The 144,179-nt window shown below is 34.1% G+C and overlaps 1 pseudogene; it reads left to right on the top strand.

Annotated features, from left to right (window-relative positions):
• The first annotated feature begins 46,764 nt into the window (after positions 1–46,764).
• On the top strand, positions 46,765–99,408 carry LOC100449936 (ETS-related transcription factor Elf-2-like; annotated as a pseudogene).
• The last annotated feature ends 44,771 nt before the right edge of the window (positions 99,409–144,179 follow it).

Below are 144,179 nucleotides of genomic sequence, written 5' to 3'. Positions count from 1 at the left end.
ACTCTCCTGGGGCACCGTTTCCTAAGGCCGTCGGAAAAGCACAGTATTCGGGTGGGAGTGGCCCGATTTTCCAGGTGCCGTCTGTCACCCCTGGAAAGGGAACTCCCTGACCCCTTGCGCTTCCCGAGTGAGGCAATGCCTCGCCCCTGCTTCGGCTGGCGCACGGTGCACTCACCCACTGACCTGCGCCCACTGTCTGGCACTCCCTAGTGAGATGAACACGGTACCTCAGATGGAAATGCAGAAATCACCCATCTTCTGCATCGCTCACGCTCGAGCTGTAGACGGGAGCTGTTCCTATTCGGCCATCTTGGCTCCTCCCCCTAGATATTTATTTTCAGTTGTTTTCTGCAGTTTCCAAATTTTGTATTACAAAAATCTGTTCTTTACATAATCAGAAAATGTTTTAAGTAAAATATAGGTGGAAAATGGCCTTTGGAACATAATGGAAGTTCTATTTATCTTTGAGATTTTTTTCCTGTGATATTATGTATTTATTTTAAAACAATATAAAAGAATTTATCTATTTCTTCTAGGTTTTCAAATTTGTTGGCATATAGTTCATACATTTAAAAAATAATTCTTTAAGGCCGGGCGCGGTGGCTCATGCCTGTAATCCCAACACTTTGGGAGGCTGAGGTGGGTGGTTCATCTGAGGTCAGGAGTTTGAGACCAGCCTGGCCAATATGGAGAAACCTTGTCTCTACTAAAAATACAAAAAAAAAAAACAACAACAAAACTAGCCAGGTGTGGTGGCAGGAGCCTGTAATCCCAGCTACTCAGGAGGCTGAGGCAGGAGAATTGCTTAAACCCGAGAGGCAGCGGTTGCAGTGAGCTGATATCGCACCATTGCATTCCAGCCTGGGCAACAAGAGTGAAACTCTGCCTCTCAAATAATAATAATAATAATGGTAATTCTTTAAAAAATAAAAAAGCAATGTAGAGAAGTAAGGTAAATCTACAGTTTATAGGATATACAAAGAAATCCTCCTATAAATACTATTGATCAGACTTTTATTGAAGTTTTATTGTCACGATGGACAACTTGAAAAGTGTGAAGATGATAGATCAAAAGTTAGGGGAATACACTCTCTGTGAAGATTTTATAGTTTCCAGTTTGATATTATGGAATACTTTAAATATTGTCTTAAATGGATTGTCACAGTCAGCTACTTTATTATAGCCATGTGGTTGCACTGATGCCATTTTACAGACAAAGAGATAGCAGGTTGGACTCTGTGCTAAGAACATATAGCAAGTGAGTGGCTGATTCATTTCCACACATTTTACGAAAATTTACTTATTCTTATATAATTTTAACTTTCATTTGCCTTTAGATAAAATGGAAATATGTTTACAGTTACATCTAATATCAAAGGGGAGCTATAGATTGCATGATTTCTGTACCATTTAGTTGCCTGTTAAGTCTCTAGTGAAATCTAGGTTACTTATGAAATTCCCGTAAACAGTGGCTCCCATCCCCACCTGGCTTTGGCAACCTGGTAGTTACATAAGGTAGGGCAGGGTGTGAAACCAGCTGTTTTGCTGCTGCTGTCAGGAGAGGTTTACCTAATTTGGAGAAGTATCACTTGAAGTGGTGATCTTAGTGGCAAGCAAACGGGAGGGCTACTGACCCTGCCAGCTAGGGTTGTTCTGTTGGCTCGAATAATAGACCAAAGGACTAGCTGAGGAATTTAAGAGGCAGTTCTAGGAGTGAGATAGGTGTAGAGAAATTGATAAGCCATGTCCATATCCTGGGTTGACCAGAAACTGTGCATATGCACAGAAGAGACTAGAGCAGATGCAAGCAACCCACTTATTTTGGGTCAACAGATGCTGTGTGTACAAAGGTGTGATGGAGCTCTTTGAGAAACAAAAGCTCATGGAAAATTGAAAATGACCTATAAATATTTTCTCCAAATTATTTAGAGTGAAATATTTTCATGATGTGTATGGCTATTCAAATATTGGGTTGAGAATATTTTGCCTCCCCAACAGGTTACATGTGGAATGATTGGCTATGAAACAGCCAGTCCTTACTAAGAAGTTACCTGTTTTTCCTTGACTTGAAATAAAAGTGATACGTGTGGCTAATTAATTATATATAACAAAAATGTGTTCATTATATATTAAAATAAGTGTAATCCATACAAAAACATTAGTTTCATTCACTTATTTAGCTTTAACTTTTTATGTTACATTTTAAATATTTATGGAAGAATGACATTATCCTTGGTAGACAGTCCAAAAACTGCTGCTCACAATGTCTTCATTAACTCTGACAAGAGAGGAAATGCCTATTGTAAATAGTTGTACCATTCAGTCATCACTGTTTTGAGTATCTATTTTAAAGTCATCTCTGATTCAAACTGAGGCTACAGATCACTGGCTTTAAAGAACAAATGGGACTGGAAGAACCCAGCAAGCGCCAAGAATCAGTAGTAGAGAAAGCAGCCAATTACCCCACTGGTTAGATCATAAGCAACTTGAAAATGAAAATAATGTATTTTTGACTTTTACATTTGTGCTATTTTTCTAGTGCCCAGGAGAGTGCCTTCCCAATAATTCAGAATTAAAATATAATTAGTGTAGTAGGAGCTATTCTATGTATGAGTAACAAAAATAGCTATAAAGAAAAGGGAAATAGGCAAATAAGTCATCAAATCTGATAACAACATAGAATTAGAAATGATACCTATATACATATGAAAATGGATAAATTATGGAAAAAAATCGTATTCCACTTCTGAACATTTGTTTCATTCAGTTTTGTCCTTGATATATATCTGTACTTGACATTCATCTGTTTTTTCCACTGAAAGTTTTTTCTCTTTTGCTCTTCCTGCACAATTTTTAACCTACCTTTTAAGATTCAGCTCAATAAAAAAATGCAAAATTGATAATAAAACTGACTAAAGTAAAAAAATGAACTTTTTACTATAGCATTGTAGTTCAAATAAAATTTGTTTTTTGACATAAAACCGTGTATGAAAAGAAATCCAATATTAAAAAATAAAAACAATGGGTTAAAAACACCAGTATTAGAACATTTATAAAGTTAATAGTTTAAAATTTTGAAGAACCATCCTCAGTGAGTAAATACATATGTAAATAATTTTTGATTTCTACAAAGATGAGAAAGTGAGTTGCTATATGTTATCATTTAAAATCCCTTGTAGAAAAAGAATGGTAGAATAAGAACAATAAACTTAAACTGAAATTCAAAATCAGAATTAATGATAATCAGGGTCAAAAGTTTACAAAACTTTTGCAATAACTCATCTTGCATTGACATTTAGTATTTATTATTTCCTCACTTTTATACATTTTTTTCAAAGCACAATGAAGGCAACACAGTCTAACTTTAGGAAAACTGTCAATCTTATGAAATGATTACTTCAAAAAGATTCAAATGTTGCTGAGATCTAAATGCAGAAATTTTACCCCCTCATTATGTCTATTTGCATATGTAGGATAGGTGGATTTAAACAAATATCATGTGGTTATTCAATTTTCATTTCTGTTATGTAAATATTTTACCGGGATTTTATTTAATAAGCTCTATTATTTTTGTATTTCAATATGAAATTACCATGATAGCATATTTAAAGTGATAAAATAGAAAAATAAAATACAACAGAAATGTAGTAGACAGTGAAAAATACTGTGACAAATAACTAAATGCTTTTTCCATAAACATACATTGCATAAGAGGAAAAATGACATATATTTTTCTTAATCTGGGTCAAATCATAGACTGCTACCATCAGCATATCACTTCCAATATTTGTCTGAATCGTCACCATGATTTCTCAGTTAACTGTATGTGAATGTATGCCCTCCTGTGGCACACAGTTGAGGAACACTAGATGAATATTAACTATGATGTTTAAAAAGTTGTAAGAGCAGAAGCAAGGTTTGTCAGTTTGTCAGCATACTAGTATAACAACCTTTCCTTCATCAAGACGGATCAAATAATGAAATTTAGCAAGAACAGCTGTACAGATCCCCAAACTGTCAACCATTTGTGCTGTGAGCTAATGAAAAAACATGTATGCTGATCTTGATATGCTTGGAAGAAGAAATGCCAAAAAAACACTGTTGCAATTACTCTCCTGTTAATGACAAACCAATCATTGGTTTATAGATAACAAAATGTAGGCCGGAAAACTACGGTAATTAGAGGAATGTACTGGGGAAGGATTTAAGACTATACTTTGGATATAAATGTGTATTTTTAACTAAAAAGTTATGTTTATTGATAGGACAAGTGTAAAAAATATTTGAAGAGATTTATAAGCACTTTAAACTTCAACTAACATTATTGCTGTAACGCTTTGTCAGGTAGATTTTATCAAATGAAATATGTAGACACTAGTCTTTAATTATGAGTCAAAAGCATTTCACCACATAGCAGAATATGTCAAAAGGCATTATGTTACTCTGTCAGGGAAGCCTCAACAGTCATATATTGCACATATATAATACAAACAGTAACCATAATCTCAATTTGTCACTAAATTTCCACAATATTTCTCCCATATTACAGTGAAATAGGATCATGTCTTCTATGGAATCTACTTTGTATTACTATACTTTAAGTCTACCATAATTTGTATTATGGCACTAAACATTGAAAATCAAAATGTAGCTTTTGTGCAATTATTATCAACAATCTTACTTTACAATGAACTTTTTGACATAGGATTTAATTATCTATGAGTGCAGTGTTGTTATAACAATGCCTGTTAAAAAAAGGTTCTATGTAAAACTTTAAATTTTTTTTTTCTTTTCAGACCCCATTAATTGTTTTTACTGTATTTATGAAGAGCTTTCATGGTCTAAGTGATTTTGACTCTTCTAATAAATCACCATACTTCTTAAAGATTGCAGTCCCTAATTCTTCTCCCACATTGGTTTTGTTGATCCTCATGGACATCACCTCTGTTAGGTTCTATCCCCTGTTTTCTCTCGTTGGTTTACTTCCCTATTTTCAAAAGTGTATTTTAAAATAATTTCCTAATAGGGGTTATATAGGTAATAACATTTTTCAATCCCAGAAACTTTATTTCACCATCACACTTGAATGATAATTTACCTCAGAATTCTAAGGTTAAAATAATTTTATTTTTTAAATTTAAGTGTTATTCAGAGAACCCTCTCCATGTAAATACATGTTTCATCTAGATGTGATTAATTTTCTCATATTTTCTATTTAAAATTTTGTTTAACTCCATTTTCTTTATTCTCTTTTTTTCAGTAGATCTTCTGTCTTTTAAATTTTCTTTCATAGTATATGTGCTTTTTGTGAATTCTGTGATAATTTAAAAAATTTTATATTTTAGACATTTATTTTTTGAACTTAAGCAACAATTAGTAATACTCAAATGTATTTTGTTCTATTTCTAGTTTATTACTATAGAATTCTGGCTTTTTATGGTTGCAATATCTTCTTTAAAATGCCAGATTAAAAAAAATAAAAAATAAAATAAAATGCCAAATAAATTTATTTTAAATTTCACTCTGTTGCCAAAGTATCTCTTTCCTTGATGTCAAGCTTTCTTATCTTTTACTATATATACACATAATATATATAGTAAATATATATGAGATACATATATATATATATATATATATATTTTTTTTTTTTTTAAACAGAGTTTCGCTCTTATTGCCCAGACTGGAGTGCAATGGAGTGATCTCAGTTAATTGCAACCTCCGCCTCCCGGATTCAAGCCATTCTCCTGCCTCAGCCTCCTGAGTAGTTGGGATCACAGGCATGGACCACCACAACTGGCTAATTTTGTATTTGTAGTAGGGATGGGGTGTCTCTATGTTAGTCAGACTGGTCTCGAGCTCCCAACCTCAGGTGATCCGCACACCTTGGCCTCCCAAAGTGATGGGGTTACAGGTGTGAGCCACTGCACCCCGCTATTTTTTACTATATTTTTTATCTTTTATGCTGTAGATTTTCTCAAATATATAATGATTATTTTTATATAAATATAATGAGGTAATAAACAGTTTGTAGTTCTATGTATGTGTGGGAAAGGTTGAACAAAGTACTTGTCTTCTTTATAAGCTGCTGAAGGAATCAACTTTTATACTGTGAGATTTGCGGATGTTCATATACACGTTTATTTCCCCTATACCATTAATGTTATTATTTTTAGTCAGGCTTCACAGAGCAAGACATTCAAATTATTTTGATGGTAATCCTCAAACATTGAGTCTAAAACAAGGGTCAATGCACTATGGCTGACAGGCCAAATCTGGCCAGCCAAACACCTGTTTTTGTTTATAATTGCTTTCACACTGCCATGACAGTGTTGGGTACTTGTGACACAGGACTATATGGCCCACGAAACCTAAAATGTTTACTATCTTGACTTTTATTTCTGTCAATCCCTGTCCTAAGAATAAAAATGTCCCAGTGCTATGCTTTCTGTGCTTAGTATATAAAGGATAAATGTAATGTGAAACATTATTTCACTGATTAGAGACTGAGCTAGCCCTGTTTTTAATTGACAGATAAAATTGTATATGTTTATTGTGTACCACATGATGTTTTTAAATATCTGTACATTGTGGAATGGTTAAATCAAGTTAATTAACATATGTATTAACTCACAGATTTTTGTGGTGAGAACACTTACAATCCATTCTCTTAGCATTTTTCAAGAATACACATATTGTTATTAATATAGTAATTATGTTGTTAAGTAGATCTGTTAAAGTTATTCCTTCTGTCTAACTGAAGTTTTGTAACTTTTGACCAACATCTTCTCAATCCTGTCCCCCACCACTGACTCTGCCCCTGAGGTCCCCATTTTACTCTGTTTCAGTTCAGTATTTTTAGATTTCACATATATGTGAGATCATGCGAAGTAAGGTAAGTGAAGTTAGTTGTGAGATTAACTTACTTCACTTAGCATAATTCTCTTAAGGTTCATCCATGTTGTCAAAAATAGCAATGTCCTAGTTTTTCTAAGGCTGGGTACTATATACACAAAATAATTATTTATCCACTCATCTGTTGTTGAACACTTAGATTGTTTCTATATACTGGTTATTGTGACTAATGACACATTTCTTCCCTTTTCTTGATAGATATCGTACTTTTCCAGTCAAGTAGATCTATAGTTTTTTCCTGTAAAATCTAGGCTTCCTTTATTCTGTCCTTCCTTCTCTGTCCCCTCAGCTCAAACTGGCAGTGTCTCTGCTGACATATTCCCATCTCTATTTCTAGATTTTATTGAGATGATTGATTTAGTTCATGAGTCACACCTATGACTACTTTATCAATTTTTTTCAATGATACTCTTAGTATTCTCTTCAGAGAAATGAGAAAATATTATGAAAATGAGAAATGTATTTGGATAGGATGAGAATTTTTAATATCTGCAAGTTCTGTTTTTTCCTTTGCTCAGTAATTTCTTCTTCAATTCATCCCTCTCTTTTCTTGCATTTTCTTATAAGCTGTCAGGAACTAAGTCACTCCTTCAACACTTTACTTAGAAACATCCTCAGCTAAATATATACCTTCATTGCTTGCAAGTTCTACCTTCCATGAAATCATAGAATACAAACACAATTTATCTAAGTTACTTGTCACTTGATAATAAGTATCACCTTCCTTCAAGTTTCTGATAACATATTCTTTATTTCCATCTCACATTTTGCAGTGGCCCTTAACATCCACAGATGTTAAATAGAATCAGATATTCTGTTCCTATATTCTGTAAGCAGATGGAAGCCTTTTCTTTCCAGCTTTCCTCTTTACTTTCTGAGCCTCACCAGAATTACCCCTAACATTTGTTTTTCTAGGATGTACCTCAAAACTCTTCCAGTTTCTGCCCATTGGCCAGTCCCAAAGCTGCTTCCACATTTTCAGACATTTGTTATAGCAGCACCCCACTTCTACCAAAATCTTAGTCAGCTCAAGCTATCAAAACAAAATACACTAGAGTGGGTAGCTTAAACAACAGAAATTTCTTTCTCACAGTTCTGAAGGATGGGACATCCAAGATCAAGTCCAAGATCAAAAGTTTTGGTTGGTCTGTAATGAATAATTAATTAACCACACCTAATTATTATATTTCAAAACTATGGCTACAAATATTTTTCTATTTTAATGCTTGGTATCATTGTGCATCCAGTTACCCAAGACAGAAAAACTGAGTCATTGTTGAATTCTCTCTCTTCTTCTACCCTTACATGGGCAATAAACCAAGTGGTATTTATTGTTGTCACATACTCTTTTTCATCCATACTGATAGTACTGAATTTTTGAAATAACATCTGACTTCGTTTCTCTTCTTTTGCTCCTGGTACCATCAATGACTATCATGTCAGCCACCTAGTTAAAAATACTTTAGTGACTTCCATTACATAACAGTATAAAATTCAAAGATCAAAATTATTTAAATGACAAATGTGGCTTTTAGAATAACAAATATAATTCATACCAACTTTCAGCTTTATTTCTCTTTTCCTTTTTAAATATTTGTGCTTACAAATAGTATGACTCTATGCATTCTTATATGCATTTTTCTTTTTCTATAATTTCATTTACTCAAAAATTTTATAAATTCATATTGTTTTCTATGTCTTTTTGTGTGTGTGTATATGAAGCTTTCATTAAGCATTTTCTTTCATAATCTACTTTTGCTTTAGGCCCAGTCAGTTATGTATGTTCAAATGTACTTTTGTTTTTCCATTAGGATCAGTTTAGTCTTAAAAACTGCACTTGAATTGTTCATTACTATACTAAAACTGAATGCTGCTATTCATTTAAATACTAAAACAATTAAATAACTTTATGTCATACTTATATGTCAAGTTAAAAATAGTTATGTTCAGATACTGCTGTTGGTATTAAAAGTAACATAGAAATTATATTTTCTCTAAGAGTATAAAATATTCAATAATTTATCTTATATATTATTATATTTTTATTTTTTTAAATTTTATGGGTACATAGTAGGTGTATATATTTATGGAGTATATGGGATATTTTGATAAGGGCATTACAATGCATAAATAATCACGTCAGGATAAGTGGGATATTCATCACCTCAAGCATTTATCATTTCTTTATGTTACAAACATTCTGATCATCCTATATTAGTTATTTATAAATGTACAATAAATCATTTTTGACTGAAGTTGCCCTGTTGTGCTATCAAACACTAGATCTCAAACTATTTACTGAAGTGATGTCCTACCGTAACTTTAAAAGACTATATTTAAGAAATATTTTTGAGTTTGTGACATAAACAGAATTTATAGGGTAAGTTTCTTAAAATGAAGTATTTTTAGGCAGTAACTTAATTGCAAATAGGTTTTCAAATAGTACAACTCTTATTTACATCTTTCGTGATTCATGTTATCATGAAATAAAAAACTATTCAATTATTTTGTTGAAAGCAAAAGAAATTTCTCTCAAATAACCCAAGATGTTGATGATTGTAACAAATATAAATTTGTTTTGGTCATCTACCATATGCTGGGAACTTAGTGAATTACCAGTGATACCAAGGTTAATAATATATGTTGGCTAGAATCAAGTGAACAGACATATATAAGAAATAATCTGGCATCGGAGATCCTATGAAGGTGGCAAAACATATAAAATAAACAAAATAAGACCGTATGTAAAGCCGCCGTCCCCTGCAGTAACCTGTAGAGGTGACTGAGGGATTTGTACATAATGTTGCAGATGAGTCGATGATCAAATAAAGCAGCAGTCCCCAACCTTTTTGGCACCAGAGACTGGTTTCATGGAAGACAATTTTTACATGGATGGGGTTGGGGTCAGGGGAGAAAGTTTCATCTCAGGCATTAGATAGATTCTAATAAGGAGCACACATGATCCCTCCCTCACATGTGCAGTTCACAATAGGGTTCATGCTCCTATGAGAATCTAATGCCTGATGATCTGACAGTAGATAGAGCTCAGGTGGTAATGCTTACTCACCCATTGCTCACTTCCTGCTGTGCAGCCTGGTTCCTAACAAGCCATGGACCAGTACTGGCTCCCAGCTGGGGTTGTGGGCGGGTGGTGTGGACCCCCGATATAAAGTAAAGATTAAAGTTCTTTAAGTAGAAACACACACACACACACCACCACCATCACTACCATCACCATACTTAAATAAGACTTCTACTTTTGTCTGGGACAAAATAGATGATAATGGACTAATCCTCTTCCTGAAACAATTATAAATAAATAGAATATTAACACTGCTGAAATAACTTTGAAAGGCATTAACAGAGCACTAATTTAGGCAGGAGTTGAGGGATTACATTACTTAAGAAAAGAGAAACATAAAAGAAGGCCACACTCATTTTGGATTTTTTTTGCTTAGAACAATTTTTTACAGTTCCAAGTTTACTGAAAAAGAGCTCAGGAATTAGAAGGCAATATTTTTGGACTGAGGAGGCTGAGATCAGAGCTTGAGCTGAAAAGCGGTAGGATCTCAGAAAATTGTGCTACAAGATCTTCAAAATATACCCCTATTTTTTTTTTTTTTTTTTTTTTTTGGCTGATTCATAAACTGCCCATGCAGAGGGGAGATCCTTAAAAGCATAGCAGAAAATAGTAGCTGAGAGGCTAAATACTGTATGATGTGGTTAGGTTTTGTGTACAGATCCAAATCTCACCTTGAATTGTAATCCGAGTTTTTAGGGAGACACCTGGTGGGACGTGATTGGATTATGGGGACGGTTTCACCCATGCTGTTCTTGTGACAGTGAGTGAATTCTCAGGAGTTCTGACGGTTTTATAAGCATCTGGCATTTCCTCTGCTTGCGCTCACACTCTCTCCAGCCGCCTTGTGAAGAAAGTGCCTGCTTCCCCAAAAGCCATGATTGTAAATTTCCTGAGGCCTTACCAGCCGTGTGGAACTGTGAGTCAATTAAACTTCCTTTGTTTATAAATTACCCAGTCTTGGGTAATATCTTTATAGCAGTGTGAGAATGGACTAATACACCATATTTGTAAAAAACAAAAAAGAATTGAAAGTTAGATTTTTAAATTTTGTAAGAATTCCTGAACATGCCAGAGAATTGTCTAAAAGAAGCCCTACCAAATCTTAAATATAAAAATATAATATCAGAGACAAAATTATAATTCTGTTAATGTGTACAGAAAACATTATATTTAATATGGGATCCAGATAACTCTTCGTGTATGAAATGAAGTCAGGTAGAATTTCCAAAGGAAGAATGCCTTAGACATCAAGAGTTCTCGGGTCAGTACAATCTTCCTGCTTGGGGGTTGTAACAAAATTGGCCTCAGAGAGCATATACATTCTCAGCGAAGGAAACGTTAATGGAGAAAATATAAAGAGGTGGACCAACACAAAGAATGAGAAATGTTTGAGGTGTGAATATCCCAATTACTCTGATTTGATAATTACAATTATATGCTTTTATCAAATATCACAAGTACCCTATAAATATGTACAGCTGTTATGTATCCATAAAAAGTAAATATAAAAAAACATGAAAAGAGAAGTGGAGATTTGTTTATACGAGAAAGAGTATTCCAACAGTACTAAAGGGCACAAAGATCTTATGGTGAAAAAGATAAGTACAGCAGTCCCCCTTCATTCACTTTCCACAGTTTCAATTACCTGCAGTCAACTGATCTTAAAATATTAAGTGAAAAATTCCAAACATTGCCTGCTGCTGACAGCCGACCACAGACATTATCATTGTTCAATGATCCAAGATCAACCAAAGCAGATGTGTCTCCTTCTGACGTATCATCAGAAGGTCGGTAGCAGCCTAACATTATGTCACAATATCTATGCCATTCACCTCACCTTATCTTATCACATAGACATTTAATCATCTCTCATTATCACAGAAAGAAGGATGAGTACAGTCCAATAAGATGTTTTGAGAGAGAGTGACCCCATTAACATAAATTTTATTACAGTATATTGTCATAATTATTCCATTTTATTATAATTGTTGTGGTTAATCTCTTACTGTGCCTAATATATAAACTTTATCACAGGTATATGTATATAAGAAAAAACATAGTGTATATAGGCTTTGGTACTATCTGTAGTTTCAGGCATCCACTGGGGGTCTTGGAGCATAGTCTAACACCTAAGTGGGAAACTACTGCATGATAATTAGGGCAAAGGAGATAGTTTTGCCATAGATGACTGCGTTTTGGGTAGAGAAAAAAGGCACAAATGAAATGAATTGTCATTTTGTCCATTCTTGCTTTGTGTAAAAATGTCTGAAGACTGCCAAGGAGTTCCAGGGCCAGGTTTCCACAGTTTTTAATTATATAGAGGCTTCTATCAAGTATTTGCTTCCTGTTTTCTTCTGATATTTTCTATCACATATGGAATGTTATATCAGAAAAACAGCTCCAAATGACTATAGACTTTCTTTTCTTGCAAATTAGATTGTGCATATATTATTTTTCTTCGTAATTTGATTCAGTTTTGACTCCAATGACATTGCTTGTTTTATTTTGGATGTCATATAGCCCCAAATCATTCAAATAAATATGTATATCTGGACTGTTAGAAAACAAATGATTGGCATGAGCCATCAATGTTCATTAAGTTGAAGCTTTGGCATGCCTTATATTAGAAAAAGCCAAATTTAATAAATGTCATGTAGCCTGCCAGATGTTCCAATGTAAGATATGATAAATTCTTGCTGGAATAATGTTTTATGAGCAAGTCCAGTTTTATTCAATTAAGTAGTCTTCATATGTTCTTAATATCAATTTATGACAATGACAAATTGATAATTTTCAAACTATAATTTTCTTCTTCTATATTTGAATTTCACCTTCAATTAGTCAAAGGCAATTTTAGTATTAAAATGAAGGTTTAATCTAATCAAATTAAGAAATATAGCAGTTTTCCCTTATTCAAGGTCGAATGTTCTAAGGATTCAGTTACCCATAAGTGTAGTAAAGTGAGATATTTTGAGAGAGGAAAAGAGAGAAAAAGAGATCACACTTACATAACCTCGATTACAGTATATAGTTATAATTGTTCTATTTTATTATTAGTTATTGTTATTAATCTCTAACTGTGCCTAATTTGTAAATTAAACTTTATCATAGATATTGTGAAAGAAAAGTAAATCTTGGGGCCCCCAAATCACTAAGCTAAAGGGAAAAATCAAGCTGGGAACCCCTCAGGGCAAACCTGCCTCCCATTCTATTCAGTCACCCCTCTGCTCACTGAGATAAATTCATGTCTGATTGCCTCCTTTGGAGAGGCTAATCAGAAACTCAAAGAAATGCAACCATTTGTCTCTTTTCTACCTATGACCTGGAAGCCCCCTCCCTGCTTCCAGTTGTCCTGCCTTCTGGACTGAGCCAATGTTCATCTTACATATGTTGATTGATGTCTCATGTCACCCTAAAATATATAAAACCAAACCATGTTCTGACCACCTTGGGCACATGTCATCAGGGCCTTGTGGGGCTGTGTCGTGGGTGCATGTCCTCAACTTTGGCAAAATAAACTTTCTAAATTAACTGAGACCTGTCCCAGATATTTGGGATTCACAGTATGTACGTACAGGAACAAAGTATTATAGAGTTTGGTAAGGTTTGAGGTTTCAGGCACCTACTGGGGATCTAGGTATGTCTCACCATGGATAAGAAGGGACTATTGTAACTTCTTTACTATTAGTTTTTTCAGGAAATTATTCTGAAATATGGAAACACTTTTATTTTCTCCCTCTACTTATATTGTGAAAGGAAAGTAAGTCTCAGCACCCCAAAATCACTAAAGCAAAGGGAGAAGTCAAGCTGGGAACTGTGTCAGACAAACCTGCCCTTCATTTTATTTCTAACTAAAATAGATACAAAGATAAAAAAGCTACATATCTACCTCACAATTTGTCCAGAAGGAAATTCCTTGTTAGCCTCAAACTTCTTACCCGAAAACAGTTCTCTTGAATTTTACCCTGGCAATGCAAAATGATAGCTTCTTTTCAGAGATCCCAGACAAAGGAGAGACAGAACTCAGGGTCATCCCTCTGCTCACCTGAGACAAATGCATATCTGATTGCTTCCTCTGCGCCTATTGTTTACATAAAATTGCAGATTCACTATGCCAGACTAAGACAATAGTGACTATTCCTCTATTTCCCTCTCACATGTAAATTGTGTACTCAGTGAAAGTCTAAGCAGAAACTCAAAAGAATGCAACCCTTTGTCTTTTATCTACACATGATCTTGAATGCCCTCAACCCCAGCTTCAAGTTGTCCTGCCTTTGGGACCAAACCAATGTACGTCTCACACATACTGATTCTCATGTCTCACTAAAATGTATAAAACCAAGCAGTGCCCCGACCACTTTGGACACATGTCATTATGACCTCCTGAGGCTATGTCACAAGTGTGTCCTTAACCTTGGCAAAATAAACTTTCTAAATTGATTTAGACCTGTCTCCAATCCTTTTGATTCCCAATATTGTTATCTCTTATAGTCCTTGTGCATAGGCACGCAATGTATAATGATCAAATCAGGGCAACTGGGGTATTCAACATCTCAAGCATTTATCATTTCTTTGTGTTAGGAACATTCTTCCTCCACTCATTTAATTATTTTTAAAACATACAATAAACTATTGTAAACTGTAGTCACTCTATTGTGCTACCAAATACTAGATCTTATTATTATTTTTCGTATCCATTAACCATCCCCACTTTACCCTTCCCTCCTCAATGCTATTCTCAACCTCTGGTAACCATAATTCTATTTCCTGAGTTAGTTCAATTTTTTTAACTCCCACATATCACTAAGAAAATGTCATATTTGTCTTTCTTTCCCTGCCTTATTTCACTTAGCATAAGGTCTTCCAATTCCATCCATGTTGCTGCAAATGACAATATTCGGTTTTCATGGCTTAATAATATTCCATTGTGTATCCATACCACATTTTCTTTATCCATTAGTTTGTTTATGGACAATTAAGTTGATTCCATATCTTTGCTATAGTAAATAGTGCTGCAACATATATGGGTGTGCAGACATCTCTTCAGTATACTGATTTCCTTTCTTTTGGATAGATACGCAACAATGGGATTGCCAGATCATATGGTAGTCCTATTTTTAGTTTTCTGAGGAACCTCCATATTGTTCTTCATAGTAGCTGTGTCAATTTTTATTCTCATCAACACTGAACAAGTGTTCCCCTTTCTCCACACCCTCACCAGCATTCATTATTGCCTGCCTTTTTAAGAAAAGACATTTTAACTGGGGTGAGATAATGTTTCATTGTAGTTTTGATTTGCATTTTTCTGATGATTAGTGATGTTTGTTATTTTTTCATATATCTGTTAGGCATTTGTATGTCCTCTTTTTGAGAAGTGTGTTTTGCACATTTTTAAATCAAAATTTTTTCCTACTGAGTTGTTCGAGCACTTTATATATTCTCATTATTAATTCGTTTCAGATGGATTGTTTGCAAATATTTTTCCCAATATGAGGGTTGTCTTTCACTTTGTTGTTTACTTTGCTGTTCAGAAGCTTTTAAGTTTGATATGGTTTGGTTATTCTATTTTTACTTCATTTGCCTGTGCTTTTGCTTTTGTAGTCTTACTCAAGAAATCTCTGCCAAAACCAATGTCCTAGAGTGTTTTCTCAAAGTTTTCTTCTGTTTTATAGTTTCAGATCTTTGTAAGTATTTTATTCATTTTGGTTTGATTTTTGTATGTGGTGAGAAATAGGAGTCTAGTTTTATTCTTCTGCATGTAGATATTCAGTTTTCCCAGCACCATTTATGGAAGACTGTTCTTTCCCCAATGTAGCATTTTGGCATTTTTGTCTTTTGGCATTTTTGTCAAAAATGAGTTTACTGTAAATGTGTGGATTTATTTATGGGTCCTCTATTCTGTTTCATTGGTTTATGTGTCTGTTTTTATGTCATTGCTATCGTGAAGAGTGCGGCAATGAACATACATGTGCATGTGTCTTTATGATAGAATGATTTCTATTACTTTGGGTATATAGCCAGTAATGGGATTGCTGGGTCAAATGGCAGTTCTGATTTTAGCTCTTAGAGAAATTGTCACACTACTTTCCACAATGGTTGAACTAATTTACACTCCCACCAACAGTGTATAAGCATTCCCTTTTCCCCACAACCTTGCCAGCATCTATTATTTTGACTTTTTCATAGTAGCCATTCTGACTAGTGTGAATGGTATCTCATTGTGGTTTTTATTTGTATTTCTCTAGTAATCAGAGAATGTATTAGTCTATTATCATGTGGCTAATAAAGACATACCTGAGACTGGATAACTTATAAAGAAACAGAAGTTTAAAAAACTCACAGTTCCACGTAACTGGGGAGGCCTCACAATCCTGGTGGAAGGCAAAGGAGGAGTAAAGGCACATCTTACATGGTAGCAGGCAGGAGAGCGTGTGCAGGGGAAATGCCCTTTTTAAAACTAGAAGATCTCATGAGATTTATTCACTATCATGAGAATGGCATGTGAAAAACCTACCCCCATGATTCAATTACCTCCCACTGGGTCCCTCCCACATGTGGGAATTATGGGAGCTAAAATTCAAGATGAGATTTGGGTAGAGACACAGCCAAACCATATCCATCAGTGATATTGAGCTTTTATTCATATGCTGCTGGCCCCATGTATGTTTTCTTTTGAAAAGGGTTCATGTGCTTTGACCATTTTTGAGTGGGGTTGTTTGGGGGGTTTTTTGAAAAATTTTTATGTTCCTTATAGATGCCTCATATAGTTTAAATATTAGACTTTTATCAGATGCATAGCTTGAAAATATTTTTTCCCATTCTGTAGGTTGTCTTTTTCACTCTGTTTCTAGCTTCTTTTGCTGTGCAGAAGCTCTTTAGTTTAAGTAAATCCCATTTGTCAATTTTTGTGTTGTTGTTGCAAGTGCTTTTGTGATCTTCATTATGAAATCTTTGCCAGGGCATATGTCTAAAATGGTATTTTCTAGGTTTTCTTTAAGAATTTTTATGGTATTAGGGTTTATCTTTAAGCTCTTAATCTATCTTAAGTTGATTTTTGTACATGGTGAAAGGTAGGGTACCCTGTTTTAGTCATCTACAGATGTTTATCCGCTGCTTTTTTTTGTTGATATTGTCAAAGATCAGATGGCTGTAAGCATGTGGCTTTATTTCTGGGCCTTCTATTCAGTTTTCTTGGTCTATGTGTCTGTTTTGGTCACTGTGTTACTTGTCTCTTCATCTATTTAGGTTTTGGATATCTTCATGGTTCAATCTTGGTGCATTGTTTTTATCTAGAAATCCATCAATTCCTCTAGGATTTCTAATTTATTGGCATGCAGTTGCTCATAATAGTCTCTAATAATCTTTTGAATGTCTGTAATGTTTGTTGCAATGTTTTATTTTTCATCTCAGATTTCATTTATTTGTATCTCTCTTTTTTTTTCTTAGTCTGGCTAGGTTTATCATTTTTGCTTATCTTTTAAAAGAACAACTTTTCCTGTTCTGGATCTTTGGTACTTTTTTGGTCTCAATTGCATTTATTTCTGCTTGCATTTTTATTCTTTTTTTGTACTTATTTTGGATCTGGTTTTGTCTGGCTTCTCTAGTTTTGTAAGATGCATCATTAGGATTTCATTTGAAGTTTTTCTGATATTTTGATATAGGCATTTATCAATATAAATTTCCCTCTTTGTGCTACTTTCGCTCTATCTCATAGGTTATACTATGTTGTGTTTTCATTTTCATTTGTTTCAAGAAAATTTTTAAATTGCCTATTAATTTCTTCATTGCCATATGGTCATTCAGAATTATATTGTTTAATTTCCATGGGTTTGTATACTTTCCAACATTCTTGCTATTAATTTTTAGTTTTAATACTGTGGTCAGAACAAATGCTTCATAAAATTTTTTTTTCTTTTAAAATTTTTGAGACTTGTTTCATGGTCTAACATATGGCCTATCTTTGAGAGTGTTCCGTGTTCTGAAGAGAAGACTGTGTATTCTGCAGCTGTTGGATAAAATGTTCTGTAAATGTCTACTAGGTCCATTTGCTCTATAGGACAGGTTAAATTAGAAGTTTCTTAGTTGATTTTCTGTCTAAATGGTATGTCCAATGCTGAAAGTAGGGTGTTGAAGTGTCGGGTGAATATATATTTAAAATTATTATATTTTCTTGCTGGATTTATCTCTATCATGATATAATGGGAATTTTGTACCTTTCTAAAATTTTTTCTTGAAATATATTTTATCAGATATAAATATAGCTAGTCCTGCTCTTTTTGGGTTTCCACTTTCATAGAATACCTATTTCTGTTCCTTTCAGTCTGTGTGTGTCTTTATAGGTGAAGTGTGTTTCTGGTGTTGAATTGTTTCTTGTATTGTATTTTTTCTTTTTTTAAAATTTTTCTTTAAGTTATGGGATACATGTGCTGAATGTGCAGGTTTGTTACATGGGTATACATGTGCCATGGTGGTTTGTTGGGCCTATAATTTAGTTTATTTATATTCAGTGTTAATATTGATAGGTATGAACTTACTACTACCATTATGTAATTTGTCTTCTGACTATTTCTCTCTTCCTTCCTTTCTTACTGTTTTCTTTCGTGTAAATGATTTTTCTTTTGCAATATGTTTTAATTTCTTGCTTTTAGTTTTCTCTGCATCTGTTACCAGTTACTATTTTGCAGTTCCAAAGGCTTGCAAATAACATCTTATAACCAATTATTTTTAACTGATGACAGCTTAATTCTGATTAAAAACAAATGATAATAAAAGCAAACAAACAAGGAGAAAATTTAAAAACTCTACACTTTGATGAAGTAAAGGGCTTTGACAAAATTCAACAGCCCTTCATGCTAAAAACTCTCAATAAACTAGGTATTGATGGGACATATCTCAAAATAATAAGAGCTATTTATGATAAACCCACAGCCAATATCATAATGAATGGGCAAAAACCAGAAGCATTCCCTTTGAAAACTGGCAGAAGACAGGGATGCCCTCTCTCACCACTCCTACTCAACATAGTGTTGGAAATTCTGACCAGGGCAATCAGGCGGAAGAAAGAAATAAAGGGTATTCAATTAGGAAAAGAGGAAGCCAAAGTGTCCCTGTTTGCAGATGATATGATTGTATATTTAGAAAACCCCATCATCTCAGCCCACAGTCTCCTTAAGCTGATAAGCAACTTCAGCAAAGTCTCAGGATACAAGATAAATATGCAAAAATCACAAACATTCCTGTACACCAATAACAGACAGAGAGCCAAATTATGAGTGAACTCTCATTCACAATTGCTTCAAAGAGAATAAAATACCTAGGAATCCAACTTACAAGGGAAGTGAAGGACCTCTTCAAGGAGAACTACAAACCACTGCTCAATGAAATAAAAGAGGACACAAACAAATGGAAGAACCTGCCATGCTTATGGATAGGAAGAATCAATATTGTGAAAATGGCCATACTGCCCAAGGTGATTTATAGATTCAATGCCATCCCCATCAAGTTACCAATGACTTTCTTCACAGAATTGGAAAGAACTACTTTAAAGTTCATATGGAACCAAAAAAGAGCCCAGGTTGACAAGACAATCCTAAGCCAAAAGAACAAAGCTGCAGGCATTATGCTACCTGACTTCAATCTATACTACAAGGCTACAGTAATCAAAACAGCATGGTACTGGTACCAAAACAGAGATATAGACCAATGGAACAGAATAGAGCCCTCAGAAATAATACCACACATCTACAACCATCTGATCTTTGACAAACCTGACAAAAACAAGAAATGGGGAAAGGATTCCCTATTTAATAAATGGTGCTGGGAAAACTGGCTAGCCATATGTAGAAAGCTGAAACTCGATCCCTTCCTTACAGCTGGTACAAAAATTAATTCAAGATGGATTGAAGACTAAAATGTTAGACCTAAAACCAAAAAACCACAGAAGAAAATCTAGGCAATACCATTTAGGACATAGGCATGGGCAAAGACTTCATGGTTAAAACACCAAAAGCAATGGCAACAAAAGTAATATAGACAAATGGGATCTAATTAAACTAAAGAGCTTCTGCACAGCAAAACAAACAAACAAACAAATAAAACAAAACAAAACAAAAAAACTACCATCAGAGTGAATAGGCAACCTACAGAATGGGAGAAAATTTTTACAATCTATCCATCTGACAAAGGGCTAATATCCAGAATCTACAAATAACTTAAACAAATTTACAAGAAAAAAAAATCATACAATTCCATCAAAAAGTAGGCAAAGGATATGAACAGTTACTTCTCAAAAGAAGATATTTATGCAGCCAACAGACACATGAAAAAATGCTTATCATCACTGGCCATCAGAGAAATGCAAATCAACACCACAATGAGATACCATCTCATACTAGTTAGAATGGCGATCATTAAAAAGTCAGGAAACAGGTGCTGGAGAGGAACACTTTTATACTGTTGGTGGGACTGTAATCTAGTTCAACCATCGTGGAAGACAGTGTGGTAATTCCTCAAGGATCTAGAACGAGAAATACCATTTGACCCAGCCATCTCTTTACTGGTTATATACCCAAAGGATTATAAATCATGCTGCTATAAAGACACATGCACACATATGTTTACTGAGGCACTATTCACAATAACAAAGACTTGGAACCAACCCAAATGTCCATCAATGATAGAATGTATTAAGAAAATGTGGCACATATACACCATGGAATACTATGCAGCTATAAAAAAGGATGAGTTCATGTCCTTTGTACGGACATGGATGAAGCTGAAAACCATCATTCTGAGCAAACTATCACAAGGACAGAAAACCAAACACTGCATGTTCTCACTCATAAGTGGGAATTGAACAATGAGAACACTTGGACACAGGGTGGGGAACATCACACACTGGGGCCTGTTGTGGGGTAGGGGGAGCGGGGAGGGATAGCATTAGGAGAAATACCTAATGTAAATGACGAGTTAATGGGTGCAGCACACCAACAAGGCACGTGTATACATATGTAACAAATCTGCACATTGTGCACATGTACCCTAGAACTTAAAGTGTAATAAAAAAAAATAAAAACTCTACACTTTAACTTCAATCCTCTAATTTTCTACTTTCTGTTGTCTTTATTCAGATCTTTTTATAATATCTCTTAAAAATTGTTGTAGTTACTGTTTTTGATAGGTTTGTCTTTCTTTCTTATACTAAAGATATGAGTGGTTTACAGATTGCAATTACAGTGTCACACTATTCTGTGTTGAGAACGGGCCCCCAGATCTGGCCATAAACTGGCCCCAAAACTGGCCATAAACATAATCTCTGCAGCACTGTGACATGTTCATGATGGCCATGATGCCCACGCTGAAGGTTGTGGGTTTACCGGAATGAGGCCAAGGAATACCTGGCCCACCCAGGGCAGAAAATCACTTAAAGGTTCCTCAACCATAAACCATAGCATGAGTGATCTGTGCCTTAAGGACATGTTCCTGCTGCAGATAACTAGCCGGAGCCCATCCCTTTGTTTCCCGTAAGGAATACTTTTAGTTAATCTATAATCTATAGAAACAATGCTTATCACTGGCTTGCTGTCAACAAATATGTGGGTAAAACTGTGTTTCAGACTCTCAGCTCTGAAGGCTGTGAGTGCCCTGATGTCCCACTCCACACTCTATATTTCTGTGTGTGTGTCTTTAATTCCTCTAGCGCTGCTGGGTTAGGGTCTCCAAGACCGAGCTGGCCTTGGCAGTTCTGTATTTATGTACTTACCATTAGCAGGTGATTTCTGGTTGTTCATTAGTGTCCTTTCCTTTCAAACTGAAAAATTTCCTTTAGCATATCTTGTAAGACAGGTCTTGTGCTGAAAAAAATCCCTTAGCTTTTGTTTGTCTGGAAAAATATTTATTTCTCTTTCATGTTTGAAGGATAATTTTGCTGGATATGTTATTCTAGGTTGACAGTACTTTTCCTTCAGCACTGAATATTTTATCCTACTCTCTCCTGTTCTAAAAGGTTTCTCTTGAGAAGTCTGTTTCCAGGCATATTGGAGCCCCTGTATTTGTGATTTGCTTCTTTCCTCTTACTGCTTTGAGGACCCTTTCTTTATTTCTAACCTTTACAGTTTAACTAATTTATGCCTTGAGCCAGTCTTATTAGGGTTGAATCTTCTTAGAGTTCTATGACCTTTTTGTATCTGGTTATTCATATCTTCCTCTAGGCTTGGAAATTACTGTTATTATTCCTTTCCATTAACTTTCTACTCAGATCACTCTCTCTCTGTCTTCTTTATGGGCGATAACTCTTAGAATTGCCTTTTTCAGGCTATTTTCTAGATCTTGTAGATATGTTTCATTTTTTTTCTATTTTTCTTTACTTTTTCTCTTCTGATTGCATTTTCATATAGCCTGTCTTCAAACTCACTATTTTTTTCTTCTTCTTGATTGGTTCTGTTGTTGAGAGACTCATGAATATTTTCAATTTGTCAGTTAATTTTTTCAGCTCCAGAATTTCAGCTTGATTTAAAAAAACTCTTTCGATCTTAGTGTTAAATTTCTATGACAGAATTTAGAATTTCTTCTCTGGGTATCTTGTAGTTCACTTAGTTTGCTCAAGGCCGCTATTTTGAATTCTCTGAAAGATCACATTTCTTAGTCATTCCATTTACACCTTATTTAGTTTGGTGAGATTGTGTTTTCCTGGATATGCATGATGATTGTGAACATTTGTTGATGTCTGGGCATTGAAGAGTTAGGTATTTATTCCAGTCTTTGCCATCTGGGGTTGTTTGTCTGGGCTTCTTTCTTTAGCATGTTTTTTATGTATTCAGAGTAGACTGAGTGTTGTGATCTAAACCTGTGGTCACTGCATCCATACCCACACTAAAGGGTGCCCTAAGCCCAAGAATGCTCTAATTCTTGCCAACTCCTAGAGGCACCACTTTAGTAGGGCTGGGTAAAATAAGAGAGAATTTACTTAGTTATCAGACAAAGTATCTTGCCCTCTTCCCACTCTTCCCCCCCAAATCAGCATAAGAATCTCCACATTCTTTGCTGCCTGGAGTTGGGAGAGGGGTGACATGAGCAGTCTTGTGGCCACCACAGCTGGCATGGCACTGGGTCACATCTGAGATTTTGCACAAGACCTGTGGTGACTATTACCTGGCTACTACTGATGTTTATTCAAGACCCAAGGGCTGTGAGTTAGCAGGTGGTGATTCTTGTTGTAATGGGTTTTTCCCTTCCTGGCAGCACATTCCATTCTGGCCCAGGATGGGTGTAGAAATGCTATGTAGAAGACCCGGAATTGGAAACTTTAGGAATCTACTTGGTGCTTTATTTTACTGTCATTGACCTGGTACTTAAGTTGAAGGACAAAGTTTTCTGTACTCTTCCCTCTCCTTTCCCCAAACAGAAAGAGTCTCTCTTTGACCCGTACTTCCTGGAGTTGGTAGATGGGTGAAGTAGATACTACTTTGGCCACCACAGGTAGTGTTGCACTGTAATGTGTACCCCAAGGCCACGGCTTCTGAGACCAGCACAGCACCAAGGCTTGCCCAAGAACTGCAGTTCTTGTGATCTGACTACCATCCAAGTTTATTCTTAGCCCCAGCCATGTTAGTTCGCCAGTGGTGGAGCCAGCCAGGACTTATGTTTAATGAGCTGGGGCTGAGAAAAGTTCCTCTCTGGCCCTGGACTGGTCTAAATGCTCCCTCTGTGAGTTGCAACAAAATTCTACCCTATGTTTTGTTTCGCCATGACAGGTCAGCACTGAGTTACATTGTATAGACACACACTCAACTCTTCCTCCCCAAAAAGCACAAGCTCTTCTCCACGGTGCTGATATGGGATGAGAGAAGGATGGTGTAGGCATTGCAAGATTGTTTTCTGCCCTCTTTGATGCTTCTCTCTTTGATATTATGTTAAAATCAGGTACTGTGATGGCTTATCTGATTTTTTTGGTTATTACTGAAGGTCCTTGAGTTGTTCAATTCAGTGTTTCTGTGGGAGGATGATTGCAGGAGAGTTCTATTCAGCCATCTTGCTCTGCCTCCCTCTCCCATTAAGGAATGAGCCAAGTCTTATATAAACATACACATATCAAATATTTAGCACAGTATCCGCAACACAATGAATACTGGTTTTTTTTTTATTGTAACATGATCTAATGCAGATAAGTATTCAAGTGGAGAAAAATTTATGAGACTCACCATTTAAAAATTTGCAAAAGAAATATTTAAGCGTTATTGTATATAACACAAAATTCAATAATAAAATGTTTAAACTTTTCTTTCTATAAAACATCAAAGTAATAAATCTATGAGGTAGTGTCCTGAATAAAATGTGAGCCGAGGGAGTTTTCAATTGTGGTAATCACCATTTTCTTTCCAATATGTTGAGCCTCTAAGTGGCCAGGCAATAATTAAACTAATAACATAAACCATTAGCTGGTCATAAAAGGCTTTACTGTTGTTGTAAGATGACAGCTGTGCAGATAGATGAACCAAGGAAGTATTGAGTGGTACAGGAACTACCACAGCACTGAGATTTAATTTCTAGATGTATACTACTATGAATTTTGATGGCATTCAAAACTTTCCTGTTTTGCATACATTATCCCTTAGGTTTCTCTGTGCCACTTCTAATTTAGTCTCTAAACACCTATCTTGGCCTTTGACTGACTGTCTAAATTAAAATGACTATTATTAATAAAATATATGCAACCTATTTTGTACACTCTGAGTCTAAATCATAAAATAATACACAATAACCAGTAGGTTATGTCATAGTTTTAAACTAAAAGCCTAAGAAAAATAGGTCTTTAAAAGTTAATGGGATTTTTCTGACTCTGTAGGAACATAATTCTCTATGCTTCTGTCATCTTCATTCTAATCCTGAGATCCAGCTGTTGGCTGTTGAATAAATAGACTTGAGATTATCACACAGTATACATTTATGTGTAAAATTGAATTCCTATTAAAGCTCATTCCTTCAATTGAAATATGCCTTGTAGCATTTCCCACGAAGAACCCTGCTGTGGTCTGTCATGATACACTGAAAACAGACTTTCCTCTTTCAGCTTACTGCTTAGTGCCTGGTGAATGTGTTATTTATTTTATTTTGTTTTGTTTATTTCTTTTGGTTATAATCTGCAATATTTTGACAGAAAGAACACCAATTTGGCACTACTCTGTTTAAAATAAAGTGGAGTATATAATATTCTCACATTACCAATACTGTTTAAATGAGGAAACTCATAACAGGCAAATCAGTGTGCTGCTGCAAGAAATATTTGTAAGAATAATTGTCTCCTCTGTATTGTAATGGTAATAATTTCACTGGAAATAGTTTGGATTTTAAGAACTTACCCTAGACACATCTTAATCTTATTATGAAATAGATTGACTATATTCTCATCACGAATAATAATTATTTTGAATTTGGATTAACATTTAAGTTCATAATATTTTTCCCCATCTGGTTCCTCTTCTGATCACTCTCATCACTTATCTGACTAATGGGAAACATTTAAATGTCTTTCCTGATTTTAGTAATTAATATATGTTTATTTTTCTTAATATTACAGAAAAAGTATTCTTTTTAAGATGTACATCTGAGAATATGATTCCACTGCTGAAAATATTCAATGGCTTCTTAATATCTATGATTCACTCATACATTAATCTTGGACCTGTGTTGGATTATTGTAACAAGACGTCCAGGAGAAAAAAGAATTGTAAAAAAGAACAGTTCAGAATATAGTCTTTGAGAGAGAAGAAAGCTTTTTTTTTCCATAAAATTTACCTCCTGAAAAAAAAAAAAGAATTATATAAAATATTCTTAAAATCTCGTGAGATTTTATAAGCAATATTAAAAAAGAATAGGATTAAAAATACACGCAAACTCCCAAACTGAGAAAGAACATTATAAACATTACAAAAATTCTAAAAGCTATACAGATTCTAAAGGAGATAATTATAAGAACTACTATGCTAAGCGTATCTTAACATTACCCTAAAGTGTAGAGCAATATGGCTTCACAGTTTAACATCAGAGGAAGAACAACAAGAATTTTATTTTCTCAAAATAAGCAGTGAAAGCCAGAAGACAATGAAATGATATACAGTGGACCCAAAAGTGAAAGGTAAAACAATAAAGCTTTTGGGAAAAAATATGCAATATAGCTTGATTATTTGGGATAGATAATGATATTACAATCAGATATAAAAATGAAATTGATAAAGTTCAATAAAAGATAAAATTGATACATTAAAATTAAGCAATTGTACTCATATTTACATCTGGAATATAAAACTCCTAAAAATTAATAATAAGGGGCCAGGCGTGGTGGTTCATGCCTGTAATCTCAGCACTTGGGAGGCTGAGGCGGGCAGATCACCAGGTCAGGAGATCGAGACCATCCTGGCTAATATGGTGAAACCCTGTTTCTACTAAAAATACAAAAAATTAGCTGGGCGTGGTCGGGCACCTGTAGTCTCAGCTACTTGAGAGGCTAAGGCAGGAGAATCGCTTGAATCCGGGAGGCGGAGGTTGCAGTGAGGCGAGATCATGCCATTGCACTCCAGCCTGGGGGACAAGAGTGAGACTTAATCTCAAAAAAATTATAGCAATAATAATAATAATTCAATAGAAAATTGAGTGTTTCCCCAAAAAGGACATTTAAATTGTTAAAATTTTTGAAAAACATGTGAAACTATTTAATAGCCATTAGAAAAATAAAAAGCAGAACTAAAAATTGATATTATTATAAATCTAAAATAATACCTGAAATGAAAAAGAGGCTGGCAAGTATTTTGAGCAGTTTGAATACTGCTGGAATATAAATTGGAATATATTTATAGGAATATAAATTGGAATACACATAAAGATGAAGTATTTGTGTGGCTAAAGCTGAATACGTTACCACTCATAGACCTGGGCAGGCAGTACCGCCTGTTGGGGCCCTGAACCGCAGAAGTACTATGCTTTAGATTATGTACCTTATTTATATTTCCAAGTATATCTTTTGTGTCTGGTACTCGCCGTAGTACATTGCCATGGGCATCATCAATTGCAATGAGGACTCAATCACTCACTGGTTAAAGGTGAAGCACAAATAGACCATGGTTCAAACTGACGGTGAAACTGTTGATACTTTCACCAGTGATAAACTGGTTAGTATGGTATACTGGTTGAAGGAAATGCACTGGTAAGTGTAGTATCTCAGACTTCTGAGAGTTTCAGAACAACAGTAATTATTATTCAAAAATGAATATAAGGACTATTGTTAGACGTTGCTAATGTACTAAAGAAAAGTGATGCATATCTAAGAATGACTAATTACCAAATTAAATCAAAATGTGAAAACCAGGTAATCTCAAAGCCAGTACAAAAGGCACTCTCATCTTATTTAGATAAAGGCTAGAAATCACTAAGACCTGTGGCACATTATAATTATAGCAATGCTCCAATGAAGGTTGTGAATTTATCATCCCCAGCAGTCTATGCCAAGTATGCCTTCCCTCATTAGAAATAATAAATCCCTGAGATTTGGAGTGTGGGCATTCAGGAATCATGCACTCAAAAACCCCGAATTCTCATATTTTCCTTAATCCTATGAATCCTCCTAAGTGACTCATTTCTGTCCTAAAAGGCCAGTATTTTCTTCCTAGCTTAAAATTGATACAGAGTTCTCTGTCTTGCAAGAGAACGTGTGCCTGTTTAGGATTTATGCCCTATACCCCTACTGGCCAACAGATCAATAACTATTGTTAAATTACAACACAACCCAGCCAGGTGATATATATATATCACCGCATAATGATGTTTCAGTCAGTGATAAATCACATATATGAGAGTAGCCCCATAAGATTATAATAGTGTATTTTTACTATACCTTTTCTATGTTTATATATGTTTAGATACACAAATACTTACATTATGTTTTGCATTACATTTGCATTTACAGTCACCTACAGTATTCAGTACAGTAACATGCTGTACAGGCCTGTAGCCTAAGAGCAATAGGCTATACCATATAGCCTAGGTGTTTTGTGTAAGTACACTCTATGACATTTGCACAATAATAAAATCATCTATAGACACATTTCTCAGAAAATACCTCCATTGTAAAGCAACACGTAACTCTCTCTCTCTCTCTCTATATATATATATATATGTACATATATATAATTTTTATACATCAGGATCCTGAGAGTGCCAAAACAAGTTTTGTGTGTTTCAGGGGAGTGTGAAATATAAATTTATTTAATGAATAGCTTTTGACATAAAAGCTCTTTGGCACAAAACAGAATTTTACATCTTGGCAAATATCTCAGAATGTGCTAATATGCTGGTTAGAAGAATCTTGGAATTTGGAGAAGGTGACAACCCAAACGAAGTGAAGCAGAATTGCCAGAGCTGCCATGGTAGATGACAGAGGAAGGGATCTAAAGTTTAAGAGAATCAGGGTTCTTATAGTAGATATAGTGCTTAAGGCTGGAACACTCCTGAACTGACTGTGTTCCTCAGTAGCCCAGAAGACACTACGGCATTTTTACAAGTAAGCATACAGCAAGAAAATATGGATATTCAGAGCTTTTGAGAACTGTCGGACACAAAGGCTGAGTTAAGATCATAGTTCCTATATTAAAGTATCGGTGTACAGAGGAGTCTTGGCTAAGTTTTGGCTCACAGTGGGTCAACCACGTCCACAGACACAGCCAATGTTCACTTCCCCATCCTTAAATGTAAAATTGGAATGAAAAAACTGAGAAATTGTCAGAACCCCCACCTTAGTTGGGGTTAGAGCTATGGTAGTGGAGGATTGCAAAGTGGCAGTCTTTTTTGGGGGAGGGAGGTTTAACAGTAGAAATTTATTCTCTCACAATTCTGGAGGCCAGAAGCTCCTGATCAAGGTGTCCACAGGGTTGGTTCCTTCTGAGGTCTCTCCTCTTGGATTGTAGATGGCCATCCTCTTTTTGTGTTTTTCCATGGTCTTCACTCGCTGTGTGTCACAAGTGGAAGCCTTTGAAATGGTTACTTTACCAGGTCATGAAAGTAAATGAAAGGAACATTTCACCTCAGGGTGAATGCAAAAGTTTGTGGCACACTGAAGAGTCTAAAGGATGCAGGGGTGATGAGTTATGTCTTCATTTCTTTAAACTGCATAGGACCTATCAAAAAATTATATAAATCTTGAGGAAGAACAGTGCACTATCCCAAACTCAAACAAGTTGTAACTGTAATTGCAACTGTTTTGCCAGCTGTGATATCTTTGCCAGAGCAGACTGATTGTCAGCTTTACATATGCAGCTATTGAGCTGGTAGATGTATTATCTTCCATCACTAACAGTGAAGAGAACCAGAAGTAGTTCCCATTTAGGAGAGATGGGAAATAGTATGCAACAAACATTTTGTTTTAGGGTAATATTAGCTATCTTGCTCTTTGTCATATTATAAAGAGATGTGGAGTGGCTGCACATCTAGCAGAACATCATACTTGTTTACTATATTCGTAACACATAGCTAATCAGATCTAATGAACAAGAAATGACTAGTCTGTAAAAGGCCTTGGTAAGTTATCTTTGCTTGAGAATGTGGGAGGTAAATCCTTTGAAGGTTCAGGATCTCACCCCACTAGTAATAAAAAACAAATTAGCACTCAAATGTCTCAAACCTGACAGGACATACTATTCAATTTAAAGTATAAATTATTGCATTGTATATTTTTCCCTTGTAAGAAGGAAGCAAAATACCTTGTAGGCCTCTTTGGGGTCTACAGTGAGTATTTCTCACACTTGTGTCTACTACCCTACTCCATTTATGAGATATCATGGAAGGCTGCTAGCTTTAGTCAGGCCCAGAGCAAGAGATGGCTCTGCAGCTTTCTCAGGCTATAATATAAATTTCCCTGACATTTATGCCATACAATCTAGAAACTTATATAATATTAGACGTATTTGTAGACAGAAAATACGCTACATAAAGTTTAAGACATATGGCAATAGGAGAATCATAATGTAGATTCTAGGTTTCCAGAATAAAATAATGAGATCTACAGCAGATAATAGAGACAATTCAGAAAACAGTTCCAAACATGCTACTGGGCCACAGAAAATCCAGTAATCAAATAGGAAGAGTTTATCATTAGAAAATGACATACCAGTCATTATGATTGATGGGGAGGAGAGTAGAAAAAAAATCTATCAATGGTTCGAAAGGGTATACCTACAATCAGGGATGGACCAGTTCAGAGGGCACAAGTCAACTACTTGTGCAGGTTGCCAAGTATATTTTACTTAGTACTCTTAAAAACAGTGTCCCTTGCTCAGCTCATACCTATGGTCACATGGAACTGTGTTATAATAAGCTGGAGGAGGAATGTGACTTAGCTTGCTTTATGAATTAATCAGTTTATAATGTGGATGCAGACTCAATATAAACAGCTGTTGCAGGAAAACCCCACTAGGGGGGCGGGGCTAAAAGATAGCAATGAAGAAAGACCCTCTCAATAGGCAGAAATTTGGACAGTTCACCAGATAAAAATGTATGAATAGTAGCAAATGGCTGATCTTGGTTGATCAGGGATCTGGAAAGAGAAAAAAATGGAATATTAGAAACAAAGTGGTCTTGGGAAGAGGCAAACGGTTAAAGAGGCAAAAATCTCAATTACTTTTTAACCAACATAATAGAATGGCATTGGAGTGGCAGAAGTGTGAAAGTCTGTTTATTACTTATTATCTGTCAGAGAGTATCAATACAAAAGAGAAACTAAGCAACCAAGCAGAACGGGTTTCTTGGACAGTTAATATCCGCCAGACTCTGACTTCGTAGCTCCAGTGCTGACTAGGGAGGGATGAACAGAATAGCTATAATATTATAGCATGCATGGAGGCTATGCATGGACCAATAGCAAAAGAACATTCACCAAGGCTAATATAGTTATTCTCATTTCCACATGCCCTAACTGACTGATAGTAAGCCCTCCAGGTGGCACTGTCCTTTGAGGGGACCAAATAGCTACTTAGTGGGAAGTTGATTATATTGGACCCCATCCTCTCTGGAAGAAACCCTGATCCTATTAGACTATAGATCCCTTCCTCTATTGTCTACCTCTATTGTCTTAACTAGAAATGACATATATTTAAGGCATGGGACTCCCTTTACTGCTCACAAGGCCCTAGACAGCATCATCATCCAAAAGCTTACAGAGCACTTAGTTCACCAACACAGAGTCAGACATAAGAATTCTGTTTCTATCAGACAATGCAGCACTCCAGGTCTTCTAGAATTATAAAGTGATAGAATGGCCTTTTTCAGGTGGAGGAGAGACATCAGCTCAGATAAAATATCCTGAGAGGGTGAATTCTATTCCCTAGAATTCAATATTTATATTAAATCAATGTTTATTGCTATCTTCCAAATTGGTAGAACCTATAAGTCTTAGAATCAAGGGGTGAAAGTAGGAGCGACTACTTAATGATACTCATTTTCCAGGATAAGTAGAGCTGCTGTTACACAACTGGGGAAAGGGGCAGGTGACATATTGGTGAAATGGACACTGTGACATGTTGTGTTACTTACTTGACCAATTTTGTTAGGAAATGTGCAAGCACAGCAGCCCCAAAGCCTGGGAAGGGCATCACGACCACATACTCAGACCGTTCTCTGTTGAAGATCTGTTTATCCCACCAATAATAACAGGAATCTCAATGGGATTGGAGGTTGAAATGATGAATATCACTTGCAGCCCCAAAAGATCAGGTCACTAACTTGAGAATAAAAACACATCTCAGCGACAGAGATTGTTAGGGTGCCGATTTCCCTCTGGGAACAGCTAATTGTGCTGCCAAAGGTGCTGCCTCACCCAAAGCCTTGCCTCCTGCATGAGAGTAGCCTTCTTTTAAGAATATCTTTTAAAAGCCCTTGGTAAGAGCTGAGGCCTCTGTTGCAACTGCATTAAACTGCAATTTATTCCTCTATCCAGTCCTAAGTTACTTATTCTTCTACAGGTTTTGTTTCTGAAATCTTTCTTCTATAAAATACCTGCATAAAAGTCTAGACAAACATTCTCTCACAATTTTTTGTATGCTGTTTAATAAGTATGCTTATTTTTCTTTGTAAGACAAGAGCCTAGTGTGATGATGTTGAGTTTAGAGTAAACACACAAAATGTTTAATGGCTGCATTCACAAGAAAATAGTGTTTTAAAAATAGTTTCACCTAGCATTTCTATCCTCTAAGGGAAACTGTCATAGTTCATTTAGTGTTGCCATAAAGGAATACCTGAGGCTGCATAATTCATATAAAAAAGAGGTTTATTTGACCTATTGTTCCACTGGCTGTGTAAGAAGCATGGCACTAGCATCTGCTTCTGGTGAGGTCCTCAGAAAGCTCTCACTCATGGTGGAAGGGGAAGGGGAGCAGCCATCACACGGGGAGAAAAGAGGAAAGAGGGGAGGGAGGTGCCAGGCTCCTTTTAACAACCAGCTCTCTATGAATAGAGTGAGAACTCATTCACCACTCTCCCCAGGGAAGGTATTAATCTACTTATGAGAGATCTGCTCCCATGACCCAAACACCTCCCATTAGACCCCACCTCTAACGTGGGGGATCAGATTTCAACATGAGATTTGGTGAGAACAAACAAGCCATATTAAAACTACAGCAGAAGTCTTGATCTTATGAAATAATTTTGAATCAGCACCTACACAAAGGATTCTTTTAAGATTGCTTAAATATGCCTGCAAAATAAAGTATCTTTTTATCCCTTCCAGATTAGTGGTTTCTATCATTACTAGACAATAATACCACTTCAAAGAGCAGTGGGAAAAGAGAATTTTTCTTTCAAAGGGAATTGCTCAATTGTAATTCATAATTGAAGGAAGGAATAAATATATCTTTTTCTGACTATAGACCCTTAAGAGCAACATTGAAGATATTTTAAAATATAGAGCAACTTTGCTGGTCTTTAGAAAAGTACATGGTAATGGAAGTGACCATTTTGTTACATGTTATGATAACTGTGTCCTTGAGATGTTTGTGGATTTTTCTAATATGGATAGTTTTACTCTAAGCAAAATTAAATTTGTAGAAAATATATGAATTAACTTTAATACAGGAAACAATTCTTAAAATGTTATTTCATTATAAATTTTATAAATTATTCATAGTTTAATATTAGGTCTCCTTACTTTCGGAAGTAGTATACAATCTATTTTATTTAATCGAGGTTGCTCTTGATAGTTAACTTAAAACATAAAATTTTTATTTTTGTTATAAATATGTTAGAGTATATTATTTCCCTTTATGCTATCTTTAATGACTTCCAAGTTCACTATTTAAAAAAAATTTTGATAGCTACTTCTATTTGATACTTTGATGGATTTATATTTTATAGCTACTTAAAATACAAAGATAGCAAAGTCCATATTTCCAATAAGAATTATTATAGTGATAATATAGCCAAAGTTTTATTTCTTTCTGAGGAAACAGTCAGCAATTTTCCACTTTTTAAAATATGAACTCAAACAAAAAAAATTTTTTTAGAAGTTATTTGTAGTATATGAATTACAATGTGAAAATTACATGCTTCCTATACAGATGATGTCTTTAGCCGCAACCTTGTTCCTGGACTTCAGACTCCTACATCTAATGACATACTTATCATCTCTTTCTGCATGATTAAAAAAAAGCATTTTAAACATATTTCAAAAATCATGCTTCGATGTTATGTTTTTCTACCTATAGAGTTCCCCACCTCAGAAAATGATAACTTGATTTTTCTGGCTGGTGGGAAAAGTCTTAAAGGTCTTAAAGACAATTTTTACTTTTCTTGATGTTTTACTCCCAATGTGTAATTGTATTTCAGCTGATCCTGTTATCCTTGTCTTCAAAATATATCCAGAATGTCATAATTTCTCTCCACTTCCACTTTTAACACATCCCAAACCACCATTATTTTCTCGTGAATTGTTACAACACCATCCTTACTAGTTTCTTTACTTCTCTATAGTTTATTCTTCACATTGCAGCTAGAGCATCCTTATACATATATTAGAGTATGTAAGATGCTGGCATATTAACTTTAATGACTTCTGAGTCCACTCGGAAGTCTTGCTGAATTCACAGACCTCATTGCCCACCACTCTGCTCTGTTTACTTACTCCAACTTCAATGCCAGACTTTCTGCTCCCTGGGGTATTTTCAATTGCTGGAGCGCTCTCTCATGACTTTATCTGCGGGGTTCATTCCTTCCCTTTCCATAGAACACTGTTTAAATATCTTTCCTTACCACTCTTCATGAAACACAATTCTGTTACTTGAACACAATTCATACCTTGAATATTTTTTTCTTTATAACTCTTTTAATTAGCTGATACATGCTTGTTTAATTTCTGTTTTCACCCACAAGAAAGTTCCATATGAAAAGGTGTTTTTTGTTGTTGTTGTTTCAATTTTAGTCTCTGCTTTATACTCAGCAACAAAAATAAAGACTAGCATATTTAAATGATTCGATACATATTTTGGAAATAAATTGAAAGAAAAGTGGATTATACTTTTCTAATTGTAAAACATGCAAGATAAGTAAAACGAACTTCTTAGTAAATACTCGAAACACTTTACAGATGCAGCTACATGTAAAATATTGTAACTTCAAGATGATAGTAAAAAATTCTAACAAGTACATATTTTCAAAAGTCCATATATTTGATATTAAACTGTCCTATTATGGTAAACAGCAAATACAAATAAAATAGTTTTTATTTATTTTAGTCATTTTAGTTTAATGTAGTTAACCTATACGTATTATCATTTCAATAATACTTTAAAAACTTGAAAAAGTGCTCCATTATTTCTCACCCTTTCTAAAGGCATTATCTATTATTTCTAGACACTTGTATTATCTGTAGTCTCACTGAGCAGTTCAATGTTCCTTAGAAAAGGTCTCTTCAAGCTACTCTCCGTATCTTTCCTCAGAATTCTTATGGGAAATCTCAAGCATTATTTCCTTGGTAGCATGCCTCTGAATAACCTGAAAGACAAAATTGTTACTTTCTCTGGGCTCTCACAGAATTTTTTTCACAGCTCCTTTAGATCTTCTATCTTAGCCTAGTTTAGTTTCTGATATATAGCAATCTCTTCCATGGGAAGATGTTTTAATAACTATGCATTTTCCTTTTGTGTTTTTATGATTGAACACAGTGCCTGTACCAATGACCCTTCTCACTAAATGTATTTGGGAATGATCTACATCTTTGTTCAACACATCAGTGAGTAAATAAAAATATCATTCCATTGTTAAAAAAGACTATCAACGTATGCAATTATGATTTGTCAATTAAAAAATTAAGTGTTTTAGAAGTCATAAAGCCACTTAAAAATTACTGCACACAGCTTGGATAACTTCCAATCTAATTGGAAAAGTAAATTAAAAACTCTGTGAATATTATTCAGTGGTAATTCATGGATGAGGGCAAGGGTAGGTAATGCCTGAAGATACTGTGGAGTCTTGTTCTTATGAACTCTTGAGACTTTAGAAACTGAATTCAGCTTAATTCTCTAGAGATGCCTCTAGGGTGTCTTATGTATGAGGAGTTAATTCCTTTTAATTGATTATTGATTGATTTATTGATAGTATTACATGGCATGACTCTACCACAGTTTAAGAATTCAACCTTTGAAGCATATTTGGTTTCTGGTTTTTTGCATATTATTAATAAAGCTGCTAAAATATTCTTATACAAGTTTATATGTTAGTATAAGTTTTCATTTTTCTGTGATATATATTCAGGAATGCAATTGGTGAACGATATAGTGGTAACATGTTTCATTTTTTAAGAAACTTTCCAATTGTTTACGAGAATCACTGCACTATTTTACATTTCCAACAATAATATATAAATGGTTCTGTTTCTCCACATCTTTGCATGCATTTGGTTTTGTCAGTAACTTTTATTTTAGTTATTGTAATAGGTGTATAGTATTATCTCATTGTGGTTTTAATTTGCATTTTCCTAATAGTTAATGATGAACATCTTTTCATGTGCTCTGTGTATCCTCTTCGGTGAAATGTCTGTTTATATCTTTTGCAATTTTCAAATTCAGTTGTTTTGCATTTGTTTGGTTTGATTTTGCCATTGATTTTTAGAATTCTTTCCTTATATTAAAAGCTAGCTTTTGTGAAATATTCTGTTGGCATACATTTTCTCTTAACCTGTAGCTTATGCATTCATCACCTCAGCAAACTCTTTCACAGAATGTTTTAAATTTTAATGAAGTCTAGTTTTCCTGTTATGAATTTGTTTTTGGTATTCAGTTTAAGAAGACTACCTGTTTCTAGATCTGAAAGATTTATTCTTTTTGCCACAAAGTCTGTGAAACATTTTGAGTTTCTTTTTTGCATAAGACGTGAAACTAAGTTGTAAGTTATTTTACCTAAGACTATACAAATACTCTAGCATCATTTGTTGAAAAGTTATCTTTCCTCTATTGAATTGTTTAACCTTTGTAAACAACCATATAAAAACAAAAATAATACTCAGATTGGTTAATTTGGGTTGAGTCCTCTATTCTGTCCTTTATCTCTGTGTTTATACCTCTGTCAATACCACACAATCTGATTATTCTATCTAAATAATAAGTTTTAAAATCAAAGAGACTTTTCTCCCACTTCAGTATTTTTTTCTCACAGTTGTTTTTCTTAATCTAGTGCCTCTGTCTTACCCTTTAAATGTTAGAGTAATCTTGTCTATGTTTGCCTACAAAAATCCTGTTAAAAATTGGATAGAAATTGGATTAAACTAGTCCATCAATTTAAGGACAATTTACATCATTACTATGTTGAACCTTCCAATCATTAAACACAGCATGTTTGTCCATTTGTTTATATCTTACCAGACGTGTTTTAGCAGCATCGTGTTGTTTTCAGCAGAAAAGTCCTGTACATGATTTGCCAGATTGACACAAGTATTTTATTTTTTGAGTGATTATAAATGGTATTATATTTTCAATTTGGGAGTCTATGTTCTAGGAGATTTTGTAGATTACTTGGATTTTTCTAAATAAGTAACCATGTTATCTGCAAATAGGAATATTTTTACTTATTAATTAATTTATTTTTAAATTATTCTTATGCCTTTTATTTCCTTTTCTTGCCTTATTGCACTGGCTGAAACTTCTAACACTGTTTTGAATAGAAGTGATGAGAGTGAATATTCTTTCTTTGTTCTGGACCTTAGGGGAAAGTATTCAGTGTTTCATGAATAAACATGTTAACTATAGGTTTTGTATAAATGCTCTTTATCAAGTTAAGAAGGTTTGGTTCTTTATTACTAGTTTTCTGAGAGTCATTATTATAAATGGATGTTGAATGTGGTAAAGTAGTTTTTCCACATCAAGTGATATGATCATGTGATTTTTCTTGTGTAGCCTGTAAATATGGAAGATTAATTTATTTTTTATTATTGAATGAGTATTTTTTATCTCTGGAATAAGGCCTACTTACTTATGGATATAATTCTTTTTATATATTGCTGAATTATATTTGATACCACTAAGATATCTTGGTTCTATATTTATGGGAATTATTGGTATTTAATTTACTGTTTTCTACTGGTTTTTGTCTGAATTGGTATCAGTGTAATACCAGCTCCATAAAGTAAATTAAGAAGCATTCTTTTCACTTGTATTTTATGAAATAGATTGTGTATAGTCAGTGTTAGTTCTTTAAATATTTGGTAAAAATTTACAAGCGAAACCATCAAGGCTTGGACATTGATATAGTGAAAGTTTTAAATTATGAAACAGTATTATTTAGAGCTATAGGACTATTAAAATTATTTATTTAATATGAGGGGGGTTGTAGCAGATTTACTTTTGTGGAATGAATCATTTCATGTTATTTTCAAAGTGATAGGTGAAAAGTTATTTGTAGTATTCCTTTCTTTTTCTTTGATGTCTGCATGGGTAGAGGCTTGTAAATTTTATAGTTATCTGTAAAGAATAAACTCTTTGTTTTGTTGATTTTCTGTACTACTTTTCTAATTTCAGTTTTATTCTTTTATTTTTTTCTATTTTCTTCAATTTGCTTGCTTGAAGTTTATTTTGATCTTCTTTTCTACTTTATTGATTGGGATGTTTAGATTATTGATGGAAGCATATCCTTTTTTCTAATGTATGCATTTATTGCTATAAGATTTTCCCTCCATACTGATTTATCTGTGTACCACTCATTTTTCCAGCAGCTTTATTGAGATACACAATTGCCATAAAAATAAATGTACATAGTTAATGTATACAATTTTATGAATTTGGACATATGCATACACTGTAAAACCATCACATATTCAAGGTAATAGACATTTCTATTACCTCCAAAAGTTTTATTGTGCTCTTCTTTTACTTTTTATGGTAAGAGCACAACATCATCACCCTTTTAACAAACTTTTAATTGCATAATGCAGTATTGTTAACTATAGGCACTATGTTATACAGCAAATCTCTAGAATTTAGTCATCTTATTGAACTAAAAATTTGTATCAATTGAATGGAAACTGGCCGTTTTCTTCTCTCCCCAGTCCCTGATAACCACTGTTCTATTTTCTGCTTCTATGAATTTGACTATTTTAGATACCGCAGGTAAGTAGACTCATGCAGTATTTGTTCTGTGACTGTCTTATTTCACTTAGCATAATGTCCTTCAGGTTCACCCTTGTTGTTACAAATGGCAGAATTTCTTCCTTTTTAAAGGCTGAAAAATATTTTATTATGTGTATATACCACATTAAAACAAGTCCATTCATCCATCAATTGACATTTGAGTTGTTTTCACATCATGGCTATTGTGAGTAATGCTGCAATGAACATGGGAGTGCAGATATTTCCCTAAGATCCTGATTTCAATTCTTTTGAGTATATGTCCAGAACTGGGATTCTTGGATCATATGGTAGTTCTGTTTTTAATTATTTTAGGTGTCTCAATACCGTTTTCCATAGTAGCTGCACAATTTTACATTTTCACCAGTGGTGTATAATGGTTTAAATTTCTCCACATCCTCACAAACACTTGTTATTTATTTTTTGTTTTATAATAACCATCCTAAGAGGTGTGAGATGATATCTCATTGTGGTTTTAATTTGCATTTTGCTGTTGTTTAGTGATGTTGATCATCATCTTTTCATATACGTATTGGCTATTTGTATGTCTTCTTTGGAGGAATGTCTATTCCAATCTTTTGACCATTTTACATCAGAATATTTGATTGTTTTGCTATTGAATAGTAGGAGTTTTTACTTTTTAAATATTAATTACTTATCAGATTCAGCTTGCAAATATTTTCTCCTATTCGATAGGTTTTCTCTTCACTTTGTTGTTTCCTTTGCTGTGCAAAAGCTTCTTAGTTTAATGTAGTCTTACCTGTTTAATTTTTAATTTGGTATATTGTATTTTCATTTTAATATGATTCAATGTATGCTTTGGCTTTCCTTTGAAATTTCCTCTTTAAACCATATATTATTGAAAAGTGAAGTTTTTTTGTTATATTTCTGTTATTGATTTCTAGTTTGAATCAATTGTGAGCGAGTATTATTTCAGTTGTTTTAGCCTCTTTGATGATTTTTAGGTTTGTTTCATGGCTTAGAATATTATCTATTTTGGTACATGTATTGTGGGCAGTTAAAAATAATACATTCTACTGTCCTATGAAAGTTTATGGCTATCGTTATTTTACCAATTTGAGTGAAATAAATCTTACCTCTCTTTGTCTCCTTTTACATTTTCCTACTTATAATATTGTTGTCTTAAATATTTCCTGAACCTCTATTTTGAACCACATGAGACAGTTTTATAATTTTTGCTTCAACAGTCTAATATAATTTAGAAAACTCAGAAGGAAAAGCTAAGCCTATAATATTTTATCTTATTTTTGCCTACCATATTCTTTCTTCTGGTGTTTCAAGATATCTTCTTTTGTCTTTTCCTTTATGTTTAGAAGACCTTATTTAGCCGTTATTTTCTAATAAATATGCTGGTATAATAAAATTATCTTAATTTTACTTAATATGACTATGTCTTGGCTTCCCCTTCATTTCTGACATAATCTTTGCTGGATGTAGAATTCAGTTAACAGTTCTTTTCTTTTAGCACTTGAAAAAAAATGATACCACTTTCTTCTAACCTACATGATTTCTGTTATTCAAATGATTTTTTCACCTATAGTGTACAATTTTTGTTGGCTGCTCTCAAGATTTTTTCTTTGTCTTTATTTCAGAAACTTATTTATGATGAGCCTTGTCATGTATTTCTTTTGGTTCATCCTGTTTAGGTTTCACTCAGCTTCTTGAATCCAAATTTTGTGAAAATAAATTTTATTGACAGAAGTTTTCATTCATAACCATGGAGGCAAGTAAATCTGAGAAGTGTTTTTTCCTCACATTTAGTTTAGTTTCTATATATCCTAGGAGCTTATAGGGTGATAAAAACAAATCTGTCCTCTCTCTCTCTCTCTCGCTCTGTGTGTGTGTGTGTGTGTGTGTGTGTGTGTTTGTGTGTGCAGCTAGACCTAATTCAGTGTAGTGGTTACTTCTAATATATAGGGAAACTGCTGCAATTGAAGAGAGGTAATAGAATATTCCTCCTGTACTACTACACTAAATTTATGTTTACATTTACATTTTTATTTAATTAATTGATGATTTATTAATTCAATATTTGTGTTCAATTATTTTTCCTATCAAGTCAATACATCAACATGCAATTTTTAATTACTTAGAAATTATAACAATTTGCCTAATAAATATAAACTCATGATTAATACCTTTTGTTGTATAAATGCATAATAAAGTTCTATGAAAGAGATTTTTAAAGCCTTTTGTGATTATATTTTTCTAATTAGGTATTATCAATTTTGATTTAGAATAATGTTATTGCTCTTGGTATAAAAATAAATGAGAATTGCATATTTATCTGGTTTTATGGATTACTGTTCTTAATAGTTTTTCATACAACTTGACTTATTTCTTTATTCAACTGAAATATCTCCCAAATAAAAATTTATGAAATAACATTTATATTAAATACTCAAAGTTCTGATAGTTCATGGTGCAGGTGAGCTGGACCTGGCAATTTGGAAATGAATTTCACACAGAACTTCAATTGATTGAGTTATCCCCAAAGCAACACAAATATTATTATAATCCCCAAGTCTGATATATCAGTGTACTAATTATATTAAGAGTCTCAACCTGATACAGTTGAAGATCAGGAGGATTATATTTTCATAGGTTCCTTCTCAACTGAAAATTATATAAAGACATATGGATAATCACATCTCAAGTAAATATATAACCAGAAGCTGATGGTGACAAAGTTGGTTATTTTAACCATCACTCTCTCTTTAATGTTAATATTATCGGATTATTTTATTGATAATCTCTGGCTATCTTACACATAATAAATGTTTTTATTAATATGTTCCAGAAAATAGCCGTCATCCTTTGATATCAATTTATACTGATCATTGGATTAATATGATTAGAGGGTTGAGAAAAATTAAATGTAATTGGGTTATTATTGCTAATGTTGTTTTATTTTTTCCAACACCCAATCTTATAGTGCATCTGTCTTTAAAGCATAAAGATTAAAGAGATTTTAAAGTAAAATTCTAGAGTGTCAAATGTCTATTTCTATGTCAGGAAATTTAACACAAACCGTTTCCTAAGGAAAACTGTCCCTCAATTAGTTAATTTCTTATAGTCACATTTATGTGGGGAGTCACTATATACATGCACTAACATTCATTTTTATTAGGTTTTAGATAAGTATTATGTGTGTATCTTTCACTTAAAATATTGATTTTTAAAATGTAAACTTGCCAGAGAATATAATTTATCTATATCTTTCTTAAATGAAAATACTCTTCATCTATTAAAATGTGGATTGCAGCACAACAATGTTTTTGCTGAGAACACCTAGAAAATTTGGATTCAGTATCAAACATTTATTTGAGTGCAACATAGAATTGCCAAGGCAAACAACTTATGAGCCAAGATCTTAGAGAGAAAGGAACAGCAGACAAGTGGGTAGATTTTCTGCAGTGGCTTCTTCTCTGAAAGCATTTGCCTATTTTTGGTAAATCCAGGGAGAGAGCCTCAGCATAGAGCTGCTGCTTAAAAGGCAGAAAAGTCAACAAATTCTGGCAATCTCATGAGACTGGAAAAACAAAGAAAAGGTAAATGCTTCTGGGAGGAAAAGCAAGCAGGAATAAATTGTAAAAAGGGTAATGCAAGAACGTCAGCCCAAATCACTACTTTTTCACCTTAATGCATTTGGTAAACTCTTGATCCATACAACCTACAGAATATAAGCAACCTACAGAAAACTGCAGAGAGGCATAATAGCAGTCCTTTAATGTGTCCTCAATGATAATGATGGGTTAAGACTTATTGACTAAAATTAGAAATTATGAGTCCAAACTGAAAAAACACTCACATAAATAAATAAATTGAAAGTCTCTATGAGGGACATAATATTTTTATACTTTCAAAGATCCTTGTTTTTAAGTCTAAAGCTTGCACTGCTCACTGCATGACAGCCAGTCAGTCAAGAGAGGGGGTGCAGGGACGAGGAAAGCAACTTTATTTCCAAAAGCCAGCAAACTGAGAAGATAATCTTAAATTAATAAAAGTTTAGTTTCTTTTTATGCTAGGGGAAGAGGGAACAAAAAGGGGTTTTAAGTTCAGTAGGGACTGGAGGCCACAGACATCTGGGCATCAGCAGAGGTCCAAAGAGCTTGCAAAAATTTTTTGTCATTGGTCAGGTCACAGTGCTCCTGAAAATCTTCAGCATAACATTGTTACTTGTGTTGCATACCCTCAATATCTCCTTGAGGGTTAGTTTTGGGAAGGAATTATTATTATCCTTCCTTTAAAGTTGAAGTATAAACTAAATTCTTCCCATAGTTAGCTTGGCTATGTGCAGAAATAAGCACAGGCCAATTAGCTTGTAAGGTTAGAAGCAAGATGGAGACCGCTTTGTTAAATTTTTCTCACAGTTACAATCCTATTGTAAATTAATTATATACAGGAACACATAATATATAGGTGATATGGTTTGGCTGTGTCCCCACCGAAATCTCATCTTGAATTATAGCTCCCACAATTCCGATGTGTCATAGGAAGGACTCAGTGAGATGTAATTGAATCATGGGGGAAGGTCTTTTTCTGCTGTTCTCCTGGCAGTAAGTGTCATGAGATCTAATGGTTTAATAAAGAGGAGTTCCCCTGCACAGATTCTCTCTTGTCTGCCACCATGTAAGACATGCCTTTCACCTTCTGCCGTAATTGTGAGGCCTCCTCAGCCACGTGGAACTGTGAGTCCATTAAACCTCTTTTTCTTTATAAATTACCCCGTCTTGGGTATGTTTTACCAGCAGGGTGAAAATGGACTAATACAATAAAGTAGCACCAGTAGAGTGGGGCACTGCTGTAAAGATACCTAAAAATGTGGAAATGACTCAAGAACTGGGTGACAGGCAGAGGTTGGAACACTTTGGAGAGCTCAGAAGAAGATAGGAAATTGTGGGAAAGTTTGAAACTTCCTAGAGGCTTGTTGAATGGCTTTGACCAAAATGCTGTCAATGATATGGACAATGAAATACAGGCTGACATGGTCTCAGATGGAGATGAGGAACTTGTTGGGAACTGGATTAATAGTGACTCTTGCTATGTTTTAGCAAACAAACTGGTGGCATTTTGCCCCTGCCCTAGGGATTTGTGGAACTTTGAACTTGAGGGAGATGATTTAGGATATCTTGTGGAAGAAATTACTAAGCAACAAAGTATTCAAGAGGTGATTTGGCTGCTGTTAAAAGCATTTAGTTTTAAAAGGGTAACAGAACATACAAGTTCAGGAAATTTGCAGCTTGACAATGCAATAGAAAAGAAAAACCCATTTTCTGAGGAGAAATTAGCACTCCCTAATTCCCAAACTCCTACCCACCAAATTATCTTTTAAAACTCTGATCCCCAATCCCTGAATGCTTGGGGAGATTGATTTGAGTAATAATAAAACTGGTTTCCTGCACAGCCAGCCCTGCATGAATTACTCTTTCTCCATTGTAATTCCCCTGTCTTAATAAATCAGTTCTATCTAGGCAGCAGGCAAGGTGAATCCATTAGGCAGTTACAATATTAGTTTTTCAACTTTCTATTTGAAATAATTTTAGACTAGTACAGTAATTGTAAGCATACTATGGTGAATTTCTCTATGCTCTTTACACACCATTTTTTATTGTTAAGATATTACAAACTAGTAATACATTACAGGTTGTACACACAGGCTATACAACCATGGTGATATTAAGAGTAAAATCCCCCTAAAATATTACGAATATTATCACAGGGTATACACATATGATGTACACCCACTGTGACATTAGGAGTAACATCCACCTATAATTATACAAATAATATAACAGGTTGTACATACATGGTGTACACTTACTGTGAAATTAGGAGTAACATCCCCTTAAAATTTTACAAATAATACCAAAGGGTGAACACACATGGTGTACACCCACTATGACATTAGGAGTAACATCCACCTAGGATTTGACAAATAATATAACAGGGTGTACACACATTGTGTGCACCCACTGAGACATTGGGTATTGCATCCCTCTAGGATATTACAAATAATATCACAGGGTGTACACTCACTGTGACATTAAATGTAACATCTCACCAGGATATTACAAATAATATCACAGTGTATGTACACACATGGTGTATACATGCAGTGTGACATTAGGAGTAACATCTCCCTAGGATATTACAGTTAGTATCACTGGGAGTACCCACACATTGTGTACACTCACAATAATAATATCACAATAGGTGTGACATTAGGAGTGACATCCCCCTATGTTATTATTAATAATAACACAGGATGTACAAACATCGTGTACACTCACTGTGACATTAAGAGTAACATCCCCTCGGATATTACAAATAATATCACAGAGTGTACACCCACATAATACCCCCTAGGATGATAATAATATGACCGAGTGTACACATATGGTGTACATCCACTGAGACACTAGGAGTAATATCTCCCTAGGATATTACGAATAATATTACAGGTTGTACACACAGGCTGTACAACCACTGTGATATTAGGAGTAAAATCTTCTAAAATATAACGAATAGAATCGCAAGCCGTAGACATATGTTGCACACCCACTGTGACATTAGAAGTAACATCCCCCCGTGAGTAGCGCCTCTGCCTGGCCGTCCCACCGTCTGGGAAAGTGAGGAGCACCTCTGCCAGTTGGCCGCAGCTTTTGGGAAGTGAGGAGCGCCTCTGCCCGGCGGCCGCACCGTCTGAGAAGTGAGGAGCGCCTCTGCCTGGCCGCTGTGCAACCCTCCAAATGTGAAGCGGCAGCCTTGTGTGTGATCTTTCCTCCCCAAGTTTGCATTTTTGACATTAAAGTTTACTTTTAAATTAAAAGTTTTAAATTGGATAATACAAAGAAAAAAGAATTAACATCCCCCTATAATTATACGAATAATATCACAGGGTGTACACACATGGTGTACACTTACTGTGAAATTAGGAGTAACATCCCCCTAGGATTTTACGAATAATACCACAGGGTGAACACATATGGTCTACACCAACTGTGACATTAGAAGTAACACATGATGTACACCCACTGTGACATTAGTTATAACATCCCCCTAGGATTTTACGAATAATACCACAGGGTGAACACATATGGTCTACACCAACTGTGACATTAGAAGTAACACATGATGTACACCCACTGTGACATTAGGTATAACATCCCCCTAGGAAATTACATATAATATCACTGGGTGTACACCCACTGTGATATTAAATGTAACGTCTCTCCAGGATATTACAAATATCACAGTGGGTGTACATACATGATGTACATCCACTATGCCAATAGGAGTAATATCCCGCTAGGATATTACAATTAGTATCACCGGGAGTACCCACACATTGTGTACACTCATTGTGACATTAGGAGTCACATCCCCCTATGATATTATGAATAATAACACAGGATGTACAAACATCGTGTACACCCACTGTGACTTTAAGAGTAACATCCCCTAGGATATTACAGATAATATCGCAGAGTGTACACGCATGTACCATTATCCTAGGACATTATGAATAATATCACAGAGTTTACACACACAGTGTACACCCACTGTGAATTAGGCGTAACAGTTTTCTAAGATACTATGTAAAACACCACAGGGTGTACACACAAGACATATACACACTGTGACATTAGAAAAAACATCCCCCTAGTATATTACAAATAATATCATATTACGAATTATGATAACTATAACGAATATTAATTATTATATTAATTATAAATGGATATCATTCATAATATTCAAGGGAGATGTCACTCATAATATCAAACAGTTATATTATTCATAATATCCTACTGAGATGTTACTCCTAATGTCAAAATGGGTGCACATCCTGTTAAATTATTCAAAATATTCTAGGAAAATGTTACACTGAATTCTAAGGTAGATACTACAATGGATTATACACCCCGCGATTTTACTCCCCATATCGCGGGGTACAATCGAGAAGTAATATCACTCACCCCATGGATCTTACGAACCACATCATAGGGGAGTGAACACACCCCGCGATATGGGGAATAAGATCACTCTCTCTCCCACTGGACCTTACGAACCATATTGTGGGGAGTGAACACCCCCGCGATGTGGGGAGTAAGATCACCCTCTCCCACGCTGGATCTTATGAACCATATCACAGGGCGTGAACCACTCCGCGATGTGGGGAGTAAGATCACCCCTTCCCCCCGCTGGATCCATATCACAGGAGGGCGTTCACTCCCCCGCGATGTGGGGAATAAGATCACCCTCTGCCCCCCGGATCTTATGAACCATATCGCGGGGTGTGTACACACAGTGTATTTACTCTGTGGGCAGTAATATTATCTCCCTTCTTGGATATTACAAACAATATCACAAGGGGGTGTACACCTTCTGCGATATTGGGAATAATATCATCCTCTCCCTCCCTGTATAATAAAAACATTATTAGAGGGGGAGTGTACATCTCCTACAATATTGGGAGTAATAACATCCTGTCCACCTTATGATATTAGGAACAATGTGACACGGGGCGTGTACACCCCCTGCGATTTGGGGAGTAATATACTCTTTCTCCCTGGATATTAGAAATAATGTCACATGGGGGGTGTACACCCCCTGTAATATTGTTTGTAATACCATTCCCTTTCTAACCGCAGATTAGAAACAATATCACAGGAGAGGTGTACATTCCCTGCGATAGTGACAGTAATATCATTTTTTCGCCAAGTTGATATTAGTAACAATATCATGAAGGTGGTGTACACCCCCTGCAATTTTGGGAGTAATATTATCCTCTCTTCCACTGGGTATTAGAAACAATATCACAGGGGGAATTTACACTTCCTGCGATATTGGGAGTAACATCACCCTCTCGCACCCTGGATATTAGAAACAATATCACAGGGAGGGTGTACACCTGCTGCAATATTGGGAGCCGATATTATCCACTTTCCCTCTGGATATTATGAACAATATCACATGGGGTGTGTACACACCTTTCGATATTGGGAGTAATATCAGCCTCTCTCTTTTTTGGATATTAGGAACAATATCGCTGCGGATGGGTACAACCCTTGTGATATTGAAAGTAATATTATCTTCTCCCCTCCTGGATATTAGGAACAATAATATCATCCTCTCACTTTTGAATATTAGGAACAATATCACAGGGGAGGTGTACACCCCCTGAAATATTGGGAGTAATGTATTTCTCTCCTCACCTGGACATTAGGAACAATATCACAGTGTTGGTGTACACCCCCTGTGATATTGGCAGTAATATCATCCTCTCCCCGCCTGGATATAAGAAACAATATCACATGCGGTGTTTATACCGCCTGGGATATTGGGAGTAATACCATCCTCTTTCGCCCTGTATAATAGGAAAAATATCACAGGGGGTGGTGAACATCCCCTGAAATATTTGGAGTAATATCATCATCTATATACCAGGATATTAAAAACAATATTACAGAAGGGTGTATACCTCCTGCGAATTTTGGAATAGTATTTTCCATTACCCCACCAGGATATTAGGAACAATATCACTGGCGGGGGCAGGGTGGTGTACATCCCTGCGATATTGGGAGTAATATCACTCTCTCCCCACTGCCTGGCTATTAGGAAAAATATCATAGGGATGGTGTACACCCCTTGTGATATTGGGATCAATATTATCCTCTCCTCAGTTGGACATTATAACCAATATCACAAGGGGCGTGTAGACCCCCTGTGATATTAGGAGTAATATCATTCTTTCCACCCCCGGATATTAAAAACAATATTACCGGGTGGATGTACACCTCTTTGATATTGGGAGCAATATCATCCTCTCCACCTCTGGATATTGGAAACAATATTACGAAGGGCGTGTACACCCCTAAGACATCTGGAGTAATATCACAGGTGTGGTGTACACTTGTTACACACACTTGTTACTTGTGTTACTTAAAAAATGAAGTTATTCTTTACAACCTACAGCTGTCAACCTATAAATGTCAACTAATAACTCTAAGACACATTATAAAATGATAACAAGATACTGCTGCTGTGCAGTGTCAACTGTAGTACATTCCTAATGCTAACTTTAAGTCCCTGGATTTTCTGATATATTATTCTATCATTTTAGATACAATAAGAAATTTGCTGAGAGAATACACAGTGTTATAAAGGATATATTGATTTGATGTGATTTACAGCCTTACAAAGTTTCTGGTTATTCTCAACCATAGATGCTGCAACTACAATGGCTTTGATGAACTACCATGACTAGTATTTGAAAATGAACATCAGTCAAATGGATGTAACTTTGGCTGGTTCATCAGCTGACAAAGAATTTATTTAGGGAAAGTTTTTATGTACAATTTACCACTAGTTAAACTGACAGAAATGTGTTTGTCTAGCAGAAAGTCACTACTACTCAAGTAAGCTAGAGAAAATTCAGCTCGAAAAATCTTGGGAATAAAACAGAGATTCAATTCATTTTAGGATAAGACTCAGAAGGGTTCTATAAGAAAATAAATAATTTGATTCATAATAATTATCTGCTTTCATCTGATATGATTGTAAGCTAGGAACCAATGGAGCCTCTCACGGGATATCATATATTCCACCTATAGTAAATTCTTATTATTCTTGGAATTTAGTTTTTGAACAACAAATATTAAGTACTTTATTTTGAAATAATGTAAACTTAGAAAAAAGTTACAAAAATACTACAGAGTGCTTTTTTAATCAGATTTTTTTAATTTAGTTTTTTAAGTTTTTCTGGTTTTAAGAGATGCTGTCAGTAGGATTGTCCTACTTGTATAAAGGGCTTTTGGATAAATGGACCATAGGTTTTACAAGGCTCAGTATAGAGAGTTTTGAGAACACCAAGGATGCTTTAATTTTGTTGGAAATTATGATCAATTATGTGACTGAATTCCTTAGGGCAATGCTACAGGAGTGTGGTGCAGATTTGTGTATTTCATGTTTATAAACTATTAACAGAGCATGTCAGCACACAATTACTGGAGACATCATATTGAACAGCATATAGGCCAATTTAGATGTAGATAAACTTATAAGGTGAGTTGTCATGGATAGAAGAACAGTTTTGTAATGTTTGATATTTTAAAGTTTGCTTAAATTTCAATGCAAAATTATATAAAATCTAGGTAACCATAAACTTTAATTTTAATAACTTCATTTATAGTCTTTTAAATTAAATAATCTGCTTTTTAATACAGAATTTAAAATTATTACCTAAATTAAAATTATAAAATTAATATTAATGATTTTAATTTCAATTTACTGGTTACAAAATTCATATTAGTGATTTTAATTTCAGTTTACTGAAGATAAAGAAAGCTTTACTGGAATTATTTGTTTAAAAAAAGATACACTTTTCTGAAAATGACAGTAGCGTTATGCAAAATGTACAAATGAAAATGGTGCTGAAGAAATAAAGACCAAAAGATGGGTTGTTCTGAAGTATGATCCCTGATATATTGAATTTAATATATTGAATATATTAGCCATAATTGATAGTGAAGTGTTTATAGCATAGTCTGTCATTTTCAGAGATATACTGAAAAATGAAGCAATCAAAAAACTTAAGCAGAATTTACACATAAAATATAAAATGTGAATTCAAAAGAAAATGATTTTTTAAATGAAATACTATTCAGGTAGTTTACAAAAGTGTCAGTCTACAACTGATTGAGAATTTCAAAATACATGAATAAAATACGTCCTTTATCAAAGAAATTGTAGTGTCACCCGTCCAGGTATTTATGTGAGAATGAGGCAGAAAGGATCCTTATGGAATCCATATGAGACAAACCAGGCAGGCTGCATGAGAAGTCAGGTTAGGTAAGGCCTGTAGTACATAAATATAAGTGGAGCCAGGAAACCCTAACAAGTATTTAGGTAAGACATGGAGTACTTTTGCCCGAGGGGATGTTGTGGTACATGGTGAGCTCAGTTGGAATAATTAAAATAGAGCTTTACGTTAGGAGCTATCTACGGACTACATGCCTTCATGATTGACTATTCCATATTTGCAGAACTGTGTTTAGACAATGAAATACAGATGCTCAAAAAGTTTTTGGAATAGAGAGAATTATTGGCAGGTGTGCAGTGAAGGAACATGAGGTCTGTGGGAGTCTGTCAGGTGCTGGTTTTGTCGGGGCTATTTAGTTTCTGTTTTTCCTTCTGTTTTTGCCCTCCTTTTTCTTTTCTTTCTTGTCTTCTATTATGTTGAGTGGAAGTATTTAAAAATTGAGCTATAATTTCTCCACTTTTATTTTAGCTCTACCTCTGTAAATTTTGTGATGGCTCCACAGATTAAATTACAGTGCCTTAACTTTTCAGTCTACTTAGTTAATATTATATCTTACATGTAAGATATAAAAACCTTGCAGCAGTGTAATTCATTGTGCTTAATTCCGTAGTTTTACACTTGCACACACACACACAAATATACATATATTATACCATAAGTATGTATAAAACAATGTAATTATTTTATTAAAAAGTCATAGTTTCTTTAAAGAAATATGGAGTAGGCAACAAAGGCGGTCTTAAAATATATTGATCTACATATTTTCTATTTCATGCTTTTTTATTTCTTATTGAAGATTTGATTTTTCTATCTGGTAATATTTCCCCGAATGTAAAAACATCTGCTAGCATTTCTTGTACTACATGTTTGCTGGCATTGTGTTATCTTAGTTTTTATTTGAAATTATCTTTATTCTACATTTTTAAAAAATACTTTTTCACTGAATATAAAAATTTGGGCCCAACTTTTTTTTAAAAAAATTAGAACTTAAAAGAATGGCATTCCACTATCTCTGCCCTCCTTTGCTTTGATGATGTTAGCTTTACTTGTATCTTTGATATCTTACATTTATATTTTCATCTGACTGCTTTCAAGATTTTCGCTTTGGTTTTGGATTTCATATAATGTGTTAAGGTGGCATTTTCTTTTTATTTAAAGTGTTTGGGGTTCCTGAATCTGTAAATTTATTTTTTTAATTATATTTGAGGTTTTGATCTTTCTTCTTCTTTTTTTTTTCTGCCACAATCACTTCATTTCTCTTTTCTTTCTGGAATTCTAGTTATACATAAGTTAGACTTCTTCCCATTTTTCATAATAAATAATCTGCTCAAAAACATATGGGCTTTGGCATCTCCCACTTGGATGGACAGAGCAGTGTGTGAAGACTCACATCATGAACTCTTGCTCCAAGAACCATCACAGGAACATACCAGGAAAGCTGAGAGAATCCATAGGCCCTTTGAAGGAAGTGGATTGCTCCTGTGGGCCCTGAGAGACAGCGGAAAAATTCTGAGTGCCCAAAGTGTGAAAGTGTGAAAGGGGCATTTTGTACTTCTGAACACACATGCTCACTAGGGAAATTGAAGGTTCAGATCATGGCAGAAAGATTTGACCTTACCTGGACCTGAGACAAATTAAGAGAGCTAAGTGAAATACAGCAGTAGAAGAAGTAGCAAGAAGAGCCCTGTGGGCTCTCTTGGTCCCCAGGGAAGCCATTTTTGACTTTGTCCCACAGAGGTCCTTGGAGAGGGCTGCTAGAGGAACTGGAAAAAGACCACAGGGAGAAAGACTTCCACCTGAACTTTGTAATAATTTCAAAGTTTCAAAAGTGAAGTTTTCTGGACAGAACTCGGGGGAGGGGGTGAATTGGGAGTGCAGATGCAACACAGAAGCCATGGCAGGTAGAAAGGCATGAAACCTGAAAGCCCTGCTTGCTTTCTAAGCCAGGAGGCTGGTAGTCTGGGGGAAGTTCTCAGCCCTGCCCACCTGCTGCCTGGAAATAAACTCAGTGCTGTTGGGGGTGGGACACAGTAGAAGAGAGACCAGCCTTTGGTAGCTGTAACTGCTGGCTTTCCTTCACTTCCCTGCCAACCTGCATGACACAGGAGAGGCAGACATAATCCCCCTGGGAACATAACTCCATTGGCCTGGGAACCACACCCTCATCCCCCACAGCAGCTGCAGCAAGCTCCACCCAAGGAGAGACTGAGCTCAAACACACCTAACCCTGTCTGCATCTGATGGTCTTTCTCTACTCACCCTGGTAGCCAAAGCAAAAGATGTTATCTCTTGAGAGCTTTAGGGCCCTGCCCACTGCCTGATCCTCTCTATACAATTGCAGCTGATGCTCCCTTGAAAGTACCACTTCCAGGAAAGAAACCATCCAACACAAAACTAGTGCAACAAAACTCCAACTAAGGCACCTCACAGAGTCATTTCACTTCCCTGCCACCTCCACTGATGCAGGTGCTGCTACTCATGACTGAGAGACCTGAATATGGTTGACATCACATGACTCTGTGCAGGCACCCCCCAGTATCAGTCAGAGCCTGGTAGCTCTGCTGGGTGGCTAGACCCAGAAGATAAATAACAATCACTACAGTTCAGCTCTCAGGAAGCCCCATCCCTAGGGGAAGGGGGAGAGCACTACATCAAGGGAGCACCCTGTAGGACAAAAGAATCTGAACAGCAGCCCTTGAGCCCCAGATCTTCCCTCTGACATAGTCTACCCAAATGAGAAGGAACCAGAAAACAATTCTGGTAATATGACAAAACAAGATATTTTAACAATCCTGAAAGATCACACTAGCTCACCAGCAATGGATCCAAACCAAGAAGAAATCCCTGAATTGTGAGAAAAAGAATTCAGAAGGTCGATTATTAAGCTATTCAAGGAGGCATCAGAACAATCACAACTTCTGAAAATGAACGACACACTTACAGAAATGCAAAATGCACTAGAAAGTCTCAGTAATTGAATTAAACAAGCAGAAGAAAGAACTTCAGATGTTAAACACAAGGCTTTTGAATTGACCTAATCCACCAAAGACAAAGAAAAAACATTTTTTAAATGAACACAGCCTACTAGAAGTTTGGGATTATGTTAAATGAACAAATCTAAGAATAATTAATGTTCCTAAGGAAGAAGAGAAATCTAAAAGTTTGGAAAACATACTTGAGCAAATAATTGAGAAAAACTACCTCAGCCTAGCTAGAGGTCTAGACATCCAAGTACAAGAAGTTTAAAGAACATCTGGGAAATTTATCACAAACAGATCATCACTTAGGCACATAGTCATTAGGTTATCTAAAGTTGAGATGAAGGAAAGAATGTTAAGAGTTGTGAGGAAGAAGTACCAGGTACCCTTTAAAGGAAAATCTATCAGATTGACAGCAGATTGCTCAGAAGAAACCCTACAAGCTAGAAGGTATAAGGGCCTCCTTATGTGAAACAATTATCAGCCAAAAATTTTGTATCCATTGAAACTAAGCTTCATAAATGAAGGAAAGATACAGTCTTTTTCAGGCAAATAAATGTTGAGAGAATTCACCACTATCAAGCCAGAACTACAAGACCTGCTAAAAGGAGCTCTAAATCTTGATACAAATCCTCAAAATACACTAAAATAGAATCTCATTAAAGAATAAATCTCACTATAAAATAACAACACAATGGAACAAAAACCCAAGATATTCAGGCAATGAATAGCATGATGAATAGAATAGCATCTCACATCTCAATACTAACATTGAGTATAAATGGCCTAAATACTTCACTTAAAAAAATATAGAATGGCAGAATAGATAAAAATTCACCAGCCAAGTATCTGCTGTCTTTAAGAGACTCACCTGAAACATAAGGACTCACATGAACTTAAGGTAAAGGGGTGGAAAAAGATATTCCATGCAAATGGAGACCAAAAGCAAGCAAGAGTTGCTATTTTAGACAAAACAGACATTAAAACAACAACAGTTTAAAAATACAAGGAGGGACATAATATAATAATAAAAAAACTGGTCCAACAGGAAAATACCACAATTCTAAATGTACATGCATCTAACACTGGAGCTCCCAAATTTGTAAAACAATTGCTACTAGACCTAAGAAATGAGGTAGACAGCAACACAATAGTAATGGGAGACTTAAATACTCTACTGACAATATTAGACAGGTCATCAAGACAGAAAGTCAACACAGAAACAGTGGACGTAAACTATACCCTAGAACAAATGGACTTAACAGATATTTACAGAACATTCTATCTAACAACTACAGAATATACATTGCATTCATCAGCACATGGAACATCTTTCAATGCAGACCATATGATAGGCCACAAAACAAGTCTCAACAAATGTAAGAAAAACAAAATTACAGGAAGCACTCTCTCAGACCACAGTGAAATAAAATTAGAAATCAACTCCAAAAGGAACCCTCAAAACCATGCAAATACATGGGATTTAAATCCCAAATGATCAGTGAGTCAACAATGAAATCAAGATAGAAATTTTTAAAATCTTTGAACTGAATGATTATAGTTACAGAACCTATCAAAACTTCTGGGATACAGCAAAGGCAGAGTTAAGAGGAAAGTTCATAGCATTAAATATCTACATCCAAAAGTCTGAAAGAGCACAAATAGACAATGTAAGGTTACGCTTCAAGGAACTAGAGAAACAAGAAAACACCAAACCCAAACTGCAGAAGAAAAAAAATAACCAAGAGCAGAGTAGAACTAAATAAAATTGAAACAAACAATATACGAAAGATAAATGAAAGAAAAAGCTGACTATTTGAAAAGATAAATAAAATTGATAGAACATTAGTGAGATTACCCACAAAAAGAAGAAGGAAGATACAAATAAACTCAATTAGAAATGAAACAGGACATATTTAAAACTGATACCACTGAAATACAAAAGATCATTCAGGTGGTATGCACATAAACTAGAAACATAGAAGAGGTCAGTAAATTCCTGGAAATATACAACCCTCCTAGATTAAACCAGGAAGAAATAGAAACTCTGAACAGACCAATAACAAGCAGAGAGCTTGAATTAGTAATAAAAATATTGCCAGCAAAAAAGTGTCCCGGACAAGACACTTGTGTCTAAGACAGATTTGCAGATGAATTTTATCAGACATTCAAAGAAAAATTGGTACCAATCCTATTGATACTATTCCACAAGACAGAGAAAGAAGGAATCACCTCTAAATCATTCTATGAAGCCAGTATCACTCTAACACTAAAACCAGGGAAGGACATAACAAAAAAATAAAACTACAGACCAATATCACTGATGAATATAGATGTAAAAATTCTTAACAAAATACTAGCTAACCAAATCCAACAGCATATCAAAAAGATAACCCACCATGGTCAATTGGGTTTCATACCAGGGATGCCGGGATGGTTTAACATACACAAGTCAATAAATGTGATACACCACATAAGCAGAATTAAAACTGTTCATCACATGATCATCTCAATAGACGCAGAAAAAGCATTTGACAAAATCCAGCATCCCTTTATGATAAAAAACCCTCAGCAAAACTGGCATACAAGAGACACCTTAATGTAATAAAAGCCATCTATGACAAGCCCACAGCCAATATAATACTGAATAGGCAAAATTGGAAGCATTTCCCTGAGAACTGTAACAAGACAAAGAGGCCCACTCTCACCACTTCCATTTAACATATTGCTGGAAGTTCTAGTCAGAGCAATCAGACAAAAGAAAGAAATAAAGGACATTCAAATCAGTAAAGAGGAAGTCAGATTGTTGCTGTTTGCTGATGATCTGATGATATGTCTAGAAAACCCTAAAGACTCCTCCAAAAAGCTTCTAGAACTGAACAATGAATTCAGCAAAGTTTCAGGATACAAAATTAATATATACAAATCAGTAGCTCTACTACAAACCAATAGCGATAAAACTGAGAAATCAAGAACTCAACCTCTGGCTGGGCACAGTGGCTCATGCTTGCAATCCCACCACTTTGGGAGTCCAAGGCGGGTGGATCACCTGAAGTCAGGAGTTCAAGACCAGCCTGGCCAACGTGGTGAAATTCTGTCCCTACAAAAATACAAAAATTAGCCAGATATGATGGCAGGTGGCTCTAATCTCAGCTACTAGAGAGGCTGAGGCAGGAGAGTCACTTGAACCGGGGAGGCAGAGGTTGTAGTGAGCCGAGACTATGCCATTGCACTCTAGGCTGAGTGACAGAGTGAGACTCCATCTAAAAAAAACAAAAAAAAAAAGCAAAAAAAGAACTCAACCCCTTTAAAAATATCTGAAAAAAGAAAAACATCATAAAATACCTAACTAAGGAGGTTAAACACCTCTACAAGAAAAACTACAAAACACTGCTGAAAGAAATCACAGATGACACTAACAAATGAAAACACATCCCATGCTCATTGATCGGTAGAATCAATATTGTAAAAATGACCATACTGCTAAAAGCAATTTACAAATTAAATGAAATTCCTATGAAAATACCACCATCATTCATCACAGAACTAAAAAAAACTGTCCTGAAATTCATATGGAAACAAAAGAAAGCCTGCATAGCCAAAGCAGGCTAAGCAAATAGAATAAGTCTGGAGGCATTACATTACCTGACTTCAAACTATGCTATAGGCCATAGTTCCCAAAACAGCATGATACTGGTATAAAAATAGGCCCATAGACCAATGGAACAGAATAGAGAATCTAGAAATAAAGCCAAATACTTACAGCCAACTGATCTTCAACAAAGCAAACATAAACATAAAGTGGGGGGAAAGGGCACCCTACTCAACAAATGGTGCTGGGATAACCCACAAGCCACATGTAGAAGAACGAAATCAACCCAAGATGGATCAAGCATTTAAATCCAAGACCTGAAACCGTAAACATTCTAGAAGATAACATCAGAAAAAACCCTTCTAGAAATTGGCTTAGGCAAAGACTTCACGACCAAGAAGCCAAAAGCAAATGCGACAAAAACAAAGATAAATAGAAGGGACTTAATTAAACTAAAAACTTTCTGCACAGCAAAAGAAACAATCAACACAGTAAAGACAACCCACAGAGTGGGAGTAAATGTTTGAAATCTATACATCTGACAAAGGACTAATATCAAGAACCTACATGAAACTCAAATAAATCAGCAAGAAAAAAGTAAACAATATCATCAAAAGACAGGCTAAGGACATGAAAAGACAATTCTCAAAAGATGACATACTAATGGCAAATAAACATATGAAAAAATGCTCAATATCACTAATGATCAGGGAAATTCAAATCAAACCCACAATGTGATTTCACCTAACTCTTGTAAGAATGACCACAATCAAAAAATTAAAAAATAATAGATGTAGGTGTGGATGTGGTAAAAAGGAAACACTTTTACACTACTGGTGGGAATGTAAACTAGTACAACTGCTATGGAAAACAGTAAGGAGATTCATTAAATAACTAAAAGTAGATATACCATATGATTGGGCAATATGGTGAAACTGTCTGTTTAAAAAAAAAACTCTGACAATTATTACTTCCATAATTATTCCAACACAGCATGGTTACTACTACTAAATCTGTAAATTATTTATTTATTTTATACAATTAAAATACATTATGATTTACAAAAATGAATATCACACAGCTCTTTAAGAAAATATGCTGTGAACAGTCATGAGAGTCAACTCAAAATGAAATATTTACTAGCTTAATAAAATAATATTATTTCTACTCCACTGTAAAGAATATCTCTGAGAAGAGAGAACACAGGCTGCTCATTTCAGAGTTGTTGGTTCTTTTTTTTTTTTTTTTTTTTTTTTTTTCAGAGAGAGAAGTAAACTTTTATTGTGTTAAGCCATTTTAGACCTTGGGATTTGTTATAGCAGCTAGCATTACTTACCCTAAATAATAAAAAAATGGTTTTTGCAATCAAGGTAAAAGATGGTGGTGTTATTAGCAGGCCTAAATGCATAAAACTCTCTTTTTTACTAGTTCAATTGGATTTGAATTGAGATATCAAAATTGATACTCTTATTGCTATAGCATACAATAGCCAGAAAAACTAGCTGGTATCCAGTCAGCTGTTCATTGTGCTATTTTATCATGTTCAACAACTGGTTTGTCTGATATTTAAGTTAAATTAACAGGTATTTAAATTCAAGAGACTATTTGGTAACATAAAATAAATTTTCTTTTTTTTTTTTTTTCTTTTATTATTATTATTATTATACTTTAGGTTTTATGGTACATGTGCGCAATGTGCAGGTAAGTTACATATGTATACATGTGCCATGCTGGTGCGCTGCACCCACCAACTCATCATCTAGCATTAGGTATATCTCCCAATGCTATCCCTCCCCCCTCTCCCCACCCCACAACAGTCCCCAGAGTGTGATGTTCCCCTTCCTGTGTCCATGTGTTCTCATTGTTCAATTCCCACCTATGAGTGAGAATATGCGGTGTTTGGTTTTTTGTTCTTGCGATAGTTTACTGAGAATGATGATTTCCAATTTCATCCATGTCCCTACAAAGGACGTGAACTCATCATTTTTTATGGCTGCATAGTATTCCATGGTGTATATGTGCCACATTTTCTTAATCCAGTCTATCATTGTTGGACATTTGGGTTGGTTCCAAGTCTTTGCTATTGTGAATAATGCCGCAATAAACATACGTGTGCATGTGTCTTTATAGCAGCATGATTTATAGTCCTTTGGGTATATACCCAGTAATGGGATGGCTGGGTCGAATGGAATTTCTAGTTCTAGATCCCTGAGGAATCGCCACACTGACTTCCACAAGGGTTGAACTAGTTTACAGTCCCACCAACAGTGTAAAAGTGTTCCTATTTCTCCACATCCTCTCCAGCACCTGTTGTTTCCTGACTTTTTAATGATTGCCATTCTAACTGGTGTGAGATGGTATCTCATTGTGGTTTTGATTTGCATTTCTCTGATGGCCAGTGATGGTGAGCATTTTGTCATGTGTTTTTTGGCTGCATAAATGTCTTCTTTTGAGAAGTGTCTGTTCATGTCCTTCGCCCACTTTTTGATGGGGTTGTTTGTTTTTTTCTTGTAAATTTGTTGGAGTTCATTGTAGATTCTGGATATTAGCCCTTTGTCAGATGAGTAGGTTGCGAAAATTTTCTCCCATTTTGTAGGTTGCCTGTTCACTCTGATGGTGGTTTCTTTTGCTGTGCAGAAGCTCTTGAGTTTAATTAGATCCCATTTGTCAATTTTGGCTTTTGTTGCCATTGCTTTTGGTGTTTTAGACATGAAGTCCTTGCCCATGCCTATGTCCTGAATGGTAATGCCTAGGTTTTCTTCTAGGGTTTTTATGGTTTTAGGTCTAACATTTAAGTCTTTAATCCATCTTGAATTAATTTTTGTATAAGGTGTAAGGAAGGGATCCAGTTTCAGCTTTCTACATATGGCTAGCCAGTTTTCCCAGCACCATTTATTAAATAGGGAATCCTTTCCCCATTTCTTGTTTTTGTCAGGTTTGTCAAAGATCAGATACTTGTAGATATGTGGCATTATTTCTGACGGCTCTGTTCTGTTCCATTGATCTATATCTCTGTTTTGGTACCAGTACCATGCTGTTTTGGTTACTGTAGCCTTGTAGTATAGTTTGAAGTCAGGTAGTGTGATGCCTCCAGCTTTGTTCTTTTGGCTTAGGATTGACTTGGCGATGCGGGCTCTTTTTTGGTTCCATATGAACTTTAAAGTAGTTTTTTCCAATTCTGAGAAGAAAGTCATTGGTAGCTTGATGGGGATGGCATTGAATCTGTAAATTACCTTGGGAAGGATGGCCATTTTCATGATATTGATTCTTCCTACCCATGAGCATGGAATGTTCTTCCATTTGTTTGTATCCTCTTTTATTTCCTTGAGCAGTGGTTTGTAGTTCTCCTTGAAGAGGTCTTTCACATCCCTTGTAAGTTGGATTCCTAGGTATTTTATTCTCTTTGAAGCAATTGTGAATGGGAGTTCACTCATGATTTGGCTCTCTGTTTGTCTGTTATTGATGTATAAGAATGCTTGTGATTTTTGCACGTTGATTTTGTATCCTGAGACTTTGCTGAAGTTGCTTATCAGCTTAAGGAGATTTTGGGCTGAGACAATGGGGTTTTCTAGATATACTATCATGTCATCTGCAAACAGGGACAATTTGATTTCCTCTTTTCCTAATTGAATACCCTTGATTTCCTTCTCCTGCCTAATTGCCCTGGCCAGAACTTCCAACACTATGTTGAATAGAAGTGGTGAGAGAGGGCATCCCTGTCTTGTGCCAGTTTTCAAAGGGAATGCTTCCAGTTTTTGCCCATTCAGTATGATATTGGCTGTGGGTTTGTCATAAATAGCTCTTATTATTTTGAGATACGTCCCATCAATTCCTAATTTATTGAGAGTTTTTAGCATGAAGGGTTGTTGAATTTTGTCAAAGGCCTTTTCTGCATCTATTGAGATAATCATGTGGTTTTTGTCTTTCGTTCTGTTTATATGCTGGATTACATTTATTGATTTGCGTATATTGAACCAGCCTTGCATCCCAGGGATGAAGCCCACTTGATCATGGTGGATAAGCTTTTTGATGTGCTGCTGGATTCTGTTTGCCAGTATTTTATTGAGGATTTTTGCATCAATGTTCATCAAGGATATTGGTCTAAAATTCTCTTTTTTTGTTGTGTCTCTGCCAGGCTTTGGTATCAGGATGATGCTGGCCTCATAAAATGAATTAGGGAGGATTCCCTCTTTTTCTATTGATTGGAATAGTTTCAGAAGGAATGGTACCAGCTCCTCCTTGTACCTCTGGTAGAATTCGGCTGTGAATCCATCTGGACCTGGACTTTTTTTGGTTGGTAAGCTATTGATTATTGCCACAATTTCAGCTCCTGTTATTGGTCTATTCAGAGATTCAACTTCTTCCTGGTTTAGTCTTGGGAGGGTGTATGTGTCGAGGAATTTATCCATTTCTTCTAGATTTTCTAGTTTATTTGCATAGAGGTGTTTGTAATATTCTCTGATGGTAGTTTGTATTTCTGTGGGATCGGTGGTGATATCCCCTTTATCATTTTTTATTGCATCTATTTGATTCTTCTCTCTTTTTTTCTTTATTAATCTTGCTAGCAGTCTATCAACTTTGTTGATCCTTTCAAAAAACCAGCTCCTGGATTCATTTATTTTTTGAAGGGTTTTTTGTGTCTCTATTTCCTTCAGTTCTGCTCTGATTTTAGTTATTTCTTGCCTTCTGCTAGCTTTTGAATGTGTTTGCTCTTGCTTTTCTAGTTCTTTTAATTGTGATGTTAGGGTGTCAATTTTGGATCTTTCCTGCTTTCTCTTGTGGGCATTTAGTGCTTTAAATTTCCCTCTACACACTGCTTTGAATGCATCCCAGAGATTCTGGTATGTTGTGTCTTGGTTCTCGTTGGTTTCAAAGAACATCTTTATTTCTGCCTTCATTTCGTTATGTACCCAGTAGTCATTCAGGAGCAGGTTGTTCAGTTTCCACGTAGTTGAGCGGTTTTGAGTGAGATTCTTAATCCTGAGTTCTAGCTTGATTGCACTGTGATCTGAGAGACAGTTTGTTACCATTTCTGTTCTTTTACATTTATTGAGGAGAGCTTTACTTCCAAGTATATGGTCAATTTTGGAATAGGTGTGGTGTGGTGCTGAAAAAAATGTATAGTCTGTTGATTTGGGGTGGAGAGTTCTGTAGATGTCTATTAGGTCCGCTTGGTGCAGAGCTGAGTTCAATTCCTGGGTATCCTTGTTGACTTTCTGTCTCGTTGATCTGTCTAATGTTGACAGTGGGGTGTTAAAGTCTCCCATTATTAATGTGTGGGAGTCTAAGTCTCTTTGTAGGTCACTCAGGACTTGCTTTATGAATCTGGGTGCTCCTGTATTGGGTGCATATATATTTAGGATAGTTAGCTCTTCTTGTTGAATTAATCCCTTTACCATTATGTAATGGCCTTCTTTGTCTCTTTTGATCTTTGTTGGTTTAAAGTCTGTTTTATCAGAGACTAGGATTGCAACCTCTGCCTTTTTTTGTTTTCCATTTGCTTGGTAGATCTTCCTCCATCCTTTTATTTTGAGCCTATGTGTGTCTCTGCACGTGAGATGGGTTTCCTGAATACAGCACACTGATGGGTCTTGAGTCTTTATCCAGTTTGCCAGTCTGTGTCTTTTAATTGGAGCATTTAGTCCATTTACATTTAAAGTTAATATTGTTATGTGTGAATTTGATCCTGTCATTATGATGTTAGCTGGATATTTTGCTCGTTAGTTGATGCAGTCTCTTCCTAGTCTCGATGTTCTTTACATTTCGGTATGATTTTGCAGTGGCTGGTACCGGTTGTGCCTTTCCATGTTTAGCGCTTCCTTCAGGAGCTCTTTTAGGGCAGGCCTGGTGGTGACAAAATCTCTCAGCATTTGCTTGTCTGTAAAGTATTTTATTTCTCCTTCACTTATGAAGCTTAGTTTGGCAGGATATGAAATTCTGGGTTGAAAATTCTTTTCTTTAAGAATGTTGAATATTGGCCCCCACTCTCTTCTGGCTTGTAGGGTTTCTGCCGAGAGATCCGCTGTTAGTCTGATGGGCTTCCCTTTGATGGTAACCCGACCTTTCTCTCTGGCTGCCCTTAACATTTTTTCCTTCATTTCAACTTTGGTGAATCTGACAATTATGTGTCTTGGAGTTGCTCTTCTCGAGGAGTATCTTTGTGGCGTTCTCTGTATTTCCTGAATCTGAATGTTGGCCTGCCTTGCTAGATTGGGGAAGTTCTCCTGGATAATATCCTGCAGAGTGTTTTCCAACTTGTTTCCATTCTCCCCGTCACTTTCAGGTACACCAATCAGACGTAGATTTGGTCTTTTCACATAGTCCCACATTTCTTGGAGGCTTTGCTCGTTTCTTTTTATTCTTTTTTCTCTAAACTTCCCTTCTCACTTCATTTCATTCATTTCATCTTCCAGGGCTGATACCCTTTCTTCCATTTGATCGCATCGGCTCCTGAGGCTTCTGCATTCTTCACGTAGTTCTCGAGCCTTGGTTTTCAGCTCCATCAGCTCCTTTAAGCACTTCTCTGTATTGGTTATTCTAGTTATACATTCTTCTAAATTTTTTTCAAAGTTTTCAACTTCTTTGCCTTTGGTTTGAATATCCTCCCGTAGCTCGGAGTAATTTGATCGTCTGAAGCCTTCTTCTCTCAGCTCGTCAAAGTCATTCTCTGTCCAGCTTTGTTCCGTTGCTGGTGAGGAACTGCGTTCCTTTGGAGGAGGAGAGGTACTCTGGTTTTTAGAGTTTCCAGTTTTTCTGCTCTGTTTTTTCCCCATCTTTGTGGTTTTATCTACTTTTGGTCTTTGATGATGGTGATGTACAGATGGGTTTTTGGTGTGGATGTCCTTTCTGTTAGTTTTCCTTCTAACAGACAGAACCCTCAGCTGCAGGTCTGTTGGAGTACCTGGCTGGCCGTGTGAGGTGTCAGTCTGCCCCTGCTGGGGAGTGCCTCCCAGTTAGGCTGCTCGGGGGTCAGGGGTCAGGGACCCACTTGAGGAGGCAGTCAGCCCGTTCTCAGATCTCCAGCTGCGTGCTGGGAGAACCACTGCTCTCCTCACAGCTGTCAGACAGGGACATTTAAGTCTGCAGAGGTTACTGCTGTCTTTTTGTTTGTCTGTGTCCTGCCCCCAGAGGGGGAGCCTACAGAGGCAGGCAGGCCTCCTTGAGCTGTGGTGGGCTCCACCCAGTTCAAGCTTCCAGGCTGCTTTGTTTACCTAAGCGAGCCCGGGCAATGGCCGGCGCCCCTCCCCCAGCCTCGCTGCCGACTTGCTGTTTGATCTCAGACTGCTGTGCTAGCAATCAGTGAGACTCCGTGGGCGTAGGACCCTCTGAGCCAGGTGCGGGCTATACTCTCCTGGGGCACCGTTTCCTAAGCCCGTCGGAAAAGCACAGTATTCGGGTGGGAGTGGCCCGATTTTCCAGGTGCCGTCTGTCACCGCTGGAAAGGGAACTCCCTGACCCCTTGCGCTTCCCGAGTGAGGCAATGCCTCGCCCCTGCTTCGGCTGGCGCACGGTGCGCTCACCGACTGACCTGCGCCCACTGTCTGGCACTCCCTAGTGAGATGAACACGGTACCTCAGAGGGAAATGCAGAAATCACCCGTCTTCTGCGTCGCTCGCGCTGGGAGCTGTAGACTGGAGCTGTTCCTATTCGGCCATCTTGGCTCCTCCCCCCATCAGTTGTTGGTTCTTGAGAGAAACATTTTTCTTAATTATTTGAAATGATTGAAAAACTAAATTTTTTAACATATATGAAACGTAAATTATTAAAAGAAATACAATGTAATTGCATTTTTGACATCTGAAAGTATAAGTTTACTGAATTTAAACCTGTTTATAATAAATAATTCCAAAAATTAGTATATATTTAAGAAATATTGTTACTTAGTATTCCATGTAACGATCCCTAATCATCTAGAAAACACTTACATTTGAATTAATAGAAGTTAACACAGTTATAACTGACAAAGATCTAGAGTTAAACCACAGTTTGTATTTACAATGATTTAATGGGACAAGATAAAGTCTTAGTAATAATTTAATTATTTATGTTATTTTCAGAACATATTGCATTCATGTGCTTACTGGGTCACACTACATCGCAAAGCCATAGCTGTATGATTGCCTTGATTTAATTTTTTTGTGGCCAATAAGATTTGTCTAAAAAATACCCCAAATTATTTATTTTATTGCCTTGATTTAATTTTTTGTGGCCAATAAGATTTGTCTAAAAAATAGCCCCAAATTATTTCCTCACCATATACGTTTTGAAAAAAACACAGACTGTGGAAAAAGACTAGTGCAACCATAGAAATGCCACTGAATAATACAGATTTTTGCTCTTGAAAATTAAGCATGTATTACATTCTGTACACATTTAACAGAGGAATTCTTCCTTCATCACATCTAAATGAATGGCCCATATAGCCACTGAATTATTTTTTCTCCACATTATATACATAGTTTGGCATACTTTTTTTGTACAAACCTATTTTAAAGTCTAAATGCAGATTTTTAGATTCTTCTGTTACAAATGTATAAAAATGAATACATATATTTGATTTGAAGAAACAAAGTGAAACATTAATTAAAATTTCTCTCAATTAATATTTTTCCTTCCCCAATTAGATTACAATTTGCTTGAAAGCAGACAAAATGATTACATTTAATGTTTTTCTTTGTCGTATATGGAGATATTATATTTATTTATTTATTTATTTATTTATTTTTATTAGAGAAGCCACATAAATGTGGCCTCTTCAACTTTTTTTAATTTATTTTTATTTTTATTTTTTATTTCATTTCTTTCTTTTTTTATTATACTTTAAGTTTTAGGGTACATGTGCACAATGTGCAGGTTAGTTACATACGTATACATGTGCCATGCTGGTGTGCTGCACCCATTAACTCGTCATTTAGCATTAATAGTATTGCTTTAATTTTTAATCTTTTTCTAAAGCTGAGCCAACGATGTCTGGCTTCTAGATGGTATCAGAGGATTCATTTTTATTATTACTTAGAGATTTGCTCAGATTTCCTACTCAGACTTCTCTTTCTTTATTCATAACCTCAATTATTTTCACCCGTGAGCATTCACTTCGCGTTTGCCTGGAACTTTATGCACTACCCTTTTTCATGTCTATCTAATAGGTTTTGTCATTCACATATTTTTTCTCAGAGATGTCACTTTCTCAGGGATTTCTTTACTGATCACAAGATCAAACCTGCCTCCTGACTTCACATTCATCTTACCCTCTATCGATGCCATGTTTTGTTACTAAACAGCACTATCAGATATGAAGTAAACCTTTTATTTATAGTCTACCTGGGTCCCATCCTCAACCCATAAAAATATAAGAAAGTATAAAAATGTAAAAACAGACATCTTCATGGTCTTGTTTATGCCTGAATCACTAATGTATAGGGTAATGTTGATAAATTGTGGATATTCAATAAACATTTTTTAATTAAAGAAAAAGTTGCCTTTAAAATGTCAAAATTACAAGACTTTAATAATCTTAGACTTAATATTAACTGTAATGACTTATTAGTTTTTGTTTCATGTGAATGAACTATTTATACAGAAAATAGCACATTGTGTAGTTGCATTTATACAAAGCTCAAGGACAGGAAAGACTATTATGGCAGTTAGCAAAATAGCCTTGGACAAGGGAGGAAGACCACTGGAAATTGGCATGAGAGAGCCTTCTGTAAGACTGGAAGTAATTTACATCTTGATAAATGATAGCTACATAAAAACATCATATGTAAAAACTGATCAATCTGAGTAAATTTAAGATTTGTGTACTTTATTATATATATCACCTCAATAAAAATATACAGAAGTTGTAGTATTTAAAAATATTCTAACTTAAGTAAACATAAATAATTTCTTTAGTGTGCAAATGATGTAATTTTCCTCTTTCTTTTCATAAATTTTGAAACACCAGACTTCAAACTTATTATAAGTTTTTTCAAGTGTCATGTATATTTTAGCATAAATTCTGATTTAAGATATTTAGTGTGTTTTAACTTAGTATTTTAATACAGGACAATGATCTATTCCCATAAATATATAAAACTATTTGAACAAATCACAATTTTAAATGATGTCAAATTTATGTAGGATCTTGAAACAAGTTGGTACAAAGTTTCTAAAGAATATTTTTATATCACTGACAAAATAGCCACCAGATACTGATTTAGGTCTTTTGGGATTATAAAAAATTACTAGTGCTATGTATCACTTACTTTTATTTTAATTATCTTCTTCACATTTAGCCATTTCATGTGTATTCAGTCTTTTCCAACAGAAATACAGTTTCTTAGTGACTCCAAGTAGAAACACAAATTACACATGCTGGGACTTTATAACTGAAGCATTCCTTGTGAATCTAACCAACTTTTACTTAAAGTAATGACAAGGCCATTGAAACCTTAAATGGTCTCTTTGAATCACTATATTAATCATGCTGCCTAGCCAGTGGTCCAGGCATGACAGCATGGAAAGAGCCATATCAGAGGATCGAATAATGCAATAAATTTATACTTGTGATTAACTGAGCCTGTCACCATACATGCGGTTGAATTTCCTGGAAATATTTTCACGGTACCTACTTCCACATTTGATTTACTATGCATTCTTAATACTCTAACAAAATTAGTGGATAAGAGGATGTCAGATTCCAGCATAATCCACATAAAGTGACACTAAATAAAATATATAGAAAATTTTCATATAGGACCTTAATGTTAGCCAGTGTCTGCATATCATTTTTGTTCAGTACACCAAAAAGAAGGTTGTTTAAATATTTGCCCTGTCTTAAACTATAATCCACATATTTTTCTCCTTTTCCTTTGCACTAATCCATTCTCCTAAATAATACCTATCCCCTTCAATCCTCAGGAACAATAGAAAGTTTTGCAATTAACTTTCAAACACTTTTTTTAAAAACCTCAATCCACAATAAGAATTACATTTTGAATCATAATAAACATAAATGCAATATAATTGAGAAAAAACCCTAACAATTCTTAGCCTCAACACACCAATTCTATGCTATTCTTCTAAGTACATGCTGTCTACTACCCAGTAAATTGATTTGATGACCCTGTTATTGATTGTGTAGAAGCCAGGTAGAAAGATGCTTTTCAGGAGTTAGCCAAAAAAAAAAAAAAAAAAATACCAGTACAACGTTATTTTACTGAATGCTTAATCTATTGTTTACCTCAATTGAAAATTAAGTCTTACTTGGGAAGAATAGAAAATGTTATATTTTCTGTCACTTCCAGACATGAATCTTGATTTTTTTTCAGCAGTGTATAACTCTTTTTATTAATCTTAAACACATTCTATGTCATTTACTTCTGCTCATTTACCGTCATTTGTTAAGAATATTCCTCCTGACTTGCTGTCTTCATCCCTATAAATTGGCTTTCATCATCTTGCATGTCTTCAGTCCACGTGGTCAACATATTTAGTGCCTAACTTTATAATCCTCTGACCACATTAATCCCAATGATTGCTTCTCCATTTTAGTTGATTGAAATACTCAACTCCTGAACATTTTTTCCTTGCACTTATGTATTTTGAACCAATTTAGAGGGAAAAAATCAAGAATAGTGCAAGGAATTCTCATACATTTTTAATCCAAATTTTCCAACTTTATTTTACCAGTTTTTATATCATATTTATCATTTTCTCCTCCTTTTCTCTCTGTCTCACCTTTTCTCATGTGTGTACAGGTAGATAATGTATTAGTTTGCTCTCACATTGTTACTAAGAAATACCTGAAACTGGGTAATTTATAAGTAAAAGAGGTTTAGCTCATGGTTCTGCAGGTTGTACAGGAAGCATGATGCTGGCATCTCCTGGACTTCTGAGGAGGCCTCAGGAAACTTACAAGCATGGTGGAAGATGAAGGGGGGAGCAGACACATCACATGGTGAAAGTGGAAGCAAGAGAGGAGGAGGGAGTACCACACATTTTTAAATAAGCAAATCTCATGAGAATTCTCTATTGGAAGAACAGTACCAAGAGGGATGGTGCTAAAGTATGAGAAAGCACCCTCATGATCTAATCACCTCACACCAGGCCCCACCTCCAACATTGGTGATTACATATCAATATGAGATTTTGGTGGCAACACACATCCAAACTATATCAGATAAGAAGTATAATAAATATACAATATAAATATGACACATATAAATATATATAATATTTTTCTGAAACGTTTGAAAGTAGGTTGCAGATTTGATGAATCGTCACCCTTAAATATTTCAGAATGTGGATTCTAAGATAATGGACATTGTCTTATGTAACTAGAGCACAATCAAGATCACGAAATTAAGTTAAATAGAAATCTTAAATTTGTGTTCCTTTAAACTAGTAAAGGAAGCACTTAGTTGTTCATTAGAATATAGACTTTTACAAGTTTATTAGCATAAACATATAAGATCAAAGATAAATATGAATTCAAAAACAATGTCTTTCAACCAAGTAGGCAAATCAATACAAAATTAACAGGAATATTAAGTTTAGGTTTATCTTAGGATGAAGTAAAATGAACAAACAAAAATTCCAACTCAATCAGTTCTGCTGTTAGATTTATAAAATGCAAAAAATACAGTATTTCTCTTGATGAGAAAATTCATGGATCAGCAGTTGAGAAGACAAACCACAGTGAGGGAAACCTTGAGGTGTTCGTGTAAGAAAAATTTTGTGATGACTTTAATAAATAAAACCAGAGGAAATGTTCAAGAGATGTTAGAGCTCATAAAAAGACTCAAAAATTGCAGGGCAATACATTTTTATTTGTCCCAAGAGTGTTTACTAATCTACAAATCAAGGTATCGTTGTTTTACTAGATAAAATAATGCTAACTTTGGGGACTGGAAAATAAATATATTCAAATTGCTTAACATACACTGTAGCGCAAGAGTTATTGCTGATTCAGTTTACTGAGGACTATCTAAAAATCAATGCAAGTGGGAAAACAAATTGAACTTGTACTGAGATTTGAGGGATTCCAATACTGTTTCTCTTAAGCTATAGCCCCTTAGGCGTCACATAAAATGAAACACATAATCAGCTTTCAGTATGTGTTTGCCTTCATTAATCATAAACTGTAGGCAAAGTCTGAGCTTGCAAATTTAGATCCTTTATTGTTGCTTCATGTTAATGATTATTGTCATTTATTTCCCTTTGGGTTTAACATTTTGAGCAACTACAGAGCACAGATGGTTGAAAGCCCTTGCAGAAATGTAATCAGCAAATGTGAACAAGTTGTATTCAAAATGCATGACAAAGGAAAATACTAAATTACTCCCTAACCTAGATAATCAATCAAAATATTATGCTAAAATATATATAGCATATATAAATATACATAACAAAACAGTCACAATTTTATTCTATCACTGAAATCACAGCATGTGTACATTATGAAATTGAGCACTAACCTCCAATTGAATGCTTACATTAAATAAAAAGATATATAAAATCCAATATTTTAATTGATGCTGATATTAATATATTAATTTTATTTCATCCATAAAAATATAGCTAACAATAAAAACATTTAGAAAAAACATGTTAAACATCTTTACATTAGCATCTATAAAGCTGTGTTAATTTATAAAACTGTTTTAATCCTATAAAACTGTTCAACCATAATTGGAACTTTAGTTGCATATGAATATCACCTAAATAAGAAAGCCAATAATTTACATATAATATTATTTATATATACATATATCAATTTAAATTTACAAGTCTCTCTACTTTTGATTCAGAGAAATTAATACACAGCCTTGAAACCAATCCTTGGTCAGGTTGCTACCTACATAAAAGGAATAATTCAGAAAATGATATGGCTGAATAATTACCAGACTTATTTTTAAAAATAAGCTTATTTATTTTTATTTGACAAATAATAGTTATATATATTTATGGGGCACAATGTGATGTTTTGATCTATGTATACGTTATAAAAAGATTAAATTAAGCTAATTATCACATCCACCACCTTACCAATTTAACATTTTTGTGTGTGTGGTGAAAACATTAAAAATCTATTAACTCAGCAGTTTTGAAATACATACTACATTATTAACTGTGGTCATGATGAAGTGCAAAAGATCATTAAAACCTATTCCTCCAGTCTAACTAAAACTTTGTATGCTTTGATCAACATATTCCCTTTCCATAACCATTTCAAACATGTTAGGAGCAATTAATCCGTTTCAACCATAGCTTTTGAAAAGATCAGTATGTTACTACAGTCTTTTAAAATACTATTTTTTTATTTTAAAATTATGGCCATTCTTGTGGGAGTAATATGGTATCACATTGTGGTTTGCATTTCCCTGATAATTAGCGATATTGAAAAGGGAACGCTTTTACATTGCTGGTGGTAATGTAAACTAGTACGACCACTGTGGAAAACAACATGGAGATTCCTTAAAGAACTAAATGTAGATATACCATATTATCCAGCAATTTCACCACTGGGTATCTACCTAGAGGAAAAGGAGTCATTATATGAAAAAGACACTTTCACAGGCATGTTTATAGCAGCACAATTTGCAATTGCAGAAATATAAAACCAGCCCAAATGCCCATCAATCAATGAGTGGATAAAGAAAATGTGGTATTTATATACCATGGAATACTACTCAGCCATAAGGAGGACTGAAATAATGGCATTCACAGCAACCTGGATGGAGTCGGAGACCATTATTCTATGTAAAGTAACTCAGGAATGGAAAACCAAATATTGTATATTCTCTCTTGTAATGGGAGCTAAGCTATGAGAATGCAAAGGCATAAGAATGATACAGTGGTCTTTGGGGACTTGAGGTAAATGGTGGGAGGGGGCTGAAGGACAAAAGACTACACATTGTGTACAGTATACACTGCTCGGGTGATGGGCTCACCAAAATCTTAGAAATCACCACTAAAGAACTTATCCATCTAACCATACAGCACCTATTCCCCAAAACACTATGAAATTTTTTCAAAAAGACTATGGAATTTAGGGAGAGAAAATCTGTGTCTTACTGTGACTAAGTAGACTGAGTGACTCAGGAATACTTTTGAAATATTGGTGCTTCATAATGTTGATCTAACTGGTAGTTTCAACATGTTTGACTTATAACAAATAAAAAATATCCTTAGTAAATTGAGAATAGCAGCATTTCCGTTGTTATGCAGTGTTTCTCCAAGAGTAGATTGCCTGCACCTGAATTACTCATTATGTCAGCAAAACATGGATTCTTATTTCCATCTTAGTTCTATTAAATCAAATTATCTGAGAATAGGTCCTGAGAAACTATGATACCAATAAATTCCCCAGGTCATTTTTAGCAAAACTAGTTTTAAAAGCATTGTAAGAAGCTAAACAATTATTTAACTGGACTAATGCTTTTTTTTTCCCAAGTACAGTCAATTCTTGTTAATAAAGAGAGTTTCCATGAAGTCACCACCAACAATGAGTTAGTGAACACTGAACTATTGCTCCAAGAAGAATACACTCTGGCACAAAACCACTTTCTTTTTTTTTCTTTTCTTTTTTTTTTCTTTTTTTTTTTTTGACAGAGTCTGCTCTGTAGCTCAGGCTGGAGTGCAGTGGTGCGATCTTGACTCACTGCAACCTCCACCTCCTGGGTTCAAGCAATTCTCCTGCCTCAGCCTCCCAAGTAGCTGGGACTACAGGCGCCTGCCACCACGCCTGACTAATTTTTGTATTTTTAGTAAAGATGGGTTTTTACCATGTTGGCCAGGCTGGCCTCGAACTTCTGACCTCAGGCAATCTGCCCACCTTGGCCTCCCAGTGTGCTGGGATTACAGGCGTGAGCCACTACACCTGGCCCATATAACCACTTTTTATAGCCAGGAACAAATGTATTTTATCTGCTCTAATCTGGATGCCTTTAGTTTTAATTTCAAGGATCAAGATTTAGAATAGTAACAACAAAAGTACTTGAACAGGGAACTGGAATTGCCATCTCTATTGAAGCTTAAAATCTGAAAAAGATTGACCGAGAGTCTAAAATCTCACTTCAGTCATTCTCCAACCTTCACCTGTTATTGGGGATCTTGGTCTTTTTTGCAATGGTTTAGGTAAAGTGGACTTGTGTGTTCTATGACATTTTTAAGATTGCTTTTGCCCTATTCCTGGCAAATTGATTAAATCTTGCTCTTGCTCAACTTTAATTGGCTATGCTAAATGTGAACTTAACCATTCACTCCCAGGGAGTCAACTATACATACAGTAATCTTAAAAGGTAACCAAAAAAATCACTGCTTTGATTACGGAAATGATAAAAGCAGGTTAATTGACTTCATTTTTAAAATTGTTCTACACGGCCAGTGTATTAAACAGAGGTTCCTAAAGGTTAACAATAGACTACTGAGGATTAAACATGGTGGCTCCTCTGATTGCATCAGATACATGACATGGAAGTTTAACAGGTCAAAGAGATTGGTATGCTATTGTATACCTGCCCAATTTCTTTTTCATTCCAATTTTGGAGTCCAGCCAGGCATATGTGTCAATATAGTTAACTCCTCTTGACTTTCCTCCTCTAAGGAAGTAGTATATCATCTGTGCAATGTACTCATTTGCTCTTGGTTATTGAATCTAATATCTACTTAACATTATTAGAATATTATTCTAGCAAGCTGAAATTTTTGTGTAGTATTACAGTACACTATATGCTTCCGTGCCACAATTTTGTGTGCATGTACACTGAAATCATAATAAACAAATAGAAGGTGACTGGCAAATGTAGCTAAAATTCATTTTTCTGCTCAATCTGTGAAAACTGGTAATTACATGGATAAATTTTTATCAGAGACATTCTTCAAACTATGGAAAATAAGGAGTTATCTCATATAATCTTCCCAATAAACAAGAAATTCAGAGACTGGCAGGGTTATTTAGGTTTTGTCAAAATTATATTCCATAGATTTTCTTTGCCACTCTCACGATGCCATCACCCTACTCATATTTCCTGGAATCACCACCCTAAAAAAATGTATTACTTGTACTTATATCAATGTCTCAGGTTCTGCTTCTGGGGCGACTCAAAGTAAGATACAAGAGTAAAATAAAACTCACAAAGAATCATCGTTTACTCATTTTAATTATTGGTTGTTTTTACACAACCTACTTCTACTCCAGATGTCATCTGAAGTAAAAAGTGGAATTATAAATGTTAAATAACATCAGTGATTAGATGAGATGTAAACCAAACGCTACAATAAAAAGACTATGCTTCTCACATTGAATTGTGGGGAAAGTGTCTGTCTGCAGGCTACATAAAAGAGAGATAGGTAAAATATAAGGACAAAGAAATGTTGGAAGTGAAAACATTTTAATACTCATGTTTCATGTCAATGTAAAGGAAATAACATTCCATAACCTTAATAATGTAACAAAATTAAATATGTTAAAATCATTACTAGAGATAGAGACATTTTATAATCAGAAAAGTGTTAGTATAATTGAAATATTGAATAATTTTACATTTATACTTAGCAAATTTAAATATAGCTTCAAAATATGCATTATACATTTAAAAGTTATTTACAATAAATTCTTTAAATAATCTCTTATGAATCTTAATAAAACAGATTAAAGTGAAAAAAATCAAATAAACATATGGCTGGCTCAAATACTGCATAAAATTGACTGTGTTTACCTGACATAATCCACAAACTGTAGAAAAGGTAAAAATATAAGCAAATAGTTTTTTTTCTTTCTTTTTTTTTTTTTTTGAGATGGAGTCTCGCTCGTCGCCCAGGCTGGAGTGAAGTGGCGCCCTCATCTCTACTCACTGCAAGCTCCGCCTCCCGGGTTCATGCCATTCTCCCGCCTTAGCCTCCCGAGTAGCTGGGACTACAGGTGCCCGCCACCATGCCCGGCTAATTTGTTGTATTTTTAGTAGAGATGGGGTTTCACTGTGTTAGCCAGGATGGTCTCGATCTCCTGACCTCGTGATCCGCCCGCCTGGGCCTCCCAAAGTGCTGAGATTACAGGTGCGAGCCACCACGCTTGGCCAGCAAATAGTTTTAGAATCATCTCTATGAAACTGATCTCATGAGCCTAATTGGTAAATTTGCTTTTTATATTTGTATTGATTTTATATTCTTATAGATTCATACAGATTTTAACATACCTGAGAACACAAAGTTCTGCACAATACTTACATGTCTTGCTTACATTAAGTGTCTAATCAATAATTGTTAATAAGTGAGCAAATGAATGCAATTTGGTTTACGAATACATGCATATATTGGCACTCCACTTTGACACATTTATTATAAATGTATTTGTCGATATGCCTTGTGTCAGTTATTTCATTCACATAGTTGAATTATAACCATCCCAATGCCCAAGCAGATTTCAGAAAAATGTAATGGAAAAATATTTCAGAATGACTCTAAAGTGTCTTTAGAATTTTGATTATTTTAAGTCTTGACAAATGAATTGGTGATTACATTCTATCTTCACAGCATAATTTACAATAATGTTCTTTTTTTTTTTTTTTGAGACGGAGTCTTGCTCTGTCGCCCAGGCTGGAGTGCAGTGGCGCAATCTCGGCTCACTGCAAGCTCTGCCTCCCAGGTTCACACCATTCTCCTGCCTCAGCCTCCCAAGTAGCTGGGACTACAGGCACCTGCCCCCACGCCCAGCTAATTTGTTGTATTTTTAGTAGAGATGAGGTTTCACCGTGTTAGCCGGGATGGTCTCGATCTCCTGACCTTGTGATCTGCCCGCTTCGGCCTCCCAAAGTGCTGGGATTACAAGCGTGAGCCACCGCGCCCAGCCTATAATAATGTTCTTAACTAAAAATATTGCAAAGCCATTTTGGATATCAAGTTTAAAAGTTTGATAATTTCTTCCCACACTCTAATAATAAAAAACACTACAAGTTCATTTTGTAATTATTTTTTAATTGCATTCTCTGTGTTCTATCAGCCAAATTACTACTGTAGATCAGGTTTCCATCCATCTGAACAAATTCAACTGCTTCCTAAGAAGTGTCTTAATTCTGCAATACTTTCCTCAAATCAATCTATTCAGCAATCAAAGCAATCCATTTAATATTTAAATCTGACTAGATCTTTTCTATTGTTTAGTAAAACACTCAATGCCTCTGAATTGTCTACAAGATTAAAGTCAAAATATTATATATGAAACATAAAGCTTTCATGATTTGATTTCTACCTAATCCAGTATAATCTCTTGCTACTTCCTGGTTTTTAGTTTAAATTTCAGAAATAACTCAAATTATATATTTTACACAACATACTATCAATTTGTTGCCACTGCATCTTTTCTTATTCTGTCTCACAGCTAAAAATTACTTACAATTGTCTATGTGATTTGCCTACATAGCTCCTACTTTTCTTTTAAATCTCTGCTTGTACGCTCTCTTTCCCAGGAAGACTTTCTGACTCCATATTATATTATGTGTCATTACCTTTCTTAACATTCTACAGGATTGATTTTATAAGACTACATTATAATAACTTTTTAATACATCTGTACCTTCCATGAGATTGAAAGTTCCTAAGGATCATTAAATATGTCTCATTATGCTTTTTACTTTTAGTGTTAACACACTGCCTTGCACATTGTAACCTTTCAATAATTCATTATTGAGAGCATATAACTTTGCAAAATTAATGCTGTATAAGCTTGATGTTTGATAGTTTCTCTAAAGTAAAACGCTTTATCAGTCTATCATAGTATTGTAGATGTGAAAGGTTTCAGAAGTATATAATCACTATTTCATACCTTAACAACTTTCTTAGAAGATTTACTATAAAAGAGACAACAAATTTCAATATCTACTGCCTCCCATCTCCTTTCAGGAATAGAAAAAGCAAAATTATCTAATGAAATAATAGCAGATTTTAAGAAATTCTAAACAATTTTGGGAGACATCTTTAAGAAAATATTTCAGAAACATCAATAGCAATTAGTTATAGTCAATGTTTAAGATGCTATTTATGAGTATAGATAATCCATTGTTTGCAAAACTATTTAATATTAAGTATGTTTTTTGGAATACACATGTAAGCTTTTATAAATTTTTTTTATTATGCTTGTATGGTGAAAATTCCTTAGGTAATTTTTTAAATGTAACTGAAAGCTTTTCAAAGTAATGAGAAAAAATTCTGAATAAAGTTAATAAATATGAAAGAAACAATACTCAGTTGAGAACATTTAAGTAAAAGCACACTGCTACATGAGATTGTTCTAAAGAAATGGAATCTCTGAGTTTGATAGAGGAGGCATTTAGAGGCCAACTAAGAAGACAGAAATGGAGGGCCTTGGAAGAGAAAAAACACCCATGGAACCACACCTGCACCACTCCTGTTAGGTAGCTAGTGGGAGGAAATGTAGTTAAGAACTTCCTCTTATGCCAGGATGTTTGCTTAGAAGGGACTGTTCCAACTTCAGTACAGGCACAATAAATTAACTAAATATCCTTAACTTGATCCAGAACTAATTGCAATATCATTAGTATTTGGTTCACCACATTTTTGCCCGCCACCTCTGTGGGTTTCACTTAAGCACTCATGGATAATAACCAAGATGGAGTCCCTATGGCCAACCCCATACATGCTCAGATGCAACATCCCCAAGGGGGAACTATACCCCTCCCATTAGGGCAGAACTCACAGATGACTTCCTTGTTTTTGTCACATAGAAGACCCAGAGCTCAGCCCCATTTCTGGCAACCCATTATTGGGTCCCCTCTGGTTGTTGAGAGCTTTTCTGTCACTTAATATAACCTACTCTGCCTTACTTACTCTCCGGTATCCATGTGCCTTATTCTTCTTGCTCGTGGGACAAATACTTGGACCTAGCCAAACTAAGGAGTAAGAAAACTACCACAAGATCACAACCTAGAAAGCTTTGAGACTGTTTTAAAATGTCTAAATAATTAATTTTCTTATAAATTAATATTTTTTCTTTTGTCATCATTTTATAAGCAGAACTATTTTATTTTGCTTGTCTGCTAAGCATTGTTGCCATTTGAAATTAAGGGTGAATGTTATTTAAATAGTGAAAATAACTTTTCCAAAAGTCTTCATAATATGTTTTTTAAATTTGTAGAAATATAATTAAATGATCTTTGTGTTTGGATAACAAATACCTTATAATAGACAAGCCATTTTGACCACTAAGACAGATTTACACTCCTTAATGATTCTATTTTTAAATTTGATATCTGTTTTAAAATGTTTTTAAAAATACTTAAAAGTGTCTATTTATTTTATGAAATAATAAATATTTTTATATCTGTTTACTCACACTTAAAAAATGAAAAGTACAGAGAACATTCTAGCTGTGCTGATATTGAGAGAACTGCAGATTAAGTTAAATTTGTAACACCTTTTTAGGTCAGATGATCACTTTCGTTTTACAAACACACATAAAATAGCTGCTTAACATTTTAGTACCATTGGGTAAAATACTAATACATTAGACAACAGTGAGTGTTTTTAAAAGTGAAAAACAAATTGAAATAAAGATTAATTTTACCTATTTCTGACCTTTAATTAAATGCAATAATAAAGGATATACTCTCTTGTGTTTGGCTTCATCTACTCAACTTGATGCTTACAGGATTCATCCATCAATACATACATATACCAACAGTATGCTTCTCTTTCATTGCTGTATGGTATCACTTTGTAGTATATACACTACACTTTATCAACTCTCCTGATGAGTAGACATTTGGATTGCTTCTAGTTTTGCATATTGGTTTTGCTAAACCATGTTTGGTTATTAACATTAGACTGTGTTGCCAAATCACTTTTAGAAGTGATTGTACCTACACTTTTAGCTGCTGCCTCTGTGGTGGCAGTCACTCTCAAGTACCAGCAGCACCTCTACTTCTGTGAGCCAAAGAAAAAAGACATGGGAAGCAAGTGGGTTATTCATACCATGGGCCAAGCCAACTGCCTGCAAAGCAGTTAGCTACAAAAGTTCTTTGCAAGAGTTTTTCTTGTGAACCCTGAAAATCTGCGACAGGTCTCAGTTAATTTAGAAAGTTTATTTTGCTAAGGTTGAGAACGCATGCCTATAACAAAGCCTCAGGAGGTTCTGATGACATGTGCCCAAAGTTGTGAGAGCACAGTTTGGTTTTATACATTCTAGGGAGACATAAGACATCAATCAACATATGCAAAATGAACATTGATTCAGTCTGGAAAGGCAGTACAACTTGAAGTAAAGTCAGGAAGACTCGAAGTGGGGAAGCGGCTTCCAGGTTATAGATAGATAAGAGACAAATGGTTGCTTTCTTTGGAGTTTCTGATTAGCCTCTCCAAAGTAGGCAGTCAGATATGCATTTATCTCAGTGAGCAGAGGGGTGACTTTGAATAGAATGGGAGGCAGGTTGGCCCTAAGCAGCTCCCAGCTTGACTTTTCCATTTAGCTTAGTGATTTGGTGCCCCCAAGATTTATTTTCCTTTCACGGTCTGCTATTAGAAACATGAAGAAACCTTAGTACAATGACATAATTATTATATCAGGAGTCATCAAACTTTTCCTAAACTTCTGATTTTTATAAACTCTCTAGCCTCTGATATAAAAAATTGTACAGGTCTTCAAAAGATAACTGTGCTTCCTCAATACAGCTACTTGCAATGTGCAGGAACAAGTGAAGCCTAACAGTCTCATCTGTTCAAAAATATTCACCTGACTTCTATCCACGCAAAATATATAATAATGTCCCCTAACATTTAGAAACATTACACGTAAGTGCTGCTTATGGTTCAATTTGATGGGAAATATACATTTTGTTGTGAATTATTTATTGGTAATTATAAACACTACGTATTTTTTTACCATTGGGTTGAAACTAGAGGACAGAATCAGGTTTTTACTAGGTTTTCTTTATTATTTTTACTTGCATGAGGATATTTAATATCATTTCAGGGACATACAATCCAAGTAAAAGTGTTTCATTGAACATATGTCAGCAATTCAATATTAAAACAATTATAAATAAACCTTGAAATTTCCTGCATTTGGATGTTTATAATTGAAGTAAATTATTTTTTGATGTTAACTAGATGATGTTTGCAGCCTTTTAAAAAAAATCACATGATGGATAATATCCATTCACAGTACATGTGTAAATAAATTTTTCTACCTGCAGGAACATATTTTTAATGTTATTGGTCTTCTGCTTCTTTCTGTTATATTTGCTATTAAAATGTATTTCACTGTCTTTAAGCAAAGTGATGGTACTAATGAGACAGCCAAATGACTAGGCAGATAAAAAGGGGGTACCCAGAGAATCTCCGACCCGCCCCACAAGGGTTTACATCAGGTGCTTTTGTGCACATGAGGAAACCTGCCCAGGGCTTGTCTGGGCATGCCCACAGCAGACTGGAGCCCGACATGTGCACTGGGGAAAGTGGGTGGAGCCACAGGGAATTTCACGCCTTGGAGTTCCGGGGAGTCTGATCGCTTTAGTTCCTTTGTGGTGGCTTGGGATTCAGTCTGTGAGGTCGAGGACCTGTTAGCAGGACTACCATGTCATTTTGCTGAGACTTTTTCTTTTTTCTTTTTCACCAAGTAAAACCCTGCTCTACTCATCCTTCAATGTGTGTGCCTAAATTTTCCTGATCATGTGACAAGAACCTGGGTTATAGCTGAACTAAGGAACAAAATTCTGCAATACTAATTTATATCTCCACTGGCAGTTTGTGATTGTTAGTATTTACAGCCTCGCATATGTTGGTTCTGGTTTCTTTGTTGTTTTTAGTTTCTTAGTATTTTGTTTTTGTAATTTTGGCCATTTTCGTGGGTAGATAATGGTATCTCATAATTTTTGTTTTCATTTCCCTGATAACTGATAATGCCGACTATCTATTCCTTTGTTTGGCTCTTTTTTTTTTTTTTTTTTTTTTTTTTTGGTGGGGGTGTGGACAATTTCTCACTCTGTTGCCCAGGCTGGAGTGCAGTGGCACCATTATGGCTCACTGCAACCTCTGCCTCCGAGGTTCAAGCTATTCTCCTGCCACAGCCTCCCAAGTAGCTGGGATTACAGGCACAAGCCGCCACCACACCTACTAATTTTTGTATTTTCTGTAGAGACAGGGTTTTGTCATGTTAATCAGGCTATTCTCAAACTCCTTACCTCAAGTGAACCACCTGCCTTGGCCTCTCAAAGTGCTTGGATTACAGGAGTGAGTCACCGTACCCAGCGAGCTCTTTTTTGAAATACCTGTTTAAGTCTTTAGCCCATTTTTTTCCCACCAGATGTTCTCTCTATACTTTTTTACTGCTCTAAGAGTTATTTATATATTCTGGATAAGAGTGGTCTGTTTAATATGTACTGTAAACATATTCAATTTCCTGGCTTGACTTTTTAGTTTCTTATTATTTACTTTTGATGAAGACACATTTTTCATTTTAGACTAATTTATCAAATTTATTATTAGTACTTTTTGTGTCTTGTTTAAGAAATTCTTGGCTTCCTTGTTTTATTATTTATCTTCTAAAAGCTTTATTGTTTAATTATATAATTCATCAAACATTATTTTCAGTGTATCTGTAAGTGATCATCTTTTTTCCATATGTATATCTAATTTAACAAACAGCATTGATTGGGCAAACCATCCTTTACTCAGTGCGTTTTGGTAATGTAATTCAGGAGGCCTTATGAGTTTGTGTCTGCTTCTGTACTCTATTTTCATCCATTGCCATATTTGTCTCCAAATCATTATTATAATTTCATAATCCTGTTCATGATCTTTTTTTAATTGACACATAATAATTGGATATATTTATAGGGTATAGTAAGATATTTCAATACATACATATATTGTGTAATGATCAAATCAGGGTATTTAGCATTTCTATTATGTCAAACATTCATCTTTAATTTATGATGAGAGCATTCTATTTTGAAGTATATCAAATAATATTGTTAACTATAATCACTTTTCTGCACAACAGAACACCAGCACATAGTCCTCCTATATAATTGTCACCCTGTCCTCATTAACCAATCACATTCCTCCTCACTTCTCCTTGCCCCAGCCTCTTGTAAGCATTATTCTACTCTCTTCTATGATATCAACATTTTTACGTTTTGGTTTGAGTGATACCATGCAGTATTTGTCATTCTGTGACTGGCTCACTTCACTTAACAAATGCCTTCCGTGTTCATCCGTGTTGCTGCAAATGAAAAGATTCCATTCCTTTTCTACAGCTGAATAATATTTTATTGTGCATATAAAACCCTCATTGATTAATGGACACTGTATGTTGGTTCCATATCTTAACTATGTGAACAGTGCTGCCATAAACTTGGGACTGCAGATATGGCTTTGATAAACTGCTTTTATTTCCTTTGGGTATATACCCAGGAGTGGGATTGCTGAATCATATAGTAGTTCTATTTTTTAATTTTTTGAGTATCTCCACACTGTTTTTATTGTTGCAATACCAATCTGCATTCTCCTTTCTCCTCATCCTAACAGCATTTATCTTTTGTGGTTTTGATAATAACCAGCGTTCTCTAGAGAGATATAACTAACAGGATAGATGTATATATAAAGGGGAGTTATTTAGGATTATTGATTCACACTATCACAAAGTGAAGTCCCACAATAGACCATCTGCAAAGTGAGGAGCAAGGAAGCCAGTCAGTCACAAAACCTCAAAAGTAGGGAAGCCAACAGTGCAGCCTTCACTCTGTGGTTGAAGATGCAAATGCCCCTGGCAAACCACTGGTGTAAGTCCAAGAGTCCACAAGCTGAAGAACTTGGAGTATGATGTTCAAGGGCAGGAAGCATCCAGCATGGGAGAAAGATAAAAGCTGGAAGATTTAGCCAGTCTAGTCCTTCTGTATTCCCCTGCCTGCTTTTATCCTAGTTGCACTGGCAGCTGATTAGATGGTGCCCACTCAGATTGAGGGTTGGTCTGCCTCTCCCAATCCACTGACTGCAATGTTAATTTCCTTTGATAACACCCTAAGGAACAATACTCAGGGACATACTCAGGACGTACTCAGGAATAGTACTTTGTGTCCATCAATCCAATCAAGTTGACACTCAATATTAATCATCACACCATTCTAACTGGGTGAGATGATATCATCATTTTGATTTACATCTTCCTAATGATCAATGATGTCAAACATTTTTTAAATATACTTAGTAACCATTTGTATGTATACTTTTGAGAAATTTCTATTCAGATTTTATTAGATTTTATTTATTTATTTATTTTGGAGACAGAGTCTCCCGCTATTTCCCAGGCTGGAGTGCAGTGGTGCAATCTCAGCTCACTGTAACCTCCGCCTCCTGGGTTCAAGCGATTCTCCTGCCTCAGCCTCCTGAGTAGCTGGGACTATAGGTGCGTGCCACCACACCCGGCTAGTTTTTTTTGTATTTCTAGTAGATACATGGTTGCACCATATTGGCCAGACTGGTCTTGAACTCCTGACCTTGTGATCCACCCGCCTCAGCCTCCTTATTTTATTTTTAAATCAGATTACTTGTTTTTTTTGCTATTGAGTTTTTTGAGTTTGTTATATATTCTGGATATTTAACCCTTGTCAGATGTATAGTTTGCAAACATTTTCTTCTATTCTTTAAGTGTTCTCTTCCTTCTGTTGATTATTTTCTTTGCTGTGCAGAGGCATTTTAGTTTGATAACATTTCATTTGTCTATATGCTTTTGTTGACTGTGCTTTTGAGTTCTTGTCCAAAAAATTCTTGCCCAGATCAATGTCATGAAGCATTTCCCCTGTGTTTCCTTCCAGTAGTTTTATAGTTTCAGGTTTTATCTTTAAGTCTTCATGTTGAGTTGTATTATTTTATACGGTGAGAGATAGGGGTCTAGTCTCATTCTTCTACATGAGTTAAAAATCCTGTTTTCCCAGCACCATTTGTGGAAGAGACTGTCATATCCCCAGTATGTATACTTGGTGCTTTTGTCAAAAATCATTTGGCTATAAGTTCATAAGTTTATTTCTGGGTTCTGTATTCTCTTCTATTGATCTATGTGTCCATTTTTATGCCAGTATCAATCTGTTTTGTTTACTATTGCTTTGTAGTATATTTTGATGTAAAATAGTGTGATGCCTTTAACTTTGTTCCTTTTGCTCAATATTTCTTTCACTTTTGGTGTCTTTTGTGGTTCCATACAAATTTTAGGTTTTTTTTTTCTATTTTAGTGAAGCATGTCATTGGTATTCTGATAAGGTAAATTGTGTAAATTGTGTTGAGTAGTATGGGATATTTTAACATCAATTCTTCCAATCTATGAACATGGGATGTCTTGCTATTTATTTGTTTGTCTTAAGTTTGTTTAGTTAATGTTTTATAATTTTTCTTGTAGAGCTTTTTCAACTCCTAAGTTAAAACTATTCCTAGATCTTTTACTTTTTTCTAGATATTTCAAATGGGATTGTTCCTTGATTTATTTTTCACATAGTTTATTATTGGAATATAGCAATGCTACTAATTTTAGCACCTTGATTTTGTATCCTGCCATTTTACTGAATTTGTTTATTATTTTAACAGTGTTTTGGGGTGTGCGTGAAGTTGTTAGGGTTATATATATATATACACGTATATATATATATATGTGTGTATATATATATATATATATAAAATCAGGTCTTTTGCAAACAGAGACAATCTGCCTTTCTTCCTTCCAGTTTGGATGCCCTTTATTTTTTTTTCTTGTGTTATGCTCTGGCCAGGACGTTCTAGCACTAGGTTGAATAAAAGTCGTGAAAGTGGGACACTTTCTATTAGCTTATTTATAAATTATTTCATTATATTTATGGGTACTTAAGTGACTAAAGTTGACCTCCTCAATTATTAGTTAGTATTATTATTATTTTAATAAATTTCATTTATATTCTTCCTACTTTCTGTGTCATTACAGCTATCTATTTTAAATCCACATATTATATTTAATATTCTTTAGACATTACCATTTTTTAAATACTAAGTATTTATTTAGATAATTTAGATTTAGATTAATCTACACGTTTATACTATGTTTATACTTTTTTATGCTTTTTATTCTTTTTTATGCTTTTTATTCCTCCCCACATTACCATTCTTCCATATGAAATTTTCTTTTTCGTAAAGAATTCCCTATAGTAATTATTTTAGGATAGATGTAATAGAGATAAATTCCCTAATATTTTATTTGTCTGAAAATATTATTTCATTTTCAGTTATTAAAGACATTATGTTTTGTATAGACTTAGTTTTGTTTTTCAGTATAGATTTTATTTTGAAAATTATTTTTTATTAGGAATTTAAAAGTATCATTTTATTGTTTTTTTGGAGACATCTTTCAGTTGAAGAAACAGTTGTTAGATTTTCCAGGTTAATAAGTATGTTTTTAATTAGATGGCTTTAATATTTTTACTTTTTCTTTTGTTTTCACAGTATAACAAGGTTTCCTTGGTATGGTATTCTTTATCTGTTTATTTATTTATGTATTTATTTAATTTTATTTTTGAGACAGGGTCTCACTCTCTCGCCCAGGCTGGAGTGCAGTGGTGCAATCGTGGCTCAGTTCTACCTCTGTCTCCTGGGTACAAGTGAATCTAGTGCCTCAGCCTCCCAAATAGCTGGGATTACAGGCACCTGCCACAATGCCCAGCTAATTATTTGTATTTTTAGTAGAGACAGAGTTTCATCATGTTGGCTAGGCTGGTGTCAAACTCCTGGCCTCAGGTTATCTGCCTGCTTCAGCCTCCCAAAGGGCTGAAATTACAGGCCTGAGCCACCACGCCAGGTGGTATTCTTCATTTATATTCTTACAAATTGTAAAGCTTATTGAATCTGTGATTCTGTGTCTTTTGTCACTTTAAGAACATTTTTAGTCATTTCTTTAACTATTGCCTTTTCCTTATTTTTTTTCTCCTCTTCTGAGGACTACTATTACATATACACTAGAATTTTTCATCATGTTCCATTTATCTCTTTTGCTTTTCTTCTGTATTTTCTGTTTTGTTCTATGTCTGCACTTCAGTTATATATTTATATTAGTATTCATTATGGCTAACTGTCTCTTATATAACTAATGATCTGTTAATTTCATCTGTTGCATTATTTAGGGTTATTTAATTCTTCATTTCTATACTGTAATTTTCAGTTCTCTGAAATCTTCACTTTCAAAGAATTTTCTTTTTGTCTCACAGGTTGATAGAGTAAGTACAGGTTAACCTTTTTCTAAAAATGAGACAACCGAGAATTTTGCTCCACTCTTTAGGAGACCTAGATTATTTCCAGTATGCCTTGTTTCCTAGAATGTAACCTTCACTTGTCTTAAGTAAAAGTCTATGGTGTTATCAGAGCCTGTTCTATTCAGTTGAGGTGTATGACAAATGTCTCAAAAGAAAATTGTAGGAAGATGAAATTTTTTTCTCAGTTTTCTTTTTTTTCCAGCACATTAACTCCTCAATTTTGCTGTCCTTGTTATTCCTGAATGTGAAAAATATAAGCCATACATGGGAAAGAAAACCAGTGCAGACTTGTTTTGTTTTGTTGTTCTAAGAAAACCATCTGGACAGAGAATGGGAAGATTGAAGCTGAAGTGTAAACATTGAATTGTAGTGAAATTATGTAAAAGTAAACAGCAAATCTCATAGAAAGTTATTAAAATAAAAATAAAAGAAGTTGAGAGACACCCGTGTGTGAAGGTTTTGGAGAGAACCCATGAAAGTGTCTCATGAGAGAGACAGTTGACTTTAAACATCTGTCAGTACTAGACGTGATGACCATGTTATGATAGGACCAGTCAAGAAAGAAAAGGGTAGAGACTTTTTTTCTCTTCTCTACCATACCATTCATACATAATTCCTTGTAAAGAATGCCGGCTTAAAATATTTGATAAGCCTGGAAAGCATAAAGCTCTCTAAGGTAGGTAAAAATTTCTTTTTACTGTTCTCCTCTATCAATTTTATCCTTATGAATAAGCTAAACTATCAGGGGACTGATTAAGTTTCAGTGGTATTATATTTTAGATAGGTTTGATAAAACTTTTTAATACAATGGAAGATAATTTTGAGATAATGCTTTTCAGTTCTCTTGCAGTGATAGAATTTCTTTAGCTATTTCTTATGTTAAATATCAAATAAATTATTTTATTATTTATTCATTTATTTATCTTTTTGAGGCAGAGTCTCTCTCTGTCACCTAGGCTGGTGTGGAGTGGCGTGATCTCCGCTCACTTGCAACCTGTCCCTCCCGGGTTCAACTGATTCTCCTGCCTCAGCCTCCCGAGTAGCTGGGATTGCAGGCATCCGCCACTACGCCAGGCTAATTTTTTTTGTATTTTTAGTAGAGACGGGGTTTCACCATGTTGGTCAGGCTACTCTTGAACTCCTGACCTCAAATGATCCACCCACCTCCCAAAGTGCTGGGATTACAGGTGTGAGCCACTGTGCCCTGCCAGAAATGATTTTAAAATTTAGAAAGAATAAAACAAATACAAATACATATATAAAAGCAATTTCGAGTTTGTTATATTCCAATATGTGTGATTTTAAAGTTAATAAGTGAACTTTATTAGTCTGCAGTTTTCATTATCATATTACCTTTGTGAAGGAGGCTTGATATCTTTTAACCTATATTCTGATTCTGTATTTTGTACCCTACTTATTCAAGCTGTTTTGAACTGTATACAGTGCAGAATGTTTGCTAACTTAAAGCAAACTGGGGTGCTGATTTTATAAGGGCAATTCAATGTACAAATCATCTTTTCCTCAAATTAGTATTCCTATCACACTAAGGCAAAACTCATGTTTGATAAACTTAATAAATTCAACTTTACACATACAGGTAAATTATAAATTAAAAATAACAAATACGAATTGTTTAAGCATTTTTCTCTTCAGCTATATTGGCAGAATAATAACATTACAATTAAAAGCATTCATAGATTCTGAATATACTGACTATATAAAAAGCGTTTTTGGTGGCTGATTCAGCTTTTAATAATGAAATGACACTTTAAAAGTGAGAAAATTGTTTTAGATTAATAAGTATACTTCTTGAACTTGAACTTCTATTACAACTTTAAGTTTCATCAAACTTGGTAACTTTTACAATTTGAATGTTTCTTATATTTTATATGTCTGCATTTCCTAGGTTCTGGAAAATAAGTGAAATCATTAGAAAGGTGTTCTAAGCATGTTTCTAGCCTGAAGGGGAGCAGCAATCATCAGCAATCTAATAATAAAACTAGTATTCAAGAGGTGAGTTTTCTAGGAAAATTTTGCAGACCTAAGATGTTTGGAGAGTTTTAATAAGCAGTCAAACTTTTGGGTACTTATAAAACTCTCTGCATATTAAGAGTTTTTCATCACTATCAATATCTCATTGTCACCCCTTGATCCTGTGTAAAAAAGACATCTGTGTGGACTTGGAGCAAAATTTTCCAAACTGTGTTCCACAGTAATTCTATAGTATATTTATAGATCACTATCTCTTACACATACACACATGAGTGTAGACATATACTTTTGTAACTTACTGGATTTAATTTTCTTTTCTTGGCTGTAGTTTTTACTCAGAATTTATTATACTTTAAATGATTAGTGATTCTCCAACTAAGTGATATATATGTACATTTTCAAAAAGTATTTGGGTACAGCACCCTTCTCCCAGAATGTCTTAAAATAACTGGTATTTAGTAGGGCCTATTTTGGGAAATGTTCTCTTAAGAGTATGGTGTTAACATGGCTGAGGTGATGGGTTGCATTTCTGTATCAATCATGTAATATCTTGCCTCACAGAAGAAAGCCACATTTCTTTCCCTTGGAATAATGTAACATGTTTGGATGTGTTTAATCTAGAACCCCAATCTACTGCTTGGGGTCAATGCCACTTGATTTATAATATTAATGGCTAACATATCGTATGCTCCTAGAGAGGCTTACAAAATTTTTTACTTATATTAATGTATTTAATTCCTGCAGTAAGATTGTGAGAAAAGTAATGTTGTTACATTGCTGAGCTAGGAATCAATTCAAACTGTGTGACCCCGCCACCCAAATTTCATGTTGTTTACCAATATTCTATACTGCCATTTGCCTTTCAGTGTATCATATTTGATAGTTTAGAGGTAAAATATCATACAAATACTAATGGCCACAAGAATGTTTATATACAGTGTCAACCTTTATGACTACATTACTTAAGGAAAGAAACTAAATAATCAGAAGGATTTCTCAATTATAAATCCAAGAAAGAAGTGAGGATACCAACATATTAAAACTGAGACGGTAGGTTTATCGCTTTAATACTATTTATGAAAACACATTTTTAAAAGAAATCTTTTGAAAATGAGCATATTGTTAGAATGTACATTATTATTTATAAATTTTTTCTTAAAATGTCACCTCACATTTAACTCCTTCAAGATTAACTGATAAGCAGAGCCACAGATGCTACCTGTTCATGATTGTCTAATGATTTCACAAACATATGTTCTATCTTTCTCTTTGGATCCTGAGCTATTTGGGGGCATGCTGATCTTTTCTTACAATTATTTTGTTTTTTTGTCAGCCAATATGTTTAATGAAATACCAAATACTTAGTTGTTAATAAACACTTCTCTAAACCATTAATGTATGTAATTATGGCCAGAGGCAAAAATTAATATTTGAAAAAAACACCTGATATGACATATATGGAAGTGGCTCAGTGCATGTTAGTGTTTGAAAATAATTTTTAAACTACAATAATTTATAAAAATATATTTATCTTTGGATTGTGAAACAATCTTTTTACGTGCAAGTCATATAATTGGTGAGATTTTCTGGAAAAAATCCAAAGTACTCTGAATTTTAAGTTAAAGATAAATAAAGGAACTTAATGAAAAGTAATTATAGTTGAAAGTATAGCTGAAAAGCAATTATAGTTCTCAAGACAACTGATGAATCAAACTTAGAATTTTAAAATTGAAAACAGCAAATAGAAAATTTTTTAAAAGGAAAGCTTGTTAGAGTGTCAGAAAATTCCTACTGTGTTTACTAAGGATTTTGTATTAGAATCATTAGGTTAACAGAACTACACTTACAGTACTTTCTCATCATATGGTTTACCATTTGCCTACTTTAAATTTGAAGAGTTTATCCTATGCCTGATTAAAACTTATAAAACAAAGCAGGGCACAGTGGTGCATTCCTATAATCCCAGCTACTGGAGACTGAGCCCAGGGGATCACTTGAGCCCAGGAGTTCAAGACCAACACGGGCAACATAGCAAGACCCTGTCTCTTAAAAAAATGAAAATAAATATATTAAATAAGTAAAGTACATTTCCTAAGATAAGCTCTATTTTTCTGCACCTGCAGAATCAAGGCAGAATACAAAATAAAGTTAACAGAATGGTTGGTATTAAAAAAACTTCTGTTTAAATGCCCTTTCATATGCTTTGGTTTTTTAAATAGTTTAAAGTAACAATTTGAGAATTTAAAATCAATCTAAACAACTTATTATTTAAATGTTATTTCTTTTGTCTTACTGAATTAGAGCACCACTACATAACTTTGTACAGACATAATCATTTTAAGGCTATATGGTTCTGTATGAACCATGGTTAGGGAAAAATCAGTCAATTTCTCCTAATATCCTTAGGAATGTTGGCAATAATAAGAATTTTATATTCTCTTATTCTAATTGCAGAAAATAAAAACAGTAATGGTTTCTGTATACTAATTGATATTGTGTCAAGATAATTTTATTACTCATTAAACCAAATTAATAATCTAGTGTTTTATTCTACTCCTGAATATTAACTAAATTGGAATCTTATTGTGATAGGATAGTTTTCCTTTGGAAATTCGTAAACTCATTGAAGGCAATTTCAAAGGAAGAATTAAGAATATAACCTTGATTTCTACTTGGGCAGAAGAAGTTGGCAGCAGTTATGGTGGTACTGAAATTCTCCAGATGTTTTTAATGAGAGCTATTAATTCTCTATTCTCTAATGACATTAATTGTTCAATACAGAACACAAAAGATATGCCCTCTGAGAAAGAAGATGCAAAGTCTGCTGTATGAGAACAGATTTCTTTCTGTAACTTAAAAACTTAGAACTATTGGGATATAGGTATCTTTGGAAACAATTGGGTGTGTTCTAAAAAAAAAGTAGCAAGTTGTATGGCTCACATTTAGATAATAAGAAAAGTTATTCTTTTCCATATTTCTCATAAAACATGTTGTACATTGAATTGTTCTTAACCTGTAAGTAGTAACAAATACATTTTATAACATCTGTGTAGAAAAAAAGAAGTGTCTGAGGTGTTTTGGAGGCTTCTAAATTGTTTCTATTTGTATTGTAAGATCAATATTCATAACTGCCTAGTGACAACATTTTTAGACAAAACCTTTCAATTTCATATCATTCTTTAATCCAGTTAAGTATATATTTATTTCTCCTGAATGTACTTGCTACAGAACAACTTCCCTTGTAGGAGACATCTCTTGAGATACAGATATCTCAAGAAGTTATTTTTAAGCATGCATATACAGAAAAGAAAATAAATTATTATTTATTAACCTCTAAGTAGTGCTGCACATATAAAATGCAATTTTATTTCATTTACTAAATAACATTTTTAGTTTTTAAAAAAATTTTTTGTAGGGAAATTCCAGCATTATTATATATTTTGTCTCTACAATGAGTAATTGGTGGGGATGATATTTGAACTCTGGTTTTTAATAGGAGATCCTATGCCTTTTCTTCTACAGAATTCTGCTTTCCTTTCCACAATTTATGCTAATTAGGAAATCCACAATTTTATGCTAATTAGGAAATCCATAAATTAACAATTACATTTACTAGTGAATCATATTTGCTTACTGATAAAATATATATTCAGTGTCTATTATGTGTAAAGTCCTGTATTACAGGACAGGAAAAATAAAATAAACCAGGGCACTGTGATATACAGGCATTTTGGGGGGGTGGTCAATAAATGATTTTCTTTTATAATTTGTTTTTTAATTTATGTATAATAGATGTACATAGTTTTCGGGTACATGTGATAATTTCATATAATCAGATAATTTGTAAAGGTCAAATTATTGTACTTGGGATATCAATCACTCAAATATTTGTCCATTCTTTCTGTTAGAAACATTCTAATTATTCTCTTCTAGCTGTTTGAAATGTACAATGTAGTAAATGTAGTCATTCTAATGATATAACACTTCATCTTATTCATCTTATTTCTTCTATCGAACCATGCATTTGTACCTGTTAAGGAACTTCTCTTCATCCCTCCTACCACTTTTTCTTCCCAGCCTCTGGTAACCACCAATCTATCTTCAATCTAACCACCAATCGATCTTCATGAAATCCACTTTTTTAGTCCTGATATAGAAAGTGAGAACATGCAATATTTGTCTTTCTGTGCTTGGCTTATTTCACTTAGCATAATGACCTCCAGTTCTGTTTATGTTGAAGCAAATGACAAGGTTTTATTCTTTTTTTTAATGGCTGAATAACATCCATTGTTTTTTTAAATGGCTGAATAACATTTATTGTGTACCATATTTTCTTTACCTATTTATTCATTGAGGGACACATAGTTTGATTTTATATTTTAGCTATTGTGAATAGTGCTGTAATAAATGTGGGAGTACAGATGTCTTCTTGATGTACCAATTTTTTTTCTTTCGGGCACATACCTAACAGTGGGATTGTTGAATCATATGGTTGTTCTATTTTTATTTTTTTGAGGAACCTCCATGCTGTTCTGCACAGGGACTGTACTAATGTACGTTCCCACCAACAGTGTATGAGGGCTCCCCTTTTTGCATATTCTCACTTGCATCTGTTTTTGCCTGTAAATCATCTCACTCAAAAGGAACAATTTTTGATCATGAATAACTCTCTGGAGTGCTGACCTTGTACTAAAATCTGAACAACAAAAGGAAAAATCTGAGGAAAAGATTTTAGGTGGGGGGAACAGAAAATAAAAGACCCTGAGGCTAGAACTAGCTTAGCTCATAGACAAGTAAAAGGGAGGCTGGTACGATTAGAGCACATCAAGCAATTGGATGAGTGGTTAGAAGTGTGAAAGGAGAATCGGCAGAAGCAAATAATGTAAGGCTATTGTAGGTCACTCTATGGAGATGGAATTTTGTAGGTGAAAAGCAATTTAAATAGTGTGATTTGTAGTTTTAAGATATGTGGAGAATAGATTGCAGATATCAAGAATGGAATAAGTGATTCCAGCCAGGAGATTGTATCTTTCCCCATAATCCAGGTGAGATACAAAATTTATTGCAATTTTAAATCACATTTGAAACTATAATTCTGGAACAAATGTTTTCCATGTAGGTATTCTCTCTCTCTTTAATGTCTTAGATTAACGCAATGTTAAGTATAGCTACATAGAGTTTCATCTCTAGTCAGTGTAATAAGGGGTAATCATATAACCATTTCATAAGCTTCAAAAATATTATTAATAAATGTTTTCTGAGACCCTCAAGAAAAGTTTTACACTATAAAACAATTCTTGAAATGTAAAAACTCTCTTTTAGTACAATAATTACTTAAAATTTTTCATCTGAAAATATCTTTTTGAAAAAATAGCTCCTTAAATGGTTTTGGTTTATCAGTTCAGGCCGCGAACCAAGTAAGAACTCAAGAATCTAAGACACTTAAAAACCATAAAGAGAAGCAGAAGAAGAGAAAATCCAAAGATAAGTTTATAGGTGCTACCATTTTACTTCATAGAGATAGAACCTTTCAATATCCGATGTAGTGGCTTTTGTGTTAGGAGCATGATAAACACTTAACCAATATAGTCCTTCCTTGAAGAAAATGTATTTGATTTAGAAAAATAATATTGTAGTTTTTATTTATTTATTTTTATATATTTTTATTATACTTTAAAGTTCTAGGGTACATGTGCACAACGTGCGTGTTTGTTACATATGTATACATGTGCCATGTTGGTGTGCTGCACCCATTAACTCGTCATTTACATTAGGTGTATCTCCTAATGCTATCCCTCCCCACTCCCCCGACCCCACAACAGGCCCTGGTGTGTGATGTACCCCTTCCTGTGTCCAGGTGTTCTCACTCATAGGTGGGAATTGAACAATGTAGTTTTTATTTATTAACAGAATGGTGAGAAACAGAATTTAGGGATTTGCATAAGATGATATACATTATATGATTATTTGGTTGTGTATTTTACAGCTTATTTTTATATTTATAGTCATATACTATACATAGATATGTTTTTAACAGAATTCTGTTTTGAGAAACCATATTTTGCTATAGGATGAAAATCTGTAGATACATAATAGATATAGTTATATACAATAAATTTTCATCAGGAGGCAGAAATCCTTGTTTCTAATGGAATCAGCAGTTTTTTTCTAACTACTTAGATATACGCTATGCTTATAGTCTCTCTTAAAAATTGTCATCTCATTAAATGAGGGCAGAACTAGTGGTCTCAGTGTAGACACTTCAAATTATTCTAATTTTATTCTGTGATTATTTTATGAGCATCAACTAGGAAAAATAAATATCAGGGTAGAAAATGTATGTGTTGAAATTTAATTACTTATTAAGAAATATTTTAATGTTTGTTTTTTAGAATGTGGAATGCCTTACAAGCAAAATAACAATTCAGTACAGTATGTATAAGTATGTTGTTCTTTATCTTGGACCTAGTTCACTCCCTATCAATAAACTCAGTACTATTCTCCTATTTACAGCTAAAATTCTTAAAAGAGTAGCCAGGCAGCTGCCATGTTTCTCATCTCATTCTCCATAAAACTCAGCCAAAGCTTTTGGCTCTATCTCTTCTCCACTCCATTTAAACTGCTCTTGTCAAAATAACCAATGACATCACTTTTGCTACATCTAATGGTTAATAGTCAGATTTCATTTTATTTAAATCATTTTGAACATTTGCCATAGTAAACCTCTCCCTCCTCCTTAAAGCACGTGCGTCACCTGGTTTCCAAGATACTGTACTCCCCTGGTTTCCCTAATTCTCGCAAAATGTCCCTCCCTCACTTTCATTTGCTGGTTTCCCCTATTTCCCAGTTCTCTTGAGGCCTTAGTTACTGCCTTTCTTTCCATTTCTGGCCATACATATTCACTTAAAGAACTCTTCTATTATCATGACTTGAAATTACGTTTATAAATTGACAATAATTTATTTCTTCAGCCTATACTTCTCCTCTAAATTCTAACTAATTGATAAATCAATATCTTCCTTTGTATATAGACTAGAAATCACAACTTGGTACAACCAAAACTGAGCTTCTCATCTCCAATCACAAAACAAACAAACAAACAAACAAAATACATTTTTTCTGTCACAGTCCTATCTTAGTTAATGGTTATTCTATCCTTGCATTTGCTGAAGTCAAACACTTAGAGTCATATTAGCCATGAAGATCTTAGTCATAAAGATATAGGTAGGTTAAGAAGGAATAAGCAATCTCACTTGTTAAATTAAAATTTTTAAATTGATATGCTTATGTCCGTTGAAAGTGACACATATTGATGATTAATATGGAGAATCACTGTTAAATCCAGTTTTTTTTTCTCTTTAACCAGTCACAACTCACAGCAGAGCAACTGGTCTTGTGAAAGTACGCTTATGGGAATGACAAAAGGTATTTAAGCGGTGCTGGCAGGCAAATAACATTCACTTTTGTCTTCTTCAAAATTAAGAAAGTTAAGCTGTATTTTAAAAATTTATGTTCAATTTTTTGTCAGTAACCAGTTATAACAGTTTATCTGTGAATGAATATTTAAATTTAAATTAACTTTTGAAAAAACAAATGGATGAAACAATAGAGATCTTATGTATTTATCTCTTGTTGAAGGACATACTTTAATGCAATCAAATTTATAAAATATTTTAAATAAAATACCCACAAATAAATTGTTACTTGTTTCATTGGTAATTGTTATTAAATTATAGAAAATATTAAAAAAATCTATAGGCACTCTATTTTTCTAAGCTTATTTTTGTTTTCTTTCAATCTAACATGATATTTCTTCCTTGCATGGCAGTATTAAAATCATTAAAAGGCCGGGTGCGGTGGCTCACGCTTGTAATCCCAGTATTTCGGGAGGCCAAGGTGGCCGGATCATTTGAGGTCAGGAGTTCCTGACCAGCCTGGTCAATATGGTGAATCTCTGTCTCTACTAAAAATACACACAAAAAATTAGCTGGACATGGTGGCGGGCTCCTGTAGTCCCAGGTTACTTGGGAGGCTGAGGCAGGAGAATCACTTGAACCAGGGAGCTTAGAGGAGCAAATGTTTAATACTTTATATTTAAATATTAGTGAGCTCTTTTTGGCTTCTCATAAACAGTATTTTGGGTTACTAAGACTAAAGAACCATATGCAATTTTAAGATAATAGTGAAAGATTGCATCTGAAAGATTGCATCAAAGATGTTCACTTAGAAATATTTGGTAAAACAGTGGCAAATAAGATAATTCAAGTATCACTTTCTAGCGAAATCATAGCTTGAACTATTCAGTATGTACTGGGTCATAACACTGGAAGATCATCTCACAAAATAAACAGAACTATAAAGTGTTTGTTATTGCAACTTTAATGAATCTACTGATATTGGTGATAATGTAATTATTTTATAATATAAGAAATTTGAATATGATATAATATAAAAGAATAATTATTTTAGCATCAATTGTTAATATTGTTAACTTTGAAGAGTACCAACTATGAAATATTACACAATATCCATTTCTCTATAAACCTAACCAAACATCAATTCCCTTTTTTATTCATTTCAAAGTTTTAGCTACCAGTACACTTTACTTCTAAATATGTCATCATACATCAATATAACTGGGAGTTCAATATTGTTTACATATTTATAAGATAAATTTTACATAAAGTAAAATGTACCTTTTAATATATTTAATTTTTATTTTATTTTAGATTCAGGGGATACATGAGCAAGTTTGTAATATGGATATATTACATAGTGGTGGGGTTTGGACATCTAGTGTACCCATCACACAAATAGTGATTATTGTACCCAATTGATAATTTCTAAACCCTCATCCCCACTCTAACCTCTCTTGTTTTCGGAGTCCCCAGTGTCTATTGTTTCCATGTTTATGTCTATGTCTACTCATTGTTTTGCTCTCACTTATAAGTAAGAATATGTGGTATTCGATTTTCTGTTTCTGAGTTATTGTGCTTAATGACCTCCAGATCCATCCATGTTGCTGCAAATAATATGGTTTCATTCTTTTTAATGGCAGCATAGTATCTCATGGTGTATATGAACCATGTTTTTATTAACCAATCAATCTTCGATGGACAGTTAGGTTGATTCCATGGCTTTGCTACTGTGAATAGTGGTGTGGTAAACATGAGGGCAGGTGTCTTTTTTATACAATAATTTCTTTTCCTTTGAGTAGATACCAATCTGTGCAATTAAATGCACCAATTTTAAATTTACTGTTTAATGAGTTTTCACAAATGCTTGTAGTGTAATCCAAAACCATACCAAAAAATAAAACATTATTATTACTTTATAAAGTCCCTGGATGTTCCTTTTCTTTTAATTACTGTCCCACCCATCAGAATGAAGTTTTCCTACAAAAGGCTAGTTATATCTGTTCTAGAGCTTTACATAACTAAAAGAACGTGTATATTTTGTATAAAATTTTCATTCAAAATATAAATTTTTCAAATTAACCCATTTTACATATAAATACTAATAATTCCTTTCTTTTAATTACTGAGTAACACTTCATTGTATAAATATATCCAAATAAGATTAAACAAAGAAAACCACAGCTATGTAAAACATGGTAAAACTGTGAAAACCAAAGGCAAAGAGAAACTCTGGAAGTCAGTCACAAATAGAAAACACATTGCCTCCTGGAAAGTAATAATAAGGCAGATAGATGAGTTTTCAACAGAAAGTATATAACCAGAATACAATAAAATGTCATATTTAAAGTGCTGATATATGTTATTTAAAAATAAGAAAAGAAAAAGTAAAGAAACCACCAACCTTAAATTCTATACTTATTGAAAAATATCCCTCAGATATGTCTTATAAATATGGCAAAATAAAGGTTCTTTTTCAGAAAAAAAAAAACAGTATGTTGAGAGACTTTATTCACAGCAGGTAGGTAAGTATCAATTAATGTAGTTCTTCAGGATAAATTAAAAGAATCTCAAATAGATGAAAATTATCCCAGATAGAAGCATGGATATTCTGGAAAACAATAAAAATCATGAGGAATATATTAAGTGGAATACCTGGACTATTAAATACTTATTTATTTATTTTATTTATTTGTTTATTTTAAGACAAAGTTTCACTCTGTTGCCCAGGCTGGAGTGCAGTGGTGCAATCTTGGCTCACTGCATTCTCCACTTCCTGGGTTCAAGTGATTCTCCGGAATAGCTGGGATTAGAGGCACCTGCCACCAAGCTGGGCTAATTTTTGTATTTTTAGTAGAGACTGGATGCTTCATCCAGGTCTCCTACTACCACTGCTTCTGTGTCAGCAACAGCAGCTCCAAGGACAGTTCGTGTGACAGTACAGATACCTGTTGTAATGACATCATTGAGTCAGAAAATTTCAACTGTGGCAGTTCAGTCAGTTAATGCAGGTGCACCATTAATAACCAGCACTAGTCCAACAACAGCGACCTCTCCAAAGGTAGTCATTCAGACAATCCCTACTGTGATGCCAGCTCCTACTGAAAATGGAGACAAAATCACCATGCAGCCTGCCAAAATTGTCACCATCCCAGCTACACAGCTTGCACAGTGTCAACTGCAGACAAAGTCAAATTTGACTGGATCAGGAAGCATTAACATTGTTGGAACCCCACTGGCTGTGAGAGCACTTACTCCTGTTTCAATAGCCCATGGTACACCTGTAATGAGACTATCAATGCCTACTCAGTAGGCATCTGGCCAGACTCCTCCTCGAGTTATCAGTGCAGTCATAAAGGGGCCAGAGGTTAAATCGGAAGCAGTGGCCAAAAAGCAAGAACATGATGTGAAAACTTTGCAGCTAGTAGAAGAAAAACTGGCAGATGGAAATAAGACAGTGACCCAAGTAGTGGCTGTCAGTGCGCCTTCAGCTATTGCCCTTCCTGTAACTATGAAAACAGAAGGACTAGTGACATGTGAAAAATAAAATAGCAGCTCCACCATGGACTTCAGGCTGTTAGTGGCAGTACTGACATAAACATTTGCAAGAGAAGTCATCAAGAAAAGTCAAACAAGACTTTAAAACATTTTTAATGCATATACGAAAACAATCAAACTTACTGGAAACAAATTACCTATCCCACGTTTCAGTGGGAAATGAACTACATATTGAGATGCTGACAGAAAACTGCCTCTTACAGTAGGAAACAACTGAACCCATCAATAAGAAAAAGGATTGAAAGGGACCAAGCAGCTCACTACAATATCAAGTTACACTAAGACTTGGAACACTAACATTCTGTAAGAGGTTATATAGTTTTCAGTGGGAGGGGTTGGGATGGGTAATCTCATTGTTACATATAGCAATTTTTGATGCATTTTTTATGCATACCAGCAATTATTACTGTGTTTGCACAGTTCTCACTTAACTGGTGCTATGTGAAGACTCTGCTAATATAGGTATTTTAGAATGTGAATTGAAGAATGGATCCCAAAAACTTCAGAAAGAGGATAGCAAAAAAAGATTTAGTGTGATTTTTTAAAAAAAATAGATATATATGCATATAAAATATATATATGCATGTATGTGCATATATATACCTATATATGTGTGTATACATACACACATATATATATATATCATATAGCTTAAGCTGATTTAAAGCAAAGGCCTTAGACTAATTTTCGGTTTTCTTTCTTGAAATAAGCTAATGGCTTGTTTGAGTAAAGCTATTTTATTAAAAGAAAAATTTTAAAAATCTTGTACCTAGAACAATATTGTTATGGAATTTACATGTATCATTTTATATGGTAGTTTAAGTCTGTCAGTTTCTTAATTGGACAAATTAACAGTTGGCTCTGGCCTTTTGCTATAACATGCCTGTGTCACTCAGCCCTGGCACTTGTGCGGACGTATCATTTTCAGTTTTGCTGTCACTTGGAAGTTCAGGCTTAGCATGCATTTTTGTCAGGTAGCTCTAATACCTGGAGTTTTCTTTCTTTCTTTGTTTTTTTGTTTTGTTTTGTTTTGTTTTGTTTTTTTTAGTTGAAGTTTATGAGGGAAATACCAGTGTTCAGATTTGAACTATAATAGTTTGTATATTCAACATTTGAAGTATATTCTATTTTGTTGTACTCTTGTTTCAAAGTGTATTCAAGTAGGTTTTCTGAAATATAGAAATGAAATTAAAAAAAAAAAAGACACTGCCAGATTGGGAGAAAAACACCAAAGAACAAACCTCAATTGTTTGCTTTTAAAAAGAGATCCACTGAAAAAATAATGTTATGGATAGGCTGAAAGTAAAATAAATAGAAAAATTGTTATTAAAATAATAATTAAGAAAGATAAATTTGGTTATAGTAACATCAAAGCAGAATTAATGCAAGAAATATTACTAAAGATGAAAGAGATATTTTACAATGATAAAATATTTGGTCAATCCGAAATGCCTAATAATCTTAAAATATATAAAGCAAAAATACATAAAAATAAAAGAGAAATATGCAAATTATCTTAACATTTAAAGATTTTAACATGATAATCATAAATTAATGGAGCAGCAAACATATGTTCATTTAAAATATAGAAAACTATACAATAGTATTTATCAATTTGATGTAGACCTAATCTACAAAATATATTATCCTCAAGTTCATACGGGTCATTTGTCATCTCTCACAAAACCTTCTTTATACACAAAATTTATATACACTGAAAGTTTGTGTATTTAGGTATATATACATATATGTGTATATATATCGTTTACAAATTATAAAGAAAGGAAAAACTGACGAAAAATAAGCAAAATAATTAAAAAGCCACTTCACAAAAGATGATATGTAAGTGGCCAATAAGCTTATAAAATATAAGTTTAATAGAATTTTTTTCAGGGAAATGCAAATGAAAATTACAATGAAATAACAGTATACTCTTGCTAAGAGTGACAACTCCAAGTGATGGTGAAGATACTAAGCAATTAAAACACTCATACATGGGAGGTAAATTTTTACAACCATTCTGAAAGAACATCTTTTTGTCAGACTCTACTAAAATTTAACATCTTTATATTCCTGTGATTCAAGAACCTCGCTCTTATGAATATACTTAGGAGAACTGCACATACATATTCATTTCAACTTCATTTGTAGTTGCCCAAAACTGGAAACAACCAGAGCTTATTAATAGAAGAATGGATAACTAAATTGTGGCATACAAAAACAATTGATTAGGTCACAACGATAAAAAACAATCTACTGATGTACTCAAGAATGTGGATGAACCTCACAGATGGTATATTGGGAGACAGAATGCAGATGCACATAAGCCCATAGAATGTTATTCTGTAAATATGCTGAAATTCAATTTAACAACAAGCAGAATTCATGGTGATACAAGTTAAAATAGAGGGTATGTGTTTACGGGAAGCAACACAAGGGACCTTTCTGGGATGTTAGAAGCGTTATATATTGATGTTGGGAGTTTTACATGTGTGGTGTTTACTAAACAATATTGACATTATTTCATGTTTCTATATTTATGCTAACCATCAATAAGAATTTAAATAATATATATTTACATATCAATCACCATTTATATCTCCATCATTGTTCTCTTTATCTTCTTTGTCTCTATCTCAGTATTATTTATTAAGATGGAAAAGTTCATGTTCAATGGACAGAAGATTGTATTTTCAATTTAGGGAAGACATTGTAATCTTCCATGTAACTATTTTTCTTCATTTTAGTAGTTTTTGTATATTGTTTATATATTATATATTAAATTTCAACATGTATCTAATCTTATAATTTAAGGTTTATCACTCATTAATTTTAATAAATTATATCTCAGTCATTACATAATTTCTCTTGTTATACTTGCTTTTTTAGTACATTTATCCTTACTCTAACACATGTGATATTAACTTATCATTCTTGTTTTGTATTTATTTGCCATGGATACCTTTGTCTAAATACTGATTTTCAATCATTTTGACCTTTTGCATTAGTGTGATTTTACTAAAAATGCATACATCACTGTTTGTTTTTCTTAACTCAATCTGAAAATTTCCTTGGTCTCATTTACTCTCCTTTACTAATCTCAATTAATCTGAAGACTTCTATACTTGATTTGAATTCTTTTGACTCACTTTAGTTATTATCCATGTTGACTGCCCCATTTTTTTTTTAAATTTTACTTTCCCCACTTATTTTTGCAAGCTTAAACAAGCTGCTATTCAATCTATCTCCTTCTGCCTGCTGACGTGGAAGTTCCTCTGTATTTTCTGTTCCATGGATGGTTACATTTTTCCTGACCTACAAATAAATATGACTCTAATCATATTTGAAAATAACAGCAGTTTTTTCTCCACCGATACTTTTTCCTATATGATGAGACTTGCTCTATTGTGTTGGCATTGAGTTGGAACTAAGCCCTCACTTGCACCCTCTCAATCTCACCACCTCTTTGCTTCAGGTGCAAGAAGTCTTTTGATAGAAGGAATGATGGAGAAGACATTTGCATTCAGGTCACATCTTCCTAATACATGTTGCAGGGTAGTTTTCAGTTTGAATTTGAAAATTTGATTATATTATCTCTCAAACTTAGACTTCCCATTTTGTATTATTTCCCATGGTGTATTGAGGGAGAGGGAAAAGAGCAAGTGGGGAGACTTCATTATTACTTTCTGGAGATGCAGGGAGCACAAAGTAAAAAAAACTGTATAATTAGTTGCAATTTAAAAAATGCCAATATTTGTGAAACAAAATGAAATTTGGGTAGAAAGAGCAGTTAAAATCAGTATACAGTAGTCCCACCAGTCTGCAGTTTCACTTTCTGTGTTTCAAAAAAAGGTGGCTACAGAACAATAAGATATTTTGAGAAAGAGAGGTGCCACATTCACATAATTTTTATTAGAGTATGTTGTTATAATTGTTCTATTTTATTATTGGTTATTGTTAATATCTTATTGTGCCTAATTTCTAAATTAAAATTTATTATAGGTACATGTGTTTAGGAAACATTGTACAGTATATATTGAGTTTGTACTAACTCTGATTTCAGGCATCCACTGTGGATCTTAGAATGTATCCCTTGTGGATGAGCAGGGACTACTGTATTTTGCAGTTCTTTGACAACTGTATATTAGTATTGGTCTAAAAAAGCATCTAATCATGTTCTTACATAAAGATGGTAAGCTCTGAGATAAGGGTGATAAATTGTTTTTGACAATAAAATATGTTAAAGTCTATGAAAGAACATTTTTAATTGCAAATTGACAAAATAGAATCATTACATGTTATCTTTAAAGACATGATAATTATATGTAAGTTTTAGAATTTTATGGAATGATTTACATGGTTTCTAATGTTCTTATCTTGGGATATAAATAAATTTCAAAAACTTATGTTTTGTTCATAATATTTTGAATATTTATTTCTTAACGAATTACCTTGCATTTACCCGCATTTAACTTGTATTCTGCCTTTTTGACTATGCTTTCTTTTTTTTACCTGCTTGTTATTTTATTCTCTTTTTGTAATCTTAGAAAGTTTAGAATCATTTGCTATTTTGACAATTTCATTCTTAATATAATTTCCTGTTTCTTTTCCTTTTTCTCATTCTTCTTCTCCTCCTCCTTCTTTTTTTTTTTTTTTTCCTTTGAAGATCTGATATTGGTAAAAGTATGCTGAAAGTAAACTTACGTGATAACCCAGCTTCACACAATAGGAGTGGAAGTGTGACCAGGTTGATTTGCCAGAATATGGTACGTACTTGCTATGAATGAGAAATTGGGAAATGGACTTTTGATCTAGCCAGGGTCAGTGCAAATACCATTTTGCTATGTGCTAGGATGTTTGCCAGTTATTTAAAAGTATCTGAACAGAACCACAGGCTAGGAATATTAAAAATCCCTCTGAATTTTACGGGAATCTTGCCCCTATCAATTGGTAATATCAGCAGCTGTAGGACAGATTGACTTGACCAAATAACTATCAACACTGCTACAGCTTTGTCTTATGCTTCCTCTGGCCATCTATGTGAAGAAACCTGTAACCTTTGCTTGTGTCTAATGGCATCTTTCCATCACACACATCCATTGCTTATTATAATTATCATTTTATCAACAACATAGAAAGAGCAGAGTTCTGGAAGAGCAATATCTTAGGTCGATCTTTTCTCTGATCTAAGACTTGGCACAGTGAAACTTTCTCTTCGGCTGTTTTTGGAACTATGATGTTTTTGCTTGAGCTGTTTTAATATGAATCTTATCTGTCTTAGTAGTACTATTAGGTTTCTTAAGAGGATGTGCATATCAACTGTAGTCTTTTGAAGATTTTTGTTCAATAACTTAAATTTATTGAATGCTTATTTATACATATTATTATTTACTTGAAATAATCACATCATGCTCCTTAATAAGTTGAAGAATAATTTTATTTTTCTCTGGAGTTTTGTCAGTTTTTTCCCCAACATGTTTTCTTTAAAAAAAGTGTGTTCCAAAATAATTTATATAAATTTTGAATTTGTGTTTTGGAAATTTCAATTGAAACTCCAACAAATCTTATATTCCATGTAGTATTTCTGAGGTAAAAATGTTGGTAAATTTTTTCAAAAATTTTTTCAAAAACTTACTAATTGTTCTAGTCAGATAGTTTTCTCTTTTTAAAGTTTGTTTTGCAATAGAGATTTCTTACCAAAAATGATATTGACAGTTCAGAAAGCTAATATTTTCAACCAATTATTTCTGAGTTTTGTTTTCTTTTATTATCTAGATTATATTAATTCTCCAGTTGTGTGTATTTTGATCTATGAGTTATATTTGATTAAAACTTAGGCTTCATATGTCGTGTTGATGTTGTCTTCCCTATTAATAAAATTGAATGAAATGTTATAAGTTCTCTCAGGTACAAGTCAGTTTTAATGTGTTATATTCTGAAAGTGTTAGGGATTATATTTTAAGTAATTTTTTTCAGAAAGTTTTAAAATTTATGGGATGTGTATTAAAGTCTAAAATTTTGCTGTAAACATTTAAGGATAATTAATTTTTAAGAATTTCTCAATCATTGTCATGGCAGTTTTTTTCTCATTCAAGACTACTTTATTCATAAAAAGCACATTCATATTATATTTTTCATTCTAATAAATAATTTGAAAAACTTATCTCTAAAACTTTTCTTTAGTTTGTTTTCCTAAATACATACTTTTACATTTGATCAGTTAAGCCAAACAGCAGCTAGTGGGGAGAGTATGAGGTGATAATCTACCTAATGAGGGGCTTTTCCTTTTGTAGTAAATGTGAATAATTAGCTGGTAATATAAGTTACGTTGTTTCTCTGTCTGGTATGACAAAATTTCTAAAAGTAATAAATATTTATGCTCCTGGAACTCCAAGGTAAAAGGCATTCCAAGAGATGTCCTGCAAAGTCTTTTTCTAACTTCTCAGGCAGTCCCCAGGCCAAACATGCTGCTCTTCCCAAGGGTCATGGACTAAAGACTTACAGCACACACTGACTCCTCTGTTACAACTTTCATCCATTGCAGTTCATGAAAAGTTGTGCCAGCTTTCAGACAATGAGAACATTTCTTTGTCTAATGTCTTTCATGTAAAAACACTAAATAAATAAATAGGTGATGTTTTGATATTACTGTTTTAGGCAAAGATATCCTCTCCACTTCACTCAACCATAATTTTTAGTCAGAATATATCATAGGGAAGAAATTTGGATTTTCCAGCTTGTTGCTTTGTGTACATATCCAAGCTGCAAATACTAATGTAATATGACACTTCAGAGTGAAATAGCATTTATGCCATGTTCACACAGCTTAAAGCATGCTTATCTTTAGATTTTGTTTTATGCAACAGGTTATTTTCTTGTGCTGTAACTTTTTTAGTACAATTTTAGTGAAAAATAATGGGTCTACAAAGTTTTTTAATATTAATAAAAAAGTGCTGTAGAAAGAAGAATGTCCTTCCAAAGAATAACTCCCTTACAGCTCTCCTCTACCAACAACAATCTTTTCTTTTTCTCTTCTAGAAAATATAATAAAACTTTGTTATATTTTATGACAATCCATATGTATTTAGTTTCAAATTGTTGTTTATTCTTTATGCAAACTTTTTTTAAAGTAAGATAGTTTTTATTCCTATCTATGAAAATTGTTTGTCTTTTGAATTAGGATTAAACACATCATAATTTTTTTGAACGCTGTAGAATATTCAGTATGAATGTTGAAACCTATTAATATTACAAAGTACTTATTTGATAAATAATTCACTTTTATTGATTAATTGTTTCATATTTGGCTATTTGAAATTGTCTTTTAGTTGTAATTGCACTCCAATATTCATTAGCTACCTTTTTTTTAATTTTAAATTTTTTACTTGTTTTCAAAACCTTCACTTTTCAAAGATTTGAAAGTCTTCTGCATATTCAGTATGAATATTCCTCTGCTGCCAGATTTGCATGATCAAATGGCACTGAGAAGGCAATGTTTGCCTAGGCTAGAAATAATTGCTCCTTAGACAAAGGACATGCATAGTCATTTAGAGAAAGATCAAATGGAAAGTTTAACAATTTAGAATTGAGAAACTTTAAGGTTACTTAGACTACAGAGAAGTTTTTATCGGGAGGAATATCTTAAAAAATAATTATTTCTGAACCTCCTTTCTGCTCATTCAATATTAAAGTAATATCTTTCAGGAATGCTTCTCAATAGATGTATATGAGTAGAATTTAGCTGTTATAGACCTAAAGTTTAATTTTTTGTGTGTTTGCTCAAAAACAGGCAAGAGTACTGAATTGTGTACATTATTAACTAAAAAGCAGTAAGAGCAAAGATGCTTGTCTCTTTCTTCCCCTCTTAAATCTTCATCATCTACAACAGTGCCTGGCATATAGTGTTTATTGAATGAATATTTTTCTCAGTATACTATTTTTATAACTATTTCTAATTATACATTACATTTAGATAGGCAAGAGTAATAGCATTTTACATGGGAATTCCCTTTATATCACAATAAATGTGTTAACATATAATTTTTACATTTTGGACTCATATTTGCAAGATAAATATTATTACCATTTTAAAAGAGTGAAACATTTAAAAATTTTCATTTGTTCATGATAATAGAGCTATTGTCTTTATAAATAGGCCCAGGAAGCAATTATATTTATTTGTCATTTAATATTCTTTTCTCTCTGCTTAAGTATCTCTTCTGTGATAAGTTCTCATCTCCAACTGGTATTATAAATGTCTTTTATTCTTTTTACTTCAAATTCAGTCCTGACGCTTAATCTCTGCAAATTTTCCCACTGCACTTGGAACCGTTTACTATCTGATTTCAACTCAGTTTAGGTGGCTGGAATCTAATTAAATTCACATTCATAATGCATCTGTTAGATGCTGACCTCTGTCCTAGAAACTGAGGACTCTATAGTTGAAGAGGCATTTGGGGAGACTCATTTATACATAAATGACTCTAATATACGAAAGTCTTTGTTCAGTGCTGTAAAACAGCTGTCAACAAAGGCCTCTACTAAAACACAGGGAGCAATTAATTTGAGTGAGAAAGAGAACAGAGAAGGCTTCATTTTCAGATTTTGAGATGACATGTGTAATGAGTATGATATGATATGGTATATATCATGCACATGAAAATAATTTTGAAAATAACTGTACTGAAGTCTTTTCCAAAGCCCAATATATGATTCAGTATTCCCAGTAGCAGGTCTTTTAATTTTAATAATTTCAGAAAAAAATGAGATTTTTCAGTATTTTTAAATTAATTTACGTTTATCCCTCTCTAGTTTGCTTGACTTACACTTACATTGGATATATTTATTAGTTTCAAAGTACAGGTGGGTAGGATATAATAAATAAATAGAAAACCCTGCCAAAAGTCATTATATGGCATCCAACAAAATATATATTATCTCATAAAATCTACAATGGCCAGAGTCTTGGGTTATTTACCACATCTTCTTCTTTGTTGTTGTTTGGATTGTTTTTTAGCTGACACAGACAGAAAGAAGAAGACAAGAGCTACATCTCTTGGAGGAAACAATTAGTGATTAGGCCTCTATGCTGATTTGTATCTGAATCGGGTGAAGAATGTAGGGAAGATAATTTGCCTTATTGGTTTATCTTATTTTAAATTTTTATTAAAACACTCAGTGATTTACTTATGTGTTTTCTATTCTGTTCAATAAGATTGCTCAGTTTTCTCTAGGTGCATACTGTTTTAAACAATTTGGCAGTTCTTCATGGTAGAGCTTATTCTTATTAAGTGCTTTTGCCAGTTATCAAATAAATGATATGCTTCTTAAAGTAATGTCCTTTGGAGGTCAAATGGTTGTCAAACGAATTCTTTTATCGTCTAAATAATATGTCCTCATAATTTAAAATTTATTTCAGTGGCCAACCACAAAATCACATTAATTGATTATTTCAATATTTGCAGTGCTTGAAAACAATTGCTATAGAGAATGTCAATCAAACACAATATTCTTTGGAAGAATTATGAGGCAAAAGCAGCCACTCTTCTCCAGTGATTGCATTTATTATTTATTTATAATTTAATTTTAAGATAGTTCCATGGGAAACAGTTATTCATTCTAACAAAGAGTAGAGAGAATCATAAATAATATAATGCAGTAAATTATGTGCATATTTAAAAATATTTAAGCATATAAAGCAAAATGAGTTTAATATACTTCTATGTATGTATATTACTATGAGGTTTACACTAATAGAACACTTTGCTCTTTATTCTTTATATAATACCTATTTCCATTATGTAACCTCTTTTATAAAATTAAATGACAACTAGCTCTGCAATTTTTGTCTCATGGCATTTTTTTCCGATGGAGTGTAATTTCTTTAGCAGTATAATGCTATGCAGTGTTTCCTGTGTATTATTTTAGGAAAAAAAATTTTAATGTTTTAAATGTCATTTAAAATGACTCATTTTAATGGCTCTGTATTATGAATAATCCTATGCCAAAATTGCATGCTTGTCAAAGAGTTGTGCTACTATAATATGTATATCTCTACATTTGTATGCATTGAAATGTTTCATTTTCACAATTTTATTAGTGATGAATTTTTTTGATTAGGCATTTCCACAGTCAGGTATACAAGGTCCATTGCCTCTTTTTATTCTATTAGTTTCTTGTTTGCTATAAATATCCCAAGACTATGAATTTAAACATTTGTAGTTGCAGATTTCTTTGTTGTATTTTTTTAGTTTCAAGTTGTTTCAAGTTTTCCCTCTCTTGATAATTTGGTTTTAATGCATGAATTGCAAATACATTTCTGACTTCTAATATTCATAATTGTATGGTGTTTTGCTGTATGTAAAATGGAAGTAATTATTTGATATTATATCTATGTATAAAATATGTAATATTTAGATTTTTATGATTCAAAGTAATATTTTGTGAAAAATGTAAAGTCTTCCTTATGTCAAAGGAAGAAAACATTAAGCAGACTTTTTGCTCATTTCAGTCAACAGAATTTGTGATGAACTTGTTCCACAGAGAGGGAAAGAAGGTAAGAGATGGCTGAACTATATCTGGATAATTTATTGAAAATAAATGAATGGAAATGTAGACATTAAATTAATAAAAATGTGAGCAGATAAATAAAAAAATTGTTTATTTCATCTCCTGTATCTCATTCCCCACTCCTAATTTCTAGAGAGACTAGTGAGAACTTTCTCGTATTATTCTTAAAAAATGAGATGGAATTCAGTCCAATGACATATAGAATGCTAACTGACAATCATATTCAAAATAAAATTCACAAAGAAATCAATACATGTCAGTTATTTGGGCCATTCTAAGCTACCATGTATTTCCTTTTCCTGAATACAAATTCAAGTATGAAAAAAATACATGAAATACAAAGGCTTCTCAATTCTTAGGTCATACAAATGCTTAATGTTTATTTCAAACAGTTTCATTTTCTGAAAATAGCTTTATCAATAAGATTTTCAGGTACGTTTTTATTAAAATACTACAAAAATCAATTTCAATGGTAACTTATTCATGTAACTATGTTATATCGGAGAAAATGATTTTTATCAAATTATCCAGAATTGCTTGAAATGAATGCTAGGTTCTTGGTTTTAAAGTAATTCAGAAAAGAGAAAGGTATCTTTAGAATTAAATAATAAAGCAGTGAGGGGAATATACTTACAATATTTCTCAAATGTGTTAAATCACTTGCTAACTTTTCTTTTGTGGAATATCTAATAGTTTTATTTTTGTTTCACCCCATGCCGGTATGAATCTGAGTTATGAAAAACATGGTTAATGATATTTGAATATTTTTGTTTTCAACATCATCCAAGGCTCTTCCAACATTTTGTGAATAAATACAAAGAAAATTAAGTTATTTTTGAACTACAATGTCAATAACATGCCTAAAATACTTTTTTCAATCAATTTAAAATGTTAAAGTGTCTATGAATGTTACTGAAATTACCCTATTCCTAATGTTAATATTGTTAATAGCAGTGATAATATTAATACTGTTAAAAATGTTAATGATATTATATCACATTAATACAAAAACCGTACAACAAATATAGCTTGTTTTTCATGAAATGATACTAACATTTAGGCTGGAACAGAGGGTTTTGGCATTTGTTAAAATAATAAATAAAAACATATTGTTTAGTCTTCACAGTTTCTATTTTATGTAAATGTTAGATCAAGTCAACAAAACTCTGTAAAGAAAGGGTTAATTTTATTGTATGGGGGACTTCAATCATAATAATGCGGTCTACTGATAATAGAATTGTATATGCAACATTTCTAAGCAAAGTAAAAATGAAGAATAACGTATGATATACTTTGAAAGAAGAACAGTTTAGGAAACTACTGCAAGCAAATAGTCTTTGATAAACGTTATTCCTGGATGTAACAACACAATTAAAGATCAGCAATTTCAGTAAGTGGCATAATCAATATCGTATTTGTTTGCTAGTCACCAAAGACTTTAAATACATTAAAAAAAAATTAAACAGGTGCTTCGGTATTCACTGGGAAAATAATTTCAAAAACACTTTTTCTATTAAGTAATCTCTTGCTTTGGTAAACTCAGTTATAATGTCTAAATAAATCCACAATTCTATAAAGTCAAGCATTATCTTCTTCCGGAGAATGGAAGAATAAATATACCAAATAAACTCACCCTACAATTTTCACTATTCAGAATATGTATGAGCTACTAAAAGCTGCATATAAAATTACTATACGGAGTTGGATATGTAAATAAACAAGATAGAGTTCAATAAAATCACAAAAGCAAGTTTTAGAATAGTTGAAGATCCATTTAAAATACATTTGTCTTAACCAAAAGAGTTTCTGCTTCCGCAGACGCATATAAAGAATACTTTGTTGGCCAAATACACATACATTGACAAACACACATCACGCAAACACAAACACATGCATGCATGTACACACACACAATTAATGCAACTTTCTTGCACATTACCATTTAATACATTTTGAATATTTAGTGATGACTATATTTGTATATTTAAAATGTCAATTATAATGGAACATAATGGATTGAATAAAGGCGAGATAGTAGAAATATTTGAGTTGTATTGTCATGAGTATTTCTTTAAAATAATAATTGAACATTTTGATATGAATCCACCTACTACTTGCTCACATAATTTTTACATAGTTTGTGATATGTGTCCCCAACCAAATCTTATCTCAAATTGTAATCCCATGTGTCAAAGAAGGGACCTAGTAGGAGGTGATTAGATCACAGGGGCTGTTTCCCCTATGCTGTTCTCTTGATAGAGAGTGAGTTCTCACAAGATCTGATGGTTTAAAGTATATAGCTTTCTTCTCTCTCTCTCCTGCCTTGCCGTGGTAAGATGTATTTTGTTTCACCTTCTGCCGCAATTGTAAGTTTCCCGAGGAGTCAATTACACCTCTTTTCTTTTAAATTACCCAGTCTCAGGTAGTTCTTTATAGCAGTGTGAAAATGGACTAATACAGTTTGCATCTCAACATATCACATGGTCAGTTAGAAAAAGTAAAATAAATTAAGATGTGCTCAATTATGTAAGCAGTCCTACATAAGCAATTTAGTAGACAGGTTACTGAAAATTTTACATAAAATAGGTAACAACATTTTGGTCCCAAGTTTTTTTGATAAATTAATCATTTTGATCCTGTTGGCCATCTTTAATTTGATCCCCAATTTCCTTTCAATGTTAATATTTTACAGTTTGACTCTCATGATAATTCATCTCTTTCTTCTTTTATGCAAATATTTATTATGTACCTTTTATGTTTTGGGACTATTTCTAACCCTATACTGGTGAACAAGATGGATAAAGTATATATCATCATGGAACATACATTTAAGTGTGGGGTAAGCAAACATAATTTTCTGTGTCTCTGTTGCAAGTCTTTTTTATTTGTTCATTTCTTCTTTTCCCTTCTTTTGTTTTCTTTATTCAACCCTTTACAAATGTAAAAATCATTCTTAGTTCATGGGCCATACAAAAAAATAGGTTATAGGCCATATTTGGCCCAGCAGGCTGTAGTTTGCCAACACTTGTTACAGTTCAATGGTGTCACAATGTTTGGTTTTGGTTGTCATTATAAAGATAGGGAAACTTATTGACAAAGGGACAAACATGTCAGACATCCTATAAATAATAGAACAATCTCAAAAAATAAAAATTATAATTGAATGTCCAATAAGACTTTTAGTTATCCTAATGCCGGTCATTAAAGTGAAATATTTGATAATAGTGACATGTATCAAAATACAACTTTATCTTAGAAATTAACACAAATTATGTTTGCAAGATTTTAAAATTCATTAAAATTTCTAAGAATAAAACTAAGAATAGTACTTTTCGTTGCTGTTATTAGGAGTCATTACTAAAAATTGTTCATCAGAAACTGCATATGGAAATCAATTTAAAAATACAATGTACTTGCATCTGTCTGCATTTATAACTGTATCACATTCACTATAATTTTTTAAGAATAAAATTATATTTTTTGTTTCTTCTAATATACTATTATTTTATTTTAAATTACTCTTGTTTTATTTTCCTTTATGTAACAGTCAAGAAATCATATGCACACCCACCCACACATACAGGCAAAGGCAATTATAAGTATTTTATGTTATTTCTGAATTTCATTTTATAGTAGGAGTTTGATTAATTTAATTTAAGCCAGATTCTGTCTTGGTTGTTTTCTATTATCAAAAAAATGACATGGTGAAAGTAAAAGAAAGAAAAATGATAAATTTCTACATTTGATTATTCTATATGTGTGTGTGCATACACACACACACACACACACACACAGTCAGGCGTGTGCGACCATGCCTGGCCAGTTTATTTTTTTTTCTTTCTTAGAGACAGAGTCTTCCTATGTTGTTCAATATTTACATATTTTAAGACATATGTTTTTCGGCGATTACACAGAATTGATTAGAATTTGAATTCTTTGCCCAGTAAGTTTGCTCATCAAAATCAGTGAGAAGCAAAATGTTATCTAATATGCATTTGGCAATATGGTTTTGCAAACTATTTAGTCCTTACTCTGTGTTCATTTTTCTGAACCCCTCTGAAGTTAGGTCGCTTTTCTCATTTCACCTGTTAACTTATTTAAACTTTACTTTCTTGCTAGCATTTGTGAAACATACAGTTGTAATGTTTTAAGCATTAGGGACACTATCACAAAAGTTATCATCTTAAAATCATACATGGCTAGTGAATGACAGGTAATGTGAGTTGAAAATAAAAGCTATCCACTTTCATATGTGAGTGGTAACTTTAACATTCTTTTTATCTTTAACTCATAAAAAAAAATAGCTGCTTCCCTGAGACAGGATAAATAAGATCATCTAACAGTAAGTTCAAGCTTGTTTCTTTCTATCTAAATAGTTTTTTATGTGGTTAGATATTTCCACATTAAATTGTGGGGTTTTGGTTGAGGTTAGTATAATATCCTACTTAGGTTGAAGCCCTCTAGTGATCTCAAGAGAGATGGAATTACAAGAAAATTTAGAGACAAAGAGCCATTATGTGAAAAAGAATATCAACTAACAAGTCTCAAGTGTTTAAAAAATACCTAATACTCTGAAGTTTATGAGGTCAGATTCTTTCAGAATTCTTTTCTTCTTCAGTTAACATTGAAAAGGAAATAGTACATTTCCAGGTTCTCTTGAAATTATCCTTGTGACTCTAAACTTCTAAATGGAATCAGTTTAATATTCAATCCTAAAATGAAAATTGTGTTTATTCTTTCAATAATGCTATGTCAGACATTTTTCTAGGTCCTAGATATGGATCCGGGAACAAGAAAACGAGGTTTCTGATCTTGTAGAATGTGTATTCTGATATACATGGTGGGAGATGGTGATGGGAAGACAATCAACAAATACATGTATTATTTTAAAAATTAAGTTTAATGCTAAGTGCTAAGAAAAAAGTACATATGAGAGGATGGAAGGCCTGGTAATTGGTCAGGGAGTCTTCATAGGATCATCAACGTTTTAGTTTAGATGTGAAATGCAAGAGAGAACCAGCCATATAGCAAAGCATCCAGGCAGAGGGAACTGCCAACGCAAATGTCAAGGCAGAAAAAATAAATTTTTTGAATTGTTTTAGAAATGCAAGGGCCTGTGAACTTTCAGGTCAGTGACTAAACTTGACAGAGGTAGGTTCAAAGTGTTTTTGGAAAGGTAAGGGGTGAGATTACAAAGGACATTGAAGAGTTAAATAAAGAGTTTAGATTTTAAGTAAAACAGAAATTTACCAGAATATTTTGAGCAGTTGAGTATCATGATCCAGAAATGATACAGAGGAATTTTTATAATAATGAAACAATACAAAGGCTATGGAAGAAGCTATTGCTGTTACCCAAACCAAAGAGAATTGTGACATAGTTGGAATGGTAGCTGTGGATAGGGATTGAATTATAATTTTGGTTTTAGAGTAACTAAAATTTACACACACAAGAAATACATAAGCTCCATAAAAGTAAAAAATATAACAGTTTGTAAATGTTTGTTGAATGAGTGTATAGTTTAGATATGGGTATTAAGGAAAAAAGATAATTCAACAATACCTCCTAGGTTGGGGACTAGAAACTGTGGCAGATGACGCTATTTATTAAGGAGGATACAGGACTGACTTGCAGTCCTTTAATATTAATAGTCTGTAGCTGCTATTCCATTGTCTTCTGTCTTCTAATATTGAAGACACTGGAACTCACAAACATGTTTTAAATTTATAGACAATTTTTTTCTTTTGCCTGGAAGCTCCTTAGATTTTCATTTTGTATTAAGAGCTCATATATTTTATCAGGGTATGGTTAGTTTAACATTTGTCACAACAATCTTCTCTGGAACTAGATTGACTCTAAAAACTAGAAGACTCATACCTAAAAGTAGTTTATCCCATAATTTACAGGTGAGAATTAAAAATGGAAGTTCTTGAACTGAAAGCCAGAATAACAAAAAAGTGTAATTTTTTAACAAATGGATGAACATAACATTTACGAATATAATTGAATATAAAATAAGATATAATCAGAAATGTATCTTTAGTCATAGTATTTATTGAATTTATTTTATATATAACTTATGTAAATAATAACATTTTAAATAGTATTTGTTTTATATATAATTTTAAATGCTCTGGGGGCATGAACATACACGTATAAAAACTGAACACTTTATTTTATTATATTAATATGTTGAACATTACAAAAATTAGTAAGATCTTATACAGGCATATCTCATTTTACTGTGATTTGCTTTCTTGCATGTAGCAGATACTGAGTTTTACAAATCGAAGATTTATGGCAACCCTGCATCCAGCAAGTCTATCTGTACCATTTTTTCAACAGCATGCTGTCACTTGGTGTCTCTGTTATATTTTGATAATTCTTGCAGTATTTCAAACTTTTTCATTATTATTATTTATGTTATGCTGATCTGTGATAAGTTATCTTTGATGTTCCTATTATAATTGTTTTGGGTTGTTATGAACCATACCCATACTAGATGGCAAACTTAATCAATACATTTGTGTGTTCTGACTGCTCCACCAACTGGTCATTTCCCCATCTCTCTCCCATTCATCATGTTTTTTTTATTTCCTAAGACAGACGATATTGAAATTATGCCAACTAATAACGCTACAATACCCTCCAAATGTTCAAGTGAAAGGAAGAGCCACATGTCTCTCATTTTAAATCAAAAGCTAGACATGATTAAGCTTAGTGAGGAAGGTGTTTCGAAATCTGAGATAGGCTGAAAAGTAGATTTCTTCCATCAGTTAGCCAAGCTGTGACTGCAAAGAAAAAGTTCTTGAAGAAAATTTAAAATGATATTCCTATGAACACATGAATGATAAAAGAGCAAAAGAGACTTATTGTTGATATGGAGAAAGTTTTAGTGTTCTGAATAGAAGTTAAATCAGCCATAAAATTCCCCTAATTCAAAGCTTAATTCAGAGCAAGGCACTAACTCTCCTCAATTGTATGAAGACTGAGAGAAGTAAGGAAGCTCCAGGAAAAAATGTGTGAGGCTAGCAGGAGTTGGTTCATGAAGTTGAAAGAAAGAAGCTGTTTCCATAACATAAAAGTGCAAAGTGAAGCAGCAAATTCTGATGTAGAAGGTGTAGCAAGTTGTCAGGAAGACCCAGCTAGATAATTGATGAAGGTGGCTACACTAAACAACAGATTTTCAATGTAAACAAAACAGCCTTATGTTAGAAGATGCCATCTAGAACTTTTATGCCGAAGAGATGTTAATACCTGCCTTCAAAGCTTCAAAAGAGTGGCTCCCTTATTAGAAACTAATGCAGACGGAGACTTTAAGTTGCACCCAATCCTCATGTGATTACAAAAATTCTAAGACCCTTAAAAATTATGCTAAATCTGTCTTCCTGTGCTTTATAAATGGGAGAATAAATCCTGAATGGTAGCACATCTGTTTACAGCATGGTATATTGAATATTTTAAGCCCAGTGTTGAGACCTACTACTTAGAAAATAACCATTATTTTCAATATATTACTGCTCATTAACAATGCACCTAGTCACCCAAGAGCTATGATGGAGATGGACAGGGAGATTAATGCTATTTTTGTGCCTGCTAATACAACATTGGTTCTGCAGCCCAAGTATCAAGAAGTAATTTTGACTTTCAAGTCTTATTATTTAAGAAATACATTTAATAAGACTATAGCTGCCATAGATAGATTCCTCTAATGGCTCTGGGCAAAGTAAACTGAAAATCTGGTGGAAAAGAGTCACCATCCCAGATGTCATTAAGAACATTCATGATTCATGGGAGGGAGTTAAAATACCAACATGAACAACAAAAAGTTCATGAAAAAGTTGATTCCAATCCTTATGGATAACTCTGAGGGATTCAAGACTTTAGTGGAGAAAGTAACTGTAGAAGTGGCGGACAAAGCAAGAGAACTAGAATTAGAAGTAGAACCTGGAGATGTTACTAAACTGCTGCAATCTCATGAGAAAACTGAATGGATGAGAAATTCCTTCTTATGAATAGCAAAGAAAGTTGTTTCTTGAGATAGAATCTAATCCTCGTAAAGGTGCTATGAGCATTGCTGAAATAACAACAAAGGACTTATAATATTCCATACTCTTAGTTGATAAAGCTGTGGGAGGGTTTGAGAGGATTGATTCCAGCTTTGAAAAATGCTGTACTCTGAGTAAAATGCTATCAAACAGCATTGGATGCTACAGAGAAATCTTTCATGAAAGGAAGAGTCAATCAATGTGGCAAACTTTGTTGTTGTCTTGTCTTAATGGATTGCTATAGCCAACTCTACCTGCAGGAAACACCAGCCTGATCAGTCAGCTGCCATAAATGTTAAGGCAAGATCCTCCACTAGCAAAAAGTTTAGGACTCGTGGGAGGTTCAGATGATCATTAGCATTTCTTAGCAATAAAGTATTTTAAAATTAAGTATATATATTGTTTTGTAGGCAAAATAGCATTGCACGTATAGACTACTGTATAATGTAAACATAACTTCTATATGCACTTAGAAATCAGAAAATCTGTGTGATTTGCCTTATTGCGATATTCGTTTTATTGCAGGGTTCTGGTACTGAAACCATATCTTTGAGGTACGACTGTATATCAAATAAGTAAGGAACATGAAAAATGGTGTATCCATGTGAAATGTTAAAGTAGGTACTGGATCTTCATTAGTGATTCCCTGTTGGTAGAAAACAATAAATTCTTCAATTCCCTGGCCATAATTACTATTTCAGTTATGGGCCAGTGGCCAATTCTGGCCAATGAGAGTGAGAAAATCTCACTTAATAGAAGCCACCAGAAATATCTCTCACTGAATGTAAAAGAAAAAAAAAATGCCTCTAAATTGAAGCAGACTTAAGATGAAGTTAAAAATCGTAGAAAACAGTGCAAAGATTTAAAGAAATTATTCCTTATAATATCTTTTATCAACTATATCAAAAGTTGTCAAGAATGTCCTCATATATCTTTCAAACCAGTTATATGTTTATTTCAGCCTTTCAGTTTTATTTATATATATATATAAACACACACACAAATAATTTTCATACATATGTGTGTACAGAGAGAGAGACAGTTATGAGAAAAAAACTCCTTGGCCAAATATGAAAGAAATAAAACAGATATAATAAGTCACTATAGAAAATAATTTTAAAAAGTGAAGTAGAAAAAGACAGTAAAATAGAAAGAAAGGCTTTTTAAAACATATTATGAGAGATGTAGGAAATAAAATCACGGAACATAGCAAAGGTAGTTAGGAAGTTTTCAAAGAGGATTAAGAATATCTTCTTTGAGTACATATCCCTTCAATATATGTACTCAAAGGAATAATTAGACTAGGTCTGCCTACAATCTTTCTTTCTTTAATGAATTGTATCTCATTTTATAGAAAAAAAAACTATGTCTAATAATTATTTTAGCTTTTCTCAATGTTCAAGCTTGTCATCTATTTCAAATAACACAAAGGATAAAAACATACTTTGAATAAGCTTAAAGTTATTGAAAACTTCTACTGGAATTACTTCAATATATTCTTTGCATATTTAGTAAATATGATGTGTGTTTCATTACGGTAAGATGTCCAAGGAAACTATTGGTTTATATAAAACACTTAAAAATAATACCAAACGAACAACAAATTTACCTCTTCTTGAGATGGTAAGCTTACTATTACCTTTCAAAAAGATATTTAAAATGTATGCTGTGTAGAAATATAATGGCATGCTTGTATAATAAGGGCTTAATTAGATTGTATACCATAGTAAAGTGTTAAAATATAGTTGTTGCAAGATTTATTCTAAATAAGGAAATGGTAAAAAAAGATGTGCTCTTCACTAACAAAATATCACTATTCTATTCTGGCATTAACAGACACCATATTCCATATTCAGAATAAAATTAGTGCAAAGTGCCATATTTTCCAAGTATAAAACATGACTAGGATGACTCCAGAGCTTCAGTAGTAGTTTCTTTGCTGTCAGCAAAATCAGCGGGGGCTGCAGCCAAAAGCACTGGAGCTAGTTAACAGCATAAATGTTTCTAGAAAAGAACATATTCTGAAGTAAGATATTTTAGTTCAACATTCTTCAAAATTTACCTTCTATATATGGATTTGAGTAAGGTTTGAATTTAGAGGTTGCTAAGTAGAATATAAGAGGATTGGAGATTCTCTATATGTAGACAAGTGATTAATCACAATAATTAAAGTCAGTCTGTCGAAAGACACCTCAGGTGGTGCAACTATCTCACTCCAATGTATGTTGTACCTTGCTTTAAAAAAGAATTAACATTTTGAATATAAACAAATGTGCTGCCTATTTTCTAAGAAATCCTGTTTTATAATGAATATATTTTTGTATATGTTTATATATATACATAAGTGGAATAACCCATATTTTAATAATTACATAAACCATTTTATAAATCAAGAGAGGAACACTAAATTTACTATAAGCAGAAGGACAATGAAAATAGTTGCCATATATGTGTGTGTATATATATATATGCGCTATGGAATACTATTCAGCCAAAAAAGGGTGAAATCATGTCTTTTGAAGCAACCTGAATGGAACTGAAAGCCATTATCCTGAGCGAAATAACTCAGGAACAGAAAGTAAAATACTGCATATTCTCACTTATAAGTGGGAGCTAAATAGTGTGTACATATGGACACAGAGAGCGGAATAATGGACATTGGAGACTCAGAAAGGTGGGAGGGTGAGAGAAGGGTCAGGAATGAGAAATGACCTAATGGATACAATTTGCACTATTCAGATGGTGATTACACTAAAAGCCCAGACATCACCACTATGCAATATATCTGTGTAAGAAAACTGTACTTGTACCTCCAAATCAATAAAGGAAATAATTTTAAAAAATAAATAAATTTGTATGCTTAGTAACAGAATTACTTTTAAATAATAAAAACTATGTTTTTAATACAGTAAATGTCTCAAATTCCAGGAACCAATATGTATTGATTTATATTATTGATATCCTCATTTACATTTGTGACAATATGTCAGAATCTCCGAATTTTTTAACTGTTTTTATGTGCCTGTAGGTAATTTCATCTTGAATTTTTGATATTTTAATATAATTATTAGCAGTTATCAAGTGGTTACCTTCTTATAATGATAATGCTACCTAGTATATAGTGCCAATAAATATTAGTTTTATTACTATTATTATTAGTGCAATAAAATATGAATTTATAAGGTGCAGTGTGGATTTAGGGTAAGAAACACAGGAGTCTACAGAGATGGAGAGGAATGCAGTATGGATATGAATGTAGATATTGATGTAGACATAGGCATAGAAATAGATATAAACAGACAGACATTGATTAGATGTAGATAAAGATATAGACATAGGGACATGGGAATAGATGTAGGTATAAATATGTGAATGAGATATTGGTCATATAGATAGAGACATTGATATAGTGTATTAGTTCATTTTCACACTGCAGATAAAGATATACCTGAAACTGGGAACAAAAAGAGGTTTAAATGGACTTATAGTTCCATATAGCTGGGGAGGCCACAGAGTCATGCCAGGAGGTGAAAGGCACTGCTTACATGGCAGAGGCAAGAGAAAAATTAGGAAGAAGCAAAAGCAGAAAGCCCTGAAAAACCCATCAGACCTCGTGAGACTTATTCACTATCATGAGAAGAGCACAGGAAAGACTGGCCCCATGATTCAACCACTTCCCCCTGGGTCCCTCCCACAACACTTGGGAATTCTGGGAGATTCAATTCAAGTGAAATTTTGGTGGGTTCCAGCCAAACCATATCATTCTGCCCCTGGGCCCTCCAAATCTCATGTCCTCACATTGCAAAACCGATCATGCCTTCTTAACAGTTCCCCATAGTCTTAACTCATTTCAGCATTAACCCAAAAGTCCACAGTCCAACGTCTTATCTGAGTCAAGGCCAGTCCTTCCACCTATGAGCCTGTAAAACAAAAGCAAGCTAGTAGTTACTTCCTACATACAATGGGGGTACAGGTATTGGGTAAATATACCCATTCCAAATGGAAGAAATTGGCCAAAACAAAGGGGTTACAGGGCCCATGCAAGTCCAAAATCCAGCAGGGCAGTCAATTTTTTTTTTTTTTTTTGATATGGAGTCTCGCTCTGTCACCCAGGCTGGAGTGCAGTGGCGTGATTTTGGCTCACTGCAAGCTCTGCCTCCCTGGTTCATGCCATTTTCCTGCCTCTGCCTCCCAAGTAGCTGGGACTACAGGCACCTGCCACCATGCCTGGCTAATTTTTTGTATTTTTAGTAGAGACGGGGTTTCACCGTGTTAGCCAGGATGGTCTCGATCTCCTGACTTCATGATATGCCCACCTTGGCCTCTCAAGTTGCTGGGATTACAGGCATGAGCCACTGCACCAGGCCACAAGGCAGTCAAATTTTAAAGCTCCAAAGTGATCTCCTCGGACTCCAGATCTCACATCAAGGTCACACTGATGCAAGAGGTGGGTTCCCATGGTCTCTAGCAGCTCCGACCTATGACTTTGCAGGGTACAGCTTCCCTCCTGTCTGCTTTCACAGGTTGGCATTGAGTGTCTGTGGCTTTTCTGGGTGCACAGTGCAAGCTGTTGGTGGATCTACCATTCTGCGGTCTGGAGGATGGTTGCCCTCTCTTCTCAGATGAGGGCACCCTCTCCTCCCCAGTAAGATGCAGTGTGGGGGCTCCAATCCCACATTTCCCTTCCACACTGCCCTAGCAGAGGGTCTCCATGAGGGCCCTTTCCTTGCAGCAAATTTTTGCCTGGGCATCCAGTTGTTTCCATACATCTTCTGAAATCTAGGCAGAGGTTCCAAAACCTCAGTTCTTGACTTCTGAGCACCCACATGATCAACATCACAATGGAAGCTCTCAGGGCTTGGGGCTTCCACTCTCTGAAGCCACAGCCCAAGCTGTACATTGGCCCCTTTCAGCCACAGCTGGAGTAGCTGGGACAAAGGGCACCAAGTCCCTAGGCTGCTCACGGCATGAGAACCCTAGGCCCTTCGAACAAAACCAGTTTTTCCTCCTAGGCCTCTGTGCCTGTGATGGGAGGGCCTGCTGGGAAGTTCTCTGACATGGCCTAGAGACATTCTCTCATGGTCTTGGGGATTAACATTAGGCTCCTTGCTACTTATGCAAATTTCTGCAGCTGGCTTGAATTTCTCCCCTAGAAAATGGGTTTTTCTTTTCTGATGCATTGTCAGGCTGTAAATTCTCCAAACTTTTAGTCTCTTCTTCCCTTATAAAACTGAATGCCTTTAACAGCACCCACGTCACCTCTTGGATGCTTTGCTGCTTAGAAATTTCTTCCACCAGATACCCTAAATCACCTCTCTCAAGTTCAAAGTTCCACAAATCTCTAGGGCAGGGGCAAAATGGCACCAGTCTCTTTGCTAAAACATGACAAGAGTCACCTTTGCTCCAGTTCCCAAAAAGTTCCTTATCTCCATCAGAGATCACCTCAGCCTGGACGTTTTCATATCACTATTGGCATTTTTGTCAAAGCCAATCAACAAGTCCCTAAGAGGTTTCAAACTTGCCCACATTTTCCTGTCTTCTTCTGAGCCCTCCAAATTGTTTCAGCTTCTGCCTGTTACCCAGTTCCAAAGTCACTTCCACATTTTTGGGTATCTTTTCAGCAACGTTGCCCTCTACTGGTACTAATTTACTGTATTAGTCCATTTTAATGCTGCTAATAAAGACATACCCAAAACTGGGAACAAAAAAAGAGGTTTAATTGGACTTAACAGTTCCACATAGCTGGGGAGGTCTCAGAATCATGGCAGGAGGCAAAGGCACTTCTTACACAGCAGTGGCAAGCAAATTAGGCAGAAGCAAAAGTGGAAACCCCTGCTAAACCATCAGATCTTGTGAGACTTATTCACTATCATGAAAATAGTATGGGAAAGACTAACCTCCAAGATTCAATTACCTCCCCCTGGGTCCTTCCCACAACACATGGGAATTCTGGGAGATATAATTCAAGTTGAGATTTCAGTGAGGACACAGACAAACTATATCATATAGTTTAGATAGATATAGTGAGATATGAGGGAGACATTGGTAAGGGATGTACTTAGAAGAAAAACTATCATTTAGACTTTATAAAATTATAAAACAATTACTGGGATAAATTATTAGCATAAGAAATAATGCACAAAAGGGTAAAGGGCTAAAAATTTATTAGAGTGTTATAGATTTAAAAGACCTTCTAAAATCTCCCCACTGTCTCCATACACATACACACCACTTACAAAGTTTCAAGTTTATTAGGGCAGGATGTAGAATACATGGAATGTATGCTGTCATACAGAACATATAATAATGCAACAGACATTTGTGAGACACTTTCTTGAGTTGTTTTCCATAAAAGTTTCCATGCTGTACACAACACTTTTCTGCTAGAATTGAGAAAGAGGCTAATTTCTTGTTGTGACCTGCCCATTTAAACTCTGGGTAATTTAGCCATCACTGGAATAAACAAACAATGGCTCCTTTAACTTTCTCTAAGCTATGAGCCTCTACTGGCCCATCAAAGCACACTCTTTATGGATGAGAGGATGGAGAGATATGTAAAAGAAGTCAGCACCAATGCCTCCTAGATTATACTTCCACCTGCAGATCTCTAACAGACTCAAAGCCCATCTCTTCACGTACAAACACTATGTGGCTGAGTGTACAGAATGAAGAGCTGTAATGGTTAAACAGAGAAGGAAGAAAGAGGACTTTCTACAGGAAGTTAAGACATTGCATTTAAGTTATATGTGATGGGAGCTAATTAAAATTTTTGAGAAAAGTAAAGACAGGATAAATTATTCAAACTTAAAAAGAAAAACTTTCTTTTTTTGGAAGCAGAGAAGACAAAATGGAAGAAGGAGAGATTACAGAGATTTGAGATCTCAGGGTGAGATGATAGTCTTAATAAAGAACACAGTAAATGAAGGGGAGAAAGATATGTGTGTGGGAGTATGAAGGAAAAATTGAATGGGCAGCGGTCGGGGAGACATGACCACATTGCAGAGAGATTTTATTGATTATATGACATATTGGGAGGGCTATGTTGAAAGAGGGAGAAGAGCTGACAATAAACCTTGTTTAAAATATCACAGTCAGTACTGAAAACTCACATCCTCAATCTACGTAATGCTGGTCAGATTAAGTCCTCTTGAAATTGAAGATCATAAACAGAAGTTCATTTATTGGGTTTCAGGGCTGAATTTTTAAATACCTTTTATGAATAGTCTCTATATTGATGGGACTTGAACAGCTTATATTTGTCTTTGACAAAAATGAGTGGATTTGCTGGAATTTTATTTTCTGGAACACATTTATCCAACTCTGGGGAAACATCAGAGTTCTAGACAGGTTTCAATAGCAGTCTATAAATCATCAAATTCTCCTATGAAAAGTGTCTGAGCCAACCGGTTTAGCTTGTTGAATTCATATAATTAGAAAAGAAAAAAAAGTATAGGAAAGCCAAGTTACCCCATTAGCTTGTATGTAGAAACTTAGAACAGTTGCAGAATACTTAAGGCATAACTTATCTAGCCATTTACTTCTGACATATATGTTTGTTTTGTTATTTATTTAATAGTCATTATCATTTGCATTTACTTATGGAGGCTCATGAATATATATATTTACATATATATGACCAATAATTTCCTGATTCTCTTCCTGTTTGACCAGAACAGGATTTTTAAAAACTTTCCTCTGCTATCACCTTGAAAATGTGAGTGTATAATATTTTCTTAACATTTCACAAATAGTGTAGAGTTAATAACTAGCGTACTTATATCTCTATTGAAATTCTCTTTTGCATCATGAAAGAGAACTCAGCTATAACTAGAATCATACTCCCTTTTACATCTCCTTTATGCATGAGGAATTAATCTAGGCCATCCTCTCCATATTCTGTCTCCTCACATATTTTGTTTCCTCGTTTAGAGTAATAAAATCATAAAATATATTGAAATTGAAATTAGGGGTAAAATGTGAAATCTTACTTAGAAATATGCAAACTGTATAATTTTTACCCTAGATTTGTGCGTAGGGCACTGAACTCTTGGACACATTTGTCTACCTTTCTATTCTCACTTATTGCAGTTACCATTTGTTGAGACTATTAGTTGATTCTAATTTGGTCTTTATCCTTTCTAATCTTCTCATTTTGTTCCTCCATTATACTTTATATTTTTCTAATGTTTAATTTTCTAAATTCTTGCAATAGACAGTTTGGTCACCTGAAACTTATGGTTGTCAAAAAAATACCTATACTGATGAATCTAAAATTTCTTTTTCTAGCCCTGAGTTTTATTTTAATATATCTTATTACATATCTGGATATTATAAACTATTTGTTAAAAAATTGTCACCATTTAATCAAAAAAATTCTTATGGTCATAAATTCTTTATTTCCTTCATTCTATACTTCCTACCCAAATTAGATTTAAGGAATAGTCCTAGACTTTGTTAGCATGTATCACTCCATTCAGTCAAAATTTTTCTGCTTTTAGCTTTTGTATTGTTCTAGATTTAATCACTTTTTCTGTAGTAACTATGACTTTATTACTTACCATTTCACTAAGTGCTTGAGTCAATAATAAAAACACCCTTCACAATGTATAATGGATCAAATGTAATAGAAATTGTTTTCTAGGTAAAAGATCGAAAGAGTTATTCTGCATTACCACATAGTTTTTCTCCAAGGTCTGCTTTGAGTTTCCAAACTTTTTACATTTTTCCGCTTCAACATTTGCAACTGGCTTTAAAGGTAAGTGTTCTCATGTACATCAAACTTGTACTGAGGGAAAGCACTTGGAGAATCAAACATTCATTAAAAAATTTAATGACGCAAAGGCTTTGTGGTTTTTGCACCAACTTTTAGAAATGACCGGTGCATACCAGTTCCCCTCACATTTAAGCAGGTCTTGTTTGGTCAAGTGGAACCCCAGAGGGCAGGGACAAGATGGCTGACTAGAAGCAGCAGCAATCAGAGGCTCCCACAAAAAAGAACCAAAACAGAGTATGAATCCTGCACTGGCAACCGAAGTATCCAAATTCTGTCATCAGGACTGACTAGGTGGCTGGCGTAACCGAGAGAGGGGAGGGAAGAGTAGGTTGGTGCGTCAGCTCACCTGAGGGCAGAGGAGCCCCATACCCCAGCCAAGGGAGGCATTGAGTGAGCATGCTGCCCAGCCTGGGAAACCATGCTTTTTTCCACAGAACTGGGTAACCTATGGATCGGAAGATCCCAATCATGAGCCCACCCCACCAGGACCTCCGGTCCCAACCATGGAACTGTGCAGATTCTCAACAGCCACTCACCTGGCATATGCCTAAGCCTACTGCGTTCCCGGGGGGAGGAGTGACCATCACCACTGCTGCTGCTGCTTGCTGTCTAGGCCGTCTGAGCTCCCTGGGGAATGGGTGACAGCCAACACTGTGGCTGCTAGCTGCCTAAGACACTAAACTCCAAGGCGGAAAGGGCAGCAGCCTTCACTATGGCTCTAGGGCCAGAGTTCACCCTACTGAAGCCAGGGAGCCTGGACGGCTTGGTCCCAAGAGGTATTCCCGATAACACAGCACACCAGTTGTGGCAGACTGCGGCCAGACTGCATCTTCAGGCTGGACTCTGACCCATGCCCCCTCACTGGGCAAGGCCTCTCTATAGGAACTCCAACAACTCCAGCCAGGGCCTCAGGGTCAGAACTCTGATCTCCCTGGGTCTAAACCCCTAGTGGGAGGGGTGGCCATAGTCTCTGTGGACCAGCAGACTTAGTCTTTCCTCCTGCTAGCTCTGAGGAATCCAGCAGCATATCAAAAAGCTTATCCACCGCTATCAAGTCAGCTTCTTCCCTGGGACACAAGGCTGGTTCAACATAAGCAAATCGTTAAACATAATCCATTACATAAACGGCATCAGTGAAAAAAATCCACATGATTATCTCCATAGATGCAGAAAATGCTGTCGATAAAATTCAACATCCCTTCATTTTAAAAACTTCTATCAAACTAAGTATTGAAGGAACATATCTCAAAACAATAAGAGCAATTTATGACAAACCCATAGCCAATATCATACTTAATGGGCAAAAGCTGGAAGCATTCCCTTTGAAAACGGTGCAAGATAAGGATGCCCTCTCTCACCACTCCTATACAACATAGTATTGGAAGTTCTGGCCAGGGCAGTCAGGCAAGAGAAAGAAATAAATGGTATTCAAATTGAAAGAGACGAAGTCAAATTGCCTCTGTTTGCAGATTACATAATCCTATATTTAGAAAACCCCATCATCTCAGCCCAAAAACTCCTTAAGCTTATCAGCAACTTCAGCAAAGTTTGAGGATACAAAATCAATGTGCAAAAATCACAAGCATTCCTATATACCAACAATAGACAAGCAGAAAGCCAAATCATGAATGAACTCCCATTCACAATTGCTACAGATAGAATAAAATACCTAGGAATATAGTTAACAAGGGATATTAAGGACCTCTTCAAGGAGAACTACAAACCACTACTCAAGGAAATAAGAGAGGACACAAACGAATTGAAAAACATTCCATCCTCATAGTAGGAAAAATCAATATTGTGAAAATGTCCATACTGCCCAAAGTAATTTATAGATTTAATGCTAGTCCTATCAAGCTGCCATTGACTTTGTTCACAGAACTAGAAACAACTAGTTTAAATGTCATATGCAACCAAAAAACGGCCCATATAACCAAGAAAATCCTAGGCAAAAAGAACAAAGCTGGAGGCATCATGCTTCCTGACTTTGAACTATACTATGAGGCTACAGTAATCAAAACAACATGGTACTGGTACCAAAACAAATATATAGAGCAATGGAACAGAACAGAGGCCTCAGAAATAACACCACACATTTACAACCATTTGATCTTCAACAAACCTGATAAAAACAAGCAATGGGGAAAGGATTCCCTATTTAAGAAATGGTGCTGGGAAAACTTGATAGCCATATGCAAAAAACAGAAACTGGACCTCTTCCTTACACTTTATACAAAAATTAACTCAAGATGGATTAAAGACTTAAGTGTAAAAGCTAAAACCATAAAAACCCTAGAAAAAAACCTAGGCAATACCATTCAGGACATAGGCATGGGCAAAGACTTCATGGTTAAAACACCAAAAGCAATTGCAACAAAAGCCACAATTGACAAATGGGATCTAATAAATCTGAAGAGCTTCTGTTCAGCAAAAGAAACAATCATCAGAGTGAACAGACAACCTACAGAATGGGAGACAATTTTTGCAATCTATCAATCTGACAAAGGTCTAATATCCAAAATATACAAGGAGCTTAAACAAATTAACAGGAAAAAAACAAACAACCCCATCAAAAAGTGAACGAAGTATATGAACAGACATTTGTCAAAAGAAGACATTTATGTGGACAAGAAACATATGAAAAAAAGCTCATCATCACTGGTCATTAGAGAAATGCAAATCAAAACCACAATGAGATACCACCTCATGCTAGTTAGAATGGTGATCATCAACTGATAGCATCTCACACCAGTCAGAATGGTGATTATTAAAATGTCAAGAAACAACTGATGCTGGTGAAGCTGTGGAGAAATAGGAGCGCTTTTACACTGTTCATGAGAATGTAAATTAGTTCATCCATTGTGGAACACAGTGTGGCAATTCCTCAAGGATCTAGAACCAGAAATACCACTTGACCCAGCAATCCCATTACTGGGTAAATACCCAAAGGAATGGAAATCATTCTGTTATAAAGATACATGCACACATATGTTTATTGCAGCAATATTCACAATAGAAAAGACATGGAACCAACTCAAATGCCTACTAATGATAGACTGAATAAAGAAAATTTGGTACATACACACTGTGATATACTAGGCAGACATAAAAAGGAATGCGATCATGTTCTTTAAAGGGATATGGATGAAGGTATAAGCCATCATCCTCAGCAAACTAACACAGGAACAGGAAACCAAACACTGCATGTACTTATCATAAGTGAGAACTGAACAATAAGAACACATTGACACAGGGAGGGGGACAACACACACCAGGGCCTGTTGTGCTGAGCCAAAGGGAGGAAGAGTATCAGGACAAATAGTTAATGCATGTGGGGCTTATTACCTAGGTGACTGGTTGATAGGGGCAGCAAACAACGATGGCACATGTTTACCTGTATAACAAACCTGCACGTTCTGGACATGTATCCTAGAACTTTAAGTCAAGTCAATTAAAAAACAAAAACAAAAACAAATGTTACCCCAAACTCCAAGAAAGCTGGGAAATACAGCCTATCAGTAAACACAGGATGAAGAAAAAATGAGTTCTTTGGACAGAAAGACAGTCTCTGCCTAAATCTCCTTAATCATGTGTAGAAGATTTAAAATAACTGTGCATACAAAATAATAAATTACATCAGTATCTCAAAATAAACTCAATTCATCCTTTATAAATTAACATGAAAATATCTCTCAAAAATATATATATAATAAAATGAAATAAAGTTGTCCATTTTGAGAAATAAAAATAGAAATAAATTCAATAGTTACACCTTTCTAAGAAAATTAAAGTATGTTTTGGTCACAGCAGATGGATATATGTCATTCCATATTGACTTTACTAAGTCTATACATAGTAAAGCAAAAGAAACATCTATGACAATTTTATAAAACATATATTTGGCTATTCAATGAAGAAATAAATCCAATTAATCACTGGCATTATATTCAAAGTTTCATTTCAAAAATGATTTCTAAGTATTCTGTTAGTGGTGCAAAGAATCTTTATGTATAAATATTAACATGGATTTATATAGCCAAGGGGTTAGTTTTTGAAAAAACAATCTCCTCTACCTAAACACAGCAATGGTATGTGAAATATAAAAAATGTTAACTAAGTAGACATTGCTGGGAGTAAAACCACGGTAACTTACCTGTGGATTAGAAACATAAAGCAAATATAAAACATTAAACCACAGTTGATAAAATAAACTTGCTACAATGTGAGTCGAAAGTAAGCAGTTATGACCAAAATAAGGCTACTTTGGTGTAAGGAGAAATACAAATATTTATTTTAGACAGCAAACAAGAGAAAGTTTCATTGTTAAAAGCTAGAGGTAAGAATGGAGTTACCCTCATTAAAGAGAGTAAATATTATTGTTAGTTTTTGCCTTTTATTACTATTATCTGCCAATTGAGGTTGTAATTTAATTCAAAATTATTCACCAAGAAGGCAGAAAAAAAATCAACCTTATTACTAGCAATTAAGCAAAAGCACCTTCACTCACTGCTTCCATGTATCCCCATACCTTTAACTATCCATGGGAAGAGTCATTCCTAATTGATATCAATGGCATGATTTTCAATTCAGAGTCCAAAAGAACAGGTAGAAGTAATGGCAAAATGAGTAAAGAGTGAGGAGTGAGTGAAAGGGGGGAGGGAAGAGAATTTGAGAGAGAATTTTCAACCCAGAATAAAAAGTCTGCAAAATGCAGGAATGAGTCTAATAATTTAATAAAAAGAGCCAGCAAAATCAATGATTAGAATAGTAACTGGTCTGATATGAAGTGCATTTTAGATATCAGCCTGAAAAAAGTTAAAACTAGTGTGCTGAAAATGAGGAATTAAAAGAAGCCACTTATAAGACAGAAAAGAAATAGTCCCTGAAATTTAAAATGCAATACATTTAATAAAATCTAAGGAAAAATTGGAATTGAAGAACACCACTATAATGCTTGAAGTTAAGAAAGAATATAAGAAATGAATGAATGAGCAGTTAATGTATATGGATGAAAATTTTGAGAGTCCAATGAAGTTTGTGCTGTTTTCCTTCCTTTGCAATAACAACGCTAATTAGAACATTATTATACACGTCTTGCTGTAGACCTGTGTGAGAGTTTCTCAAAATTTATATCTAGAGGTGAAATTGGTGGGTTGTTAAAATATGCATATTTTCATTTTGTAATTTGTTTCTAAATTATTTTAATATGTACATACCCAATTTATATCCACAAAAACAGTTACATTTTCTTTATATTTTAACAAGAATTGGAAACATGAAGGTCTTTTCCTATCTTTAGCGATCAAATCGTTTTAAAGTGGAAAATTATGGCTTTAATTCATATTGTTCATGTATGGACCACTGATAAGAATGTGTCATGAACAAATAATCTGTATTATTACAATTCTGTGTGCCTGGGGTTCAAATTATAAATAAATAAGTTATTTTTTCAGTGCAAGAATCTGGAAAAGTAACAAGATATATTTGAATATAGCAAAGGAAATTAATAAATACATAGAAGTAAAGACATTAATTGAAAAGAAACAAGACGCAATGAAAAATAGAGGGGATCAACAAAACCAAGCACTTATTCATTTAAAAAACTAATATAATAATTAATAAACACTACAGGGACTGATTTTTTTTGAGACGGAATCTCCTTCTGTTGCTCAGGCTGGAGTGTGGTGGCACGATCTTGGTTCATTGCAACCTCTGACTCCCGGGTGGAAACGATTCTCCTGCCTCAGCCACCCAAGTAGCTGGGACTACAGGCGTGTGCCACCACGCCTGGCTAATTTTTTTGTATTTTTAGTAGAGACGGGTTTTCACCATGTTAGCTAGGCTGGTTGCAAACTCCTGACCTCAGGCAATCTGCCCGCGTCGGCCTCCCAAAGTGCTGGGATTACAGGCATGAGCCACCGTGCCTGGCCAGGACCGATAATTTTACAAGAGAAAAAATAACATAATATTATAAACAAAATAATGAAAAACAGTAAGATTTAAAGGTTATTTGTTAATACATTGAGTAAATTAATGCAAATAAATTTGAAACAAGCATAAAATTCACTAGGCCCAAACTAAGTTTGACCAATATTCCATAGAAGAGGTCATCAGTCTGTTTAAAATTGTTTCACAAAATAGAAAAAAAGATCATTTTACAAAGCTCTTATAAACTTGATTATAACATTTTCTTCACAAGGAAAGCAGAAAGAAAAAACAAATCTCTCTGAATATAATTATAAAATTATTATAAAATATTATCCAGTTGAACTTGGCAGTGTTTTAAAACAAAACATACTATGTTCAAAAAAGTTGTTTATTTATCCCCAGCACTTCACAATGGCTCAACTTTAGGTAATCTGTTATTATAATATATATACTCAAAGAGAGAAGAAAAAAAATCAACTTTTACACATAATTAATTGAATAAATATTTATTTGAGATAAAATCTCAGTTATTTACCAATACAAATGTCTTATCCTGATAACAATCTTTGTAGTAAACACTATATATAATTGTGAAATTTTTAATAGCAGTTATACTATAGTAACAAGAAAGAAATGGCAGCCATTGTTTTTACTCAACAGTAAACTAGTTTTTATCTAATACAAAATTGCAGAAACAAAATTGAGAAATTCAAAAGTTGCAAAGGAAGAGATAATACCGTCTTTCTTTACAAATAAAATGAGAATCTATCAAAATAGCAGCACAATTTTTAAGTTACTGCTAAAATTCATAGAAAAAATATTTTACAAATATTACTGGGTAAAATATAAATATAAATGTATATATTTCAAATGTTAATATAACTTATATATGCCAATATTTAGAATATAAAAAACATAGTAGGAGAATTTTTAACTATCATTATGAAACAAAAAAGATATAGCTTATGATTAAGCCTTAAAATTATATGCAATTTCTACCTCTAGGTTGGAAGAAATGCTTTACAACATATCAATTGCCAAACAAGCCTAAAAAATCCAGATTAAAAAAATAGCTTAAAGGAAATTATGGCCAAAAATAATAAAGAAATTAAATTAACATAAGACAAATTAAGCAGTAAGACAAAAACTTTTACTACCAATAAAGATGCTCACTTTAAACAATAAATTATTTAGTTCACTAGAAGATAGACTCATGTAAAATATATAGATATGCACCTAATAATACAGACACAAAAATAAGAAAAGCAAAAAACACAGCTAAAGGGAAAAAGCAACAATTAACAATCATAGTTGTATTATTCTAGACACATTTTTTAATTGCTGACAGGGTAAAAATAACAGTAATAATATATGAGATCTATAAACTATAGATCTATAAATTATATGAGCATCACCTATTCAAAATTACATCACCAATCACAAAATCCATATTCTGTTTATGTGAAAATAGAATATTCATAATATTTGTCATCAAGTAAGAATTAATAAGTAAAAAAGGATGAATAATTTAAAATATGCTTGCCAACTATAGTAGAATAAACTACAAAACAATTTTTAAACAATAATTAATAATTCTTATCTTCCTGGAAATTAAAAAGATATATTTGTTATTCTATCTATCTAAGAAAAATATCACAGTTAAATTGAGCAATATTTTCAACTGAATGATACAATATATAAAAACTAACAGGATACAGCTGAAGTAGTTCTTTAAGAGAAATTAAATAATTTTAAAGATGTAAAAACTGTAAAGAAATTACTTTCTTGATTTCTTTTTCAGGTCTTTCACTATTAGTATATAGAAATGTCACTGGTTTTTGTATATTGATTTTGTATTCTACAACTTTACTAAATTCATTTTGCGTTTCATCCCAGGGAGGCAGGGATGGTTTAACATACACAAGTCCATAAATGTGATATATCACATAAACAGAATTAAAAACAAAAACCATATGATCATCTCCATAGATGCTGAAAAAGCATTCAACCAAATTCAGCATCCCTTTGTGATAAAAACTCTCAACAAACTAGACATAGAAGGGACTTACATCTCAAAATAATGAGAGCCATATATGACAGACCCACAGCCAATATCATACTAAATGGGGAAAGTTGAAAGCATTTCCCCTGAGAACAGGAAAAAAGAAAAGGATTCCCACTTTCGCCACTCCTATTCAACATAGTTCTAGAAGTCCTAGCCAGAGCAATTAGGCAAGAGAAAGAAAGGGCATTCAAACTGGAAAAGAGGAAGTCAAACTCTCACTGTTTGCAGATGATGTGCCCTACATCTAGAAAATCCTAAAGACTCCTCGAAAAGGCTTCTAGATTTGATAAGCAAATTCAGTAAGGTCTTAGGTTACAAAATCAATGTACACAAATCAGTATCCCTGCTATACACCAATAACTAACCTGAGAATCAAATCAAGAACTCAATCTCTTTTACAACAGCTGCAAAATATAAAATAAAATACCTAGAAATATACTTAACCAAGGACGTGAAAGATCTCAGCAACGAATATTACTTCTAACAATTTTTAGATTGAGTCTTTAGGGTTTTGTATGTATATGATTATGTTATCTGCAAACAAGGACAATTTGACTTCCTTCTTTCCAATTTGAATGCCCTTATTTCTTTATCTTGGCTAATTACTCTGGCTAGGACTTCCAGTATTATGTTAAATAAAAGTGGAAAAGTGGGTACTATTGTCTTGTTCCAGATTGTAAAGGAAAAGATTTCAGCGTTTTCTCTGTTTAGTATGATGTTAGCTGTGGGTTTCTTATGTATGACTTTTATTAGGTTGATGTATGTTTCTTCTATACCCAGTTGTCTGAGGGTTTTTGTCATAAAGGGATGTTGAATTTTATCAAATTTTTTTTCTGTATTTATTGAAATAACCATATGGTTTTTGTTCTTGTTCTTGATTTTGTTAATGTGATGTATCACATTTATTAATTTGTGTATGTTGAACTATCCTGTACCCTTTGGATAAATTTCACTTGATTATGGTAAATGATCTTTTTATGTTGTTGAATTTGATTTAATCATCAGAGAAATGCAAATCAAAACCACAATGAGATATCATCTTATTTCAGTTAGAATGGTTATTAATAAAAACATAAAAAACAAATTCTCTTGAGGATGTAGAGAAAAGAGAACTCATACTGTTGATGCAAATATAAGTTAGTTCAGCCATTAAGCAAAACAGCATGGAGGTTCTTAAAAATATTAAAAACAGAAATACCATATGATGCATCAATCCCATTACTGGTTACATACCCAAAGGAAATGAAATCAATATGTTAAAGAGAAATCTGCATTCCCACGTTTACTGCAGTGCTATTCACAATAGCCATGATATGGAATTAACCCAATGCCCAACAATAGATGAAAAGATAAAAATGTTGTGGTCTCTATACAATGGAATACTCCTCAGCCATAAAACAAAATGAAACCCTGTCTTTTGAGGCAACATGGATGTAGCTGAAGGACATCATATTAAATGAAATAAGCCAGGCATGGAAAGACAAATACCATATGATCTCACTCATATGTAGAATTTTTAAAAAGGTTGACTTCCTAGAAGCAGAGCATAGAATAATAGTTGTCAGAGTCTGGGGAGGGTAGTGGAGATGTGATACTGGGAGAAGCTAGTCAATTGGCACAAAATTGCAGTTAGAAAACATAAGTTTGGTGCTCTCTTACAAACTAGGGTGACCATAGCAGATAACGTAGTGTATATTTCAAGATAGCTTGAAGAGATGACTTAAAATGTTATCGCCACAAAGAAATGATAAATATTTAAAGCTATGAATCTGCTAATTGCCTTTTTTTGATCATTATAGAACGTATGCATGCATTGAAACATCACACTGTACTCCATAAATATGTACAATTATGTCATTGCAAATACAATTTAAAAAAAAGCAAATTTAAAATAAAATAATTCCCATAGCTTCTATCTCAATTTACAAGAAGTTAAAACAGCAAATTTAATATAAATAATTAAAAGAAAGGAAACAATTAAGATAAGATTAACAATCAACCAAGTAGAAAATCAACTATAATAGGGAATAAAAAGCCTAAAGTTGACCCCTTTCTAGCAGCATGATCAAGGAGGCAGAAAACAAAACATAACAATATAAATTGGCAATTAAAAAATATAAAAATGGAAAATTATTGCATTTCCTACATTTCAATGCATTGAACCATAATTAGAAGGCACAATTTCATTCTGATATATGTGACATATAAAACTGGCAAATTCCTCAAAAGACATAATTTGCCAAAAAAACCTACAAGAATAAATTTTCAAATGTAAATATTTCCTTTTCTACTAATGATATTAAGTATGTTTTAGAACTTTCTGACAAATACCCCTGGGTACAGATGGCTTCACTGGCAAATTATTTCCAGTATTTAAAGAGAAAGTAACACCAACTTTATGCAAATATTTCAAGAGAAATGAAAAAAAGGAAATCTTCCAAGTCTTTTATAAAGCCAGTATCACCTTTACCCAGACATTACCAAAAAAAATTAAAATATTTAAACATCAATATATTTTACAATCCCTGAGTGGTTTAATTTTTTCTCACATGTTTAAAAGGTTGTAGTACACTGGAAAATAAGACAGTATAATGAATCACATTGCCATGTAATCTTTCAATAAGAAATTTGATAAAATTTACTACCCATTCATGAGTTGAAGTTGGTAGGATTCCAGGAATGTTGTTATATTGTTGAAGGCTTATTAGAACTACTTAATTTCAGTTCATTGCACTGCTACAGAAAATATGTGCTAGGTAAATGATAAATGTATTATTAATATTAAAGACCAATAATCATCTCAATACATAATAATGGGTAATTTCTTTGATATAGATGATTAAATTTCTATGGAGCAATAAATAAAATAATCAAAATCACCTCTTTGTCATTCCTCATGATACATTAAATTTTTCCAAAGCATTGATAAGCAGATTAGATGTGAAAATTAGCAAGTTACTATGATAAACTGTTTTTTTTTGAAATTACATATATTTCTTTATGTATTTTCTTTTATTTTGTTATTATACTTAATCTGTGATTAAGTATATAATTTGGAATGAATTTAATCTTCTATTATTCTTACTGAAAAATCTTTTGGAGATGTTAACCACTTTTACCACTGCATGCAGCTTTACCCTTTCTGCTTGGTTTCAGTGTAGCTCTGTCTCAGTGTTTTCTGTCTGTGAGTACTATTAACAATATTAGTAATGCTATACAAGGGAAGACAGTAAAATAGTGTTTGTGAACTAGGTTACTCATTGTCCTTGCCTATTACTTTGAAATTACCTTCAGTACTTCTCCTGTAGCTCATTCCACTGGCAGGCTCTTCTGCCTGTTGATAGCAAACCATAGCAGCTCCATGTAGCACAGCTAATGCTGCTTGTTAAACACACATAATTCTCTATCGTAGACAGCGTGGTCTTCTTCCAGAATCTCAGGGGACTGTACTGTGATTTGTCCAGTGAAGCTTGACAGAAACCTCCCACTTTTTCCACCACTGATATGTTCTAAATAATAGGGCCAGCCAGTGTATATGACTCAAGTAGCAAGTCTGGATACATCTGCCCTACCACAGTTTCCTCCTCTGAGCTTCATTCAAAGCTGTTAGCCTTCTGTGACAGCTGATGTAGGAGCTAAAGCAGTATTTCTCCTGTAGAATGTGCTGTCTTCACAATCAGAGGAGACCTATTAGAAACTGTACTGTACTGTTTGTACTAGGGGATGCAAAGTCAATTACATTTTAGTTTTGATTTATTAATCTGCATTGGGCAGCTCAACTTTTACACATGTATTGTTTCAAATAAAATACATTAATATCATAAATAAGACTTAAAATCATTATAATGCTAATCTCATGATTGTGAAATTAAAAATTATTCTTAAAATTAAATTAATTTATTGGAGACATATTTTCCAAAGATTTAAACAGATTGCTTCCAGCATTTTTGTCTCTAAAAGTGAGGTGAATTAGATGAGCCTTATAATTATTACCAGAGATTTCAGAATATTAAATATAAAACACTCTTCCTGATTTAAGATCAAGTGCAATATGAAGAGATAACTGAAACTAGAAGACAGTGAAAACCTGGATAAATAAATACAAAGCTTACAGTACACATCTTTGTAGTAACTATTTATTTCTTTGTCATGTGATACTTGTTACTGAAATTTTTTATTAAGTATGTATAATGTGTAGGATATCACTGGATGCTGAAATCAATTTATTCTGGATTAAAAATATATTTTTTACAAACACTTATGGCCAATTTTGGTAAGAAGACATTTATATTCACCCCCTTAGGAGAGATGACAGGAAAGCGACTACAGAGGTGTATAATATGGTGTGTGTGTAAAACAAAATACAGCAAATTTATCAGTACTTTTTCTATCCATTCTTCTTCATTTCCAGGAGAGTGAATCAGTGTGAATTAACATTTGTGAGAAGAGATAAATATTTTCTTGCTTTGAGCATAGGATAGCTATTTTACTTGTTTTGCCTGAGATCCCATATTTTCTGCAGTTGTATTTCTTATTCTTATGTATATCAATTATTTTAGTAATGTTTGTAAATTGTTGCTAATGACTACATTCTAAGCAACAGTTCTTTTTCTCAGACACTTCACAATGGTCTTTCTTTCTAAATTCAATCTAATCTCCTATCAATGGGGTTTCTATGTTGTTTTCAAAATGGTCTTCTGAAATAATCAAAAGGATCATGTTATTTTCATAAAAATATCTTTTGGTGACCTGACATAGCTAATAGAAAATCAAACAAATCAGAATGGTATTCAAGGTTCTTCATAATTTAGACTTGATAAAATTTTTACCCTCCATACTAGTCACTCTTTTAACAGCCTCTGCCTAAATCTTGGTCACACCAGTCAATAATCCATCTAGTAATCACTGATTAATCAGTTAAACCAATTAAGAGAAGAAAATTCATAGAAGCCTGTAGAAACATGAGACTTTTAAAATCTTTATCAAACAAAATGTGATCTACTCTTCAATACTGGATAGAAGCATCAGCTTCTCTGGTTAGCCAACATGCCTCAGGTTGTTCTTTTAAGTGTTTTCATAGCAAATTAAAAAAAAAAATGTAAATGTGGATTTATCTCCAACCTTTATTTATAGGTTTGAGAAAATAGCCTGTTCATTCAGATTTGTTTCTCCAGTGTTTTTCTGGCACATAGTAGAAGTTCAAAAATATATTTAGCATTAATGAGTTATTACTACCAGAAAAAATATAAATATTATTTATTATAACATATTTTATAAGTATTTTGAGGAATTTGCCAAATTCAGCATTTCATACAGACCACCTTGACAATAGCGTTTCTATTGGCTGCAGGTACAAAGATGGTGGGTATAATTGTAAATCTCATTGAAAAGAACATTGTTGCATATGACTTTATATTAACTATACCTCAACATAAAAATAACATAACAACAGATCTTTATGTCTAGGCCAGGTATGTGCACCCTAAGATTCAGTATGCGACATATAACATAATATAAAAAACCTCTGGATTTCATAATGCAAGACATGCTAATGAATAGATAGGCAACTTTGGATCATCCTTTAATACTTTTTAAAATTCATCATATACAAAAATAACATTTGGAATCAGATCCCTTGTAGTTTTCAAATTGTAATTTTGCCTATGCTTTAATAAAACATAGCAAATGTGATTCTGACCAATTTGTTCCTAGTTCAATGAAACAGCTTGTTAATATTGAACACTTCAGGGAATGTCAGAAAAGAGAGGGCCAGTGCCTGCTCATATACATATAAGTATGTGGGGATGCTTGCAGTTAGAGATGCAGCTCTTCAGAGGCTTGCTCATGCTTGCTTTTGACCAAGAGTATACAAATTTAGAAGACAGGATATGCTATGACATTTCTCTTTTTAAATGCAGAAAAATACTTAATAAAAGTGCTAGTTGACATTTTAATTACCTTGTTTTAGACATTTACTAAAAGCATTTGATGACTTGAAAAGCAGTGAGTATTTTCTTAGCTATGTATGAGAGCTGATTGATTTTCAACAAACTGTTTTTCTTTGGTGAAATCAAAATTAATTTTCTCTTCCTAGACCATTAATCTGTCAGATTGAACAAATATTCTATCATGTGATTGCATCACTTTTCATTTCAGTCTTGTGATAAGGGGAAAAAATTCTAAAAAACAACTATCACCAACTAAAAGGCATTGATTGAATATACAAATTTTTTGCCTTCTTGGTCCTCTAAATCATATATCGACTGCCATCTCATTAAAAAAACACTTTAAGTTATTTATCCTGTATCCTATTTTTTGGAATAAGTTACAGGATAGTAAATATATGGGATAGGGAAAAAACATCAATTGGAATCATTTGCATAGCTAAGAGCACAGTCACTTAACACACAGTAGGAAATAAAGATTTCATCCATAAATGCACATGTATATAGAGACACATATGTACATGAAGACATAGTTCACATCTGTAGTCCATATTAGTGCATGTATTTACAGATTTATCCTTCTACATATATAGTGCATGCCATAGACAAAAACACACACACAAGGGTTTTCAAAAATATCATAAAAATGCATATTATACAAAAACTGTTCGAGGATTTCAAAAAAACTTTGCACCAAAATAAACTCATACACCTTGTTAAAACATGTATAAACAAGATCTAGTCTGAGTCACTAAGATGGGTAAGACATCAGTTTGACAAAAGCCCTTGTCAGAGAAACATGAATTCTGCTAAAATTGACCAAGAACAAACATCAAATTACGGTATAACTTGGGTGGAAGAAATGGTAAAATCATTGATACTTTATGAAATGCTTTATGGGGAAAATGCTCCTCCATCCCAAATTAGCAGTATACAAATGCATAATCCATTCTAAGAAGGGACAAGACAATGTTGAAGATGAAGCCTGCAGCAACAGATCATCCGCATCAATTTGTAAGGAAAAGTTCAGCTTGTTCATGCCCTAATTGAAGAGAACTGATAACACCAGAAACAATAGTCAACACCATAGGCATTTCAATTTGCTCAGCTTACATAATTCTGAGTGAAATTTAAAGTTAAGCAAACTTTCCATTCAATGAGTGTCAGACCATTGCACCCAGATCAGCTGAGGACAAAAGCAGAATTTCAATGAAATTTTAAACAAGTGTGATCAAGATCCTGAAGTATTTCTTCAAAGAATTATATTGAGAGATGTAACACGGCTTTACCAGTACAATCCTAAAGACAAAGCACAATCAAAGCAATGGCTACCAAGTGGTGGAAGTGGTCCAGTCAAAGTACAAGTGGACTGGTCAAGAGCAATGATCCTGGCAACAGTTTTGTGGGGATGCTAAATGCATTGAGTCTTTCTGGAGCACCAAACAATCATAACATGCTTATTATGACAGTGCTTCAAGAAAGTTAACCAAAACTTTAGCAGAAAAACGGCTGAGAAACATTCACTAGAGAGTCTTTCTCCACCATGTCAATTCTCCTGCTCATTTCTTTCATCAAACAAGGGCCATTTTGAAAGAATTTTGATGGGATATCATTAGGTACCTACCTTACAATCATGATTTGGCTATTTCTGAATTCTTTCTGTTTCCTAATCTTAAAAATTCATAAAGGGAGCCCTTGTTCTTCAGTTGATAATGTAAAAAAGATTGCATTCACATGGTTAAATTTCTAGGAAGCTCAGTTCTTTAGGGATAGACTAAATGGCTGGTTTCATTGCTACAAAAGTGTTTTGAACTTAACGGAGCTTTATGTTGAGAAATGTTTTTTGAATTTTTATCTTTTAATTCCTTTTCTTCATGAATGTTTTCTTAACATTAAGTTTTTTAATCACATGTTTCTTTATGTTGAGAGATTCTTTCTATTTTTATCTTTTAATTCAATTTTTCTTTTTTTTTTTTTTTTTTTTTTTTTTTTTTTTTTTTCAAGTGAAAATCATTTTTATTTTCAAAAACATGTTTTTACAGAAATAACACAAGCATAGTTGAACAGTTCAAACAGTGTGGCCTGGCTTTGGTTTATGATGAACAACAGCCATCCCCTCCTTCCCACCCCAGGCACCACGCCCTAAAGAGCTGCCGCTGCTTTTTCTGTTCATCTTTGTATTTCTAAATTACACAATCGTACTTTGGTTTCTTTATCTTCCAGTTTTAGATTTATCCATTGCCTTTTTTTTCCTTTTCTTTTTTTTTTTTTTTGAGATGAAGTCTTGCTCTGTTGCCAGGCTGGAGTGCAGTGGCGTGATCTCAGCTCACTGCAACCTCAGTCTCCCAGGTTCAGGTGATTGCCCTGCCTCAGCCTCCCAAGTAGCTAGCACTACAGGCGCGCATCACCACGCCAGGCTAATTTTTTGTATTTTAGTAGAGATGGGGTTTCACCATGTTGGCCAGGATGGTCTCGATCTCCTGATCTCGTGATCTGCCCACCTCAGCCTCTCAAAGTGCTGGGATTACAGGTGTGAGCCACTGTGCCCGGCCTATCCATTGACTTTTATTTCGAGATCAGGATTTAGCCCCAAATTTTGTATATACACACAACCTTCCACTCTTCTCTTCCCCCAATCTTTTTATTTCACCAGATTTGATTAAATAAATATGCAGTATTTACATTAGTATGACTATAAATATAATTGACAACTAAACAGATTACTGTTCTACGGTTACATTTCTTTCCTCCAAAACTTATTGCTTATTCTTTTCCAGGAGAGTTGGGAAGTGGGGATTATTGTCTCATTTTTCATTTGCTTTATCTTCATGTCTTTATCACTAAATTTACCAAGTCTCCTTCCTAATGTGGCAGGCAATCGATCAGTTTCACAGCTTCCTTGGGGACATCCACCCTGGATTCCTCTGTTTCCTGGTTTCCCTTCAGGCCTTCGCATATTTGTGACTGTCATCCTGTGACCTCTCTTCCAAGAGGTCCCTGTGGTTCCAAGAGGTCCCTGTGCCCTGTATTTGATTGATTCCACTTTCTTAGGTTATTCCCTTGTTTGATGACTCATGACCTCCTGTGGCTTCCTGAGAAAGGGTGCACCACTTTGAGACTCTGAATGTTTGAAAATGTCTTTATTGGTAACTGATAATAATTAATATTTTGACTATGGAATGCCTATTTAAATATCATATTTCCTTCTTATTTTGAAGGCTATGCACCATTGTCTTCTAACTAGCTGTTAGAAGTTTCTGTTTACAGAGGTCCGATGCCACTCACTATTATTTTTTTCTTTTCTTTTCTTTTCTTTCTTTTTTTTTTTTTTTTTTGAGACAGAGTCTTACTCTGTTGCCCAGGCTGGAGTACAGTGGTGCGATCTCGGCTCACTGTAACCTCTGCCCCCTGGGTTCAAGTGATTCTCCTGCTTCAGGCTCCTGGGTAGCTGGGATTACAAGCACATGCCACCATGCCCGGCTAATTTTTATATTTTTAGTAGAGATGGGGTTTCTCCATGTTGGTCTCAAACTCCTGACCTCAGGTGGTCCACTGTCCTCGGCC

This window comes from Pongo abelii, chromosome 11, assembly GCF_028885655.2.
Source record: "Pongo abelii isolate AG06213 chromosome 11, NHGRI_mPonAbe1-v2.0_pri, whole genome shotgun sequence".
Classification (NCBI taxonomy): Eukaryota; Metazoa; Chordata; class Mammalia; order Primates; family Hominidae; genus Pongo; species Pongo abelii.
Note: the sequence above shows the minus strand (reverse complement) of the source record. Positions and strands in the feature narration are given on the sequence as shown.